This window comes from Oncorhynchus mykiss, chromosome 18, assembly GCF_057628025.1.
Source record: "Oncorhynchus mykiss isolate SJ-2025 chromosome 18, ASM5762802v1, whole genome shotgun sequence".
Lineage (NCBI taxonomy): Eukaryota > Metazoa > Chordata > Actinopteri > Salmoniformes > Salmonidae > Oncorhynchus > Oncorhynchus mykiss.
Window position 1 is genome coordinate 52,237,404 of NC_143039.1, and position 144,179 is coordinate 52,381,582.

General features: G+C 43.2%; 3 protein-coding genes across 5 annotated transcripts in view; 1 reads left to right on the top strand and 2 right to left on the bottom strand.

Moving 5' to 3' along the window:
* The window catches only part of LOC110496349 (thioredoxin-interacting protein), a 4,055-nt gene extending 2,347 nt beyond the window's left edge, over positions 1 to 1,708 (top strand). The window contains exons 5-6 of the mRNA XM_021572190.3: positions 122 to 424; positions 534 to 1,708. Of these exons, the coding sequence (XP_021427865.2) occupies positions 122 to 424; positions 534 to 581 (351 nt within the window). The 3' untranslated portion in view covers positions 582 to 1,708. The remainder of the gene's footprint in view (positions 1 to 121; positions 425 to 533) is intronic.
* A 41,080-nt stretch (positions 1,709 to 42,788) lies between these two features.
* On the bottom strand, positions 42,789 to 53,323 carry polr3gla (RNA polymerase III subunit GL a). Of its 2 annotated transcripts, XM_036952922.2 has the most exons (9): positions 53,112 to 53,323; positions 52,520 to 52,655; positions 52,020 to 52,149; positions 51,277 to 51,345; positions 51,039 to 51,083; positions 50,840 to 50,896; positions 44,848 to 44,918; positions 44,587 to 44,706; positions 42,789 to 43,572 (listed from the first exon to the last, which is right to left on the bottom strand). In XM_036952922.2, exons 2-9 carry the CDS (start codon positions 52,637 to 52,639, stop codon positions 43,486 to 43,488), a joined length of 699 nt encoding a protein of 232 aa, XP_036808817.2. In that variant the 5' UTR covers positions 52,640 to 52,655; positions 53,112 to 53,323; the 3' UTR covers positions 42,789 to 43,485. The 2 variants fall into 2 exon arrangements, with proteins under 2 accessions (XP_036808817.2, XP_021427866.1); XM_021572191.3 differs by lacking the exon at positions 51,039 to 51,083.
* Positions 53,324 to 54,098: 775 nt separating this feature from the next.
* LOC110496351 (transcriptional repressor p66-beta) lies at positions 54,099 to 105,170 on the bottom strand. 2 transcript variants are annotated; one of them, XM_021572193.3, is made up of 11 exons: positions 104,658 to 105,170; positions 76,233 to 76,607; positions 75,479 to 75,608; positions 75,139 to 75,270; positions 74,378 to 74,506; positions 73,490 to 73,657; positions 72,800 to 73,184; positions 72,234 to 72,436; positions 69,144 to 69,254; positions 64,980 to 65,196; positions 54,099 to 58,705 (listed from the first exon to the last, which is right to left on the bottom strand). In XM_021572193.3, exons 2-11 carry the CDS (start codon positions 76,604 to 76,606, stop codon positions 58,569 to 58,571), a joined length of 1,986 nt encoding a protein of 661 aa, XP_021427868.3. In that variant the 5' UTR covers position 76,607; positions 104,658 to 105,170; the 3' UTR covers positions 54,099 to 58,568. The 2 variants fall into 2 exon arrangements, with proteins under 2 accessions (XP_021427868.3, XP_021427867.3); XM_021572192.3 differs by having other exon boundaries at positions 64,956 to 65,196; positions 104,658 to 105,038.
* Between the last annotated feature and the right edge of the window lie 39,009 nt (positions 105,171 to 144,179).

Genomic DNA, 144,179 nt, shown 5'->3' on the forward strand with positions numbered 1-144,179 from the left:
AAATCCGACACCATTTCAATTAGATAAGAGGATGAGCCAAGTGTCCGCACTAGTTAGACATGCAGCCTTTTGAAATGGCCACTCAGCAAGTCTGGTTTCTAACCGTTATCCTCTCCTCCAGATCTACATGCACATCCCAGGCAGCGAGAAGCTGATCCTGGAGCTGCCGCTGGTCATCGGCACAGCCGGCCTGGGCAGCCGCACCAACAGCGTGAGCAGCACAGACGGCTCGGTCAGCAATGCCTCAGCCAGCTGGGTGTCCCTGCGCATGCCCTCTGCTCCCCCCAGCTACTGCGATGTCACCCGCGACTGCCGCCTGGATCAGCCCCTCACACCCCTGCTGAATGACTACGATGGCGACGACAGCCCCATCTTCATGCACTCCTCAGCCTTCCAGTTTCCACCACTGCCTGCCTACTCTGAGGTGAGTGTCTTGAAAATAAATGCAGATAAACTATCTCCATGATGGTACTAGTTTGTTGTGATTGAATTGATGAGCAGGTGATCTAACATAAGTGTCTCGCCGGTTTCAGGTTGATGAGGAGTTCAATGGCAACACTCGCATGCTGCAGGTCTGCTGAAATACCTCAGCGCTTCCAGAACTCTGGTCCACTGTACAAGGGCCACTTCTGGCACTTAGCTCACTTGAAAAGGAGCAGAATATCCAAACTAGTGTTGGACGGACTTTGGGAAGTGATGTGGTTTCTCGTATCGGAGCCGGCCCTGCATCGAGAAAAGAAGAGGATGTGAAGGTCACGAGGCAAGAGGCCTTTCTTGTGCTGGCGCTGTCGGCCATCTTTGCAGCACCACCTAAGCGGATCTGGTTCTGTTTCCTCCTGGACTGTTGCTGTTCAGGTTTCTGCACCCGAGCATGACACTGCAGACATCATGGTTTGCGACGTCTTGGTGTGAATAAGCTGCTCCTTCCAATACCCTCAATGTTCTTAATACATAAGAGATGAATGTTAAGAAATTAAGAGGGATCTTAGTCCTTTATAAACCATGTGATCTCCATGAGTTTCCCACTGGGGCCAAGCATTTGTTGACAAGTCCCTGACTGATGATGAATAAGCTCTTTGCTTGTTGGGTGTGTTCTTCATGGTGTTTAGTCATTCCATATAATTCCTGTATTTCACAAATGTGGGATTTCATCTGAGGAAGCATATTTTTTCCTAATTCTATTTCTTCTAAAATAAAAGCAAGCAATGTTGTGTTAGGACATGTTGAATATATCTTCCCAAGGACAATCATGCAGAGTCCTATATTCTGTACCAGTGTCTTCTATGGTATTCCATTTTCTTATGGATGCATATTGCTCTAACCACCTCCTACAGGAGATCTCATGGTTTAGATTTGTTTTTCCCGTGTTTTGTTGGGTGTGTCTCCAACTCAACCACCGCTATATTGTTGTGGTATCACAACAGCAAGGGCTCAAATAGTTTTGTATTTCAAATGAGGGCTGAATCACAAGACAAACGGGTGTATTTTGTGCATAAGACATCGAGGAAATGCACCTTGTGTGAAAATAATATTGACAATATATTTGGGTTTATCTTAGAAAGCGTTTCACTGTGGGATGCCTAAGCTGAATAAATGTTGTAAAATTGATCTCTGAGAATGCGATGTATCTTTTATATTTTGTGCATATTGTAAATGGACTTTTTTTTTTGTATGAGACTGTTTTCTATAAATAAAAAGTTGCACTAAATCATGTGGTACATGACAATCATTACACTGTATAGCTAAGCAATAATAGTGCCAAGCCACAGTTGCTTCTAGAGATGATCCCTTCTCTGAAAGGGAATTGTAATTTAAAGCCTACGACTGGAGTCAATCTGAATTGCAGTATTATGTAAGCTCTGGGTTACTTTTTAAATAAGTAGCTATAGCTGCATTCATGGTAAACTGCCTATGTCAGCTCAATCGGGAAATTCTTTAAATTTTTAAAGTGGCTTGATTCCAGCCCCTAGTATTTACAATGTTTCTGAAATATTTGCTTCCACCAAATTCTATTTCCTAACCCTTAATACTGAAGTTTATTTTATTGCACTTGTGGAACTACCGCTGCACGACTAATTAGGCACATACATTTTATCACAAACTACTATTGTGATAGTCCTAATATTATATTCATACTATCAGAACTAAAGGCTCAGAACTGAGGATTGAGTAGAGCCCTAATGCCTTGCACAGGATGTGACCCTTAACCCCCCTGTTGTTAATTTCATGTTAATTCATTATAGCTGTGTTAGATCTTATCAACTTAAGTTCTTGTGAACATTACAAGTTTTGAACTTCTATTTGCTATTTATGGCTTGTAAGCCTCATTGACCTGAGCTCATACAACTCGTTTTTAAGTTTTAAAAAAGCATAATGGATTCATTTGACTATAACAAACAGATGAAACATTTATCACAGACTACTTTGTGTCAAAGTTTAACAAGGACATTTGTTTTGAAACCATTTTAAAAAATTAAATAGTGGCACGATTTTATGTCCTCAACCCGGGATATGGCGTATCTCGTTGGCCCTGGGATCATCCTGATAACATTTTCAGCCGACAGCCGACCTCTCCTCTCGTGGGGATGAAGACCAGGACAAATTCCCATTCTTTGACCGGAATGTAACAACAACCTCAGCAGGGCCTTCCTCATCACTGGATTGTTCCACATCGGTTGTCTCTTGGTCTGGATCATATTCTGTGTTGTCTTCAACTCCTGACACTTCCTCCTCTAATGCATCTTTACTGTCAGTTTCCTGGCCTCTCCTCACCAGTGTCATGATCAAAGATATAATCAAGAGCCTCACATACAGTATATTGTTTGGTCATTGTGCTGCCACAGAATGATTTGTGAGCAAGGCCTCAAAAAAGTTTTATATACCAGAGCTACGAGAAAAGTTCTATATATTATTGAGACAATGTTGCGATTGTTTGTAAGAATGCCAACAGGTGTGGTTCCCGTGGGGGAAAGAATCTATTGGGGAAAGGTTCCCGTGGGGGTTGGCATGGAAGCCAAGAAGTGGAGTGAGGTGTGTGCTCAAACACACATACAGTATATGTGGGAGTCTGGGAGAGGAAGTGTGTCCATCTGAAGAATGGGCATGTGCCTGAACTCAATTTTATACACTAGTTGTAGTCTCACCCATTAATTTCTTATGGCTGGTCATTTTTGACTGGGAACACCACAGGTGTACAAAAGTTAAATAAAAAATTACCCAAAATGTAATGAAAATCATCCAAATGTATTTTGTGTGTTCAGGTGCCCTGTGTGGACAAAGTATTGGAACCTTATGACAATCAGATGAAATGAACTACATTTTTCAGAGAGAAAACTTGTTAATCGGTCCAATTCGACCGGAACACAGCAGGAGGTTTAAAGCAAATCAAAGGAAAATGGGGCCCATCAAGAAAAGTCTTCCCTTTGGATGAGATTTGGTTGTGAATATTTCTCAAATTCTCAGTGTCAATTAACTGTAAAAAATGACCTAAGTTACCGTAAGATTGAAACCTTGTTGCAACCAAACACCCCAATAACTACTTGAGTGCCTTTATCTCACACGGAGAGAGTCCATATCCATCAATAAATAGGGGATGGAGTAGCTTTGAGTTAAGAGAAAACCTTGCAGATATGACAGACATTGATTTTCTAGAGTCCACGATAATGAGCATATATACTTGGGCCGGGATTCAATCCGATTGCGCTTTGTCTGCAATGCACGTTTTAAAAGCAATGTTCCCGCATTCACAGAGACCACATTCATGTTCCACTCTATATATGTCTGCTCAATTGGAAATAACATTTAAATGGTGCATTATCTAAATCCATGATCGGATTGAATCCCTGCCTTGGATGTTAAAACTTCCCCTGCCCTAAAAACTGAACAAGGATAAACACAATTCTTTGGAAACATTCCCTTCATGAAATAAGTCCAGACAAACAGAAATACTCACTGTTTACCCGGAGAAGAATTGAAAGGCATTTCAAATGGGAGTGGGGCGAATGCATCGCCTTTGGGAAGCTTGTCCTTTTATCCTTTCAAGTTACCTCCATGTCTAGTGATCCCAATTATGTTTTCCCCAGGTTTCTACCCCTTCATCTCATAATTATTCAACTATGTCCCCAATTAGATGGTTTTCTCAGTTTCGTCTGTCTAAAGCGCGGGAATACAAAGTCATGTAATTTTGCTTATACTGTGTTACCTAAATGGGTTGGTTATCCTACAAGCCTGTGGCCAGACTATTTTGGTAATTTGGCCTTTTAACAATCGACTGAGGGAGACAAGATGAAAGATGAAGAGAGATGAAGTTTGGAGAAGACTCCTTAATTGTTCTTGCCCTTGTCTGGTCAGTGATGCATGCAGTCAAGACTGAGGGTCCACGCATGAACAAAGGGAATTTTTCCAAAGCATGTTCTCTACTCTGTGTTTCGGTGCTGACGTGCATGAGTGCTACTTCTGTGGGTCGAGTGATAAGGGCCATCGCTTATCTTCTGTCCAGCAGCAGCCGACAAGGTATAGTACACCACGCTCCACCCCCTCTTCTCTGACAACCTCTAAAGCATATGCTTAATTTTCACTTTCTGTCTGAATATATGGGGTTGAGCCTAACTTGAGATCCGCGAGGCATTCAGACACCATAGGGTTAGTGGTCACATGACCTGAGGAGATCTTGACAAGGCCATTTCCTGGGCGCATCCTTCTTTTGCATTCAGGCTAGCCTCACATTTGTGGACACATGGCCTCACACAGCTCTGTGAGGTCACAAGAACTACCTATGTTCGTAGTACATGTGCCCATCTTCGTGCCGTGCCGTGCTTGTCCATTGCAATTTCTGCCAACGTCTGCACTAATGTACATGGGCAAACTGTTTGGCTTGGTTATATGTCGTGGGTAAGCATTTACATGTACAGCCTTCAATTGCATACAACTTCCCTAGGGTCAAAGGATGAGGGTGGCATAGGACGGATAAAAACATTCCCAAAGTTAATGGTTGACCAAAGAAGTAGCAGATGGTGAACTGAAATGGTTGAAACGCACCAACGCATATCGGCTAATGACTGTTTCCCTTGAGATCGTTCCACCCCATTGAGTCACCATTACTTGCCCATTCTGAACTTGATGAGTGGGTACGGCTAACGTGGTTGCTGTGGAAGAAATATCAACAGCAGATAACAGATATATCCACATGAAAAAATACTATGGTATATGGTATAAATACTAGTATTCACTGTAGTGTTTTTTTGAAGACTAAAGTCTGCAAAAACATTTTTAAGGATTGCTTCCCTTGAAATAAAGCCTCCCTGGCAAAGTATATATATTGCAGCGCTATATCCACTGAGCTGGTAAAAATATTTCTGGGAAAAAAATTCTGAAGTGTCCTGCAAGATCACATAATGATATTTTACATAACATAACCGAATATAATAGCATAGCATAGTGGGCTTATAACGTTCCTGTTACACCAAAAACACTTACTGTCGAGTGAGATTTTAGGATGGTTAACTGAAGCGGAATAGTCACATTTAATTTCTCAACAGCGCATATTCCTGTGAAACTGATTAAGATCAAATGATTGGCATGCAGACACAGTTTGGACATTTCACCAGTAAAAGGTGAAGAATCATAATTTACAATTGACAGTGATGATGGCCTATTTGGAAATTAGGTACGCTTAACTTGGTGTTTGAGGGTATTAAATACAGTGCCTTGCGAAAGTATTCGGCCCGCTTGAACTTTGCGACCTTTTGCCACATTTCAGGCTTCAAACATAAAGATATAAAACTGTATTTTTTTGTGAAGAATCAACAACAAGTGGGACACAATCATGAAGTGGAACGACATTTATTGGATATTTCAAACTTTTTTAACAAATCAAAAACTGTAAAATTGGGCGTGCAAAATTATTCAGCCCCTTTACTTTCAGTGCAGCAAACTCTCTCCAGAAGTTCAGTGAGGATCTCTGAATGATCCGATGTTGACCTAAATGACTAATGATGATAAATACAATCCACCTGTGTGTAATCAAGTCTCCGTATAAATGCACCTGCACTGTGATAGTCTCAGAGGTCCGTTAAAAGCGCAGAGAGCATCATGAAGAACAAGGAACACACCAGGCAGGTCCGAGATACTGTTGTGAAGAAGTTTAAAGCCGGATTTGGATACAAAAAGATTTCCCAAGCTTTAAACATCCCAAGGAGCACTGTGCAAGCGATAATATTGAAATGGAAGGAGTATCAGACCACTGCAAATCTACCAAGACCTGGCCGTCCCTCTAAACTTTCAGCTCATACAAGGAGAAGACTGATCAGAGATGCAGCCAAGAGGCCCATGATCACTCTGGATGAACTGCAGAGATCTACAGCTGAGGTGGGAGACTCTGTCCATAGGACAACAATCAGTCGTGTATTGCACAAATCTGGCCTTTATGGAAGAGTGGCAAGAAGAAAGCCATTTCTTAAAGATATCCATAAAAAGTGTTGTTTAAAGTTTGCCACAAGCCACCTGGGAGACACACCAAACATGTGGAAGATTGATGAAACCAAAATTGAACTTTTTGGCAACAATGCAAAACGTTATGTTTGGCATAAAAGCAACACAGCTCATCACCCTGAACACACCATCCCCACTGTCAAACATGGTGGTGGCAGCATCATGGTTTGGGCCTGCTTTTCTTCAGCAGGGACAGGGAAGATGGTTAAAATTGATGGGAAGATGTATGGAGCCAAATACAGGACCATTCTGGAAGAAAACCTGATGGAGTCTGCAAAAGACCTGAGACTGGGACGGAGATTTGTCTTCCAACAAGACAATGATCCAAAACATAAAGCAAAATCTACAATGGAATGGTTCAAAAATAAACATATCCAGGTGTTAGAATGGCCAAGTCAAAGTCCAGACCTGAATCCAATCGAGAATCTGTGGAAATAACTGAAAACTGCTGTTCACAAATGCTCTCCATCCAACCTCACTGAGCTCGAGCTGTTTTGCAAGGAGGAATGGGAAAAAATGTCAGTCTCTCGATGTGCAAAACTGATAGAGACATACCCCAAGCGACTTACAGCTGTAATCGCAGCAAAAGGTGGCGCTACAAAGTATTAACTTAAGGGGGCTGAATAATTTTGCACGCCCAATTTTTCAGTTTTTGATTTGTTAAAAAAGTTTGAAATATCCAATAAATGTCGTTCCACTTCATGATTGTGTCCCACTTGTTGTTGATTCTTCACAAAAAAATACAGTTTTATATCTTTATGTTTGAAGCCTGAAATGTGGCAAAAGGTCGCAAAGTTCAAGGGGGCCGAGTACTTTCGCTAGGCACTGTATATTACATTTTCTGGAGACAATATGTTTGGGCATACACAGACATTTCAACTGGAGGATGCATTTCATGCATAGTCTATAATAATATTCCAAATTTGGTACAAACTTTGGTAGAGAAATTATGTCTAAATTATATATATATATTTTTTTATATATATATATATAAAAAAAATAGCACTACACCACTGGTGCCAACACATTAGGATGGAACTCCTGCATAGTTACAAACCAGTCATAGTATGCACCCTATCCCCAGAAGCTAAAATCAGACCTGGGGTGTGCAACAGCTATATTTGGCTGTTCTTCATACCGACAGGGGTATTGTTTTAAACCTAGGATGCCAGACACAGGGACACTGAACGACCACAGTAGGCTACATGCCCTGCATGTCCTGGGAAAAGCAAGGCCTTTCAGCCATATTCCCCACTCATAACAACTTCCACATCGTATACATCTGAACAACAATTTACAGCAACCTTCATAGTGGATAACGGCTGGTCAGAGGTATGGCAATGAAGGTAGACACATGCAAAAAGGCACAAAAGCAAGAATATGTTTCGGGCATGTGTAATTTTCAATAGGGTCACTGACCTTGGACCTTCTACAGTCTTTGACCTCAGGTCATTCATCTCAGACCCTTGTTGTTGACCATGCCTCCTATAACAGCTCTGCTACCATGAGGTCAAGGAAGGGGACACGTTTCTGACAGCCCACTCACCAGGGTAAAGTATTTTCCCACTGGGCACACGCTGTTTGAATCAATGTTGTTTCCATTATATTTCAATGAAATTATGTCGAACCAACGTGGAATAAACGCTGAATTGACGTCTGTGCCCATTGGGGTGTGAGTCACTTCCCACTGGGCACACTACATAATTTCAACGTGGATAGTTGGTTAATATTTGGTTGAGACGTTAATCACTAAGATTACAACCTATATTCACCCACTCAAAAAGATAGCCCAAAGTTGGCTGATTTTCCAATCTACCACTATGCTTTCAACCATCTAAAAGCACAACCAAATTCCAATAGAAAAACTATTTCAGATTTTTGGTTTAGTTGTCACCCAAATGTCTATCACTGTAGTTTTGACCACAGCAAAGTTCAAATGCTAATAATGCAATTGTGAAGATCTCCACAGACCTGCAATGACATATGCATGCGATCTTGAACATGCATGGTTTATATGATTCTTTACAATGGGTGGGTCTAATCCTGAATGCTAATTGATTAAAAGCGCATCCAAGCCGGTGTCTATTCCACAAGTTACCACCGGCTAAATCTATGACGCTAAAATGCCTATTTACTCTGTTCCATCTGACTGCGCAATCCACTGTCTCATCAGCCCAGCCAGGCATTTTATAAACTTGATCTCCACTATAAAAAGCATCTAGAGATTATCTCACATTTCACTTAGACTAACATTTACTTTTCAACAGTGGAGATTTGTATAAACATTACTGTCTGTTTCAATATTCAAATTCGATCTCCAACTGTCCCATAGTAATGGATGTGTAGGAGTCAGGAGTCGGGGCAAGAGATAGAGAGAGAGAGAGGCAGTCAGCGTTTCTCAGCCAGTCTAAATCATGAATCATCATTTGTATGGATAAATACAAAGAAATGTCAATTGAAAAAAGGTCAAACGAAGCGATATACAAAGAAATGTCACTCGAAAAAAGGTCAAACGAAACAAAGTGCAGCTAGTTTGCACTTTTTTCAGCTTTAGTTTGAAGTTATTGTGTTAGCTGTGTTGTTGGACTAGCTCCTCGTCTTTTCTGGCATCTACTGTATCTGAAACGTTCACTGAAGATAACTGATGATAACTATATGTACAGTGCATTCGGAAAGTATTCAGACCACCCTGACTTTTTCCACATTTTGTTATATTACAGCCTTATTCTAAAATGTATTAAATAAATGTTTTTCCCCATCAAGCTACACACAAAACAGGTTTTTAGAAATGTTTACACATTTCTTACAAATAAAAAACAGAAATACCTTACATAAGTATTCTGACCCTTTGCTATGAGACTTGAAATTGAGCTCAGGATTCTGTCGAGGCACAAAAAAACTATTTTCACTTTTTATTATGGGGTATTGTGTGTAGCTGCGGTGATTGCTCTTTATCCAATAGCATAGGTAAAGCTCCGCCTTATCTCAGTTCACTGGTCACGGTGGCAACACCCACCCGTAGCACGCGCTCCAGCAGGTGTATCTCTCTGATCATCCCTAAAGCCAACACCTCATTTGGCCGCCTTTCATTCCAGTTCTCTGCTGCCTGTGACTGGAACGAATTGCAAAAATCGCTGAAGTTGGAGACTTTTATCTCCCTCACCAATTTCAAACATCTGCTATCTGAGCAGCTAACCGATCGCTGCAGCTGTACATAGTCTATCGGTAAATAGCCCACCCAATTTTACCTACCTCATCCCCATACTGTTTTTATTTATTTACTTTTCTGCTCTTTTGCACACCAATATCTCTACCTGTACATGACCATCTGATCATTTATCACTCCAGTGTTAATCTGCAAAATTGTAATTATTCACCTACCTCCTCATGCCTTTTGCACACAATGTATATTGACTCTCTTTTTTCTACTGTGTTATTGACTTGTTAATTGTTTACTCCATGTGTAACTCTGTGTTGTCTGTTCACACTGCTATGCTTTATCTTGGCCAGGTCGCAGTTGTAAATGAGAACTTGTTCTCAACTAGCCTACCTGGTTAAATAAAGGTGAAATAAAAATAAAATAAATAGATGGGTTGGTTGTTTAGCAACAAAACCGACGCATGCTCAACTATGGGGCAAAACAGAATGGGTTGGCTTAGATTGTTGACAACATGTAAACTACAGTATATTTAGTCTCCAATGTTTATTAAAAACATAAATACATTTGCACTTGCTATCTCTCAAATACATCATTACAGTGGTTGGTTAGCTAGCAGTGAATTGTAGCCATATTTCATATACATAAAATCAGTCAAAACACCTCAAAACAAGACATGGTGTCAAGAACAAGATACAAACGAGCCGCTTACGATTCCCCACATGGCAGTTTCTTGTCATTGTTGGTAGCTATTTGGCCGTCCAGAATCACAACAAAACAAGGACTTCTGCCCCATTGAAGCGTGCACATCATCTTCGTGAAGTTGTCAGTTGACCCATCCATAGACAGTGAGAAAGGCCTGCCTAGCAGCTCCGACATTGTTGCGAAATACTGCACCAAACACCTTAGTTCGATGTACAATTGTGTAACTAAAACATCTTCGGAAAAACGTCAAAATGAATGACAGATTTCTTGAATTATCTTAGATTCATTCTGGGGATTTTGAGGAAGTGAAATAAGCTACATTGTCTCATGGAGGACAACCATCATTAAACAAACATGGATTTGGTTAGGAAACACATCCAAGACTGAAAGCTACTTTTTTCTAATGAGCAACAGAAAAAGCCACGTGCCAATCTGGATGTTCATTGGCTCTTTAAAAGTAGAAACACCTGTTGTTGTCATGAGAGAGTTTATTTGTAGTTTGGGTACAGCGGAAGGCAATTCAGACACAGCCTGCTTCTGAGTATTTTATAATCGCAGTGTAGAAGAGAGATTGCTGTAACCCAACTAATCAACTCCTACCCCTACAATCCACCCCCAGAGTCATCGTTATGAAAACAAGTACCATCTCTTGAAAGAGCCAGATACACTGAGTCTACCAAATATTAGGAACACCACCCTAATATTGAGTTGCACCCCCCCCCCCCCCTCCCTTTTGCTCTCAATTTGTCGGGGCATGGACTCTATAAGGTGTCGAAAGCATTCTACAGGCATGCTGGTCCATGTTGACTCGAATGCTTCCAGCAGTTCTGTCAAGTTGGCTGGGTGTCCTTTAGGGGATGGACCATTCTTGGTACACAGGAAACTGTTAAGCGTGGAAAAACCCAGCAGTGTTACAGTTCTTGACACAAACCGGTGTGCCTTGCACCTACTACCATACCCTGTTCAAAGACAATTCAATATTTTGTCTTGCCCATTCACTCTCTGAATGGCACACATACACAAGCCATGTCTAAATTGTCTCAAGGCTTTAAAATCCTTCTTTAAACTCTCCTCTCCTTCATCTACGCTGAGTGATGATCAGTAAGGGATCATAGCTTTCACCCTGGATTCACCTGGTTAATCTATGTCATGGAAAGAGCAGGTGTTATTAATGTTTTGTACACAGTGTATATATCTATAGATGACTGAGCTACCACCAAAGCTGTCTGCAGTCCCCTTTTTTTAAATCTCACAATCGATTGGCTGACCAGCGATCCAGTGTTATGTAATGGGGTATACCACCCACATTTATTTCAGACGTGTATGCAAATAAACCAGGCCCCCTTAAAACAACTGAACTCTAAGGCCAGTTCTTAGAAACACTACTGGAAGCCTCGCTATGTTCCCTTGGCATAGGACGGAAGCTATTTCTCATCCGAGTGTGGAAAGATATCTCCGGTGGTACAGTATGGTCGTCTTTCACATGGTCATACCAGGTTATGAAGAGGACAACACTATGGCCACAATCGACGTGCTATTGCTAGGTGTCAACATTGCTGTCATTAGATAACTCTTGCGTGTGTTTATCCCTAAACAAAACCTGTGATCGTATATACGTACATAGCGTGTGCTGTAAACAGTGCTCCTCAATGGGAAATATAGGGCACTGGGAGCAACCAGTACTTTACAAAGCACAAGGGCAGAAATCTTATCTGTGTGGACCTCTGCTTATATAAACAGTTTAGTGTGTGAGCAGCTCCTTACTTTCTTCCTCTCGGATTCCACAACATACCCCTGCAGTCCCATTGGTCAGTGTCCTAGTGAGCCCGTACAGACACCATATGAGCAACCCAATACTTGTTTTCTCCACCTGCAGCTGTTCTTAGAATAGAGGAAGACTCCCCTTCAGACCTCTCACCTCTTTACCCTTACCCAACCCCCTAGCTGTCAAAATAGCAGTCCAGGTAACTAGACAGACAGGAGAAACCAGACACGAGGGAGGGTCCAAGTGAGGCCAGGTCCATCACTACTTCCCTATTATGTGAGAGCATTTCCAACCCTCTCTTCGCCAACTAATGACACTTGGCTTTGTTGTAATGATAGTATCAAACAGTACCAACCTTGTTAACATGCCCCCACCTCACAAGGCTAGGATCCAGGTTCATGCTATTTCCATGGGTATTTTATTGTGTTTGTGAGAGGAGGTAAAGGGTAGATGAATGGAGCCAGAAACTTATTGGAATTTGGAAATGTGACAGTTATTTTAGTAGAATTTTCTGTTAGACGTCATTGATTCCGAACAATCTTTTGGTACAACCCACCTGAGATATAAAGATAATAAATAAAAAATGCTTACGAATAATAGATTTTTATCTAAACAATTTCATACTCTCCCCTACATCCCATAAACCCTTAATCAAACCGAGAACTCCACTTTTAAGGTTTTTTCTTGAGATCCTTCAGATATTTGTGGAACTATTAGTTGAACTATTGCATTATGGTCTATGCAAAAGTAAACAAATATTGTGTAGCCTCAAAACATGCTTAAATCTATAAGTTGTATTTCATGGATGGCCAGTCCTGGCATCCATAGCATAAATTGAGAGTAGTTACATTTTCTCTAGCCCCATCCCTCAGCTTTTGACCAAAACAGGGGTAACCACTTTGTAATGTTTCAACTCTCTGTTTCAACACTCAACTCAGAATCCCTCAATTCTGAAGAAAGATATCGTCAGCATCCCCGTCACAAATGGAACGGAATGCCCTGTGGAACAACATGAGCTGCGACTACAGTATGTGAACTGTGTAAGAGGGAAAACTGTCCTGATGACAATTATGCCATGTGGAACAAAGGTTACAGAAGATAAACCTGTTCTCCAGTTTCTATCACCTGCTGGGGAGCCAGCGACATCACAGTGGAGATCACATTGCTTAAATCATTTTAAATCCAGGCACTCGGGTGACATGCAACACGTGGTACAAATGCATTTGTTTTGGAACGTTCAACGGCAAGCAAAGCCTAGAGGTGGAACAAACAAGGTCATGTCCAGCGACCCGCTGAGCCGAGAGGACGTAATATGAGACCTGTTCTGGGATCTGTCTGAGAGAATTATATCAAAGTGAGTCTGACTGAGTAGCACCATCTAGACTGATCTCATTACCAGCTACCCTTTCACCCAGTTGGCAATGCAAAGATCCTCAGGAACAAAGTGGATTCTATTTCTGAGACATTTGTGAAATGTATTCTGTCCCTAATCAATCCCAAAAAATGTGTATTGAGATCTACACAGAAACTGCATGGTTATTGATAAAGATCCACATCTCTCTATAGGTCCAGTAAAAGCTCAGGTCATTATAGAGTCAAAAGAACAACATCAATTTGACAGTCAATCCTCTGTGAATGAACAAACCAAATTCGTCAAACAAAGCGGTTCTACGAGTGGTGTGTGTTTGGGTCGTCGAGAAATAAAGGACCATAAAAGTCACAAAACGTTCAGGAAACTCATCTGAGAATGACGTCACAGAGAAGACACTCCACTCCACTGAACCCCAGGGCAGTAGGTGTAAAGCTAGCCATTGCAACCAGCACCACCAGACCACATTAATATGATGCAACTTAGATCTGTTTAATCTATTTTAAATATGCATCTGTTAATGCAAGCATTGTGAGTTATCTCCTATTGCCGAGCCATCCGTTCTGTGCTGGAATGTCTTTGCAAGGACAGGGCAAGTGTGCACCCTGTCAGATACCAGCCTGTTGATTAAGACATTGAAATCCTTGGATTAAGTGGGGGCTAATTGTATAAGGCGTTCATTAGTGCTCTGAGGCCCCAGCATGGGAGAAAGTATTCTTACACCTGCAATCAATTCATGGAAGTGTGTCACAGTGCCAAGTTCACGACCAGTCAAATTAGATTAAAAACAGAGCGTATAAAAGAAAGTGAAAGGAACAATTAGATTTTTGGTTTCATCAACCTTTACTTTAACTTTTTGAAAGAAATCATTTGACAACACTACAAAACAGCATCACTATAAAAACATGTTTGAGAGGTTAGAAAGCCTGTTTATATGGCTTGGCTCTGTGAATCTCAAGGTAATTGGAGCAAAAACAACATGGGAAGTTTGGTCCTTATCTCAGGTAGCTAAAGGCATTTCACACGCTCCTTATCAGAGCTCTGATTGGTTAAGGGGAGTTGTTCATGCAGTTTCCCATTGGCTGCCATGTCCCAGACACTTGCTTGGCAACTGACAGTTTGGAGGAGCACGTCTTGAGTTTCATACATTTCTTTGGCCCCGTGCCAAAGAGGTTGAGACACAAAGTAAATGCACTAATTGTTCTACTGTCTTGTTTGTCTTCGCGGATTGCAGAATCATCTTGAGGCATGGCATGGTCTAGAGGCTACAGAGTGAATAGGATGGCGTTTGGTTTTCTGTGGGCTTCGTAGAGAGAGAGAGAGAGAGTTTTTTTGTACACCCAAACAGAGAAAAATATACAAACATGCACTAACGCAAACACACGTGCCATCATTTTGGCTCTTGGCCATGGGGAAAAACTGTTGTAGCTGTGGATTAGCTCAGCTAATGGGAACAATCGAGTAGTCGCTACCTCTCAGTGACATGTTGGAGTTTCACTGTTGTTTTGTCTGGTTAGCTAGGAGTTTTCTCTCTTGGGGGATTTCTGTGACAGTGGTGGTGAAGGAGGATTTTGGTACTCATTTTGCATCCATATTCAAAGGAAACTATTTCAAGAAAGACTCTTATTTCGCAATATAAAATGCCTCAGGCTCCAGTAGTCTATCACCACATCTCTCATTAAAGTTTTTGGTCTGTCGCAGTATGTTAATCTCACAAAACGTTATATAACTTTGTAAGAAAAACAAAACCTTGAAACTAGATAAAGTTAAGTCATAAATAAATAGTGAACGTATAGTTTTGTCAACTGAACTCTGCAATTGAGGCTGTTTATGAGAAAGCTGAAGATGTTGCCTTTACTAAGTGTTTGCTTAATGAAAATTCCTGAAGGGGGAAATAATTCGGACAGGGGGCCTCCCATGTGTGACGATGCCTTACTTGCCAGTTCATTTTAATCAATCAAGAATTTCATCATTATGAATCTCATTATAAATCCAGCTTGACAGAGAGCTCTGGGAAGTGCTGTGCATGCAGAGGCCTCAGACAAGTGAAACTGGCCTCAGACAATGATGTTGCAAGTGATTTAGACCGCTGACCAATCAGAAACAAGTTGAGTCAGCACTAGAAAGAGGACATCCTTAGTGATGACAAATATCAGAAACTAAGGTACTTTAGAAGTCTCTTTCCCTCTGACTGTTATTTTAGAACATTTGTATATGTGGAACATATTAGTCACCTTACCATTCACCATTCAGGCATATCCTGTTGGGACATTCAATTGTTTCACAATGAACAACAATTGAAATAACAGACTAAAACTGATTTTCATCCATTTGTAACAAACACAAAGTCACCATGCAAAATGTCCTTAAACGTTTAATAATAATAGAAAGTGATTATTTGTGTTCCCTATAGCTTTTCTGTGAAAGATGTGATGAGTCATTTGGTAAACTGTCAGAAAGGATGCATTAGAAAATATGCCATATAGCTGACGCTTTTATCCAAAGCGACTTACAGTCATGCGTGCATACATTGTACGTATGGGTGGTCCCGGGAATCGAACCCACTACACTGGCGCTACCAGTGCCATGATCTACCAAATGAGCTATTATTCATGTTAAAGTGTTATTTAAGGGAGACGATGGATAAAATGGAACTACTTTACGTCAAGTTGACAGACATAATGCTTTATTAACTTGTTATAAACATGTATGAGCTTTTATAATGTGTTATTCTTTTAAGGATTCCTGTATGATATGTTACGTCTATGTAGCAAATTGTTGGACTCTAAATGGCTGTTATTTAGTAAGGATGTCATACGTACTTATGGCAAGTCTGACAATGCATTATAAATGCATCATAATATATTATACCTGTTGGTGTTAAGTATTGTGTTGTGACCAAAGGCTTGGCCAGCATTGTAAAGCTGAGAGAAGCGCCATGTCAAAGTACCCAATGTTCTCTTATCCGTTCTCTCTGACCAAACAAGGTTAGTCTGTCTGCTGCAATGCTCTCATTCCCTGTTCAGTGTTGCTCTGGTATGCCCTGACTACTATGGCCTGTGCTTCAAGACTTCCCAACACACACACACTCACACTGGTCTCTTTCCCAGATATGTCCAGCCGTTTTTCGAGGAAAAAAGGAAATACTCCCCATCCAGTTTCCTCGCCTGACCAGGCTAGTAAACTGTGAACGCTGAAGCTACTGTAGAAATAGTTCATTTTGCAGCTAACTTTCAGTCACCGACACAAGAATTGTACCCATTGTGTGGTTATGTTGGTCACTCTTGAATCAGATTTTGGAGTCCCTGGTATATATTTTTTGCTTCAGTGATCATTCCATATTCAGAAATAAGCAGGTATGATACAATAAATATAATTACATTTTGTGGGAAGATATGCCAGGATGACACACAATTAACACAAATTACAATAATGATCCCTTGGAACTCTATTCACTTTCTGAATACCTTTGGAAATAAGCCTCAATGTAAACATTGCAACACACAACCCTGCCCTCGTTCTAACACAAAACCCTCTGATGATACTAAACCATCATACTCAAAACAGCAGTCACACTCTCTGGTTTCTTTATAGGTCTTCTCATTGGCTCAGGCCCTTGATCACTCACATTGTGATTGGTCTAACCGGTTGTTCACGAGGGCTCCCATTCATTCAGCACGTGTTCACCACACCCTTCCCAAGAAATCCCTGCCCTCCCACTTGTGGATTTCCTGTTTATGTTCTAGGGGCCTGAGTCAAGCAAGCCTCCCTCACTTCTCTACTCCTCCTCCTCCTCTCTGTTCTGCTTTTATTACAGCTGGTTGAGAGAATCCAGGCCACCATGTGCTAGTTAGCTGCTATAGAAAACAAACAGCATCTCTGATCAGTTATTGACATGCTTTTACGACTATTAGGTTTAGGCACCACTGAAAGACCTCGATAAATGGCAGGGCACACAATAGAGTTTAATATAAAAGGGTTTACAATAGACTCTAATGTAAAAGACTTCTATATTTTTACAAATATATAACATATTTATTGTACAAAGAGATGGGTGGAGCACGTGTGTTAGAAAAAAGCATGTGTAAGATAACAATGAAGCCTGATCTGTGAAAGAAAAAGCCATCATACTGGCAGGGCAACCGATTTCCATCTATCTAAACCCCCATCAAACTGTGCAATCATCCTTTCTGTGCCTTTCTCGCATGGCCCCTTTCATTCCCATTATAGCCCAGTCTCACTCCGAAATAGGAAACTGGGCAGGTCAGTGTAAATGCTGAGAAAGGAGAGCTGATCTGATAGCAGAACAGGATCTTACGGCAAGGATGATCAAAGTCAAAGTAGAGCCTTGTTGTACATATTTTTCACTGATTAAATGGGGAATTACTAATTGAAATATATTTGGAATTGATGGTGAAAAGGAATGGGCTAAAAATGAATTTATCACAGGTTAAAGTTGATTTAAATGTGTAAAGGTTATATTGTTTTAGAAGAATCTAACAAACACATCATGTACTGTATGAAGTGATAGAATTTGTCTGACCTTCAGAACATTTGCTACAGTACAACAGGCCCTCCCTTGAGGTGAACTTTTCCTCTCTGCATATCCTCAGCAGAAATTAAGTGAGCCCCCATTGGCCGACACGTACTATCACTCGCTCTCTGATTGGCTGAAGGGCGTGCGCATGCGGCTGCCATGCGAGGACGGCATGCAAGCATCCCCTGTACACTGATCAGTTCAGGCTCTGGTCTTGAGACATAGCTTCTTTTTTTTTGGAGAGAGGCATTCTTAAAAACTTCTTAGGGCTGCAATCCCGTTAACGGGATGATATGACAACAGCCAGTGAAAGTGCATGGCGTCAAATTCAAAACAACAGAAATCTCATAATTAAAATTCCTCAAACATATATGTATTTTATACCGTTTTAAAGGTAATCTTGTTGTTAATCCCACCACAGTTTCTGATTTCCAATAGGCTTTACGGCGACAGCACCACAAACGATTATGTTAGGTCACCACCAAGCCACAGAAAAACACAGCCATTTTTCCAGCCAAAGAGAGGAGTCACAAAAGGCACAAATAGAGATAATGTAACGGCATTCAGAGGTGGAAGAAGGATCGGACCAAAGCGCAGCATGGTAAGTATTCATGATGTAATATTTAATGAAACGAACTGAACACTGAAATACAAAACAATAAAGTGAACGAACGAAAACCGAAACAGTACCGTGTGGACCAAACACTCACACGGAAAACAAACACCCACAAACCAAAAGTGAATCCCAGGCTACCTAAGTATGGTTCTCAATCAGAGACAAGTAACGACACCTGCCTCTGATTGAGAACCATACTAGGCCGAACACAGAAACCAAACATAGGAAAACTGTAACGGTTCTCTTGTTGTGAAGTGGAGGCGGACCAAAGCGCAGCGTGGTGGTTGTTCATTGTATTTTATTGACGAAACTATACATGAACAAACTAACGAAAAAACAAGAAACGTGAGAACTCAAAACAGCCCTGTCTGGTGCAAACACAAAAACAGGAACAATCACCCACAAACACACAGTGAAACCCCGGCTACCTAAGTATGATTCTCAATCAGAGACAACTAATGACACCTGCCTCTGATTGAGAAATCAAATCAAATCAAATTTTATTTGTCACATACACATGGTTAGCAGATGTTAATGCGAGTGTAGCGAAATGCTTGTGCTTCTAGTTCCGACAATGCAGTAATAACCAACAAGTAATCTAACTAACAATTCCAAAACTACTGTCTTGTACACAGTGTAAGGGGATAAAGAATATGTACATAAGGATATATGAATGAGTGATGGTACAGAGCAGCATAGGCAAGATACAGTAGATGGTATCGAGTACAGTATGTACAAATGAGATGAGTATGTAAACAAAGTGGCATAGTTTAAAGTGGCTAGTGATACATGTATTACATAAGGATACAGTCGATGATATAGAGTACAGTATATACGTATGCATATGAGATGAATAATGTAGGGTAAGTAACATTATATAAGGTAGCATTGTTTAAAGTGGCTAGTGATATATTTACATCATTTCCCATCAATTCCCATTATTAAAGTGGCTGGAGTTGAGTCAGTGTCAGTGTGTTGGCAGCAGCCACTCAATGTTAGTGGTGGCTGTTTAACAGTCTGATGGCCTTGAGATAGAAGCTGTTTTTCAGTCTCTCGGTCCCAGCTTTGATGCACCTGTACTGACCTCGCCTTCTGGATGATAGCGGGGTGAACAGGCAGTGGCTCGGGTGGTTGATGTCCTTGATGATCTTTATGGCCTTCCTGTGACATCGGGTGGTGTAGGTGTCCTGGAGGGCAGGTAGTTTGCCCCCGGTGATGCGTTGTGCAGACCTCACCACCCTCTGGAGAGCCTTACGGTTGAGGGCGGAGCAGTTGCCGTACCAGGCGGTGATACAGCCCGCCAGGATGCTCTCGATTGTGCATCTGTAGAAGTTTGTGAGTGCTTTTGGTGACAAGCCAAATTTCTTCAGCCTCCTGAGGTTGAAGAGGCGCTGCTGCGCCTTCTTCACAATGCTGTCTGTGTGAGTGGACCAATTCAGTTTGTCTGTGATGTGTATGCCGAGGAACTTAAAACTTGCTACCCTCTCCACTACTGTTCCATCGATGTGGATAGGGGGGTGTTCCCTCTGCTGTTTCCTGAAGTCCACAATCATCTCCTTAGTTTTGTTGACGTTGAGTGTGAGGTTATTTTCCTGACACCACACTCCGAGGGCCCTCACCTCCTCCCTGTAGGCCGTCTCGTCGTTGTTGGTAATCAAGCCTACCACTGTTGTGTCGTCCGCAAACTTGATGATTGAGTTGGAGGCGTGCGTGGCCACGCAGTCGTGGGTGAACAGGGAGTACAGGAGAGGGCTCAGAACGCACCCTTGTGGGGCCCCAGTGTTGAGGATCAGCGGGGAGGAGATGTTGTTGCCTACCCTCACCACCTGGGGGCGGCCCGTCAGGAAGTCCAGTACCCAGTTGCACAGGGCGGGGTCGAGACCCAGGGTCTCGAGCTTGATGACGAGCTTGGAGGGTACTATGGTGTTGAATGCCGAGCTGTAGTCAATGTACAGCATTCTCACATAGGTATTCCTCTTGTCCAGATGGGTTAGGGCGGTGTGCAGTGTGGTTGAGATTGCATCGTCTGTGGACCTATTTGGGCGGTAAGCAAATTGGAGTGGGTCTAGGGTGTCAGGTAGGGTGGAGGTGATATGGTCCTTGACTAGTCTCTCAAAGCACTTCATGATGACGGAAGTGAGTGCTACGGGGCGGTAGTCGTTTAGCTCAGTTACCTTAGCTTTCTTGGGAACAGGAACAATGGTGGCCCTCTTGAAGCATGTGGGAACAGCAGACTGGTATAGGGATTGATTGAATATGTCCGTAAACACACCGGCCAGCTGGTCTGCGCATGCTCTGAGGGCGCGGCTGGGGATGCCGTCTGGGCCTGCAGCCTTGCGAGGGTTAACACGTTTAAATGTCTTACTCACCTCGGCTGCAGTGAAGGAGAGACCGCATGTTTTCGTTGCCGGCCGTGTCAGTGGCACTGTATTGTCCTCAAAGCGGGCAAAAAAGTTGTTTAATCTGCCTGGGAGCAGGACATCCTGGTCCGTGACTGGGCTGGATTTCTTCCTGTAGTCCGTGATTGACTGTAGACCCTGCCACATGCCTCTTGTGTCTGAGCCGTTGAATTGAGATTCTACTTTGTCTCTGTACTGACGCTTAGCTTGTTTGATAGCCTTGCGGAGGGAATAGCTGCACTGTTTGTATTCGGTCATGTTACCAGACACCTTCCCCTGATTAAAAGCAGTGGTTCGCGCTTTCAGTTTCACGCGAATGCTGCCATCAATCCACGGTTTCTGGTTAGGGAATGTTTTAATCGTTGCTATGGGAACGACATCTTCAACGCACGTTCTAATGAACTCACACACCGAATCAGCGTATTCGTCAATGTTGTTGTCTGACGCAATACGAAACATGTCCCAGTCCACGTGGTGGAAGCAGTCTTGGAGTGTGGAGTCAGCTTGGTCGGACCAGCGTTGGACAGACCTCAGCGTGGGAGCCTCTTGTTTTAGTTTCTGTCTGTAGGCAGGGATCAACAAAATGGAGTCGTGGTCAGCTTTTCCGAAAGGGGGGCGGGGCAGGGAACCATACTAGGCCGAAAACATAGAACTGCCCCAAAACATAGAAAAACAAACATAGACTGCCCACCCAACTCACGCCCTGACCATACTAAATAAATACAAAACAAAGGAAATAGAGGTCAGAACGTGACAGTACCCCCCCCCCAAAGGTGCGGACTCCGGCCGCAAAACCTTGACCTATAGGGGAGGGTCTGGGTGGGCGTCTGTCCGCGGTGGCGGCTCTGGCGCGGGACGCGGACCCCACTTCGCCATTGTCTTAGTCCGCCTTATTGTCCGCCTCCGTGGCTTACTCACCATGCCCACCCCTCTCAATGACCCCACTGGACAGAGGGGCTGCTTGGGACAGAGGGGCAGCTTCTCGGGACAGAGGGACAGCTGCTCGGGACAGAGGGACAGCTGCTCGGGACCGAGGGACAGCTGCTCGGGACCGAGGGACAGCTGCTCGGGACCGAGGGACAGCTGCTCCGGGCGGAGGGGCTCTAGCGGCCCCTGGCTGACTGGCGGCACTGGCGGCCCCTGGCTGACTGGCGGCCCCTGGCTGACTGGCGGCACTGGCGGCCCCTGGTTGACTGGCGGCGCTGGCGGCGCTGGGCAGACGGGCGGCGCTGGGCAGACGGGAAGCTCCGATGGCGCTGGGCAGGCGGGAGGCTCCGGCAGAGGCGCCGGACAGGCGGGAGGCTCCGGCAGAGGCGCCGGACAGGCGGGAGGCTCCGGCAGAGGCGCCGGACAGGCGGGAGGCTCCGGCAGAGGCGCCGGACAGGCGGGAGGCTCCGGCAGAGGCGCCGGACAGGCGGGAGGCTCCGGCAGAAGCGCCGGACAGGCGGGAGGCTCCGGCAGAGGCGCCGGACAGGCGGGAGGCTCCGGCAGAGGCGCCGGACAGGCGGGAGGCTCCGGCAGAGGCGCCGGACAGGCGGGAGGCTCCGGCAGCGGCGCCGGACAGGCGGGAGGCTCCGGCAGAGGCGCCGGACAGGCGGGAGGCTCCGGCAGAGGCGCCGGACAGGCGGGAGGCTCCGGCAGAGGCGCCGGACAGGCGGGAGGCTCCGGCAGAGGCGCCGGACAGGCGGGAGGCTCCGGCAGAGGCGCCGGACAGGCGGGAGGCTCCGGCAGAGGCGCCGGACAGGCGGGAGGCTCCGGCAGAGGCGCCGGACAGGCGGGAGGCTCCGGCAGAGGCGCCGGACAGGCGGGAGGCTCCGGCAGAGGCGCCGGACAGGCGGGAGACTCCGGCAGAGGCGCCGGACAGACGGGAGACTCCGGCAGAGGCGCCGGACAGACGGGAGACTCCGGCAGAGGCGCCGGACAGACGGGAGACTCCGGCAGAGGCGCCGGACAGACGGGAGACTCCGGCAGCGCTGGAGAGGAGGAAGGCTCTGGACGGATGGGCCGGAGAGACAGCCTGGTACGGGGAGCTGCCACCGGAGGGCTGGGGTGTGGAGGTGGTGACGGATAGACCGGGCCGTGCAGGCGCACTGGAGCTCTTGAGCACCGAGCCTGCCCAACCTTACCCGGTTGAATGGTCCCGGTCGCCCTGCCAGTGCGGCGAGGTGGAATAGCCCGCACTGGGCTATGCAGGCGAACCAGGGACACCATGCGCAAGGCTGGTGCCATGTAAGCCGGCCCAAGGAGACGCACTGGAGACCAGATGCGTAGAGCCGGCTTCATGGCACTTGGCTCGATGCCCACTCTAGCCCGGCCGATACGCGGAGCTGGAATGTACCGCACCGGGCTGTGCACCCGCACTGGGGACACCGTGCGCTCCACAGCATAACACGGTGCCTGCCCGGTCTCTCTAGCCCCCCGGTAACCACAGGAAGTTGGCTCAGGTCTCCTACCTGGCGTAGCCATACTCCCTGTTAGCCCCCCCCCCCAAGAAATTTTTGGGGCTGACTCCCGGGCTTCCTTGCCAACCGTGTTCCCTCATATCGCCGGCTCCTCTCTCCGGCTGCCTCTGCTCTCCTCGCTGCCTCCACCTGTTCCCATGGAAGGCGATCCTTTCCCGCCAGGATCTCCTCCCATGTGTAGCAACCCTTGCCGTCCAACACATCATCCCAAGTCCATTCCTCCTTGTGCCGCTGTTGCCCGTTACCACGCCGCTTGGTCCTGTTGCGGTGGGTGATTCTGTAACGGTTCTCTTGTTGTGAAGTGGAGGCGGACCAAAGCGCAGCGTGGTGGTTGTTCATTGTATTTTATTGACGAAACTATACATGAACGAACTAACGAAAAAACAAGAAACGTGAGAACTCAAAACAGCCCTGTCTGGTGCAAACACAAAAACAGGAACAATCACCCACAAACACACAGTGAAACCCCGGCTACCTAAGTATGATTCTCAATCAGAGACAACTAATGACACCTGCCTCTGATTGAGAACCATACTAGGCCGAAAACATAGAACTGCCCCAAAACATAGAAAAACAAACATAGACTGCCCACCCAACTCACGCCCTGACCATACTAAATAAATACAAAACAAAGGAAATAGAGGTCAGAACGTGACAAAAACAAACATAGACTGCCCACCCCAACTCACGCCCTGACCATATAAACAAAGACAAAACAAAGAAACTACGGTCAGAACGTGACAGATAAAATTAATCACTAACCTTTGATGATCTTCATCAGATGACACTCATAGGACTTCATGTGACACAATACATGTATGTTTTGTTTGATAAAGTTCATATTTATATAAAAAAAATCTGAGTTTACATTGGAGCGTTATGTTCACTAGTTCCAAAAACATCCAGTGATTTTGCATAGACACATCGATTCAACAGAAATACTCATCATAATTGTAGATGATAATACAAGTTATACACATGGAATTATAGATATACCTCTCCTTAATGCAACCGCTGTGTCAGATTTCAAAAAAACTTTACGGAAAAAGCAAACCATGCAATAATCTGAGACGGCGCTCAGAAAATGAATCGTATTAGCCGCCATGTTGGAGTCAACAGAAACCAGATATTACATGATAAATATCCACTTACCTTTGATGATCTTCATCATAATGCACTCCCAGGAATCGCAATTCCACAATAAATGCTTGATTTGTTCGATAATGTCCGTTATTTTCGTCCAAGTAGCTGCTTTTGTTAGCGTTAAGTACACATATCCAAACGCTCGTGTGTTTGGACAAAAATTATATTACAGGTCAAAGAAACATTCCAAACTAAGTATAGAATCAATCATTAGGATGTTTTTATCATAAATCTTCAATAAAGTTCTCCAACCGGAGAATTCCTTTGTGTCTACAGAAGCAAGTCGATATCATATGGAATGCGCATGACTAGGAAATAGCTCTCTGCCAGTAAGCTGACTCATTCAGCTCTTATTCAGTCCCACAACACAGCAGAAGCCTCATTCAAGTTTCTAAAGACAGTTGACATCTAGTGGAAGTCCTAGGAAGTGCAACTTCATTCATATCCCAATGTGAATTCAATAGGGCCTGGGTTGAAAATATACCAACCTCAGATTTCTCATTTCCTGTTTGGATTTCTTCTCAGGTTGTTGCCTGCCATATGAGTTCTGTTATACTCACAGACATCATTCAAACAGTTCTAGAAACTTCAGAGTGTTTTCTATCCAATACTAATAATAATATGCATATACAGGGGGGAGAACAAGTATTTGACACACTGCCGATTTTGCAGGTTTTCCTACTTACAAAGCATGTAGAGGTCTGTACTTTTTATCATAGGTACACTTCAACTGTGAGAGACGGAATTTAAAACATTATCGATCATAGCCTGTTGCTGGAAAAACTTGTGCTATGGCTTTATACTACCTGCTATAATGTGGATAAAAAGTTATCTGTCTAACAGAACACAGTTCTTTAATGGAAGCCTCTCCAACAAAATCCAGGTAGAATCAGGAATTCCCCAGGGCAGCTGTCTAGGCCCCTTACTTTTTTCAGTCTTTATTAAGGACATGCCCCTGGCTTTGAGTAAAGCCAGTCTTTGTATGCGGATGACTTGAAACTATACACGTCAGCTACCACAGCGACTGAAATTACTTCAACACTTAACAAAGAGCTGCAGGTAGTTTCAGAATGAGTGGCAATGAATAAGTTAGACCTAAATATTTCAAAAACTAAAAGCATTGTATTTGGGACAAATCATTCACTAAACCTCAACTAAATATTGTAATGAATAATGTGGTAATTGAGAAAGTTGAGGAGACTAAACTGCTTGGAGTAACCCTGGATTGTAAACTCTCATGGTCAAAACATATTGATACAACATTAGCTAGGATTAGGAGAAGTCTGTTCATAATAAAGCGTTACTCTGCATTCTTAACAGCACTATCAACAAGGCAGGTCCTACAGGCCCTAGTTTTGTCGCACCTGGACTACTGTTCAGTCATGTGGTCATGTGCCACAAAGAGGTACTTAAAAAATTGCAATTGGTTCAGAATAGGGCAGCACGGCTGGCCCTTGGAAGTACACAGAGACCCAACATTAATAATATGCATGTCAATCTCTCTTGGCTCTCAAAGTGGAGGAGAGATTGACTTCACTACCTGTATTTGTGAGAGGTATTGACTAGTTGAATGCACCAAGCTGCCTGTTTGAACTACTGGCACACAGCTCGGACACCCATGCATAAGACATGCCACCAGAGGTCTCTTCATAGTCCTCAACTCCAGAACAGAATATCAGAGGCGCACAGTACTACATAGAGCCATGACTACATGGAACTCTATTTCACATCAAGTAACTCATGCAAGCAGTCAAATTAGATTTAAAAAAACAGATAAAATACACCTTATGGAACAGCGGGGACTGTGAAGCTACACAAACATTGGCACAGACACATGCATACACACACATGAAAACATATGCACTATACACACAGATTTTGTGTTGTAGATATGTGGTAGTAGAGTATGGGCCTGTGGGCACACACTTAATATGTTGTGAAATCTGTTGTGAATGTATTATAATGTTTTAAAAAATATATAACTGCCTTAATTTTGCTGGACCCCAGGAAGAGCAGCTGTTTCCTTGGCAGTAGCTAATGGGATCCATTGTAACGGTCGTCGTATGAAGGAGAGGACCAAAGCTCAGCGTGGTAAGTGTTCATCTTGATATTTAATAAGAAACGTGAACACTGAAATAAAAACAATAATCAACAACGTGAAATAACTCAACCGAAACAGTACCGTGTGGACCAAACAATGACACGGAAAACAAACACCCACAACTCAAACGATTGACAGCTGCCTCTGATTGAGAACCATACCAGGCCGAACACAGAAAATCCCAAATTATAGAAAAAAGAACATAGACAACCCACCCAACTCACGCCCTGACCATACTAAAACAGGTCAGAACGTGACATCCATCATAAACACAAATACATGACAATGCAGGGATTTTGACAGAGCACAGGGCTGCAGGCCAAAGGTTGTGGGTTTGCAGACCACTGTCGACAAGAGTATGGGTTGAAAGATCTCTTTTACAGTAAAAGCATTGAATGAATCTATAATCTTATTTGCAAGTCCGAGAAAAAAATGACTTTAATAAAAATGTCATGCAATTCTACATATTAGCAGAATATTTTTCTTTATATCAGGCAAAACACCAAAATGACATGTTAAGAATGGACAGAGAGATAGGCCTATGTGTTCATTTTATCATATTTCTCCCATGACAAATCAGTGTGTCTTGTTTGCAAAGAAACTGTCCCTGTTGGCAAATAATTCAATCTGAGACATCATTAGAAATCTGAGCATGGCATTTTCAAAAGTTAGGCCTACCTTTCCACCCCAGACAGAGTGGGCCTACAGATGCAGCAAAAATGTAAGCTTTAATTGCTGACTACTCTTCTTCTGTGGCTTAACCAAACGAGAGGTCACAAGTATTCTCCTAAAAGCTGTCTGGGATTAAACATCTTCTATTGTACAGAAAGTAAATAGCTTAATTAATTGATAGTGACAGAATGACATTACTTCCCAAGCAAAGTAAATGTTTTGTCACCTCAGCTAAAGAAGGTTGTAGCTCAGCCTCTGAATGTCAAAGAAACAAAACAATGATATCCCCATGTGCATGTGCATCTGCGTCAAGTCTTTTCCAAGTATGTTTCTAGCATAAAGCATCGCGGACCAAAGTGCTGTCATAGATAACTTCATCGGATCCATTTTATTTACTTCTGCCATTTTCTTTAATAAAAAGTAGACCTATGTGAATACCCTCGCAATTCGAGTCTTGGTTTTAACTTAACAGCCCTTCACTGACAGAGTTGGGCAATTAAGAGTGCATGTTGGGTGGAGGAATTGACCGACAAATCTATGAATATAACAGCCTATAGCCAAATTTTGTTTGTCAAACAGGTAAGCCTACCTCATATTTCTTAAATAGGAATAAATAGGCTCCAACACAAAGCTCACTAAATTGTTAGTGAATTAGGCCTACTAGAATTTCACCCACATGAGCTGTCCATTTCCAATTGATTGTGCTTCAAGTTTCAACACCACAACGTAAATGACTAAAATCTGGTTTATTGTGAGGTCAATAACTCTGATAAATAGGCCGACATCATGGGCAAGGAACATCATTTTTTTAATAATAACAATTCTAGTTGTAGCAAACTATCAAAGTTGACCGCAGGTCCTCATCTTCAAGCTCTCCTTCTCAAACTGAACAGAACATACAGTACCAGTCAAAAGTTTGGACACACCTACTCATTCAGGGGTTTTTCTTTATTTTACTATGTTCTACTACATTGCAGAATAATAGTGAAGACATCAAAACTCTGAAATTACACATATGGAATCATGTAGTAACCAAAAAAGTGTTAAACAAATCAAAATATATTTCATATTTTCATTATTAAAAGTAGCCACCCTTTGCCTTGATGACAGCTTGGCATTCTCTCAACGAGCTTCATGAGGTAGTCACCTGGAATGCCTTTCCAACAGTTTTGAAGGAGTTCCCACATATGCTGAGCACTTGTTGGCTGCTTTTCCTTCACTCTGCTGTCCAACTTATTCCAAACCATTTCAATTGGGTTGAGGCCAGGTGATTGTGGAGCCCAGGTCACCTGATGCAGCACTCCATCATTCTCTTTCTTGGTCAAATAGCCTTTACAAAGCTTGGAGGTGTGTTTTGGGTCATTGTCCCGTTGATAAACAAATGATCGTCCCACTAAGCACAAACCAGACGGGATGGCGTATCGCTGCAGAATGCTATGGTAGCCATGCTGGTTAAGTGTGCCTTAAATTCTAAATAAATCACTGACAGTGTCACCACCCCACCTCCTCCTCCGTGCTTCATGGTGGGAACCACACATGCAGAGATCATCTGTTCACTTACTCTGCGTCTCACACAGACACGGAGGTTGGAACCAAAAATCTAAAATTTGGACTCATCAGATCAATGAGCAGATTTCCACTGGTCTAATGTCCATTGCTCATGTTTCTTGGCCCAAGCAAGTCTCTTCTTATTATTGGTGTCTTTTAGTAGTGGTTTCTTTGCAGCAATTCGACCATGAAGGCCTGATTCATGCAGTCCTCTGATCCTCTGATATTGAGATGTGTCTGTTACTTGAACTCTGTGAAGCATTTATTTGGGCTGCAATCTGAGGTGCAGTGAATTGCTGATTTCTGAGGCTGGTAACTCTGATGAAATGATCCTCCGCCGGAAGGTCCCTCTGGGTCTTCCTTTCCTGTGGCATGAGAGCCAGTGTCATAATAGCACTTATTGTTTTTTGCAACTGCACTCTAAGAAACTTTCTAAGTTCTTGATATTTTCCGGATTGACTGACCCTCATGTCTTAAAGTAATAATGGACGGTTGTTTCTTTTTGCTTATTCTACCAAGTAGGGCTATCTTCTGTCTACCACCCTATCTTGTCACAACACAACTGATCGGCTCAAACGCATATAGAAGGAAAGACATTCCACAAATGGTCCAGATATCCTCATGGTCCGGGTATCCTCATGGTCCGGGTATCCTCATGGTCCGGGTATCCTCATGGTCCGGGTATCCTCATGGTCCGGGTATTCTCATGGTCCGGGTATCCTCATGGTCCGGATATCCTCATGGTCCAGGTATCCTGTTCTCTATTTGTTCTTTATTGTCCCTCAAGCAAGAGGGGATGCCGATTACATCACACATCCCCATGAGACCTGAATGAAGCTTGCAGTTGTGTCTAAAACACACCATTTTGCTCAAAATGATACTTTTTTTTTTTACCCTTTAGTATGTGTACTTTACTGTATTTATACATGAGATATCACATTTCAACAGTAAAAGTTCAGAAATTGCTGGAGGATGTTTTTAAGCTCTAGACAGCATTGCATGTGCCAGAGAGTTCCCACTGTAGTAAATTGTGAAGTTGGAAAAATTAAATAATTAAGCTAAACATATGTAGTGAGTACTTTTTTCTATTCTGTTTGACATGCCATGGCAAAATGGGGTTTAATGAAGAGTGAGAAAAGATATTTGCTCCAGTCATGAATCTCTTGACCATGAGTCTCTTTTCACTCTCAATGGGTGTGGAAATCAGACAGTTAAATAGTTAGATAAGCAAGTCTTCAAATGCTTATTAAAGGTTACATGAGACATTTTGTCACAACAAATGACTGCTGAAATCAAAGCCTCATCTATTGACATCTCTTTCACACTCTTTCACACTTGAACCACTACAATACGTCCCATGGCAGTAACCGCATGTCTTCTTTAATGAAGGTGCTTTCATGGTCAAGGACTGTGCTAACTTACACATAGTCATGAGACTCAGGCTGCATTAAACTGGTTTGATCCGCTAACACAGCAAAACTGTAAAAGAGAAAACGCAACACAGGGACTGGTGAGAGATAACAGGATGAGGGCTGGTGGAATTTGAGATACTGCAGTCACATGTCTTAAATGATGTCATGTACAGTACATGCCCTCTGCAGAAGTAAGCGAAAGTACCTGCTATTCCGCCCAACCCACAACACACAGACATAATCTGTAGCTACTTGCCTGGTTGAACTCTATGGGGCCAGTTTCGCACAAACACAGATTAAGCCTATTCCTGGACAAAAATTGATGTTCAGTGGAGAATTTCTAGATAAGCTTTTTATTCCAGGACTAAACTACACTAGGCTTAATCCCATGTATGTGAAACTGGCTATTAACACATTTTCTGTCTGGATCACAGTAATGAAAGGGTCTATCTATGACCAGAATACACTTGGTTCTCCTTTAAGAAAATGTCAAGATAGAATCAAAACATATTGGGCAAGATCGTTAACGAATGTGCACAGAGTGTGTGTGTCCTGCGTGCATGTGGTGTATGTGTGCACATATTTGTGTGTGGACGTGCAGAGGCTTGCAGAGCAAGACTGAGCAAACACAGGCCTCCCACACTCGGTGAGGGATCAGAATGTGTCGTTTACCTGAAGCTTCAGCACACCAGCTGAAAAAGAGCAAAACAAGAGACACCACAAGGTTAACTCCTCTCGCAAAGTCTAGCTCCACCCTAGTTATCTGATAATGACCTCACTGTACTGCTTGATTGTTGTTAACGTTGCAAAACACGGCAGTCAACTGTAATGCAACTGCATTTCAATGTCCTTTACAATTCATTTGGGATTGAGTCACATGCTGGTAGTTGGACTGCCACAACAGATGATTTAGAAAATAGACATATCCTGAAAATATACCACTTTAAAGATTTCTAAATGTCCCTTTAAAGTCATACTCCAGTCGCCATTTCAGCTAATTTATAATCTGATTTTCTTAACAAAAGGCACATCTCAATAGGTGGTCCAGGTATCTTCATGGTCCAGATATCCTCATGGTCCAGGTATCCTCATAGTCCGGGTATCCTCATGGTCCGGGTATCCTCATGGTCCGGGTATCCTCATGGTTCAGGTATCCTCATGGTTCAGGTATCCTCATGGTCCAGGTATCTTCATGGTCCGGGTATCCTCATGGTTCAGGTATCCTCATGGTCCAGGTATCCTCATGGTCCGGGTATCCTCATGGTCCAGGTATCCTCATGGTCCGGGTATCCTCATGGTTCGGGTATCCTCATGGTTCGGGTATCCTCATGGTTCGGGTATCCTCATGGTCCAGGTATCCTCATGGTCCAGATATCCTTATGGTCCAGGTATCCTCATGGTCCGGGTATTCTCATGGTCCAGGTATCCTCATGGTCCAGATATCCTCATGGTCCAGATATCCTCATGGTCTGGGTATCCTGATGGTCCAGATATCCTCAGGGTCCAGGTATCCTCATGGTCGAGGTATCCTCATGGTCCAGATATCCTCATGGTCCAAGTATCCTCATGGTCCGGGTATCCTCATGGTCCAGGTATCCTCATGGTCCAGATATCCTCATGGTCCAGGTATCCTCATGGTCCGGGTATCCTCATGGTCCAGGTATCCTCATGGTCCAGATATCCTCATGGTCCAGGTATCCTCAACATCCAGGTATCCTCATGGTCCAGGTATCCTCATGGTCCAGATATCCTCATGGTCCAGGTATCCTCATGGTCCAGGTATCCTCATGGTCCGGGTATCCTGATGGTCCAGGTGTCCTCATGGTCCAGATATCCTCATGGTCCAGGTATCCTCGTGGTCCGGGTCTCCTCATGGTCCAGGTATCCTCATGGTCCAGATATCCTCATGGTCCAGATATCCTCATGGTCCGGGTATCCTGATGGTCCAGATATCCTCATGGTCCAGGTATCCTCATGGTCCAAGTATCCTCATGGTTCGGGTATCCTCATGGTCCAGGTATCCTCATGGTCCAGATATCCTCATGGTCCAGGTATCCTCATGGCCCAGATATCCTCATGGTCCAGGTATCCTCATGGTCCGGGTATCCTCATGGTCCAGGTATCCTCATGGTCCAGATATCCTCATGGTCCGGATATCCTCATGGTCCGGGTATCCTCATGGTCCAGGTATCCTCATGGTCCAGATATCCTCATGGTCCAGGTATCCTCAACATCCGGGTATCCTCATGGTCCAGGTATCCTCACGGTCCAGATATCCTCATGGTCCAGATATCCTCATGGTCCGGGTATCCTCATGGTCCGGGTATCCTCATGGTCCGGGTATCCTGTTCTCTATTTGTTCTTTATTGTCCCTCAAGCAAGAGGGGATGCCGATTACATCACACATCCCCATGAGACCTGAATGAAGCTTGCAGTTGTGTCTAAAACACACCATTTTGCTCAAAATGATACTTTTTTTTTACCCTTTAGTATGTGTACTTTACTGTATTTATACACGAGATATCACATTTCAACAGTAAAAGTTCAGAAATTGCTGGAGGATGTTTTTAAGCTCTAGACAGCATTGCATGTGCCAGAGAGTTCCCTTACCTCTAAAAGTGCCTTGTAACTCGCAGAGAAATGCCCTTCTCACAATACCATGACACGGTCCCTCTGACCTAGGCTAATAATAGCATCAGCATCAATCATGGCCTGCTGAGCTCTGCTGGTTGTGGCAGTACGGAGCGCGGATGTCCCCGCTGTCTCATCATGGGTCAGGGTTGAGTTGTCTCAGTGTCAACTTGTTGACATGGGCTTGGCAAAGGGGCAGAAGAACGATATGTCGCTGATTGGCCCTCTTAGTGGTAGAGAGAAGCTTTAATGAAAGGAATAAAGAGGTTACAGAGCATGGAGGGTTTTGACAGGACGTTAGGGAAACAGGCCTGGAAGTCCCATGCCACTGTTCTGTAAAACTGTAATGGAAGGAACTATAGGTCTTGAATTAGCCATTTGAGGAAACAAAGATGGATTAATATGATAGTAGACAGGCAGATAAAATGGTTTCCATTGATAAAAAAGGGTAGACTGTACTTTAATTTGTTTGAATGACTGCATGTCATTACAGGAATTGTTTCAGGACACAGATTTGTCAATGTGGAAGCTGCTCAGATGCAGCTGCTAAGTTATTGTTCTGTACTGCAGGACATCAGAAAAGAAAAACTGGAATCCTCCCAAAGGAAAGGTCAGGGATTGGGTGACTAGAATATCACTCAGACAGAGTGTGACGTCATCAAGGCCTCGACGGAAGAAAACCAGTCCCTTCATCCACACACTACTGACCTTGCGTTGTTCTGAGTATTTCACTCTGTTACGGCTCACGGCTAAATTTCAGCATATTGTCGTTTTGTTTTTTCCATGTACTCATCCAAAATAATGTATATGGCTATGGCCTGCTTTGTTGTCATGGATACTGCACATGCTCACTGATACAAATGGCTGTAAACTGCTTATGATTTGGTTTGATAGGAAGGAGTATGCTTCACTTTGCCACGTGTGATGTAACAACCCTTCAAAGGGCAATGGCACATCTATCTTCAGAGGTCTGACCCTCAAAATACAGTTACACTTACGTCGATATCAGTGTACTTCCAGTCTCTTCCTAGTAAAGATGGCACGCAATGGTATCTTTAGCTTAGTCCTACATCCATGACATTACATTCACAGCAATGTGAAATGTCCAGATCCACCCCAAAAAAGGTACAGTATGTCGAATATGGCAATGATTTAAAATGACTATGCATTACACAGCACTAAAGATGATAGGTAACATGGTGCCTTGATAGGTCTATGCCTTATAGGTGGCAATGACATCAGCATTGACTTTCTCATTCAGAAGCATTAAAGGTTAATGATCTGCTGCTCTTGAGGAAGTACACTGCCATCAACGAGAGTTCTATCGAGGGCACGGGCACACACACAGGTGGTGTTGACAGCTTTTCTGTCATCTCTCCCAGGCTGTTCCCATGGCCGACTGTTAATGCATAGAGTAATTGGATGAAAACACGAAGGAGAAAAGTCATCATGAGAACTGGGGACAAGGCCTTCATAGGATCAGTGATTCCTCTATAAAGAACATACAAACCTTTGATGTTAATAATATAGTAGGCAAGAAACTGGATCAGTACAACATAGTAATGTAATAACCTATAAATAAAGGCTATGTGCGCTTAGATATCCAAAACAGAGGAAATATGAAAAACATAAGAAAAGGGGAAAGGGTCAAATGGGTTTTACATCATATGCCCGGTTAATAACAACAATGAGGTATTTGATTAGAAATGTGATATATTTTATATTTAATTCAACCTTGGCAAGAGTAAACACTAATATTTCCTTTGCTTGTTGAAATAAGAGCGTGCAGTGTCAGGGTAGCAAGCCCATGTCAACGACGTAATCCTGAGGAAGCAAAAGCTGTAAAACAAAACCAACAGAGGATGTCCAACATTGACCCTCCCACAGTCAGGGTCCATTCTGAAAGGAAACGCTTTTAAATGGCTTGTTCTGCACTGTGGGCGAAACAGGAAGTGGTTTGTTGGCCTGTAGTCTCGTGGCAGTCAGGAGACATGAACACGTCACACCAAATCAGCATAGGAAATAAGGGCCAGCTTCAGCAAGAGGAGACTTACCACGTCTGCCCCTTTAACAGCATAAACTGATTACAGGACATAAACATTGTAATCCAATGGTGGCTTGATGGCTTTCACATGAACCTGAAACCCTATTTTTAGATTTGTTTATTACACTCAGTTCAGTTTATCTTACAGCGTAAGACAAGTAAAGTAGAAGGAAACATGCGTTAAATCACCAGTGGCTGTGTTCATAAAATGGCAGAGGTCACGGCGTTCCTTTTAAAAAAAAAATTTAAACCAGTCACAAGACAGAGTCTATCAGGCCAAATATCCCCAACAAGAGATACTTTTTTGTCAGCCCCACAAAACTTCAGATTGATGTGTTTTGAAGCCATGACATCATGAGAGAAAGCAAAATGTTAAGTTGATTGGGAAATGAGCTGATGCCTCTTGACAAGCAAGTATCTCTCTGATTTGAATCACTATATAAAAAAGACATGACACTGGCCGCCAGTTATTTCTATCCTCACAGTTAGACAGAGTATCAAACAATTAACGGCACAAATTGGTTCACTGTCATTTGGAGCTGTTGCTCCGGGCCCATATGGGGATAACTTTGCTGTGGCCAAAGTAGGCGGCCTCATATTTTAAGCGCAGTGCCAGACATCCAAGTCAGCCTGTGGCCTAAGGTATAAGATGTAGGGCTCAACTAAGAGGTCAGGAGTTCTAGTGCAGAGTAACGGCTCTCGGTTACCCTGTGATACTCCCTTTCTATAGGTATGCCTGGGTGAATTCATAGTTCACAGCCAGAGCTGCAATAGTACGGCAGCCCATTAGGACATAAGTAAGAGCATAATTAAATTGACTCTTACGAGGTTCGGACAAGGGTAGTAATGATCCGGCAGACAATTGCGGCTGTTTCAAGCTTTTCTCTCCATTCCTACTGATAGATTAGGGAATAACAGATTAATGGACAGACCAGAGCAGCAAGAACACAATGGCGTCAGTAAACTTAGGTTTGGGCACACTTCGTAGGGATCACATTGCTGTTTTCCTCCTGTCGTCCTCCTCTTCCTCTCTCCTTCTGCTCAGCTCTTCCTGGCTGGAGTGACACCATGGGAAGTCGTGACATGTGCACCCTCTCTTCACTCTCATTGGTCCAATCCTATTCTTTGTTTTACTTACTGCGTTCTAGCAGTGCCCCTTTTTGTATCCCCTCTTCCATCCTCTACTTTCATCTGTCTTGTTTTAGTCGTGTGGTGGAAACCTGCGCCATGTTGTGTCACCTGAAAGGCGGGGTCAGAGCTTGGTGACCTGGGGTTGATGACGTAGAACGAGAAAGTATAAGCCCATCCGGTCATCCCGCATGCTACCAGGACTGGCTTAGCCTCTAACGGTGGAAAAAGCATCCAATTGGGTCAGCGCAGTGATTGGATGACCAGCGGTGATGACGCTCAAAAAATAAATGGTGTTTTTATTGGATGGCCACCTGTGAAAAGAGCCTCTGGGAGCCAAAGGATGAGCTGCGAGACTAGCTGTGGCATGTGCGTGAGTCTGTACACTTGACCTGGTTGTGAAATCTTGGAAAGTACAGGCACTGGGGAATATAAGTACTAGCATAACACTAACATGTCATCTTTGAATGTACAGACAGTCTACTATGGACCTTATGGTGGGAATTTGAGCAAAGATACTGGTTAGTGTTCTGCATTTACACCAATGACGAGCAGCAACTCAGTTCTTCTTCATCAGTTCCTCAACCTAAACGACCATTACCTCAGTTCAAATCAGTCTCCACTCTTTTAACCATTGTAACAAATCGCATCTGCCTTGGTCAAAACTAGTCTCTCATTACAGTGGATACAGATGAGGGTAGTCAAGGCAAAAATCTTATTGATTAGTGATGAGCTCCTCCAAGCATGACAGGTGCTTGGGAACCTAACCCGCTTGTGTTACTCAGCAGAACTCAGCTGGGTCAGCCAGGCAGAAAACAAAACCTCTAAACAGGCTAACATTGCAGAACTAGCCTAGAACCAAAGGGTTTCTTTGCTAAGTCACATACAGACTGGATTTAACCTTAATCAGGGTTGTGGCCATTTCCAGTAATGCTAATGTAAAGATATTCCCTTACTGTTAATGCTTAACTGTAATTATCTAGTATCTGCATTTATATGTCTTTGGGTGTCATTGAAAACACAATGAGGCACTGTCTACTACCAGGACCATCCGATGCCGTTGACATAGTTGAAATAGCTAATTACACAACATTTCTGCAGTCCTACCGATTGGGGTTTGATATATGAAACACCAAGCATGTGATTAGGCCAATAAATATACACAGTTTACAAAACATTAAGAACCCGTTCCTAATATTGAGTCAGACCAGAACAATTCGACGGGGCATGGACTCTACAAGGTGTCGAAAGCGTTTCCCACAGGGATGCTGGCCCATGTTGACTCCAATGCTTTCCACAGTTGTATCAAGTTTGCTGGATGTCCTTTGGGAGGTGGGGCATTCTTGATACTCACAGGAAACTGTTAAGCGTGTAAAACCCAGCATTGTTGCGGTTCTTGACACAAACCGGTGCGCCTGGCACCTACTACCATACCCTGATCAAAGGCAAATATTTTGTCTTGCCCATACACCCTCTGAATGGCATACACACAATCCGTCTCAATTGCCTCAAGGCTTAAAAATAATTATTTAACCTGTCTCCCCCTTCATCTACACTGATTGAAGTAGATTTAATAAGTGACATCAATAAGGGATCATAGCTTTCACCTGGATTCACCTGGTCAGTCTATGTCATGGAAAGAACATGTTTTGGATACTCTGTGTATGATACCAGACACTCAAACAGCTCTTGCCCTGGCATGGTGTAGTCTCAGTTTGTGCCACTACTACAATGCTACAATAGGAGGTACAAAGACAGGGTGTCCTTTCATGTTGTCCAGGATTTCATGTAGATCTTTTGTATGGTACAGTTTCAAACAAACTAACAAATTAGCAAGCACCAAAAAACAAAACACACACACACATCCCGATTGCCCTCGTCAGTCTCATTATCAATGAACTGTTTAACAATAGAGACGTTCACCCTAACCTCCACAAAGTTGATGGTAAGCTTATGAACACCTGTGCACTGCCACGCACACAAACATACGGTGTGCTGAGTGAACAGAACGGGACATGAAGGACACAATAACAAACTTCTTCAATGTAACAAATAATTCAAGTGAACCTCAGCTACAGCCCGAGTTGGATGCTCCTTCGTCCTTGTACAGACATAGCTACAGATATTGCAGCCAATGCATTTATTTTGATTGCATATGATGGTTATTGCTTTAAGTAAAGAAAGAACAACATGTGTTGCATAACCTCACATTGTTTCCATGGTTGGCGGGAGAAAGTGAGATAAACAACAAGTTCCCCTCCTATGAACTGTTTTGAACATAGTTCAGAAGAGTATACTGCCCCCATGCAGATTATGGTGGAATTGCACCATCAGATACAGATTTGACTGAACAAGCATTGTACAAATCTACTACATCTGATCAGAGGAGGCAAACATGTGTTGTCTTAGTCACTTGCTAAGGAAAGCAGTTGTGATAGCAAAGCTAGGGAAGCATTGCAGCCGCACAATATTGTGCCATATCCTTGGGAAAACACAATGACACATGGAGTAAAACAGTCAGATGCATTGCACTATCTTAACACGCACTTTCCATTGCTTGCCTATACACAAGTTTGATGAGTCTATTGTTCTAAGAGTTCATTTTCTCTGCAGACACCCACCCATGAAAAGTTTCAGTAGAGTACACAGCACACAATGTTCCAGCCATGTTCTCTCCCATCATAAACAAAAGGCAAACCGCAATACCACTTCCGCCCTTAAAAGAGGAAAAGCGATATTGCTCACCTTTTTTTTTTTAGCATGCCTTATTGCACTGTTAGGCTTGCATCAATAACCACCAATTCTTTTCCCAAATGTTTTGAGATAGCACCCAAACATAAACCCAGTAGAAGACACTGAGAAAATGGACGAGCATGGTAGGGGACAGAGGGTAACAGGGACTAACCTATATACGGTTCAAACACTAGGTTGTGGACAAAGAAATAAGTGTGTGCCCTTGTAAAAACCGGAGGGTGTCGCTTGTTGTGAAAAGGGTTGCCAGCACTATTGCCACAGGCCATTCCACTCCATAAGGCTGACATTCTTGTAGGCAGTTCAAATGTAGGGGCTGTCGAGAGCTGTAAATTGTCGCCTGCTTTGCCAGACCCTAGAATCTTCTCTGGTTACGTCCCTTGACCCTGATTCAAGGGGGAGCAGCATGGCTCGATTCCAGAAAGTGGGATACCCATGGAAGGAGTGTGGTGAACAAGTCCACGGTCATGTTCATTGGGGACACGCAACAGAAAATATTTTGCCACGGAAAACAAACGTTTGTGTTGCTCTCAACAGCCCAGGTACTCCCTTTCTGTTTGATGCCAAATTAACACAACCTTGTTTTGAAGGAGCATTCTGTGATTTTGACGACAAACTCTTCAGAATCAGTCAAGAGGCTCTTGGTTTGCATGTCCTCCTCTATTTAGGTTCAATCTCAAATTGGGTAATAAAGTAATCAAATAAAATCTCTTCTGTATTGACAGTGGATAAAATGCACAATAAAGTGATGAAACTGAATTGGTGACGTTTAATCATAAACTCAATGACATTATTTCCCTCAATCAAAAGAGTTACATGAGAACAGTTGAATCCCCAGCAGTATCATAACTGCAGAACCAACTCAGCGAAGATCACAGGATGAAGTTTTATGTAATACATTTTTCCCCAGAGCCCCTGATAAAGCGGCGTTTTCACCCTAAAACAAATGGTGTCCAGAACAATCCTGTGCAATCTATAGACAACTGTGCGTGGGCCACACATGTGTAGTATACCGCCTTCCCTCCAAGAAAAACACGTTGCACAGCGAAGAGTCATTCGGCAGAAAGAGCGGATGAGATATGCAGGTGTGTAAAACAGAACTCATGGTGGTGTGACCAACCGACAAAGGAGCACCGTCGTGTATGTGACAGTATTTAGGGCTGCCACCACGAATAGAAAGGCCCACAGAGCTTTGCCTTTGTTTACCGCTGGCTGTGGCTCTATGGTTCCCATACTGAACTTATGAATGTGAAGGCCGCCCGCTCAAGCTGAGTTGCGTTGACAATAGCGGGAGGGGACATCTTTGCTAGGGGTTAGGTCTGTGTATGCGAAGGCACAAATGAGCTACATGCTTAGTGATGTGAAACTCGTCTTTTAACATGACTCAATTTAGGCTGCGCTTTTCAGAACTAAAAGCCAAGTAGACTGCAGCAACTATGACTTTGGAGGAACTGTACTCCTTAGCTCAGGCTAATCCACATGACCATAGGCAATACAATGCTAAGTTAACCTTATCTGAAGCAACATCTGCTGCTCAACTGGTTAGTTCAGGCAAACGTCTGAGGAAGTTGTGCTGTTCACATGTCTTTCCACACCTTGGATGAAAGGAAGTATTTTTTAAATTGAATTAGGCAAGTCAGTTAAGAACAAATTGTTATTTACAATGAGGCCCTCGCCCCGGCCAAACCCGGACGACGCTGGGCCAATTGTGCACAGCCCTGTGGGACTCCCAATCACGGCCGGTTGTGATACAGCCTGGATTCGAACCTGTAAATGTTTAAGTCCACACCCGAAACATTTGGTCTACTTAAAGTGATACAAGATGAACTTGTCAATACCATTTTTATGTCTATGTGCCCAGTACAAAGGAAGTTGAGGTAGTTTTGCGAGCCAATGAGCAATGACTGGAAGTCTATGGGTATCCTCTTTAAACGGCAGCCAGGGGGCTATGCAGAGTGGGCTTACACACACACAAGCGGTCAATTTGTTGCGCACAGCCTATGCTGACTACAGTCTTCTGTTCCTAAAAAGGAACTAACCCCAGGTCTAGGTCCCAACACTGTAGCAATGGGTATCACTTCCCTTAGCAACTACAACTCCCTTAGCAACTACAACGTGCCTTTGAAAAGGAGAAGCACCGGACCCAGGTTGCCCCGAGAGCCTCCAACGAGGGAATGCTTAGATTGCAGATGCAACCATGCCAACATGTAAGCTAACACTTTTGCATACATGCACATTTTGCATACGTGCACAACGTGACAAGTGCTATGGCTCAAACAAAAATACCAAAGAATATCTTCGGCATTTGGTATACCTCCTTGATGTACAGCCAGCAGCAGAGGAGATGGAGTGCAGCCGCAGTAGGCTCGTCTGGATCACGTCAGGTCTGTGTGAGGATGATTATGAATCACACAAGGTCTTAACCCACTTGTCTGCCTTTATTTAACTAGGCAAGTCAGTTGAGAACAGATTCGTATTTACAATGACGGCCTACCAAAAGGCCTCCTGCAGGGACGGGGGCTGAGATTTAAAAAAAAGTATATATATATATATATGTATATATATATATATATATATATATATATATATATATATATATATATATATATATATATAAAAATATTGGACAAAACATATCACAACACTACATAAAGAGAGACCTAAAGACAACAAAATAGCAAGGCAGCAACACATGACAACGGCATGGTAGCAACACAACATGGTGGCAGCACAAAACATGGTACAAACATTATTGGGGACAGACAACAGCACAAGAAGGTAGAGACAACAATACATCACGCAAAGCAGCCACAACTGTCAGTAAGGGTGTCCATGACTGAGTCTTTGAATGAAGAGATTGAGATAAAACTCTCCAGTTTGAGTGATTGTTGCAGCTCGTTTCAGTCGCTAGCTGCAGTTGACATCTCAGATAGGGGGAGTGAGGCCTAAGAGGGTTTTATTAATAAGTATCAACCAGTGGGTCTTGCGACGGGTATACAGAGATGACCAGTTTACAGAGGAGTATAGAGCGCAGTGATGTGTCCTATAAGAAGCATTGGTGGCAAATCTGATGGCCGAATGGTAAAGCACATTTAGCCGCTCAACAGCACCCTTACCTGCCGATCTATAAATTATGATTAAATGAGTAGTAAACAGACTGTGCATTGTTTTTTATAATAATTATTATTATTTGAGGGGACGGCTTATACTTGTCCTGTTACGCACAAGTATGTAACAGAAACTCCCCCTGAGACACCTGCAGGAAGTGGGGTCACAGCCAGGGTCACCATTGTCTAGCGTCCCAAGAGCAATTAGTGGTAAGTGCCTTGCTCAAGGGCACAGCGACAGATTTTTCAACTTGTCAGCTTTGGGATTCTAACAATCTTTAAGTTACTGGCCCAACGCTTTAACCTTGAGGCTACCTGCCACCCCGTGGTGTGGTGTTATTGATGTTGTTCGGAGAATTTCTCCAAATCCAATGGTAAGAGAGCAGAAGACTTGGGAGTAAACAAATAAACAATGCCTTTTTTTCAAATATACTTACTTATACTTACTTATACTATATACTTAGTATATAGTCACGCAATGGAAACTTTCTCCCTTTGGGGTTTTCTTTTCACTGCTGACAGCAACAATGTTAAACGCTGTTCAATGAAATGGAGGATCACACTATTTCAAGGGTAGAAATAGAAGAAGAAAGCTCACCACTATAAATGGCCTTTTACTTGGCAATGGTGAATAACCTTTTCTTTTGTTAGCTGCATAACCTACCAACTACACACAGTGAACATAAACCGCCCCTTGATTTAACTTGGAGTAATATGCCATCTGCTGGTTGATACAAAACACAACTATTTGCTCGGGTTCTTTAAAATGTATTTAGAGAATCAAATTCAACACTTTCAAATGTTCAACTCGCATAACAGAAATGTCACATTACAGAAATAAAATATTTAAAATTAACAAAAGGTCATTTTTCGATTAGCTAAGACATTGAAAACTGTAATTAAAAACTTTGATTGTTGTATACACTTAAAAAAAAAAAGATTAAATAAATTACCTTTCTCTAAAACATGTCGTTACTCTAAAAACCCTATCACTACAATTGCACATGATCTGTTAATTAAAACCTTAAAAACTATTATTAAAGTTATTAAAAGGCCACAATGGCCTGTAAATAAATCAGCTCCCATTACTACCTCAACATAGCTGAAGAAAGGGGAACAGTCAGCATGACTAGTTAGTGTCTTTGGGACTTTAAATCACCACATACAACAAGTCTGAGTATTTGCTCTAGACATCTACATTGAGCAACTGTTTCCAACAGCAGTCACCACCTTCCATGTCCTGGACCTAGGTTATCAGACAGCAGCATATTGTTCTTTCCATGTTCTAGACTATACCTGTCATGGCTGAATAGCAGCAGGCCTTCAATGTCTGTTACCATGGCCAGTGACTCCACAAGTAATTAAAATACTGTAACTGCGTCCACGGGGACGATTACTTAAGGCCTCCTCTTCTAGTCTATTTGGTGTTATCAGCACTCGCACGGTCTCTCAGTAAGTAGCTTCGTCCATGTTGTCGTCGCTGTCCCCTCCAAACTCCTCTCCGTTGTCAAAGTAAGACATGATGTAGTCGGTATCCTGGAACGCAGATGAGAAGCGGCGTCTCCATTAGGAAAAACTTGTGAGACCCACTGTAAGACCAGATTTTAATTTGCAAGGGTGCCCCACTGCCAAATGACACCACATATGGAATCGAGTCGGTTGCAATTATTATTGAGCTATGCAAGGCGTAATGATAGCCTACCAAGGGAACAATGGCTCTATGCACTTCTCCCTCGGTCCCGCTGGCTTGTCAACATTCTATGTTACAGTGTCGCTTCATTTTTCCACTTGTCTGTACCTTCTTGGTATAGTAGCTAGCTAGTTTAATTTGTGCTGTTTTTTTTAGCATGTATGACATAGCTATTCAACCATACATTAGAGGAAGGCATCTAACTTAATCAAAATACTCCCCCTTTGTGAACTTGCATGACATTTCAGTGAGTCCTCATTTGGAGAGGTGAATCTCGCAAAACATCATAGAACACTTACGGCCTGAGTAAATACAGCCGTGTCTGTCACAAACTCAATGGCACGGGAAACTGAAGGCCGGATCCAGTTGATAAAATGTGGCCAAGTTTACAAGCAAGAGCACGCGCTCAAGACAGACAGGAATAATCGACTGATGATTGAAAGACAACCTGAACCTCCATGCATAGCCAAAGGGACTTATAGAAGATATGTATTTTCATCAGGATATTTTCTGATGGAAAATGCGTCTGGCAATGTTTTTATTTTCGGCTTTTATGGGGGGGGTTTAACCACCAAAATACGACTATTACCAGCTAATGGACCTCTGATGAGAAGGTGTGGATTTTAAGAAGCCTAAACACACCTTAAACACCGTTTATGCACTTCTATATTTTGTGAATAGCGTTTGAGTATCTATTATGATAAATGAGTGTTGTTGGCATCAGTGCTACTCGCCGCCCATTATCTCAACTGGCATTTCAACCATTTTTTACACCTAAAACCCTGACCATAACAATCAGGTTCCAAGAGGAGATGGTTACAAAACGTAAATGGGCCACATCAGTCGCCAATACCCCTTACCTCTTCAAAGTCTTCCTCGTAGTCCTCTTCCTCTGGCTGTTCTTCTTCCTCGTTCGTCTTCTTTTTCTCCCCGTCTTCCTCTTCCTCAGAGTTCACCGCCTCTTCGTTCTTTTCGAGAGTCTGAAGAGTGGGAATTTCCACGACACATCAAAACCAGAGCAGGGTATATGCAAATCTCCCTTAATTAGGAGTAACTAAAAGGAATAAATGTATGATCTCTAGTCTTTCGAAGAAAGGTTAGTAATTTCTGTAGTATCCAACCTCCAGCTTGGTGAGAATCTCCTCTTTTCCCACAAGAGGTTTCTTTGGCTGTTTAACTTGGGGTGGATGTCCTAGAAGAGAAGAACGGAAAAGTAAGTAGATAAAAAAGGAGAACAGACATGGCAACAAATGGCACAAGACAGAAGTATGGCCGTAACAACATATGAGAACACAGAGGTCAGGACCACGTGAATAAATGTATCTACATCTACAGTGCCTTGCGAAAGTATTCGGCCCACTTGAACTTTGCGACCTTTTGCCACATTTCAGGCTTCAAACATAAAGATATAAAACTGTATTTTTTTGTGAAGAATCAACAACAAGTGGGACACAATCATGAAGTGGAACGACATTTATTGGATATTTCAAACTTTTTTAACAAATCAAAAACTGAAAAATTGGGCGTGCAAAATTATTCAGCCCCCTTAAGTTAATACTTTGTAGCGCCACCTTTTGCTGCGATTACAGCTGTAAGTCGCTTGGGGTATGTCTCTATCAGTTTTGCACATCTGAAATTTTTTCCCATTCCTCCTTGCAAAACAGCTCGAGCTCAGTGAGGTTGGATGGAGAGCATTTGTGAACAGCAGTTTTCAGTTCTTTCCACAGATTCTCGATTGGATTCAGGTCTGGACTTTGACTTGGCCATTCTAACACCTGGATATGTTTATTTTTGAACCATTCCATTGTAGATTTTGCTTTATGTTTTGGATCATTGTCTTGTTGGAAGACAAATCTCCGTCCCAGTCTCAGGTCTTTTGCAGACTCCATCAGGTTTTCTTCCAGAATGGTCCTGTATTTGGCTCCATCCATCTTCCCATCAGTTTTAACCATCTTCCCTGTCCCTGCTGAAGAAAAGCAGGCCCAAACCATGATGCTGCCACCACCATGTTTGACAGTGGGGATGGTGTGTTCAGCTGTGTTGCTTTTACGCCAAACATAACGTCTTGCATTGTTGCCAAAAAGTTCAATTTTGGTTTCATCTGACCAGAGCACCTTCTTCCACATGTTTGGTGTCTCCCAGATGGCTTGTGGCAAACTTTAAACAACACTTTTTATGGATATCTTTAAGAAATGGCTTTCTTCTTGCCACTCTTCCATAAAGGCCAGATTTGTGCAATATACGACTGATTGTTGTCCTATGGACAGAGTCTCCCACCTCAGCTGTAGATCTCTGCAGTTCATCCAGAGTGATCATGGGTCTCTTGGCTGCATCTCTGATCAGTCTTCTCCTTGTATGAGCTGAAAGTTTAGAGGGACGGCCAGGTCTTGGTAGATTTGCAGTGGTCTGATACTCCTTCCATTTCAATATTATCGCTTGCACAGTGCTCCTTGGGATGTTTAAAGCTTGGGAAATCTTTTTGTATCCAAATCCGGCTTTAAACTTCTTCACAACAGTATCTCGGACCTGCCTGGTGTGTTCCTTGTTCTTCGTGATGCTCTCTGCGCTTTTAACGGACCTCTGAGACTATCACAGTGCAGGTGCATTTATACGGAGACTTGATTACACACAGGAGGATTGTATTTATCATCATTAGTCATTTAGGTCAACATTGGATCATTCAGAGATCCTCACTGAACTTCTGGAGAGAGTTTTCTGCACTGAAAGTAAAGGGGCTGAATAATTTTGCACGCCCAATTTTTCAGTTTTTGATTTGTTAAAAAAGTTTGAAATATCCAATAAATGTCGTTCCACTTCATGATTGTGTCCCACTTGTTGTTGATTCTTCACAAAAAATACAGTTTTATATCTTTATGTTTGAAGCCTGAAATGTGGCAAAAGGTCGCAAAGTTCTAAGGGGCCGAATACTTTCGCAAGGCACTGTATATACACATGTACATGTATATTATATACACAGTATATACACTGTTTGGCCATAATGACCATCCTTATGTTTGGAGGAAAAAGGGGGATGCTTGCAAGCCAAAGAACACCATCCCGACCGTGAAGCACGGGGGTGGAAGCACCATGTTGTGGGGGTGCTTTGCTGCAGGAGGGACAGGTGCACTTCACAAAATAGATGGCATCATGAGGGAAGAAAATGATGTGGATATATTGAAGCAACATCTCAAGACATCAGTCAGGAAGTTAATGGCCAAGTCAAAGTCCAGACCTGAATCCAATCGAGAATCTGTGGAAAGAACTGAAAACTGCTGTTCACAAATGCTCTCCATCCAACCTCACTGAGCTCGAGCTGTTTTGCAAGGAGGAATGGGAAAAAATTTCAGTCTCTCAATGTGCAAAACTGATAGAGACATACCCCAAGCGACTTACAGCTGTAATCGCAGCAAAAGGTGGCGCTACAAAGTATTAACTTAAGGGGGCTGAATAATTATGCACGCCCAATTTTTCAGTTTTTGATTTGTTAAAAAAGTTTGAAATATCCAATAAATGTCGTTCCACTTCATGATTGTGTCCCACTTGTTGTTGATTCTTCACAAAAAAATACAGTTTTATATCTTTATGTTTGAAGCCTGAAATGTGGCAAAAGGTCGCAAAGTTCAAGGGGGCCGAATACTTTCGCAAGGCACTGTATTTTTAAACCTGCATAATTAGTTAATATTGCCTGCTAACATGAATGTATTTTAACTAGGGAAATTGTGTCACTTCTCTTGCGTTCTGTGCAACAGAATCAGGGTATATGCAGCAGTTTGGGCCGCCTGGCTCTTTGCGAACTGTGTGAAGACTATTTCTTCCTAACATAGACAGCCAACCTCGCCAAACGGGGGATGATTTAACAAAAGCGCATTTGTGAGAAAAGCATAATCGCTGCACGAATGTACCCAACCATAAACATCAATGCCTTTTTAAAATCAATGACAGAAGTATATATTCTTAAACCTGCATATTTAGTTAAAAGAAATTAATGTTAGCAGGCAATATTAAACTAGGGAAATTGTGTCACTTCTCTTGCGTTCATTGCACGCAGAGTCAGGGTATATACAGCAGTTTGGGCCGCCTGGCTCGTTGCGAACCTATTCACCAGAATTTTAGGTAATTATGACATAACATTGAAGGTTGTGCAATGTAACCGGAATATTTAGACTTATGGATGCCACCCGTTAGATAAAATACGGAACGGTTCCATATTTCACTGAAAGAATAAATGTTTTAATTTCGAAATTATAGTTTCCGGATTTGACCATATTAATGACCTAAGGCTCGTATTTCTGTGTGTTATTATGTTATAATTAAGTCTATGATTTGATATTTGACAGAGCAGTCTGACTGAGCGGTGGTAGGCAGCAGCATGCTCGTAAGCATTCATTCAAACAGCACTTTTGTGCGTTTGCCAGCAGCTCATCGCAATGCTTCAAGCATTGAGCTGTTTATGACTTCAAGCCTATCAACTCCCGAGATTAGGCTGGTGTAACCGATGTGAAATGGCTAGCTAGTTAGCGGGGTAAGCGCGAATAGCTTTTCAAACGTCACTCGCTCTGAGACTTGGAGTAGTTGTTCCCCTTGCTCTGCAAGGGCCGCAGCTTTTGTGGAGCGATGGGTAACGATGCTTCGAGAGTGGCTGTTGTGTTCCTGGTTCAAGCCCAGGTAGGGGCGAGGAGAGGGAAGGAAGCTATACTGTTACATTGGCAATACTAAAGTTCCTATAAGAACATCCAAAAGTCAAAAGTTAATGAAATACAAATGGTAGAGACAAATAGTCCTAGAATTCCTATAATAACTACAACCTAGAACTTCTTACCTGGGAATATTGAAGACTCATGTTAAAAGGAACCACCAGCTTTCATGTTCTCATGTTCTGAGCAAGGAACTGAAACGTTAGCTTTCTTACATAGCACAAATTGCACTTTTACTTTCTTCTCCAACACTTTGTTTTTGCATTATTTAAACCAAATTGAACATGTTTCATTATTTATTTGAGGCTAAATTGATTTGATTGATGTATAATATTAAGTGAAAATAAAAGTGTACATTCAGTATTGTTGTAATTGTCATTATTACAAATAAATAAATAAATACATTTTCAAAAATTGGCCGATTAATCAGTATCGGCTTTTTATGGTCATCCAATAATCGGTATCGAAAAATCATAATCGGTCGACCTCTAATTCACACACACACACTTTGGAAAGTATTTAGACTCTTTAACTTTTTACACATTTTGTAAATACCTTATACACAAGTATTCAGACCCTTTGCTATGAGACTTGAAATTGAGATGCATCCTGTTTCCATTGATCATCCATGAGATGTTTCTACAACTTGATTGAATTCCACTGGAGAATAAGGCTGTAAGGTAACAAAAAAGTGGAAAAGGGGAAGGAGTCTGAATACTTTCCGAATGCACTGTATATACTGAGTATAGCTGGATGTCCTTTGGGTAGTTGACCATTCTTGATACACACAGGAAACAGTTGAGCGTGAAAAACCCAGCAGCGTTGCAGTTCTTGACACAAACCAGTGCACCTGACACCTACTACCATACCCCATTCAAAGACACTTTAATCTTTTGTCTTGTCCATTCACCCTCTGGATGGCACACACACACACAATCCATGTTTCAATTGTTCCAAGGCTTAAAAGTCCTTCTTTAACCCTTCTCCTCCCCTCCTTCTACATGGATTGAAGTGGATTTAACAAGTGACATCAATAAGGGATCATAGCTTTCACCTGGTCAGTCTATGTTTATTGTTTTGTATACTTAGAGTATTTTGTACACAATAAAGATAATCTATTATGGATCAACATCTAAATATTGCTCCAAAACTCAGAACACTTTTTTAAAATTTATCTGACAACGTTCTAATTGTGCCTGCCTCTTTGCGAACGAGTGGAATCATGAACAGTGGTTTGTTCGTTATGTTCACCTGCGTCCCCCGGATATGCCTCCTGGATTTGCCTTTTTAGGAAAACATTCACCAGTCTCTCAAAAGGCTAACTCCACCCTCTCGTGGCACAGGCCTCACGAGGGCCTGAGTTGTGAAACGAAATACCCCAGCCCACAGTCAGTTCGAGTAAACAAGGAGAAATGCTGCTGAAAGTGCATTTGCGAGACTTCGGTCAAAATGCCATTTAAAAACCGTCTCGCGACTACATTCGTATCTACAGACATCCCCCAAACAAAAACTGACTCTCGGATAATGCACAACTGGTCAAGAGTCACTTATGTCAGTCAGTTTGGTGGCTAGCTGCCGGCAGAGACTTCTATTGCAGTAACGTTGAAGGTCTCTGGCTAGTATTACTTAGCTTCTTACTTCATCCTACCTCAGCAGGAGCAAACGATACACCAATACGTTCTCATAATAGGTTTTCCTTTACAGAGAGTAGGCTACTGAGACAGACAGTGATGTGGGCATGTGGTACTCAGTGTTGAGGCTGAGGCAGGCTGCAATTCATGCAGGAGGTAGCAGAGGAGAGAGAGGAAGCAAGCAGAGAGAGAAGTTACTACAGTGCTTCTTAAACTTGGGCCTCAGAAAATATGTACTTATCTTATCAAACAAGATAAGAACTTACAAAAAATGATATGTTTGAATATGAACATCCTCACGTGGCCTATCTTCCCTATAGGCCTAGATTAACATGCAAACAAAGTTCTAAAATGCCATACGTTTTCCATTTCGTCCCTGACGCTACATGTCAGTGTGAACAATTTCTCACATCACATTACGATTATAAAACTAATAGGCGATGTGTTTGTAGAACGACTAAGGTGAACGAACCTACAGCAGCCAGGTTGAGAATGGCTGGGGTCATTTTTGCTGTTCACCAAATAGCATTTCAACGTTTTTTTTTTTACGGACCTCACTAAAACTCAAACCCTGGTTACAGCCCTTGACAGAAAGGGGTGGGAAGCGGTTCAAAAGTGTTTCGCGAGGAATTCAAAGGCCAAAGTAAGTAGCTAAGAAAATATGTTGATGAAAGTTCACTTATTGAGTATCTGGGGGAAAATAAATTCTCAATTGAAAACAATACATGGCGTCCACAAAGTTTGAATTCCACACACAAATCTCAAGGCCTTTCAGACAAAGTACTCACTTTTAGCCAGAGGCTTCCTCACTTTAATGCAAAGCTCTTTAGGTAATCTGCTCCAGTCTGAAACAGAACCATAGAAAAAGAGAAACGTGTTAACACAGAAAAATACACATCACAAAAAACACACCATAATGGATCTTATTCACAGTATAAGGAATAATGACACCACAGCACAAGATAAAAAAATCGGACAAATTCAGACCAGAAATGGACTTGTCTGGCACCATCAGCTGGACATATACCAACACTGCATCAAAAGAAAACACCAGAAAAAGGACAGACTCAGCCTGGCTAGGTGATGCCGCTGAAGACTACAAGCAGCAGAGCAGGAAAGTGGTACAGAGAATTAAATAGTTAATGAAAGAGACAACTATTCTGTGATCTGTTGGGTGCAGATTCTAAACCACTGTATTTCCACAAACCAGCCCATCATTACTCACCTGGGCTCCACTCGATGGCACTGTCCTTGGGATCTCCACTCTGGTACTTATCAGAGTAGCGATCAACATCTACAATGGAAACAACAGCATAATTACAACTAACAACGTCCTATTCATATAATACCAGCAAAGGGAAATAAGTATGACACTCCATTACAAAACCTTCTATACCATTTGTCTGACATACATTAACATCCATCATAACTGCGTACTTTTACATGCATTCAATAACCCAATTATTGTGAATACTTTGACAATATAATAGATTGATTTAAACATTTGCATGCTTTGCCCTTACAATCCGGTTTACATGGACAGCTGATCAATTGGCTACCTAAAGGGACTTACGAAATGATTTCACGCGCGACAAATTACATAACAAAAACTTGCAATTTTCTTTAAAAGTTTACAAATAACATTAACCATATGACTTTGGAACTTAGCTCAATCACGGTTAATAACATTCTACGATTTCTCCACCCCTTAAAATGAGACTCTGCAATATGACATTGCAACGAGCAGCACCGCAGATGTTGCAGATGAGCACGATGCAAGACAATGCACTCACCGAGTATCATAGAGTAGCTGTGCATGTGCAATTCAATAGCTATAACGTGATAGGTATGGGACCAAAATGGCAGAGCCTCACGCTTCAATGCCCTTGTTTGCGGAAATTGCCCTGATATTGCCGTTTACTTTGTGCATTGCTAACTCTCCCTTCAATCCTGTGTGTGCTGGCTTACCTCTTTTGGGAGCGGCCCGTCTGATGTAGAAGGGCAGGGTCTTGTTGGCGGCCCTCAGCTCCTGTTTCAGAGCCAGCATGTACTCCACCTCCTCTCCTGTCTGCAGGGGCACAGGCTGGACTGGCATGGGCTGAGGTTAGGGAGGGGGAACAGATCAAGAGGCTGGGTTGTTATAGCGCCACAACGCTAGCACTAAGTAAAGACATTACTACATTTAAATTACTATACAGTATTTCAAAATACTGCAACCCAGTTAGAGGATGGTAGGCAATATTGTGTGTCTAAACCAGTCAGTGTCCATACAAATGATATTGTACCTCAAGAGAGAAAAAATGCCTCTAAGAGAAAAACAAAACATGTATCCATTACATTACTAGTAATATTAGATAACTGTAATTATTTTAATTTTGTGACGCTCAAGACAAGAGCACTATAAGCAACAGCGGCAAGGTAAGTCTAGGCTACAATGTTACAAGCCCTGACTCCATGTGCACACTCACAGGGAAGAGGGGTGAGGGCTTAAAGGTGGTGGGGGGCAGGCTGTCTCCCCTTCCTATGCCCAAATCCTCCAGGTTGAAGGTCATCTGACCCCTTCCACGACCCCTGCCTCTTCCAGCCATGGTGATGAGTCTGTAGCTAAATGCATGAAAGAAAACTGATATAGACGTAGCCTAACAAATCTAACTAGCATTTGAGACAGGGCTCCCAACACTTGGGCCCCAATTTACCTTTGTTTATAGATTGCTAGTAACTAGTCAGGTAGCTAGCGCTCAATAACCACATGGGAGTCCATACAGAATAGGAAAGCTAGTTACAGTAGCTATTGCATTTCACCCTTGCCCTATTGACTGCTGTATGGGCCTGAGTTCTCGATAATTAATTTCACACATTACATCACATTTTTTAGCAGGCAAAATATCTAGTTAGCTCGCCGTGATATTTTAACTACCATCCAGTGACCTCTACAGTGCAGCATTGTGGTTGTTGTATAGCCAGATAGCTAACATTAGTATTGGCTGGCATTCAAGCTAGCTATCTATATTACGCCGCTAAGGATCATTCTGGCATGGTATTGTTTCCACTTAACGTTACCTAAATGGTTTGATAGCGATGAAGCTAACGATTAAGCTTGCAGGTTGAGCCTTTTAATAAACTGCAGGCTATAATACATATGCTGCTTTTCCTCTTGACACATGTAGCTTATACTGTAGAACATCCAACATTTTAGGAATAAATCCACACGTGCAGACTGCCGGATGTTTTCAACTGGAGTAAACGTGTGTTCCGTCGGCCTTGAATGTCTCATGAAACATATTCTGTGAGGAAATGTTCCGCCCTACTGTTAAGTACTGATATGGAATGATCGTTTCCAATTCAATCTACCATGATACAATTTCCCCTCAAAAATGTGTTAGTGTTTTTGAGCAGTTGTGGTGAGCTATATCATAGAAAAAAATGTAGCAATTGTTCATGAATTCATTCTTCTGTCTAGGCAATAAGGAAAAACAGCTCACAAGACATTGATGCTCTTCTCATTCGCCCCAAAATAGCTCGGCCAGTGCTGCCACCCGATGGCGCTATTATTCCTAGCATATTTTGTTATTTGCCAATGTTACGTACAATGATTTATGATTGTTTGAGAAAATGAGGGTGTGGTGTTTAGTTCGGAGTGAATTTTAGATTTGCCGGTTAGCTTTGTGCTTGTTATGCTGAAAAGGTTAGACTCTTAAATGGTATGCAATGCCAAATAATTACTTTACATTTCACATCTACCCTTATAGTGACTTCACAGGAAATACTGGGGTTATTTCCTTTAACAGAGCACAAGTCACACTACAGAAGTAAATCGTTCCATCCTTTATTAAACATAGCTTGCAAGAGATAAATATTACAAAGTTATTTCCTCCAAAATTAGCTTATTTTTTTTCAGTCAATGCATAATCATTATTAACCAACTGGCAGTTTTCAAACAGCATCAATATTCTTTCATTTTTGTTTTGTTTTTTTGAAGACAGTTAAATATCAAGTATGTGCAAAAGGTTAGGATTTACATTTGAAATCAAAATAAAACAAAAGGGCTTTTTTTTATAGGATCAAAATTCATTTTAATATTTTCACCCATTCCCCAATGTCCATTCAATTGATACAGATTGAGTCATTATCAATGTCATTTTTTTCTCACAAATGTAATATACAACATCAACATTATGCAATGTTCAAACTGAGGAATTGCAGTTAATTTTATATGTATAAAAAGAAAAGCTTTCAGCATATTCACATCAAATTTAGAAAATGATTTGCAATAAATCCCTCCTCCCTCCCCTTCAAAAAGTTACCTGTATTTCCAACAATAACTAAAATGCCAAGAGTAAATGAAATTATACCAATAAAATAATACATTTGTGTGGCCAGGAAATGTGATCAGTCCTCCATCAGAATGACATCACGATTAGTAAACCCCATAACTAACACTGTCCTGATGGGCAGCTTTATCTGCCTTAAAAGGTTTTAGACACAACCCCATTATTATTTAACTCACTTATATGGCAGTCATTTAGTATTGTCAGTTTGATAACTCCATGAAAATTCCCCAAAACAGATGTTGACCAGAACAAAATGGTGACGAGGGCAATATTTCACTCATCTCCAACAGCTCCTAGCACACTAGATTAAAAACAAATACTTGTAATTTTTTAAAACTTTTTTTAGACAACTTATATGTTCCAATGGAAAGCATGAGCATTACAAAATGTCACATTTTCATATTCATAGAAATATGGAAGAAAGCAAAGGAAATGTAATTTTTTTAACTTGTCATTTCAGACATGGGTAGCCCTGTAGTTCAGTACAGAAATTGAAATCAACAAAAACACAGAGAGATCTGTGGATTTGATGACTATCCCGGGGTAGTACTGTCCGTCAGCGCTTTGACCCATGCCACGTCCTCACAAATGAAGTCTGCATGAGCTCAACCAAAGTAAGAAATACACTGAACAGCGTTGAGTTTCTAATAGAACATACAACAAACATACGTGAACTTGACATTCTTCACGCTCAAAGCCTGTGGAATGGATCTAACTCCGTCAGAACAATGACCACTTTTCCGGCAAACACTACTCACTACAACAAAAAAAAGACATCCAGGGAGAAAATGTGTAAAAAAAAATAATAATAAGAGAATCCCATACATTTTGCACATTTGTTACACAATAATACACAGTGATCACAAAACGAAATGGCAAGCTTCACTATATTCATGGCTTTTTGTTTGCTTTTCTACACAATATACCATTTTTTTTTTAAGGGAGAAAAAAAAGCTTATGTACAATAAGTCATTATTACTTCTGACCTAGCAAATATCGTGTCATTTTTATTTCAGTCAATAAAATGTTGTTTGATAATTTTTTAGATTTTTTTTCTTGAAAACTTAAAACATTACAAACAAAACAAAAAAAATGAACTGAATTGAGACATCAGAAATAGAAGAATGACATTTAAAAACCCTAAAACATTTGACATAAAAATAAAAGATGGTGGTTGAAATTACCAAGGTGTGTGGATTCATCTATTACAGTCTGCAAGAGAGAGAACGGATCTTCAATATACAAGTCCAGCTTTGTAGCAAAAGGACATAGAAAAAAAACGAGACAGTCAAATCAAATATATGATGGGGTGGGAAAGAAAATGTACCCCGACAAACATTTTTTCAAATGACATCCTATAGTAACCAACCACAAAAGAAGGTATTGATTGACAATAGTATAAGCAACAACAAAAAAACTCTTCTGAATGTAAACTTCCATTCACATCTACATATTGCACCTGCCAATCAAACCCAAGGTAGTTTCATAATGACTTGGTGTATGTTCAGTATAAATAACTTACAAGAACTAGGAAATGGGAACTTGAGATTTCATAGGCCACTGCATGAGTGCACTTGACACACCAAATCTGTGTATCCAGTGGGTAGAGCTTGTATCCAATTTTCAGACTACTCTGCTGTAGGACTAAATGTAAGCCTGTCATGTCAGGCCTGCTAAACTGCACACACCCAGTGATAGTAGTGTTAACTATCCTGAGATTGATCCAAATCAGTAGATTACCCCATTTCAAAGAATCCATCTTGTTTGGTTCAGCTCCTCATAGCTTCCACTCTAACAGTGTTGGTCATAATCTCACAACCACACCATACAGGTTGTCAGTGCATAAGAGGGTGAAAAACCCCAAACTCTTTCTTGAGGCCAGTGAACAATACAGGTGAGACATGTTTAAGTGCCAATATTATTGCAGGGTCTTCGATGGTCCTTTGGCTTTACTTAAGACTCTCTATGGCCATGGGGATGGTGATGTGCCCTAACCCTTTATTCAATGACCTATTTGACCCAAAACGGACATAATACGCTGTTGAGCCAATGGCCTACAGGGCCAAACGTTTTATGTCGTTCCAACGGTTGACCTAAACTCCTGATACAGTGAGAGGTGAAATTGCAAAGATAGGTTATAGCAGTAAATAATGCAACAATCCTCTAAAAGCCTGAAAGACTGAAAACTGTGACGCTGAACCTAGCACAAACTAAAAGTCCTGTCTGATCTTCCCAAGACTAGCCATAAACCCCCTATAGCTTCAACACGGACACACATATAAAAACGTATCTCCTCTGCCAGCCAGACAAACCCCAAACCAATTGAAGATCTGCTGGTCTACCTCTCTCGGAGTAATACTGCACATTTACTGAACACTGCTTTAATGTATTGTATGACGTGTAGCAAACTTGACTTCAAAACCAAACCGAAAGACAAACACAGAACGTGCTGCTGGTGAAATGTGTGTGGCAGTGGTAAAAGAGTGTTGACAGGTGTGAGAGACCATGCTTGTATGACCGATGCCCCAAAGGACAACGGGGGGCAAAAAGAAGGATAAAAACAATTTGGTGTCAGTGCCAGCGTTAACAAAACTGTTCAAATCATTGAAAAGATAAGAGGGTTAACCAATTGAATGTCGTCTGATACAGTCCACATGAACACTCTGGACAATGGTCTCTCTCCCCCGAAGACAATCGGATGACATCCGCACCTTGGGGTACCTGGGTATTGTAACATTTTTAACTTTTTATTTTCATTTGATTCATAATAAGAAAAGTGCTCCTCGAGAATGAGGCATCTCGTGTGCATTGCCTGAACACGATGATTGATCCATCTATCCCATTTTCTAGATAAATCCAGTTCAGTCTCCTTTCTCTCAAGCTAGCCATCAATACATAATCCATATAGATATTTGAATAGTTTCAATCTGTTCACTATTTTTTGATAATTATCGTCTCCTGGGGCAAGTACCTCACAGATACGCAGCCTTTTCTACAGGAGACGGCGCAAAAAAAACAACGACAAATCAAGAAACCCTACAACAACAAGAAAACAAATAACATGCCACTGCCTCCTCCTGCTCGAGTCCTCTCCATTTCCCTCGCGGTACCACAAGAAACAGTTGGGTTTAGAAAGGTTTGAAGTCTCTGCATACGCTGAAAGTGAAGGCATTGAGGGGCAATGGAGAATCTTGGGGGCAGGTTTCATGACCCCATTTTCAGGCCTGTGCCAAGCAGCGAGATGGGACGATACGCCACAGTCCAAAATGGCTGCCACGCTCCTTCTCTATGCAGGCCATGGCCTCCACCGGTGACATGGCAGGTATTTTTTTCTCACCGCAAACACCGGTGGACTTTCCTGTGCTTAGTTCATAGATTTAAAAAATATCTATCTGCTCCATAGCGCGCACTTTCTGGATTTTCTCGCTTCCATTAATACTGTGTCAAATAAAAATATGAATAGTGCTTCCTGGTTATGATCCATCATCTTTGCTGGCCGACTCAAAGCAGGGCAGTCAGTCATTTGGACCAGTGTCCAGTTAGATCCGGTTCATTCCACACGATCGCCCTCTTACAAAGCGATATGTCCATCTCTTTTGCCGCGTTGAAAATTCACAAGAATCCAATCCATAACAGAAGGTGGCTTTAAACATTTTGAAAACTAAAATAACCATACATATAGAGTGTAGAAGGGGAGTAACTAAAATACAATTATGCCAAAAGAAAAACAATGAAATCTGAAAGCAACCCTGCAATAGTCGCCCCCCCCCCAAATAAATAAAAGTAAAGGTATGAACTGAAAGGCGCTCTACATAGCATAACAATAAAAAAGCTTAATAAGAGTAATAGTAACTGAAGCGGTAACAGTTATCATAATAATAATAGTAACAGCGGCAATAATAGTAGTACAAATTATTTGAGAGTCTTCTAAATCATTTTGCTATAGTAAGAAAGTCGAGAAGATGCACTGACAGTTTGGTTGTCTTTTGTCTGGCTGATTGTGTCGTTTCTCAGGCTGATTGTGTCGTTTCTCATGGGTTAGTTTAGGTAGGCACACGGACAGGCACTGCATGCAATGGGGTGGGGGAGGTGGTCTTTTTTTTGTGAGGGCATGGCGGCGGCGGGGGGGGGTGGAGAAGGTGGCCCTTGGGGAGAGGATTGGGAAGGTGGGGGTAAAGGGCGGGGTTCATTTCTGTCCGTTGATGGACTGCGATATGGAGCGTGGCGGGATCATGTCCAACAGGTACTCCCTCTGGCGGTCAGCTAAGCTGGAGCCCTTGTGGGCCCCAACTCCTCCTTGGTTCAGGTATGCAATGTTCAATCCTGACAGAAAAGGAGAAAGAGATCAAGAATAATAGAGAAGGAGAGAAAGAGACAGAGTTCAAACAAGCGGTTGAGAGAATGAACAAGGAAAGGGAAGTTAAAAAAGGACAGAAAGAGAGAGAGAGGAAAAAGAATGAGGAAGAAAGAGGAACACATTCAATAAAACCTTTGTACCCGCAACATATTTGAAAATGTAAAAATGTTCCAGTCGGATGTGTCTGTTTTGTCCACCTGGGTTGGGGTCAATTCCAATTTAATTTGAAATTCAAAATGTAATACTTGATTTTACTCATGAAGCGGAGAATTTACATTGAATTCAATTAAAGTTTTAACAATCTTCAAGTTATGGAATTATGATTGAATTGGAATTAGTGTGTTTGAACTGGAATTGTAAAAAAAAAAAAAAGGAATTTAATTGAATATCTACATTTCACAGTTAATGCACTTAGTATCAAAAATTGACAGCAGGATTTGTTTTAAAATGATTTAAAGTTGTATTTTTATGTCCAGTATTACTACACTGTCTGAACAATGACATGTTCAGCCTAACAAGCCTGAGGGAATTTAATTGGAATTTGTGGAATTGTTGTGGATAATATTGAATTGGCAATTACATTTTTTTTTTTTTTTATAACCTAACATTGGAACTTGGAGGGATTGAATTCAAAGACTAACCTGGAATTTGAATTGAGTTTACAGGGACAGGGAATTTAATTAGAATGTCATTTGTTGAATTAATCCCAACCCTGCTGTCCACCTCACCAGAGATTTCAGAGTTTGTTAGACAATCATAAGGTATGACAATTATTATTGCAATAATTACTTTATTTATGCTCTCAGTATGGCCATCTTTGTGAAAAATGTGTAAAACCCATCGTGTATCACTCTTACGCTTTCTTTGAATGCTCAACATTGGGCATCACCTTCCGGGATAATGCATTATAATGCATTGTAAGACCTGTCATAAGCAGGTACGTCCCCCATATTATCATCTCATAATGATCCTGACTGAATTAAAAACAGCCATTTGGAAGATGTTTAAAATGTGCTACATAGAAAGACAAAACTTATTTTGAGCCTTACACATTATACTGGTCCCTTGGAGAAATCGATCCCACAACCATTTATACACTGAGTGTACAAAACATTAAGGACACCTGCTCTTTCCATGACAGACTGACCAGGTGAAAGCTATAATCCCTTATTGATGTCACTTGCTAAATCCACTTAAAATCAGTGTAGATGAAGGGGAGGAGACAGGTTAAAGAAGGATTTTTAAGCCTTCAGACAAGAGAGACATGTATTGTGTATGTGTGCCATTCAGAGGGTGAATGGGCAAGACAAAATATTGAAGTGCCTTTGAACAGGGTAAGTTCAGGTGCACAGGTTTGTGTCAAAACTGCAATGCTGCTGGGTTTTTAGGCAGCATTGCAGCTTCTTCTACAATGTAGAAAAAAGTAAAAGTAAAGAAAAACCCTTGAATGATTAGGTGTGTCCAAACATTTGACTGGTACTGTATTTATACACACAGCATCAGTCAAAAGATTGGACACATCTACTCATTCAAGGGGTTTTTTATTTTTACTATTTTCTACATTGTAGAGTAACAGACATCAAAATTATGAAATAACACATATGGAATCATGTAGTAACCAAAAAAGTTTTAAACGAATCAAAATACATTTTACATTTGGGATTTGCCTTGATGAGAGCTTTGCACACTCTTGGTATTCTGTCAACCAGCTTCACCTGGAATGCTTTCCCAATGCTTCACCTGGAATGCTTTCTTGAAGGATATGTATGCTGAGCACTTGTTGGCTGCTTTTCCTTCACTCTGCGTTCCAACTCATCCCAAACCATCTCAAATGGGTTGAGGTCCTGTGATTGTGGAGGCCAGGTCATCTGAAACAGCACTCCATCACTCTCCTTCTTGGTCAAATAGCCCTTACATAGCCTGGAGGTGTGTTGGGTCATTGTCTTGTTGAAAAACAAATGATAGTGGGACTAAGCGCAAATCAGATGGGATGGTGTATAGCTGTAGAATGGTGTGGTAGCCATGCTGGTTAAGTGTGCCTTGAATTCTAAATAAATCACTAACAGTGTCACCAGGAAAGCACCCCCACACAATCACACCTCCTCCTCCAAGCTTCACGGTGGGAACCACACACGCAGAGATCATCTGTTCACCTACTCTACGTCTCACAAAGATACAGCGGTTGGAACCAAAATTCTCAAATTTGGACTCAGACCAAAGGACAGATTTCCACCGGTCTAATGTCCATTGCTCATGTTTCTTGGACAAAGGAAAGTCTCTTCTTCATTTTGGTGTCATTTAGTAGTGGTTTCTTTGCAGCAATTCGACCATGAAGGCCTGATTCACGCAGTCTCCTCTGAACAGTTGATGTTGAGATGTGTCTGTTAATTGAACTTTGTGAAGCATTTATTTGGGCTGCAATTTCTGAGGCTGGTAACTCTAATGAACATCATCTGCAGCAGAGGTAACTCTGGGTCTTCCTTTCATGTGGCGGTCCTCATGAGAGCCAGTTTCATCATAGCGCTTGATGGTTTTTGCGACTGCACTTGAAGAAACTTTTAAAATTCTCCATATTGACTATTCATGTCTTAAAGTAATGATAGACTGTCGTTTATCTTTGCTTATTTAAGATGTTCTTTCCATAATATGGACTTTGTCTTTTACCAAATAGGGCTATCTTCTGTATACCAACTTTACCTTGTCACAGCACAACTGATTGCCTCAAACGCATTAAGAAGGAAAGAAATACCACAAGTGAACTTTTAACAAGGCACACCTGTTAATTGAAAGGCATTTCAAGTGACTAACTTATGAAGATGGTTGAGAGAACGCCAAGAGTGTACAAACTGTCATCAAGGCAAAGGAATCTCAAATATAAAATATATTTTGATTTGTTGAACACTTTTTGGTTATTACATGATTCTATATGTAATATTTAATAGTATTGATGTCTTCACTATTATTATACAATGTAGAAAATAGTAAAAATAAAGAAAAACCCTGGAAGGAGTAGGTTTCCAAACATGATTGTTACTTCTATATATCACACACACACACATACACACACACACACACACACACACACATACACACATACACACATACACACATACACACATACACACATACACACATACACACACACACACGTAATAGCATTATACGGTGCCTTCAGAAAGTATTCACACCCCTTGACTTTTTCCACATTTTGTTGTGTTACAGCCTGAATATAAAATTGGTTATATTTAGATGTTTGTCACTGGCCTACACACAATACCTCATAATGTCAAAGTTAAATTATGTTTTTAGAATTGTTTACTAATGTCAATAATTATTCAACCACTTTGTTATGGCAAGCCTGAATAAGTTCAGGAGTAAAACATTGCTTAACAAGTCACAAATAAGTTGCATGGACTAACTCTGTGCGCAATAATAGTGTTTACAAATATTTTTCATTGACTACCTCCTCGTGTTTACAAATATTTTTTAATGTCTACCTCCTCTCTCTACATTTTAAACACAGATTCAACCACAAAGACCAGGGAGACTTTCTAATGCCTCGCAAAGAAGGGCACCTATTGGTAGATGGGTAAAAATAAAACAAAGCAGACACTGAATACCCTTTCAAACATAGAGAACTTATTCATTACACTTTGGATGGTGTATCAATACACGCAGTCACTATAAAGATACAGGCGTCGTTCCTCAGTTGCCGGAGAGGCAGGAAACAGCTCAGGGATTTCAACATGAGGCCAATGGTGACTTTAAAATAGTTACAGTTTAACGGCTGTGATAGGATAAAACTGAGGATGGATCAACAACATTGTAGTTATTCCACAATATTAACCTAATTGACAATGAAAAGAAGCCTGTAAAAAAAAGCCTGTACAGAGTACAAATATTCAAGAAAATGTATATCTTGTTTGCAATAAGGCATTAAAGTAAAACAGCAAAAAATATGGCAAAGAAATTAACTTTATGTCCTGAATAGAAAACGTTATGTTTGGGGCAAATCCAACACACCACTGAGGACCACTTTTCATATTTTCAAGCATTGTGGTGGCTGGATCATGTTTTGGGTATGCTTGCCATCAGCAAGGACTAGGGAGTTTTTTGGGATAAAAATAAACGAAATAGAGCTAAGCGCAGGCAAAACCCTAGAGAAAAACCTGGTTCAGTCTGCTTTTCACCAGACATTGGGAGACAAATTCACCTGTCAGCATGACAATAACCTAAAACACAAGGCCAAATATACACTGGAGTTGCTTACCAAGACGACGTTGAATGTTCCTGAGTGGGCTAGTTCCAGTCAGACTTAAATATGCTTGAAAATCTATGGTAAGACTTGAAAATGGCTGTCTAGCAATGATCAACAACCAACTTAACCTGTTAGAGCTCTAGGGGCGCTATTTCATTTTTGGATAAAAAACGTTCCCGTTTTAAGCGCGATATTTTGTCACGAAAAGATGCTCGACTATGCATATTCTTGACAGTTTTGGAAAGAAAACACTCTGAAGTTTCAGAATCTGCAAAGATTTTGTCTGTAAGTGCCCCAGAACTCATTCTACAGGCGAAACCAAGATGATGCATCACCCAGGAATTAGCAGAATTTCTGAAGCTCTGTTTTCCATTCTCTCCTTATATGGCTGTGATTGCGCAACGAATGAGCCTACACTTTCTGTCGTTCGCCCAAGGTCTTAGCAGCATTGTGACGTATTTGTAGGCATATCATTGGAAGATTGACCATAAGAGACTACATTTTCCAAGTGTCCGCCTGGTGTCCTGCGTCGAATTCGGTGCGCAATTGCCAGCTGCTTCTACTTTACCATTTGATTCAGGGGAGAAAGCATGTGTCCAAGAACGATGTATCAATGAAGAGATATGTGAAAAACACCTTGATGATTGATTCTAAACAACGTTTGCCATGTTTTCAGTCGATATTATGGAGTTAATTTGGAAAAAAGTTTGCGTTTTGAGGACTGAATTTATGGATTTTTTTTGGTAGCCAAATGTGATGTATAAAACGGAGCTATTTCTAATACACAAGGAATCTTTTTGGAAAAACTGAGCATCTGCTATCTAACTGAGAGTATCCTCATTGAAAACATCAGAAGTTCTTCAAAGGTAAATGATTTTATTTGAAGGCTTTTATGTTTTTGTTAATGTTGCGTGCTGGATGCTAACGCTAATGCTAACGCTAAATGCTAACGCGAAATGCTAACTCTAGCTAGCTACTTTTACACAAATTATTGTTTTCCTATGGTTGAGAAGCATATTTTGAAAATCTGAGATGACAGTGTTGTTTACAAAAGGCTAAGCTTGAGAGATGGCATATTTATTTCATTTCATTTGCGATTTTCATAAATAGTTAACGTTGTGTTATGCTAATGAGCTTGCTGATAGATTTACACAATCCTGGATACAGGGGTTTTTTCATAGCTAAACGTGACGCAGAAAACGGAGCGATTTGTCCTAAACAAATAATCTTTCAGGAAAAACTGAACATTTGCTATCTGAGAGTCTCCTCATTGAAAACATCTAAAGTTCTTCAAAGGTAAATGATTTTTTTGAATGCTTTTCTGTTTTTTTGTGTAAATGTTGCCAGCTGAATGCTAATGCTAAATGCTACGTTAGCCATCAATACTGTTACACAAATGCTTGTTTTGCAATGGTTGAGAAGCATATTTTGAAAATCTGAGATGACAGTGTTGTTAACAAAAGGCTAAGCTTGAGAGCTAGCATATTTATTTCATTTCATTTGCGATTTTCATGAATAGTTAACGTTGCGTTATGGTAATGAGCTTGAGTCTGTATTCACGAACCCGGATCCGGGATGGGGAGATCAGAGATCAGAGATCAAAGGTTAACAGAGATTGAAGAATTTGTAAAAGTATAAAGTGCAAACATTGTACAATCCAGTAGTGCAAAGCTCTTTGAGATTGACCGATAAAGACCCACAGCTGTAATCACTGCCAAAGGTGATTCTAACATGTATTGACTCAGGGGGTTGAATGCTTATCTAATCAAGATATATTAGTGTTTTATTTTTCATATTTAAGAGTTTTTATTCCACTTTGTATTTTTTGACAAAAAAAATGCAATTAAATCAATTTCAATCCCACTTTGTACAACAACAAAATGTGGAAAAAGTCAAGGGGTGTGAATACTTTCTGAAGGCACTGTATCTGCAGGCTTTAGGCCTAATTGAAGTGTTACCATAAGGGGTTCTCAAAAACCCACCGGGGATGTTGTAGATCTGGCGACGGCCATCATGCTGGATCCGACTGCTGCCACCGCCACCACTACTGCTGCCACCTCCTCCTCCGCAGCGCTGCTTCCCCGTCATCCCCAGCAGGCCGCTGGCCACGGAGAGCTGGGATGCCTGGGCGAAGTTGGAAAGGACGCCCCTCGCCGAGCTGGAGAGACCCCTCTGCATGGAGGCCTGAGGCTGGGGAGCCTGAGGGAGCAGAGAGTGGAGAGAAAGTTGAGGAAATCAGTGACCTCTAGACACATCAGGCTAAGATTGAACCATACTACACTGGCTCAGACACTCGTCTTATATGGCAGGGCTTTCAAACTATTACAGACTACAAAGGGAAGCACAGCCGCGAGCTGCCCAGTGACACCAGCCTACACCAGCCTAAATCACTTCTATGTTCGCTTCGAGGAAAGCAACACTGAGGCATGCATGAGAACATCAGCTGTTCCGGACGACTGTGTGATCATGCTCTCCGTAGCCGACGTGAGTAAGACCTTTAAACAGGTCAACATACACAAGGCTGCGGGGTCAGATGGATTACCAGGATGTGTGCTGACCAACTGGCAGGTATCTTCACTGACATTTTTAACATGTCCCTGATTGAGTCTGTAATACAAACATGTTTCAAGCAGAACACCATAGTCCCTGTGCCTAAGAACAAAAAGGCAACCTGCCTAAATGACTACAGACCCGTAGCACTCACGTCCATAGCCATGAAGTGCTTTAATGGCTCACATCAACACCATTATCCCAGAAACCCTAGACCCACTCCAATTTGCATACCGTTCAAACAGATCTACAGATGAAGCAATCTCTATTGCACTCCACACTGGACAAAAGGAACACTTATGTGAGAACGCTATTCATTGACTACAGCTCAGCGTTCCAACACTACAGAACCCTCAAAGCTCATCACTAAGCTAAGCATCATTCTCATCGATGGGACTGTAGTGGAGCAGGTTGAGAGCTTCAAGGTCCTTGATGTCCACATCAACAACAAACTAGAATGGTCCAAACACACCAAGACAGTCATGAAGAGGGAACGACAAAGCCTATTCCCCTCAGGAAACTAAAAAGATGTGGCATGGGTCCTGAGATCCTCAAAAGGTTCTACAGCTGCAACATCGACAGCATCATGACTGGTTGCATCACTGCCTGGTACGGCAATTGCTCGACCTCCGACCGACCCCAAGGCACTACAGAGGGTAGTGGGTACGGCCCAGTACATCACTGGGGCTAAGCTGCCTGCCATCCAGGAACTCTACACCAGGTGGTGTCAGAGGAAGGCCCTAAAAATTGTCAAAAGACCCCAGCCATAGACTGTTCTCTCTTCTACGGCATGGCAAGCAGTACCGGGGTCCCAAGTCTAGGACAAAAAGGCTTCTCAACAGTTTTTATTTCTTTACTTACCTATTGTTCACCTAATACATTTTTTGCACTATTGGTTAGAGCCTGTAAGTAAGCATTTCACTGTAAGGTGAAATTCGTCGCAAGTGACAAACTTTGATTTGAAATGTTTGTGCTTCTAGTTCCGACAGTGCAGTAATATCTAACAAGTAATCTAACAATTCCACAACAACTACCTAAAACACACAAGTCTAAAAGGGATGGAACAAGAATATGTACATATAAATATATGGATGAGCGATGACCGAGCGGCATAGGCAAGATGCAATGGATGGTATAAAATACAGTATATACATATGAGATGAGTAATGTAAGATATGTAAACATTATCAAAGTGACATTATTTAAAGTGACCAGCGATACATCTATTAAAATGGCCAATGATTCAAGTCTGTGTGTAGGCAGCAGCCTCTGTGTTACAGCTTCAGTCTCTCGGTCCCAGCTTTGATGCACCTGTACTGACCTCGCCTTCTGGATGGTAGCGGGGTGAACAGGCAGTGGCTCGGGTGGCTGTTACCCTTGATGATCTTTTTGGACTTCCTGTGACATCGGGTGTTGTAGGTGTCCTGGAGGGCACGTAGTTTACCCCCAGTGATGCGTTGTGCAGACCGTACCACCCTCTGGGGAGACTTGCGGTTGTGGGCGGTGCAGTTGCCGTACCAGGCGATGATACAGCCCGACAGGATGCTCTCAATTGTGCATGCCCCCACCTCCTCCCTATAGGCTGTCTCATTGTTGTTGGTAATCAAGCCTACTACGGTTGTGTAGTCTACAAACTTGATGATCGAGTTGGAGGCGTGCATGGCCACGCAGTCATGGGTGAAAAGGGAGTACATTTGGTTGAGCACGCACCATTGTGGGGCGTCAGTGTTGAGGAACAACAAAATGGGAATGTTGTTTCCTACCTTCACCACCTGGGGGCAGCCCGTCTGGAAGTCCAGGACCCAATTGCACAGGGCGGGGCTGAGACCCAGGGCCTCAAGCTTAATGATGAGCTTGGATGGTACTATGCTGAGCTGTAGTCAATGAACAGCATTCTTACATAGCTATTCCTCTTTCCAGATGGAAATATGGCAGTGTGCAGTGTGATGGCAATTGCATCGTCTCTGGACCTGTTGGGGCGGTATGCAAACTGAAGTGGGTCTAGGGTGGCGGGTAAGGTGATATGATCCTTGACTAGTTTCTCAAAGCACTTCATGATGACAAAAGTGAGTGCTACTTGATAGTAATTTAGTTCAGTTATCTTTTCCTTCTTGGGTACAGGAACAATGGTGGCCATCTTGAAGCATGTGTGGATAGCAGACTGGGATGGGGAGCGATTGAATATGTCCATAAACACACCAACCAGCTGGTCTGCGCATGCTCTGAGGACGCAGCTAGGGATGCCGCCTGGGCCAGCAGCCTTGCGACGATTAAAACGTTTAAATGTCTTACTCACGTCGGCAGTGGAGAAGGGGGTCCGGTAGTCCTTAGTAGCGGGCCGTGTCAGTGGCACTGTATTATCCTCAAAGCGGGCAAAGAAGGTTTTTAGTTTGTCTGGAAGCAAGACGTTGGTGTCCGTGAAGTGGCTGGTTTTCTTTTTGTAGTCCGTAATTGCCGGTAGACCCTGGCACATACAACTCGTGTCTGAGCCGTTGAATTTCGACTCTACCATGTCCCTATACCGACATTTCACTTGTTTGATTGCCTTGGAGGGAATAACTACACTGTTTATATTCTGCCATATTCCCAGTCATCTTTCCATGGTAAATGAGGTGGTTCACGCTTTCAGTTTTGCGTGAATGCCGCCATCTATCCACGGTTTCTGGTTAGGGTAGGTTTTAATAGTCACAGTGGGTACAACCGCTCCAGTGCACTTCCTTATAAACTCACTCACCAAATCAGTGTATAAATGGATGTTATTCTCGGAGGCTGCCCGGAACATTTCCCAGTCCGTGTGATCAAAACTATCTTGAAGCGTGGATTCCAATTGGTCAGACCAGCATTGAATCGTTCTTGTCACAGGTACATCTTGCTTGAGATTCTACCTATAGGACGGTAGGAGCAAAATGGTGTCGTGGTCGGATTTGCTGAAGGGAGATAATATGGTTGGCATTTGATTGTAAGGAATTCTAGGTCAGGTGAACAAAAGGACTTTAGTTTCTGTATGTTGTTATGATTACAACATGAGTCGTTAATCATGAAGCACACACCCCTGCCCTTCTTATTCCCAGAGAGATGTTTATTTCTGTCGGCGCGACGCATGAAGAAACCCGGTGGCTGTACCGACTCCGACAACATATCCCGAGAGAGCCATGTTTCCGTGAAAAAGAGAATGTTACAATCTCTGATGTCTCTCTGGAAGGCAACCCTTGCCCTAATTTAGTCTACCTTGTTGTCTAGAGAGTGGACATTGGCGAGTAATATACTCTGAAGCGGTGGGTGGTGTGCACGCCTTCGAAGTCTGACCAGGAGGCCCCTCCGTCTACCTCTTCTGCAGTGACGTTGTTTTGGGTCGGCCTCTGGGATTAGATACAATGTCCTGGGTGGTGGTGCGAACAAAGGAGCCGCTTCGGGAAAGTCGTATTCCTGGTCATTATGTTGGTAAGTTGAGGTCACTCTTATACCCAATAGTTCTTCCCGGCTGTACGTAATAACACTTAAGATTTTCAGTCTACTTTTGAGGTCTAACAACAGCTGACAAATTAAGGTTTTGCAGTGAACTGTCATTTTAAGGTGTCTAAGTGTAGGCCCGTTACCTGACGCAGGGCATGATGTCGGATCATGGTCTCGGCCTTGCTGACGTTGGGAACTGTCTGAGCCGTGCTGGGTGAGAGGGCCGCCTGCTGCTGGAGCCTTTGCTCAATCTCCTGTTAAACATGAGGAGAGAAAGAGATAAGGGTTGAGACAATGAACAACAGATGGGAAAAAATTGTGGGACAAGGAGTGGGGGAGAGAAACAAGAAATTAAAGTACAAAAGCACACACACACACACACACACACACACACACACACACACACACACACACTTGTAAAAAATAATTTATGCTTATTATATTTATTTATTTAACAAAGTTATGCAACACCCAATTCCCCTATGTGAAAAAGTAATTGCCCCCGTACACTCAATAACTGGTTGTGCCACTTTTAGCTTCAATGACTGCAGCCCCAAATGCTTCCTGTAGTTTTTGATCAGTCTCTCACATCGCTGTGGAGGAATGTTGGCCCACTCTTGCATGCAGAACTGCTTTAACTCAGCAACATTTGTGGGTTTTCAAGCATTAACTGCTCGTTTCAAGTCTTGCCACAACATCTCAATTGGGATTAGGTCTTGACTGTGACTAGGCCATACTGAAACCTTAAAAAAAGAAAATTTTTTTTTTAACCATTTTCCTGTAAACTTGATTGTGTGTTTTGGATCATTGTCTTGCTGCTAGAGCCAGCTGTGCTGCAGCTTCAGCTCACAGACAGATGGCCTGACATTCTCCTGTAGAATTCTCTGATATATAGAATAATTAATGGTTCCTTCTATTAAGGCAAGTTGTCCAGGTCCTGAGGAAGCAAAGCATCCCCAAACCATCACACTACCACCACTATTCTTGACCGTTGGTATGAGGTTCTTAAAGTGGAATGCAGTGTTTGCCAGACATAAATGTTACCCCTTGACTTGTCCAAAATGTTGACTCAAGTTTGCCAAAAAGCATCTGGAAGCACCTGGATGATCATCAAGACTCTTAGAAGAATGTTATTTGGACAGCTGAGTCAAAAGTATAACTTTTTAGATGACGTTATGCCTGGCGAAAACCAAACACTGAATTCCACAGTAAGAACCTCAAGCAAGGTGGTGGCAGTGTGATGGTTTGGGGATGCTTTTCTTAATTGTTTTACCCCTTTTTCTCCCCGATTTCGTGGTATGCAGTTGGTAGTTAGTCTTGTCCCATCGTTCGGGAGAGGCGAAGGTCGTGAGCCATGCGTCCTCCGAAACAACCCAGCCGAGCCGCACTGCTTCTTGACACAATGGCCGCTCAACCCGGAAGCCAGCCGCACCAATGTGTCTGAGACGACCGTCTCAGCGTGCATTGCAACCGGCCTGCCACAGGAGTCACTAGAGCGCGATGTGACAAGATCCTCCCTGCCGGCCAAACCCTCCCCTAATCCTGACGACGCTGTGCCAATTGTGCACCGCCCCATGGGTCTCCCGGCGTGGCCGGCTGCGACAGAATCTGGACTCGAACCAGGATCTCTATTGGCACTGCGATGCAGTGCATTCGACCACTGCGCCAATCAGGAGGCCCGGGGATGCTTTTCTGCCTCAGGACCTGGACAACTTGCCTTAGAAGGAACCATGAATTCTGCTCTGTATCAGAGAATTCTACAGGAGAATGTCAGGACATCCGTCTGTGAGCTGAAACAAAGCTGGGTCATGCAGCTAGAAAATGATCCAAGACACACAATCAAGTTAACATGAAAATGGCTAAAAGGCAACAAATTTTATGTTTTGGAATGGCCGAGTCACAGTCCAGACCTAATCCCAATCGAGATGTTGTGGCAGGACTTGTAACAAGCAGTTAACAAGCAGCTTGAAAAACCACAAATGTCACTGAGTTAAAGGAGTTCTGCATTCAAGTGTGGGCAAAAATTCCTCCACAGCGATGTGAGGGACTGATCAACAACTACAGGAAGCATTTGGGGCGGCAGGTAGCCTATTGGTTAGAGCGCTGGACTAGTAACCGAAAGGTTGCAAGATCGAATCCCCGAGCTGACAAGGTTAACCCACTGTTCCTAGGCCGTCATTGAAAACAAGAATTTGTTCTAGACTGACTTGCTTAGTTAAATAAATGTTTAAAAAAAATAATAATTAAAGGGCTGCAGTCATTGCAGCTTAAGGTTGCACAAGCAGTATTTGACTGTAAGTAGGCAATTACTTTTTCACACAGGGAAATTGGGTGTTGCATTAATTTGCTAAAAATAAAATAAGTATATATATTTTTTGTTATTTGTAAACTCAGGCTCCCTTTATCTAATACCAGGTTTTGGTTGAAGATCTGATAACATTCAGTATCAAAAATATGCAAAAATAGAGAAAATCAGAAAAGGGGCAAATACCTTATCACAGCACTGTATCTCCATGCCATTACATGTGAAAAATAAAATCTGGGCACCTATTCATAAATTGGAATGTGGATCTAGGATCAGTTGTCTTTTAGATCAGATTACAGTGATCAGACCCCTTCCCTTTTTCCACATTCTGTTACATGACAGTAACTTTTCAAATGTATATAAAAAAAATCCAGAAATATCACATATACATTAGTATTCAGACCTTTACTCAGTACTTTGTTGAAGCACCTTTGGCAGAGAGTACAGCCTCAAGTCTTTTTGGGTATGATGCTACACACTTGGCACATGAGTTTCACCCATTCTTCTTTGCAGATCCTCTCAAGCTCTGTCAGGTTGGTTAGGGAGAGTCGCTGCACAGCTTTTTTCAGGTCTCACCAGAGATGTTTGATCGGGTTCAAGTCCGAGCTCTGGCTGAGCCACTCAAAGACATTCAGAGACTTGTCCCGAAGGCGTTGTCTTGGCTATGTGCTGAGTAAAGAGTCTGAATACTTATGTAAATGTGATATCTGTTTTTTATATATACATTTGCTAAACTGTCTAATAACCTGTTTATGCTTTGTCATTATGGGGCATTATGTGTAGATTGATGAGAAAAAAACAATTTAATACATTTTAGAATAAGGCTGTAATGTAGCAACATGTGGAAAAAGTCAAGGGGTCTGAATACTTTCCAAATGCACTGTAGAGCAAGCCCTGTTAAAGCCCTGTTAAAAGGGGTCGAGCTAACCTGCTCCTGCTGCAGGGCCTTGACGAATGCGTTCTTCAGTCTATTGGTGTGCTCCGCCTTCAGGGCCTTCTTCTGATTGGACGTCATGCACTGCTCACAGAGGATACGCCCGCCCTTCTCCTGCTTCCAGTGGGGTGTGAAGTCGATCCTGCACTGGCCGCAGAAGAAGGGCTCCATGCGCGACAGCGTCCCCCGCAGCTTACCTGATGAGAGGCAGGAGAGAGGCATTTATTAAAGGTTTTGATTCTTGAGGGGGTCAGTTTAAACTAACTGTCCTGTGTTTACAGATTTCTATGAAATATTAGCTATAATTAATTACAAAATAGTTTCCTTCCAAAGTTGTTTCATTATTTTCATAAATGTATGCTTTGGCCACAAATATGAGTATAGGATAAGTTAACAACATTATTTGGGTATGAGTTAACAGAATATGAACTTTAACAAGTTAGGTTTTCACTGGACAGTATGGTGAGGTGCAGAATCACTAATCTTGATCATATAATGAGTAGTTATTTGGGATGCAGTGTGATTTGTAGATTTGTAGTAGTGCCTGTTCAGTGGCTCACCCTGGCTGTCGATGACGCTCTGCACCACCTCTTCCAGGCCTACCATGTAGATGAACTCGCTGTTGGCGGCCGACGGCAGGAAGTGCAGCAGTGGGGCCGGAGGCTTGGGTGGGGGAATCTCCAGCAGGGTCTTCTCCAGCTGTTTGCGCAAGGCCAGCTTGGCTGCCGCCTGGCTGCTGGCCTGGTCCGCCAGGGAACTCACCCCGGAGCTGCTGCCGCCACCTGTGCCGCTCGATATGGTGGAAGGGCTGACAGCGCCCATCCCACTGCCGCCCATCCCCACACCGCCCACACCACCAGCCCCTGCCGCCTGCATGTGGGCCAGGTTCATGTAGATTGCAGAGGAACCCGAACGCTGGGACGCCGCCACCTGCTGGCTGGTGGCCTGTGGTGCATTCAACACACAAGGGAAAAGGGGCACAGTGGAAAGACAGTGAGACTAGATGAAGTGATTGCTATTATTCACACGGAATGGTCCTCTGGGTGGCTTTTATGACATTTGAACAGGCTCAAGGGATGAAGTGGTATAAGGAATTTAGTGGGAACATCCTCCAGTCATGCTTGCAATAATCCAATGCTTTTAAATGCATGAGGGGGCGTGACCGAGTGCATACTCATGGGTAAAGGTTAGAGAATCGGAATGCAACCAGTGTTTACTGAAACGTGGAGAGCAGAGGGGTGGCACCATACCTGCTGGTAGCTGATGTTGCTCATACTGCCCGTGCTGGAGCGGCCCATGCCAGGCTTGGAGGGCATTCTCTGGCCATGTAGCTGGGATGGGTTGGGGGCGATGACCCTCTGTGACATCATCATCGGTGGCAGGGAGGCATTGGCCCCCGACCTGATGACTGTGTGACCCTGCGGAGAGAGGAGAGGAAAGGTTAGAGGATATAGAAAGAAAAGGGATGTCCAGCAGGGATAGAGGAGGAAGAGGGACAGGAAAAGGTGAGAAAGTGATAAAGAGGACAGGGTTAATAAAATGGGGAGAATTATGAGAACAATACAAATTTGGATGCATTTGAATTAATTCCGCCATTGAATTGATCAGGAATCCACATTTGCTACATGGCGTGTGCCATTGAAACAGAGAGAGCTAGTCATTCACGAATGTAATGATTCTATGAATGGGTATATGTTGTACCGTTTGTGGTCACTAGAGGGCAATAGTGACCACAATAGTGGCCTTATTGTCACAGTTCAGACAGACAGTGAACAGCTTAGATAAAAAGCTGACCTGACCAACCCATGTGCAATTCAAGGGATCATGACAATGACTTCCTAACAATGTCTTCCTAACATAGATGTAAGATATCAACCTAACCAGGAACGATATACTTTTCTAAACACAAGCATGATCCAAAGAGTAGTGAAATAGATTTGCCTCAGCATGCAAACACAAATTAGCTTTGAGTATTGATCCTACAGTGTTGGTATGTAATGCATTACAAGACGTTCCAACTGAAGGAGCAACAATGCTCTTGGAGCTGTGGATAGCAGGTTTGGCTCAGACCAGAGGTGCAGGTAGAGTTCCGGTCAGGCTACTGCCAAAATCACTGCAATACACACACACACACACACCTGTGCAGTGCGAAAGTTCTGGGGCTCCGGGGTGTGCATGCCAGGGCGCACCGGCAGCTTTCCCATCCCCTGTGAACTGTGGATGGGGGATGGCTGCACTAAAGAGGGGGTATTCTGGACCACTGGTACCTGGATGGGTTGGAATAGAACAGTTAGAATAGAAAACATTTTTTTTTAAAAACAATAGAGAACTTTACACACCGACGTTACAAATCAATTTGTGCAATGTATATCATGTACATATGTACATATATCATGCTTTACACGTGGCCGGGTCAGGTCTGGCAGGCGAACGAACACACACGCAAAACTCTCTCTCTCTCTTTCAAAACAGAGACGCACACAGCACACAATAACGCCACTGATCTCTGCCATGTTTACTCCTGCTCTGAGACATTGAGATGTTTAGCCTGTGTGTCAGCACAATCTCACTACCACTTCAAACAGGGGACGTAGGTAACACTGCTACCTGCTGAGCCATTCCCATTTCACTAGTATCAGGCTGTTTCGGTGCCTGTATTTTGTGGGATATAGGAGCCATTATGATATTTGATGCTGATTTTAGCGATAATGCGTCCCTGATTGCGATTTTTGTTTACCGGGTGATTATCCATTGTAAAGTGAGGTAGCTGGCTAAGGTTATTGTAACACCAATATTTTGTCACAAACTAGGGGTGCTGGGTCTCATTTTCTATAACGATATTTCAATCAACCTTCTGAATTGAATACGGAATGGTATTAGCGTCAACTCTGGTACTAACCTTCTGCACGACATTCTCCTTCTGGATCTGGCTCTGCCGAAGCTTCTTGAGCAGCACCAGACGGGCCTCCTCCAGACGCAGCTCTTCCCTCAGAGCCTTGATCATCTGCTGCCGCTCCTCGCCAGTCTTCCCCTAGAACACACACACACACACACACACACACACACACACACACACACGTTTATGGATAGGACAGTAAATGGCTGAAAGGAAAGGTAGGAGGAGTATGAAGGGCGGTGGAGCAGATTCGAACCATGCCGACTCTGGTCTACATGTGTGCCGGGGTCAGAGTCAGTGGCTTTAACCCCTAGACCACACAGGCCAAGTGGTGACAACGTACCTTGAAGATCTCCAGGTTGGCCTGGTGCAGCCTCTCCTCGGGATGGGGCGTCCCCCTGGGACTGGAAGCCTCGTTGTCCGACAGGATGATCACGTCCGGGGACGGAGTGTGTCGCTCACGGTCCACATCGCTGGAGGTGGGAGAGAGGGGGACCAGCGGCGAATGACGTCCAACAGAGGATGAATGGTGTACGCTGTTTAGCACTGCATAGAGCTACACTGCATTACCTCCTCTACATGGAGCGACACTGCATTACCTCCTCTACATGGAGCTACACTGCATTACCGCCTCTACCTGGAGCTACACTGCATTACCTCCTCTACATGGAGCTACACTGCATTACCGCCTCTACCTGGAGCTACACTGCATTACCTCCTCTACATGGAGCTACACTGCATTACCTCCTCTACATGGAGCTACACTGAGTAACACAATACTAAACAGGTTACAACAATATGCATTGTACAATGAATGAATTACATGTTGAATTACATTAGTTGGCAACCCATCCCTCATGGGATTAATGGGACCAACATTACAATAATTCATTGTGATATTCCAGTGATAATTCTTCTTCTGGTGTCCTCTGCAGTGCGCATCGCATGAATACGTGTATAAGGTGTTTTTGTTTTTCAAATCTGCATAACACACCAACTAAATACACTTCCAAAGTCCACATCTTCTGCACGACTCATTTCCACCCATCACCTGTTCTTCGTCCATTTTAAATCATGATTAATTATATGATTCTTACCCTCTTCTGGCGCTGAAGTCCACTGGTTCGTCCACCATGTTCTCCTTGCCGTTCTTACTTGGCCCTCCGTGGCCCCCCAGCCTCCCGTTCATCTTCTCCTCATAGGCCGCCGCCGCGCCCGCCAGCATACTCTGGTGGTGGTGGCTCCCCCCCAGTCCGCCTTTGCCGCCGTCCAGGGACCCGGCTGCCACCGCTGCCCCTTCCAACGCAGCCAGGTCCTTGCGCTTGAGCAGGGCCAGCATCTTGAGGCGCTCCATAGCCTCGTGGCCCTCCATCTTAAGGCGCTTGGCCAGGGCCTCTTCACGCTCCTCGGACGTCTCCAGGCCCCGCTTGAGAAGGTTCAGCCGCAGCGCCTCCTCAGACATCCGCTCCATCCTGGAAACAAAGGGAGGGAGGGAGGAACGTGAGGTTCAATTCAACGCAATTCAATTCAACCAAATATTTGAAAGCATTTCACACATCACAGATACTTATGAACCATGGTTGAGAAGGGGCCTATGTGAAGATAACACCTCGAAACGAACAGTCTCGCCCTGGAGCTGTGTATTTTATAGTGAAAATAGGGCCTTTGTTGCTCTTTATGTGTGTGTCCATGTAAAAATGAGTGTGTGGGATTGCTATATTCCTGACTGCGCACTGACTAACTACGCAATCAGGCAACTCGCTGACAGCATCGAATGAACTAAATACACAAGCATTACATTTAGATATTTGAAAGCCTACAGAATTCTCATTCTCATTGGTGAATCTGTGAGAGTGAACTCTTCCACCTTCAGTGAATGGGGGTGTCCTTATTTTGCTACAGCACCAGATGACATCAGGTGCATTGACCCGTGACTAACTGACAATTATGTTAACAAGTGGATGACGGTTATTCATGTCATGTCGTTATATTAAAACAAGTTCCTATCCAGCAAATGAATGCATGAGAAGGAACACACAAATAAAATGAATGCGTGTTAAACATTGACTTGACATTTTCAAGTCACCTACATTGTGGTGCTCAAGACATCTCTTTAGGACAGGGATCCTCAACTAGATTCGGCCGTGGGCCGATCTTTCTTTAGCGGATGGTCAGGGTGGCGGAGCATAATTGCAAATGATTTGTCGACTGCAAATTGACCGCAAGAAGCCCAAACAGATCATATTTGACTAAAACAATCAATCATTTCACTTGGAGCTGATATGCTAATGTTTTTAATAGTCTTAAGTCCAAATAATTAAAATAAAAAAACACATTTAATTTGAATTTATTTTTGCTCAGAAAACTTCAAATCAAATCATATCACATGCGAGTCAAATTGTGCGTGGTTACTATGTGGATCACATCAGTGAGGAAGACTTCGGCTGGGTGGCAACCAATGACCTCTAACAAACACGGCTTTGTCATGTGACTGGTTGCTATAAGTAGACTGACTGAACATTTGGTCCAATCAAAAGCCTGTGTCAGGAATGCAAGGTGGAAGTAAAAAAAAATAATAAAAAAAAAAACTCACACATTGTCACAGTAATTGCATGTTTACTGAATAAGGTAACCATTTCAGATTGTATGTTTTTACACATACATCTTCATAACGCACATGAAATGAGCCCTCGGTACAGTCACAGCAGAGCCGTAAGATTTAGATTCTAAAGAACGGTCCTATAATACACACATAGGGAGAAACATTACTCAGAGGCCAGTATCAATCCAGATCATACTAGATAGTGGATGATCAATGTGTGTGGAGAACATATGCGCATGAGGTCGTACGTGTTTAAGTGCCCGTGAGTTAAATTGTGTGCATACATACAGTCTGCTCCGGGTTTGACCATGTGTCACGTACAAACGATCTAAATGATCATGAGTGTGCGTGCCAGTCACACTAAGTTAAGCACGCTTGGGTGGGCTATGGGAAGGCCCGAGGACACACACCCACACCCCCAGACAGTGTGTGTCGGCTTTTGTCTGCTGGCAACTCCCTATCTGCCCAATACATTTGTATTCCAGTCAGCATAGATAGCAAGCCTGAGATTAAGTGCATTACTATCAGGCGTTGCACTGCATAGTGCTCTGACGTCTGCATCGGTTCCTTGAGATCTTGCTCTGCATAGAGAGGACTTTCTGAGGTAAAAAGAACCCAACAATAAGCAGACAGTTCAGAACTGAACTTACAAAATGCTTTCCGCTGTCTATACGTAGACAAAACACAAGATAGCTGTCAGAAATATAATAGATAAAACATCCCAACCAGACATACAAACATAACATAAACAACAGCACATCAAAGGATAGTATGAACACAAGATGTTGGGAAAAACACGCTGATTACATTCAAATCTGTGGATGTATGGCTCTGTTATGATCTTCAGGTATTTCCAGGATTTTCTACAAAGATAAGTTTCCCGTGGCAGCATATATGTATGGATTTCCATTGCAGACACAGCCAATATCTGATGAAAACCCATCCAAATTAAGAAACTGTTCCGATTCATATTCAGACAATGTGCGGGGAGAGCCAAGTTCATTCTCAGTTAACAGATGACAGATGAGGCCTTCAGTGATGCATACATGAGCGCACTGCACCAACAGTCAAACAGTGCTGTAGTCGTACCGCCATGGAGGATGACTTGTCTGTAGTCGCACATACCACCTCAATGCAGGTGTTCTGTGACACGATGCTTCCCCATCCCATTCCCATTCCCCTTTCTGTTCTGGTTTGAAGATGAGAGATTACAAATGTTCATAGGGGAAGCGCCAGGGCCTGTAAGTGACAGTAGCATTATTATGCTACAGAGTTATTATTTTTTAAGAGGGTAGATCAGCTTTAATAGTGCAGATAGATTCTGCATCATTTACAACCCCCCCCCACCCATATATTTTTTTAAATATACACTGAACAAAAATATGAACGCAAAATGCAACAGTTAACGACTTACTGAGTTACAGTTCATATAAGGAAAATCAGTCAATTTATATCATTTGGGGTAGCTACACGGGGTCTGCGGTTGTTGGTTCCGGCGCCGACAGAGATGACCGCCTCGCTTCGCGTTCCTAGGAAACTATGCAGTTTTTTGTTTTTTTACTTGTTATTTCTTACATTAGTAACCCAGGTCATCTTAGGTTTCATTACATACAGTCGAGAAGAACTATTGAATATAAGATCAGCGTCAACTCACCATCAGTACGACCAAGAATATGTTTTTCGCGACGCGGATCCTGTGTTCTGCCTTACAAACAGGACAACGGAGTGGATCCCATGCAGCGACCCAAAAAAACGACTCCGAAAAAGAGGGAAACGAGGCGATCTTCTGGTCAGACTCCGGAGACGGGCACACCATGCACCACTCCCTAGCATTCTTCTTGCCAATGTCCAGTCTCTTGACAACAAGGTTGATGAAATCCGAGCAAGGGTAGCATTCCAGAGGGACATCAGAGACTGTAACGTTCTTTGCTTCACGGAAACATGGCTCACTGGAGAGACGCTATCCGAGGCGGTGCAGCCAACGGGTTTCACCACGCATCGCGCCGACAGAAACAAACATCTTTCTGGTAAGAAGAAGGGCGGGGGCGTATGCCTTATGGCTAACGTGACATGGTGTGATGAAAGAAACATACAGGAACTCAAATCCTTCTGTTCATCTGATTTAGAATTCCTCACAATCAAATGTAGACCGCATTATCTACCAAGAGAATTCTCTCCGATTATAATCACAGCCGTATATATCCCCCCCCCCCAAGCAGACACATCGATGGCTCTAAACAAACTTTATTTAACTCTTTACAAACTGGAAACCATTTATCCGGAGGCTGCATTCATTGTAGCTGGGGATTTTAACAAGGCTAATCTGAAAACAAGACTCCCTAAATTTTATCAGCATATCGATTGCGCAACCAGGGGTGGAAAGACCTTGGATCATTGTTACTCTAACTTCCGCGACGCATATAAGGCCCTGCCCCGCCCCCCTTTCGGAAAAGCTGACCACGACTCCATTTTGTTGATCCCTGCCTACAGACAGAAACTAAAACAAGAGGCTCCCACGCTGAGGTCTGTCCAACGCTGGTCCGACCAAGCTGACTCCACACTCCAAGACTGCTTCCATCACGTGGACTGGGATATGTTTCGTATTGCGTCAGATAACAATATTGACCAATACGCTGATTCGGTGTGCGAGTTCATTAGAACGTGCGTTGAAGATGTCGTTCCCATAGCAACGATTAAAACATTCCCTAACCAGAAACCGTGGATTGATGGCAGCTTTCGCGTGAAACTGAAAGCGCGAACCACTGCTTTTAATCAGGGCAAGGTGTCTGGTAACATGACCGAATACAAACAGTGCAGCTATTCCCTCCGCTAGGCTATCAAACAAGCTAAGCGTCAGTACAGAGACAAAGTAGAATCTCAATTCAACGGCTCAGACACAAGAGGCATGTGGCAGGGTCTACAGTCAATCACGGACTACAGGAAGAAATCCAGCCCAGTCACGGACCAGGATGTCTTGCTCCCAGGCAGACTAAATAACTTTTTTGCCCGCTTTGAGGACAATACAGTGCCACTGACACGGCCTGCAACGAAAACATGCGGTCTCTCCTTCACTGCAGCCGAGGTGAGTAAGACATTTAAACGTGTTAACCCTCGCAAGGCTGCAGGCCCAGACGGCATCCCCAGCCGCGCCCTCAGAGCATGCGCAGACCAGCTGGCCGGTGTGTTTACGGACATATTCAATCAATCCCTATACCAGTCTGCTGTTCCCACATGCTTCAAGAGGGCCACCATTGTTCCTGTTCCCAAGAAAGCTAAGGTAACTGAGCTAAACGACTACCGCCCCGTAGCACTCACTTCCGTCATCATGAAGTGCTTTGAGAGACTAGTCAAGGACCATATCACCTCCACCCTACCTGACACCCTAGACCCACTCCAATTTGCTTACCGCCCAAATAGGTGCACAGACGATGCAATCTCAACCACACTGCACACTGCCCTAACCCATCTGGACAAGAGGAATACCTATGTGAGAATGCTGTTCATTGACTACAGCTCGGCATTCAACACCATAGTACCCTCCAAGCTCGTCATCAAGCTCGAGACCCTGGGTCTCGACCCCGCCCTGTGCAACTGGGTACTGGACTTCCTGACGGGCCGCCCCCAGGTGGTGAGGGTAGGCAACAACATCCCCTCCCCGCTGATCCTCAACACTGGGGCCCCACAAGGGTGCGTTCTGAGCCCTCTCCTGTACTCCCTGTTCACCCACGACTGCGTGGCCACGCACGCCTCCAACTCAATCATCAAGTTTGCGGACGACACAACAGCGGTAGGCTTGATTACCAACAACGACGAGACGGCCTACAGGGAGGAGGTGAGGGCCCTCGGAGTGTGGTGTCAGGAAAATAACCTCACACTCAACGTCAACAAAACTAAGGAGATGATTGTGGACTTCAGGAAACAGCAGAGGGAACACCCCCCTATCCACATCGATGGAACAGTAGTGGAGAGGGTAGCAAGTTTTAAGTTCCTCGGCATACACATCACAGACAAACTGAATTGGTCCACTCACACAGACAGCATTGTGAAGAAGGCGCAGCAGCGCCTCTTCAACCTCAGGAGGCTGAAGAAATTCGGCTTGTCACCAAAAGCACTCACAAACTTCTACAGATGCACAATCGAGAGCATCCTGGCGGGCTGTATCACCGCCTGGTACGGCAACTGCTCCGCCCTCAACCGTAAGGCTCTCCAGAGGGTAGTGAGGTCTGCACAACGCATCACCGGGGGCAAACTACCTGCCCTCCAGGACACCTACACCACCCGATGTTACAGGAAGGCCATAAAGATCATCAAGGACATCAACCACCCGAGCCACTGCCTGTTCACCCCGCTATCATCCAGAAGGCGAGGTCAGTACAGGTGCATCAAAGCTGGGACCGAGAGACTGAAAAACAGCTTCTATCTCAAGGCCATCAGACTGTTAAACAGCCACCACTAACATTGAGTGGCTGCTGCCAACACACTGACACTGACTCACCTCCAGCCACTTTAATAATGGGAATTGATGGGAAATGATGTAAATATATCACTAGCCACTTTAAACAGTGCTACCTTATATAATGTTACTTACCCTGCATTATTCATCTCATATGCATACGTATATACTGTACTCTATATCATCGACTGTATATACTGTACTCGATACCATCTACTGCATCTTGCCTATGCTGCTCTGTACCATCACTCATTCATATATCCTTATGTACATATTCTTTATCCCCTTACACTGTGTACAAGACAGTAGTTTTGGAATTGTTAGTTAGATTACTTGTTGGTTATTACTGCATTGTCGGAACTAGAAGCACAAGCATTTCGCTACACTCGCATTAACATCTGCTAACCATGTGTATGTGACAAATACAATTTGATTTGATTTGATTTGTTCGGTTGGACGTACTGCCAAATTCTCTAAAACGATGTTGGAGGTGGCTTATGGTAGAGAAATGTACATTCAAATCTCTGGCAACAGCTCTGGTGGACATTACTGCAGTCAGCATGCCAATTTCACGCTCCCCCAAAAGACATCTGTGACATTGTGTTGTGTGACAAAACTACATATTTTAGAGTGTCCTTTTATTGTCCACAGCACAAGGTGCACCTGTGTAATGATCATGCTGTTTAATCTGCTTCATGATATGCCACACCTGTTAGGTAGATGGATTATCTTGGCAAAGGAGAAATGTTCACTAACAGGGATGTAAACAAATTTGTGAACACTATTTTTTGGCTTGTGGAACATTTCTGGGATCTTTTATACAAGCTCATGAAATATGGGACCAGCACTTTACGTGTTGCATTTATATTTGTGTTCAATGTATTTTCTTTCATTATTATATTCCCCTAACTCTATCACCCCTCTAATTGGAGTAAACTAATGGACAACAATACTTTGACTTTTACTTCCAAAGTATACATATACATGTGACCTTACTTATCCTTATTTTCCTTTAGTCCCACCCTTCCGCTACCCTTAGCACCTCCCGTTTATCTCTGAAAACCACCCACTTTTGATTTCTACTTGCCATATATTTTTTCAACTATGCTGTAATGTTTCACAAAACATTTTATACTAACTTTGGTCAATAATGTAGGGCTGACAGACAAGTTCCTTAGCTTCTCCCCCTTTGACTTGCCTCCTCCATTTTTGCAGTAATGCTGCAATCAATTGGTTGTTATTTTGTTAGCTCGATGTGTGACATAACTCCACCAGTGCTATTTATGATATCATTAAGAAAAGGGGACATTTTTTTAGATCAATTAGAATATTTGAGTTAACCATAACATTTGTTTCTGTCTTTTCTGGTGGATGAAACTGAAATTGCAACCAGCTTTCTATGGCTTTAAAAATAACACATTTTGTACATTATTTCATTTTCAAATAACCGAAAGTGGAGGATGTTGTAATCTGGATAAAGGGAAAAACATTTAAACATTTATTATTATTATTTTTTTTTTTAAACGGGGTGAGCCATTCTTACTATTCTGCTGGAGAACAAGTTTGGATTTCAGTATAACTATTGTATGACTGAAGCCTTTTGAACCTCTCTCTATGCTTTAATATTTAAATCATTAAAGCCCTCTCCGAATTCATATTCATTATATAACATAGGCCCATTGAATTTTATCTGGCTTGCCAAAATAAATGTAGATTATTTTCTGGCAATATAATTAAAATAATCAAGTTGTTCGGTGTAGGCAGGGCCACATATAGTGCATTCGGAAAGTATTCAGACCCCATCCCCTTTTCCACATTTTGTTACGTTAAAGCATTATTCTAAAATGGGTTAAATAAAAGTTTCCTCAATCTACACACAATACCCCATAATGACAAAGCAAAAACAGGTTTTTATATATTTTTTTGCAAATGTATTACATATAAAACAGAAATATCTTATCTACATCTACAAGTATTCAGACCCTTTGCTACGAGACTCAATTGAGCTCAGGTGCAGAAAACGTTTGACCTCTGTCATTGCCAACAAAGGGTATATAACAATGTATTGAGATAAACTTTTGTTATTGACCAAATGCTTATTTCCCACTATAATTTGCAAATAAATTCATAAAAAATCCTACAATGTGATTTTCTGGATTTGTTTTCCTCCTTTTGTCTGTCATAGTTGAAGTGTACCTATAATGAAAATTACAGGCCTCTCTCATCTTTTTAAGTGGGAGAACTTGCACAATTGGTGGCTGACTAAATACTTTTTTGCCCCACTGTATGTAATTGTGGACTTTTTTTTTATACATTTGCAAACATTTCAACATCAAAAAAATCTAAAAATAAAACGATTGAATTCATTTTACAATAAGGCTGTAATGTAACAAAATGTGGAAAAAGTCAAGGGGTCTGAATATTTTCTGAATGCACTGTAAGTAAATAGGTAACCTAGGAGAAGACTAAATAATTAATCAGGGAGATTTTTCCACAAAAAGACAGGTATTTACCATTCCGTGGTAGCAAGACCTTATCCATTTTTGATAACTCTCTATAAAAATGTATTGTAGTGAGATCATTTATATGAATATCGAGTATGTCCACCGTCAGACTATTTTATTGGTAACTACACAGGAATCTGAAAAAGTTTACATTTTTTGTGATCTAATACACAATATGGTACATCATAGTTCAGTTATAATCCAGAGAGGTTAGAGAAATGATCTAGATACTCCAGGAGGCTGTGCAGTGATCCAGGTTGCGGATTTAAAAGAAAACATGAGTCGTCACTCTCCAAACCAGTTTTGTCTAGCAGCATAGGACTTTGATTTGATTGATTGTTGATTGTTTTTAAACCTTTGATTTTTAGACCCTTCATAACAATGTTGGATCTGATTTGAATAGCTAACATTTTAATGGCCATTATAAATAGATACGTCAACAGTGGACAACCTTGTATAGTACGTTTTTTTCTGCTGACGTTCTGACCTTATTCGCCTTGGTGACAGGCACAGAGGATGCTAGACTGTAACCGCTATGTGTGTTCAGCCATGTTGACGGATGTGGTCTGATTCGCACTTGACCTCACAGAGATGGAGGTGTTTGATGAGGTCTGGTAAGAAGAAAACAGTCTCCAGACACACCGTCTGAAGAAGACTGGTGACTGTGTTCCACTGAATCCTTGGTCCTCACAACACATACCAATGGTCTACTTTCTTGTGAAGTATTCCGTTTATAGCCTACCACTTTAGCACTAAGATTTTAGTCCTGGTGCAAATGAGTCTCACAAAACTTGAAACCAAATAAAGAACCAGAAGTACCCACCACCAGTAAAGTAATGCCCAAAAGTTAAGGGTCTCAAAGACAAAATGGATCCCAATTTGCTGTGATTTCAACTGTCAAAATAATGCTTGCTGGTCATTGCCAAGTGAAGGGCAATGTGGAGGTCAGGCTCTTCAAGGGCAAGTTTGTTTCACTGGCCTCTCAAAACAGTCACATTCTGTTTTAAGCGATCAGAGAGTCAGATGCTCTGACAAAGGTCAAAAGCTTGGCACATTAAATTACTGAAATGTGCATTGTTCGAAGAGTGCGAAGACTCTTTTTCTAGTCCAAAATGTTCTCAACTTCAGCACTGAATCTTGTTAGAAGATTTGGCCCACAAAAGGGTCACAGTATGCAAACACCTGCCTCGAACTGACCTTTGTAAGACTGAGCCATCAGCATTAGTAGTTCACCTGCACCGGTGTACAGGAACCATCATCTAATTAATCCCAAAGGCCCTACATCTAACTTTACAAAAATGTCATGTAGCGAGCGCCTCATCAATTGGAATTCAAATAAGAGATTTAATTGGCCCCTTTTATCGCTTAATCACTTCCCTATTAGTGGATTATTCCTTGTGATGTCTTTCTATAATTCCCCCTCATCTATAGCATTATCTTATTCTTCTGGCTGGCACCATTAAATCTATTCAGCCTGTCATTCTGTTACATCTCAATATTATCATCTCCAGATCTGAAGCGTTCTCTTTAAAAAAAAATAAAAAGTGAGGAATCTTTTACGATAACGTAATATCCCCTCCTCAATAATAAGAACGCAGGGAGTGTCGGGGCAATGCGAGTGCACATTCGCCTCGTTTCATTTGGATGCCTCAAAAGGCATGATGTGAATCACAGTCTCCATTTCATGTATAAACACCCTTGCAACCTCCATGCCAAGCCACCCACCTCTAATGAGAGACAGAAAATAAAAATTAAAAAAAGAGCACAAGCACGCGCATGGCCAACAATGGCACTGGCCGAGCCAATCAGTGCGGCTTCTGTGGTGCGCGTCAGTCTTGCCCCCACTGTTCCCCCGTCTGCCTTTACATAATATAATGGCTGTTTCAGTCAGCTGCTACACAAACCAGACTCTTTCTCCCCAACCACTCTCCCCCTTATCCCTCCGCCTAAACGCCCTCCCATCCCTCCTTTCACAGAAACCTGCACACGCGCATTCCGTGACAGACTCATGGCTTTGGGCACTTTGCCAGCCAACGCAGCAGCAGCTAAGGGAATCGAAAAAGAAAGAAAGACTGTGCGAGAGGGAGGAGATAATTTGAGACAAGAACATCATCCCCCTTTACCCCAAATCGCCATTTTTCATTTACCCCACCCCCCCTCTCTGGGCAGAGTTCCTCACCTCACATTGCCATTGACACGTGCGCGCACACACACACACACACACACACACACACACACACACACACACACACACACACACACACACACAGGGTCACTTAGAAATGTCCTTGTTTTTTAAAGAAAATTTAAAAAAATGTCCTGTGTTCCAATAGCATGTTGCGTTAGCTAATCCAAGTTTATCATTTTAAAAAGGCTAATTGATCATTAGAAAACCCTTTTGCAAATATGTTAGCACAGCTGAAAACTGTGTGCTGATTAAAGACGCAATACAACTGCCCTTCTCTAGTTGAGTATCAGCATTTGTGGGTTCGATTACAGACTCAAAATGGCCAGAAACAAAGAACTTTCTTCTGAAACTCGTCAGTCTATTCTTGTTCTGAGAAATGAAGGCTATTTCATGCGAAAAATTACAAAGAAACTGAAGATCTCGTACAACGCTGTGTACTACTCCCTTCACAGAACAGTGCAAACTGGCTCTAACCAGAGTAGAAATAAGTACATTAGAGTGTCTAGTTTGAGAACTAGACACCTCACAAGTCCCCAACTGGCAGCTTCATTAAATAGTAGACGCAAAACACCAGCGATGCTTCAGATACGCAACTAGTCTAAAGAAGGCCAGTTTTTAGGCTTCTTATATCAGCAACAGTTTTCAGCTGGACTAACATAATTGCAAAAGGGTTTTCTAATGATCAATTAGCCTTTTAAAATGATGAACTTGGATTAGCTAACACAATGTGCCATTGGAACACAGGAGTGATGATTGCTGATATCGAGCCTTTGTATGCCTATGTAGATATTCCATTATAAATCAGCCGTTTCCAGCTACAATAGTCATTTACAACATTAACCATGTCTACACTGTATTCCTGATCAATATGATGTTATTTTAAAATGGACAAAAAAAAAACAAAACAAGGACATTTCTAAGTGACCCCAAACTTTTGAATGGTAGTATATATAGAAATGTCCTTGTTTTTGAAAGAAAATCACATTTTTTGTAAATATACCCTGTCATTCACTCACACACACACACACGGAGCAGTCAGAACCCAGGGACAGTGAGGGGGCTGAGACGGGCATCCTACCCCAAAAATGTGTCACTGGAACATAACAGACCATTCCTAAATAAGGCACTCTTTTGTAACCCCCCCCTCATCCATGCTCCACCCTCGTCTTCCCCTCTCCAGCATTCTACTACAGCTGTGTCACACCACAAAGAAGTGTGCATAAGTGACTCCTCCCTTCCTCTGCACCCCCCCTCCCCAAAAAATAGAAGTATGCCTGCCTGCCCCCCCCCCCCCCCCCCCATCTCTCCCCCCTCGTTGTGAAAATAAACACACATGCTTACTTTTTGGGGGCCCTCGAAGGTACTGACAGCGGAGGGCTTTATTTTTTATTAATGCATTTACATTACACTACCCCCATCTAAAAAAGTGTGTGAGCACTTGTGTGTGCGTGGTGGGGGATGCTGTGTGAGGAAGAGATAGGTGGGAGGGTGGGGGCGAGGACAGAGGAAGATCGAGCAGAAAAAAAATACAAAAACGCTCTCTTGACACGCTACCCTGTCATAATGCCAACCATTAATTCCCCCCATCCCCCTCACCGACACACACCATTTTCTTTATGTGCACACAACTGCTGCCTGTCGATCAGAGCACACACACACAGCAAAATGTCCGCCTCTTTATTTTGCACCCCAAAAATCCACCACCTCCAGACACCTTAACGTCAAAACGTCCACACAATCAATCGTCCTATGCTACTAGACATAACTGGTTTGGAGAGTTTACCAAACAGGCCAAATTCCAGATGGTGGGGTACAACAGTAATAAGGCCATTCGCAACAATACGGTGGAATCCGCAGCTCATTTCACATGATCTGCATCATGCCACTTCATTTGGCTGACGCAACTCCTGCACCACACCTTCCCCAACCCAAAACCCTGGTGGCACTGCATCTTTCACCCAGGGCTAGAGAGAGGGAGAGAAAGAGCAGAATGACATTTTTCACCCCATTATGACTCAACTTCACACAAGACTATGAGAGCATCCTCTTTTACTAATATGTATATATTTATTAACCGTTACGTTCGTCTGATGGTAGGGGTGTTTATCGCAGAGGCGCAGGGGGGGGGGGGGGGGGGGGGGGGGTGCCAACACCTCCCTGCCCCCTCATCTCTATCCTGTGATCCTGGCCAAACTCCCAAAAAATCTCTGGCTCTACCCATCCAGCTTGTCTGATCACCCACCAGCTCAATTGGCTCGATTAATCCTTTTCCTCTTCACCGCATCTGATGCCGAGCGAGCATTGCAGGCACACAAAATGGCCGCCATCACCATAACAAGTGGACACTCACCCTTGTGAAATGCTCTGGGGCTGAATCCCTAATCGAGTCAACATATTTGTCATTACAAATCATCTGTATCATCACCGTTATCACCATGGCCTTATAAGTCACTTATGTATGGTGTTCTAAGTAATGTACGTAATCTGTGGTATGGTACCACAAAGCTTTGGGCTGTGACCCAGTTAGGAGTTATAAAAGCCTGGCCTTGTCACAGGGTCAGACAGGGTGAGCATTGCAAGTCTCTGGGGATGCGAGGTGGCTGCTGGGCTCTGGGACCTTTCTGGAAACGCACAATCCAGTCCTGCTATCCCCCTTGGCCTTGTATGTGGTTTGGAGGGATAGTGCCACAACTATGTACATATGCTGAAATTAAAAGGAGTCTAATTGATTAACTAGCTTGCATAATTAACAAACTTAATTCAAAGTTGTATTATAGCGTTTCATGGAAGTTCATGCGGATGAGGAATAGGCACCTATTTGTGGAAGATAATGGTCGGTGAAGTGAAAAGGTAAGTCGGCTTCTCTAAGGCTATAGGGCAGACATCTTTAATTTGAGCACAGCGCCCATGGCCATTGATGGCTGACTAATCTCTAGTTCCACATTCCCAGTTCCAAAGCAGGATAGAGTAACTATAGACATAGGGTGGTGTGCTTGTACCACAGATAAATATAAACTGTCTGAGGAATAACATGGAACATAGAAATACTGGCTTTACATTGTGATTAATGGATTTCTGAGAGAACTCCTATGAACATTTCACGAACTGGTGAACATTTATTAGCCAGTTGAACATGGCAATAATGCTATTGGAATAATGACATCATGTGGAGGTCATATAATTTTGTCATATGATTTTAGTTGCTGAAAATAGCTTCCTACACGTGACTGGTGTTTAAATTGGCTGTAATCCCCGAGTATCCCTCACGCATCCTCAGATTTGGAGTTCTTCTGAATTCCACAGGCCGTTTGCGACCATAGTATCAACGGATCAGATAAGGGCCTATTTTCATTAGCGTAGCTGTATGCTCTGAACTCCTGAGGGATATTTATGATTAACATTCGGCGGCAGACCCGCATTTCTGCACAATGGAGACAAAGTCCAGATTTAAGGCAGTTGAGCTGCCCTGCTCGGGGTTGAAGGTCGTCACGACAAACAGCCAATCCTTTGTGATTAGGAGAGCAGTCCGATGGGGCTCTGCACAGCAGGGCACAGACACTGTGAACTCGCTTACACAGGCGACAACGCACCAGGCGAGAGTGCGACATCCCCAAGGGCACATAAAGCAGAAATATTACTTCAGCAACAGACACTGGTTTCATGATCTCATGCTGCAGCCATTCATGCACCTCGTAACGGAGCAGGAGATGTATTGCAGGAGACAAAACACCATACAGGTCAGAAACGCTGGCGTTGCAGACGTCCTGTTTCCACCTTTCCCTCCATTTCATTCAATAAGATCTCTTCGGTGTAATAGCATTTGCAGATGAGCCCCCTTTTTTTATTTTATAGTGCTTATAGTTAAGGAAAATGCATTATAGGGGAACATGAGCTTACCAAATGGAGAGCAGCACCAAAATGCCAGAGATGTGGGTTCATTTGGGGCCAAAGCTTGGTTTCTACAAAGGTTTCCGACAAGAGCTCCATACCCATTCCTTAGTAATTATATAACCTTATATTGGTTTCCAGGCTTAGTACCTCAAATCAACATTGACTGATGAGTTTATAAAAATAAAAAACAAATCTAGTTGATAGAAATCAATACTTTGATTAGTATTGGTCTTACGATTGGAATAAACCTTGATGCAGGTTGGAAAACTACCTGGATCTGCAAATGTTGTAAGCAGAAAACAGTGGAAGCATACAGCGAGAATGTCTAAATCCTATCGTTCAAGAAAACTGAGGGGAAATGTAGACTAGCCCATTTTCATTAGTCATCAAATCTGTTACAAACGGATTATTGACAAATTCACTGGCACACTAAGGCAGGGCAGAGAATTGGAACAATGCGCCAATTAGCTTTACGAGTTGCTGGGAGGTATACCGTTAGCTTGGCTTTTGCACTAAACGTTGTGCAACTACATAGAAAAACAAACTGGTAATGGTAAGTGGGCCAATTGATTGAGCTACAAGATAGAAAGAACAGTTCATACATTCTTTTATATGAAGCAACATTACATGGTATCAATAGCAGCTAATGCTGAATTATTTGATCCCATTTACAAATAAATATACAATCAATTCATCAACACAATCAAATCTAAAAATGTAAAAATACATATTTTCTGGAAAGACCATCAGTGCTGTGAGTTTGGTAGACACAGATCACAAGTAAAGTTCACATTAGTCGGACAAAAGGTGGCAGTCCATAGCTCACATTTAATGTGCTCTTTTCGCACAAATGTAGATATATATAATGTTACTACAGCCTAGGACTGATCAGTAACACATTTTTGTTGTTAGAAAGGGAATTTGAGGTCAACCGTATCACAAATGTTGTGCTGATAAAGTTATGTCTGGGAATAGCAAAAACAACAAGGCACAGCAATTTTTTTAAAGCCAATGGGAGGTCTGGGCAGGAGACAGCAGCTCAGCTCATTGGTTAATGTACTAATTGGACCTACATCCTGATCAACCCACACACTGACGTATATTACTCAGATGGGGGGCTCTGCTGGGAATATGACCAGAATTTGCATACGGCTAGTTTCTGACACTAATGAGGCCAATTAGGCAGATTGCGCCCATGGCAACAGAGTTGTAATTGGTTGGCTTGAACTGCTCAGGAGTTATGGATAAGAGGATGTGAGTTCAAAGTCAATAGTAAGCACTGCAACCGTGAGATGTTGACAGACTTACAACATCTCATTTCATATTGGTGGTTTTGTTTACCCTCAGGTTGAGTAAGCCTATCAAGGGTTAGACTGTGACAGAGAAAATCAGTCTCACATCTCAGAAGCAACAACATCCACGTACAATTGGCGTGGGGGGGGCTTCCAAATAAATACAGTTGAAGTCAGAAGTTTACATACACTTAGGGTGGAGTCATTAAAACTTGTTCTTCAACCAATCCACAAATTTCTTATTAACAAACTATAGTTTTGGCAAGTCACATAAGACATCTACTGTGTGCATGACACAAGTAATTTTCAAACAATTGTTTACAGACAGATTATTTCACTGTATCACAATTCCAGTGGGCCAGAAGTTTACATACACTAAGTTGACTGTGCCTTTAAACAGCTTAGAAAATTACAGAAAATTGTGTCATGGCTTTGGAAGCTTCTGATAGGCTAATTGACATCATTGAGTCAATTGGAGGTATACCTGTGGCCTACTTTCAAACTCAGTGCCTCTTTGCTTAACATGTGAAAATCAAAAGAAATCAGCCAAGACCTCAGAAAGAAAATTGTAGATCTCCACAAGTCTGGTTCATCCTTGGGAGCAATTTCCAAACTCCTGAAGGTACCACGTTCATCTGTACAAACAATAGTACGCAAGTATAAACACCATGGGACCATGCAGCCACCATACCGCTCAGGAAGGAGACGCGTTCGGTTTCCTAGAGATGAACGTACTTTGGTGCGAAAAGTGCAAATCAATCCCAGAACAACAGCAGGACCAACAACAACAAGGACCTTGTGAAGATGCTGGAGAAAACAGGTACAAAAGTATCTATATCCACAGTAAAACGAGTCCTGTATCGACATAACCTGAAAAGCAGCTCAGCAAGGAAGAAGCCACTGCTCCAAAACCGCCGTAAAAAAGCCAGACTACGGTTTGCAACTGCACATGGGGAGAAAGATCATACTTTTTTAGAGAAATGTCCTCTGGTCTGATGAAACAAAAAGGGAACTGTTTGGCCATAATGACCATTGTTATGTTTGGAGGAAAAGGGGGAGGCTTGCAAGCCGAAGAACGCCAGCCCAACCGTGAAGCATGGAGGTGGCAGCATCATGTTGTGGGGGTGCTTTGCTGCAGGAGGGACTGGTGCACTTCACAAAATAGATGGCATCATGAGGGAGGAAAATTATGGGGATATATTGAAGCAACATCACAAGACATCAGTTAGTTAAAGCTTCGTCGCAAATGGGTCTTCCAAATGGACAATGACCCCAAGCATCCTTCCAAAGTTGTGGCAAAATGGCTTAACGACAACAAAGTCAAGGTATTGGAGTGGCCATCACAAAGCCCTGACCTCAATCCTATAGGACCTCAATCCTATAGAATGTTTGACCCAAGTTAAACAATTTAAAGGCAATGCTACCAAATACTAATTGAGTGTATGTAAACTTCTGACCCACTGGGAATGTGATGAAAGAAATAAAAGCTGAAATAAATCATTCTCTCTACTATTATTCTGACATTTCACATTCTTAAAATAAAAGTGGTGATCATAACTGACCTAAGACAGACAATTTTTACTAAGATTACATGTCAGGAATTGTGAAAAACTGAGTTTAAATGCATTTGGCTCAGGAGTATGTAAACTTCCGACTTCAACTGTACAAACATATATGTGCACACCTGCACACTAACATAAAATACGAGCAAGTCTCCCTCATCTACTGAACACCAAACGCACATCTCTCCTTCAGGCAGCAAACACACCCGCATCGATACACACCTAAGTCTCTCCTCCCGCTCGCACTACCCCTGCTCAGCCACAATACTTAAAACACACCCCTGGTCTTCATTAAACAAGACAACAGCTCATTGTGGTCATCGCCATGACAACCGACCCCCTTCTATTTTTAAGCCATGCCACTAATCAATTCCTGTTCTGCTGTCGCCTGAGGGAGGGAGAGAGGGGCGGCTAGGAAGGAGGAGGAGGAGGGTGGTGGTGAAGAGGGGTGGGCAGTGGCAGGGGGCAGAGTGGAGGAAGTGTGTGGGGGTGTGAAGTTTGGAGACAAAGAGTCGAGCGCACAAACGCGAGCCCTGAGGTAGCTGACATGGCGGAGCTCGACAGTGGCCTTGAGGGACCATCAGCGGTGAGCAGCAAGCAGTAGCAGCATTATCGAGAAAAGGAATGAATCTTCAACTAGGGCTGTGTTCATCAGTTTTAAACTATTTTGAGAATATTTTTGCAACACAAAACAAAAATGTACGTTTCTTACTGGACAAGTCCATGTTGTCCTTCCCTTCAGTTCAGTCAGTTTTCTTCCAGTTGATGCCAAATGAACACAACCCAGGATTTAATTCCAATAAGTCCCCGACAGACGGCAGGGCTGCCTCACCGTCTGGGTTTTTGGAGACTACCATACGGGCGGTAACGGACAAGAACCCAATGGGTCATCATGGTTACCAATCACAGACCAAATTGGTCCAGGACCCAATAAGTTTAGGTTACATTGCTGAGAACAAATCTAGCTCATCCGAGGCCCTACGCCATAGGCTAGTTTCCCATGTTTCATTTGGGAAAGACATAAATTACATAACCCATGGTCACAAAGGTCAGATGGGTTCTGAAGAATGGCCATTAACAAAATGTGTTGTCTCAAAGACAGGTGTGGGATATTCCGTGCTTGGGGGTAGTGCGAATGCAAAAAAATAATAATAATAATAATAATTATCCTAAACACCATATTCCATAATACAACAAACAGATTGGACACATATACACTGGGATCGAAATGAAATTGGTTACAGTACCTCCAGTTCCAGTAACGTCTCTACATTGAATTTGAGCGTAAACTCATTTCATTAATTTAATTGAACCTGACTGGGAATTCATTTCAATGGAACCCATCTTTTATTCAGCACATCCTGGAAAACCATGATACGCTCAAATGAGAAAATGATTGGGTACTGAGGTGTGAATATTTAGCTGATAATGTTTATAATTTATCTAACATAAAATGTGTTTTTTGAAAAACATTGATACTCCAGCTATGTTTCTACTGAAATATCATGCTGTTTTCCAGTCTATTCAGACCAATGAGTTTCATTTTTGAGTGTTGGTCATATGGACATGACGTTGTGCTTTTATAGATTATGATTTTGTGTGCATATCAAGCATGGAACCCTTTCACTTTAAGAGGGCATGCTGACATACAGCACTGTGGCGTATACAGTAGGTTAGCATACAGATGAACTAATTACGATTTTCACTGAGACTGGATTTTCCCTGACCTACCTTACCGTAATGTAACTACATAACAATGACTGGTGACACTGTTTCTTGAGGTACTCTGCCTCCTCAAGGAGGAATTGGAGAGGCAAGGGTGGAACAAAAGATAAGTGCATTTTAAGAGGGCATCAGAAACCATCTCAAGTCATTAGTTCACCATGCAAACAAGTCTACTCTAATGAATTGAGTCTCGTTCATTGAGGATATGTGGTTATCCCCACGATTACCACATTTTGCGATGAGAATCTGTTGTCTACTCCATCCACCATTTGTATTTGTGGATGTGCCTGTGTTTCTCAGACACAGTACACTGACTTAATGTCACTCTTGGCATAAATGTCTCCTGTTCCTTTAAAAAAAAGTCACAATTCTGTTCACTTTTCTTTTTTTATTACCCAGAGTACCCAGCACAGTCAAAAACGTGAGAGAGCCAGTCTAAGCCGGTTTGTAACCTCAGGGTATGGAATTATCTCTTAATATGTAGCCGTTAGTGGTCAGGACGTCACACGAAGACAGGGAGAGAGAAAAAGTCAGAGGGAGGGAGAGGGGGTGGGGGAGGGGCAATGAAGCCCCTGTGCTTTCAGGGCAGAAAGAGGAAAATCTACTTCTTGCGAGACGTTGATTCTAAAACCTGGCACCTTGACAAAATGGGATCATTGCGGAACTTCAGACCACAGGGTGGGGCATTCGTTGTTTAAACAAAAAAAAAAAAGGGGGGGGGATGCTGGAACTTAGGCCTGGAGAGACTGAGGTAGCTGAGAGATTTGTAAAATGGGGTTGAATGGGGCAGTGAGGGTATCGATGTCTTCCACGAAATGAGAGGAGAGCAGAGAATAATAGGTACAGTGAAGACATCAACACAGGCGCACCCAGACTGATTTTCTACATTAAACCCTGTGAGCACTAACCCCTTGAATCACACAACTGACCCTCTTACGGGAGGGATGCTTCATCAAGTGGAGATAGCGTCAGCAGAGTCACTTGTCTCAACCTAAGAGTAATGGGCTCGTATACACTCACACACATACACACAAAGGACAACACAAGATCCCACTATACAGGGCCAGGTGAAAATAGGTTACAGGAAGGAAGAGAGAAGGAAGCTACAAACACAGAGCATATGAAAACATCTTGCTCGTTTCCGATGCCTTCTGTGGGCTGACGCCACTAACTGTACGAACAAAATACATTTGAGGTCTGGCCACAGCCACACAAAGGTGCCCTATTGCAGAAGGTAAACCGTAGTTTTGTAATCATGGTGGGTTGACACTGCCATAAAGGACACGGATGAGGAAATAACTCAAGGGGTAGAATAGCAATCTGTTCCAGTGCATAAACATGCTCATATGAGAGAGGGAGGGAGAGGGCTGTGGGTGAAGACGACTAGGACATAGCCCTCGGGGACCCCCAACCATATTTGTTCCATTTCATCACACCGGATTCAACAAATCAAAGGCTGGACTGATTAGTTGAATCAGGTGGTGTTGGAATCAAACACATACGTTGAGAAACGCTGTCCTGAAGGAGAGTCCAAGATGGACGCCATTGATAACAGCACAGTTATTGACAGAAAAATGGAGTGCAAGATTCTCCTTCACCTACTGACCTTAGTGTAGAGAACTAAGACAGCGAGAGCAAAGAAATTAAACTATAACTAGACTGAACTTGCGTTCAGTGTTTACCAACCAGTTCTTTTCACACTATTTTACATCTCCGGCTGAATCGTAACAGCATAGACATCACTACAGATACAGTAAATGAAGGGGACAGTGTTTGGGTGACGTTAAGGGATACACATGACAGCCAGGACACGTCCCCCTGGGAACATGGGACACAAGAGTTCAACACAGGGAGAAAAGGTCAAAAGAGCAAAGCCGTGACAGGATACACGTTCTACAAAAGGTCAGAGGGTCAAAGTGGTGTGATGTGTGAATGGCAAATTTTGGTGGATTTAAAAAAATATATATATATATATTTATTTAAAAAATTAACAATTAAATTCACTTCATTTAACAAGACATGGCACAACATAAAACTGAAATAATTTGTTTTTTGCAGGGCGTAACAGTGATTTCCTGTCTAAGCAATTTTCAAAAGTTATTTTTTCAGATGTGAAATGTACACAGTGCAACAAAAGGAGAGCTACAGTGGTGTAGCCCTGCAGCTGCACAATCAACCTTGAGAAAATCTGAGAAGTTACTGCCTGTTGGATCTGGGAAGTGCTATGAGAAGGGAACCATCTTTGCATTGACAGGTGGGAAGTGAGTTACCAATGTCAATCTACAGTGTCACTTCAGTCTATGAGTCCAATACAGAAAGCAGTTCCTGATACAAAACCTGCATACATATCACCACCTCTCTTCATCAAACCAAGTCTGAGGGGATATTGGTACATAATGGTCTTCTCACCTAAATGGAGATGTTACAAGTCTATTAAGCAGTACTTTATACACGCCAAAGTAAAAGTTGCATTATCTTGTAGCCTTGTTATCCCTACATCTTCTTTCCACTGTCAACTCATCTTCACTCGAGTGTCATGCAAATGATCAACGGACCGAGCATAGAACCACTTCTCTCTCAGTCCATCAGCCTTTCATTATTGTTCCTTTTACAAACTCACCCCCTTCGTGCCAACCTCCCAGCCTAGCTTTGCAGTCCATTCATTTGCATTTTAAGCTCATCTTAACAAAAAACATAATTAACCCAACGAGGAACACCCAGAAATGGGGATGTTGTAAAAGCCAACAGAGGCAAACTACTCATCCAGAACAAGGGTGCCAATTAGCCATCATGGTGCCCTACGTGTTTTAACCTTTTGGTCACTGACACAGAGGTCCAACACAACAGAACATGGTGGCATTAGGACCCCCGTGGACGATAAATGTTCTTATGAAAGGAGTCATTTAAAAGGTCTCGGTTTCATCTGATCGAACCATTTAAAGGCTATCCTGTTCACACTACTCATCTGAGCCAAGTCGTACTGGGCTGGCTTGATTACGCATCCACCATCTTTGCTGGAACTATACTGGAAAACAAAATATATATTCCAGCACAGCAAGGTTCGGGTGGGCATGGTAGTGTGAAAGGGTATGAGTCAGCCGGGACCTGGTGATTCTTGGTGACCACGTGTTCCACAACTGCGTTTTGCTTCGTTTCCCGCTGTAGCTTATCGAGTCGAAACGTTAGGGCAGCCCGCTAATTAAGAGTTGCAGGGAGCCATTCATCTGGGCTGTTTGTTTCTGCGTAGGATTTAATAAGCCTTGCGTGAAGCCCACTGAACACAGCCACCCCGATTCAGGTGTTAACAAGGATGCGACGCCAAACACACACACACACACACATACTTAACACGCAAAACCAAGCATTCTTGAGACCCATTCACAAACCAATTACATCCCATGCTGCTAATTCATTAAATTGATACTCTTCTCAGTTTGCTGGTTAAGGTTGCTTTGCCCATTGAAAGAAGGGGCATTCCAAGGTGAGTGGTAAAAGGTACTTTCTTCTATGATTGACAACAAATGGGTCAATGTAATAAAATAAAATAAAATGAAAAATGTTTTATTTATTTACTTATTTAAACCTTTAACTAGGGAAGTCAGTTAAGAACAAATTCTTATTTACAATGACGGCCTACCGGGGAACAGTAGGTTAACTGCCTTGTTCAGAGGCAGAACTACAGATTTTTACCTTGTCAGCTCGGGGATTCGATCCAGCAACCTTTCGGCCCAACGCTGTAACCACTAGGCTACCTGCCACCCCAAATACCAGTGTAATATCTGTGGGAAAGTCTAGCCAAATACCTTCCCCTCTCGCCTCCGGATTCAAAATGACGGATTTTGGTAAACCAATGGCTATGTGTAAGCATGTAAAGCCTGCAGCTGCTGGAAATTTAATTTAGTCTACCCATTTTTGATTCAGGACTTCCACTGAACAGAACCCACATTACAAGCAAGGATATCCCCCAATGCATGCCTCAACACTCCTCTTTGGGAATACCTTGGCTCTCACTAAAACTGAAGGCTTACGCATTGGCTTGGACCGGTACTGCTTTTGAATTACAATTATTTCAAGGAACAGCACAGGTTAAATAGGTTAAAACATAACACAAACTACACATGTAATTAACGGGACATCAGTAGCTGGGCTGACCTTTCATTACCCGTAGAAAGGGAGAAAATGGCTAAAACCAACACTGCATCACAGTGATCTTCTCAATACTCAATTTTCCGTACAAGCTTGAATGTGCACAATCGCAATGTGAATCAACTGCGATATCGCTTGCAAAACATTATTCCTGGGCATGTCAGAAACAAATTAGAAGCCTGTGAAGACATTTTTTCACACTCCCGTTGTACACACGTTGCTATGCAAGATAAATCCCTTGTTTATAGTTACACTTTACATGCATTCATTACCATCACACATATCAATTAGCGCCACGTGCCAGCTACCGACAAGGCTTCTCGCCCTCAAAGGAGTTTCACTTGGGCGGATTCTTAAAGAAACTAAATTTTCCTGATTAAGAGCTAATTATACAGATTTCTCTCCCCTCGAACAGAGAGCGTTTATCTCTTAATTTCAAATAAGTACGGACCACTAAATGAGCATAGATTTGAATAGGGTGCTAAGGATCCCTCTTCCCATGACTGAAAACACAAGGAAGGAGTTGTTGGACACAGCAGCTTTCAGAAGTTACCACAGGCTGTGTTGGGTATGACAATCCTTTTGCACTGCAAATATTTTTGAGCTCAAAAACATAGGCCTACTTTTGAATGCTGGACAATAACATAGCAACATAGTGGTACCAAAGCTGACTGACTCAACTGCAAATTTGACCTCCTTTAAGTAAAACATTAAAATAAAATGATAAAAACTTAAGTGGGAAAGCTGCCGGGCCATAGCTTCTCCAGACCAATAAGTCGTACACTCATTATATTTTTCAGAGAGCTTTCCTGTACACTCTGTCATAGGAAAGTCTGAGGTAATGGTGTTGTCATGACTCTGCTTTTGTATAGAAAAAACAGGGAATGTGAACAGCTGGTGTCAAGACACACATGCTTTATCTGTGAGAGAGAGCACATCAGTCCCCTGCCCAACCCAGGGCCATTGAGTCAATCTGGACATGCCAACACAGTGGTAGGGTCATCACACACACACACACAGGTCTCTTGAAACACAAGCACGGAGTGTCTGAATCAATGGGTGAGTGCAATCAACACCGTATTTTTTCCCAACACCATGAGAGACAAATCCCCTCCCTCTGAAAGTCATGAGATCAATAATAGGATATTCAACATTGAAGCTTCTCCAACACAACATTAACCTTTCATCAGAGGTCGTTGTGACTGCATCCTAAGCACATCAGTGGAGGGCACCTGGTTTATTGTTATCCAACCGCAGGTGCACTGGTCGTTTATTTAGAGGCTGTCACTTTGTTGTGTCTGGGACAACGGGGGCGTTTAAAAGGGCAGCCCGTCCATTTTCAAACCTTTTTTTCTTTTGACCAAGGTCAACAACCCTGAAGCACAGCCAAGGCCACCTACATTTAGTGCTTTTGTGATCTTTCCCTCAAAAAATGATAAAGGCCTACATAAAACTGCCCAGTTTGTCCGATATAGGCCTAAAATCTCATTTATAAGCAATGTTTATTTTGGAAGAGATTTGTTCCCAGGAGAGGAAGCGGTTGCTTATCCTTAAAATTAGAATGATGCAGAACCTGATAGTTTTAGCGGATGATCAAAATTCAATCGGCAAGTTCTACTGAGCCTAGGGACTGGCTGTAGCCATAATCTGTGATCAATCTGAAATATTGCATTGATGATACACATCTACAGAAACCGACCAGTGGAACATTTATCAAGGCAATAGCATACCTTTCTCTGCGGAACTGAATCTGTATCAATAGGAACTTGTCAGGGTTGAATCTTGGCACAATGTCGCATCAGAAATGCAGGAGGACAGAGGCCTCATGGGCTTTGCGACACCAGGCAGTCAGTAGCGATAAGGCACCATGGAAATTAAAGTGTGCACACTGTGTGAAATCCCTTCACGGGCAGCGCCAGTGTACTGGAGCACAGCAATTGTGTTAAAGAACCGCAAAGAAATCAAATAAATAAATAACATTATAAGTCACATACTACTTAAACTGGGTAAAACCTCCTTGATGATGAACTATTGATGCTCTATATCAGGAACAGAATTCAAGAATATGCTAAAGCCACCCCAAAAAGAGATTTGTAATGGATTCCTCTTCTACCCCATGTAGTTGAGCGTGATCAGGGCCACAGGTCTCTCCATACACATATGGGAAGGAGCGTATGGATAGTAGAGTGATACACATTAGAGGACATGGCCATAGATGGTCCATCATTGACAAAGCAGTGCCGTAACCATTCATTCATACTGCTAGACAGTGTTCAACACCAGGGAGTCCCATTCACAGACTGCAGACTTTCATTCATACAGAGAGAGAGAGAGAGAGATAGGTAGACAGAGAGAGAGAGAGATAGGTAGACAGAGAGAGAGAGCTGAGCACTAGATTTTCCAGGGCTCAGAAAGTACTGTACTTTTGGATTACTTGGTAGAATATAGTGTCTGGTGGAAAAGCACAGGTTGAAATACTTCTCAAAGAGTATTGTAGGCCTATAAAGACTGGGAACATTAAATAAGCAAAAATACAATATTCAGACAACAAGACCCATGATGAAGGATCCATGTTTAGATGTGTTTATCCTTAATTCCTGCATATCTTGGATTGGTATAGATTACAGTAGGTTATGCATGTCTTATTTCCATATTTGATCTGAAAGAAAATACTTCCTCTTGGCTTCAGCGTTTTAACTCCAAAAGGAACTTGTTCATTGCGCCCGAGTACCCCTGCGTCATTCTGAAGTTGAGATCCCAAAATAGAACAGATATAGGCATAGCCAGGGGAAGTAGTTTGGGGGTGGTGCAATTTTTTTTTTTTTTTGCCCACGCTGAAGATGTCTATATCGGTCTGCTAACACAGGACTAGTAAAGGCCCAGCGCACTACTTTTCTGATTTAAAAAAAAACTACATGTATTTTAGTATGTACCAGCATTTGTAATTTGAGTCTTATACTTATCTGCACAAATCAGTTAATCTGATAATACTTGTGGAATATAAAAATACTTGCTTGATATATATGTTTTCCAGTATCTTTAAATACTTTGCAAATGCAACTTATTTCTATGTGAAAACTGAAATGATCTATTCATTCCTTTTCCATTTTAGTAGACACTTCTTATCCAGAGCAACTTACACTAGTGAGTGCATACATTTTCGTACTGGTCCCCCGTGGGAATCGAACCCACAACCCTAGCGTTGCAAGTGCCATGCTGCCAACTGAGCCACATCATCACATCTCATTTCAAACCACTTGGTGTCTCAATTACTATATTGTGCATTGTTTTTCTTTATGTTGATGGGAAGTCTACAGGTACAAACCTAGATGACTAGCCTATTTACAATACAGTAATGTACATTAAGTGGTTTGTAAGGATGGTAAATCAATACTGCACAAAAAGTGGTTGTTTCCCATTTTTAATTTGATGTGGTTGTTTTGTGTCTTTGCCCATAACTTTGCACCTTTTGATGTAAATACTTGAGGACAGAGTTTGTTTGTTCTGGATCCCATTATAATGACAATCACAGAGAAAGGGACAAGGCAACAACTCTTACAATTACTGAATCCTGCAAGATACTGTTCTTAATTATACAGCTACCTTTTTTTGCCAAAGCAGAGAAAAAAAAGGTTTACCCTGTGCTGGAGATGCTTCAAACATGTATAATATATATAATGTAAAAGGCCCAGTGCACTATTTTTGTGAAAAATATGTTTTGTAAATGATTATTTTGTATTATTTTATTTATTTTTTATTCAATTCTGATTATTCAGGGGGGTGCTTAGCACCCCTAATTCCTGTGGCTGTGGATATAGGCTTTATTTGGAACTTTTACGAATGGTCTCTCCTGTGTTCCAACTAGTCTTCATCAATTCAGCAGACTTTTCCTTACATTGTTCTGTAAACTGCAGGCAATAGCCAGGCCTACATAGACACTGCGCTCCTGCTGTCAGATTAAATCTTAGAAAGTAATTCAACGAGGGAAGGGTAGAATAATTTAAATTGAATTCAATCCAAGTATTTTGGCAATCCCATCGATAGGCTAATAAATGGGTGAAAACTATTCTCAGTGGGAACCAATGTATATATATATATATATTCCAACAGATGCCTGGCAAGAGAGTCTACACACGGACTCCCCAAAATGTTGCCAAAGCCGCATAAGGATCAGACAGTTAGGTTTGGCCCAGTTGAGTAGCCTCAGCTCTACCCAGTCTGCCTATCTAAATAAATTAGGCGCTGTCTCACTATTGACTTGTCTGCCGCACCGAGAATAATAGCCGGCCCATATTAGCTATTGATCTGCGTTTCTTTCCTAAAGTCATCTAGACATCTACCGCTGCTAATCAGTGGTTGCCCCTTGGTGACAATCAATGCATGCATTCGCGTTAGAATTACATTTCAAGTCTTACAACATGTCATGCGTCAGGCAGCCATTTGAGTGCATATGGAACAAGTTAAGAACGTCCTCACTTACGTATATGGCTGATAGATTTTCGGATTTAAAAAAAAATAATTGTACAGCCTCAACTACAGTGCACCGTAACCTCATCCACACAGCTCTGTGAAGCTATCACTTTAGTCTTGTGTCTACAACTACGTTGGTCTTACACACGGATATGCTTCATACAAGGTGTTTTAAAGCGAAATATTTGTGTATACTTAGAGGATTCACCGTGTGCACATGCTTTGCTTGTGTATCCACCGGGCACACGCAGGGCTTTCTCCGCCAATCTGAGTTAACCCCCAGAGACGCGAAATTAAAAAATGAAACGGATTTGTTGCCATTGCACGAATCTTTAATATTTCTCTAAACTTTTGTTTCTTTCACATGAGTCCTTTATGACAAAGCGCGACACGTATCCAAAAAATGCCTATCAAATGATCCCAGACCTTGATTAGTCACTTTGAACCGTTGGTTGTTGGTCGCTTGCAAATCAGCTTGCATCAATATATGAACCATGTTATTGTATTGTCTGTCTTTGCAGCACCCCCCCCTCTCCTATCACCCCCCCATATCACCCCCCATAACCTTGGATGCGATTATTACTACCCAATGAGAGTTTACTCCAACCGAAATAATCCAAATCCTGCCGCCGCAATTTCAAAAATTATATTCCATCTCAGCTAGGCCTTATCCATATCCTCGGACTCACCTGACTCGACTTTCCCCTCAGGTTCCACAAGCTCGGGGTTCTCTTTCAGATCCTGAAGCGCTGCAGTAGCTCCTCGCGACCAGTCCCCGGCACCGGCAGGCAACACAAAAGCGCTGATTGGGCCTCGGCTAGCGCTCATCCCCTTGGTCTCAGTCCAGACAGACGGGTTATTGGTCGCCGGCTATGTCGAAGGCGCGCCCCTATTATTAAGGTGTGTGTTGTTGTCTATGTCTGGAGGGGAGGGGACAAGAAGCAGTGCAATGATGGTAACTAAATGGGTTGTTATGCGCGCCGTGTCGGCAGCACCAGGCAAGCTTACAACATTGACAGATAGTGGACAGCCATATGAACTCCCTCTTCATTCGGCGATGGTCATCGACTGAATCTCCGAGGAACAATGCCGTTTCTATGACTCATCTTGAACCTAGTATTTTTTCCACAGATTTTATTTCAATTAACTTGTTGTATCGCCTTTCTACCAAGAACACTAGATCAACCGCTTGATACGGCAGTAAATCATATGCGCTAAAGCGTAATTAAGATAACACAATTTGGTGTTATATAATTGATCTATTTTCAAATTGTATATTTTTTTACACAATTTAGGATTTGTATAAAAAAATATATAAGCTATATAGCCTATATACATATTCTACATATAGGGCTTGCACATACATATTCATACATATGACCATGTAACATCAGTAGCCTATCATTTTAGGCTACAATAGAAATATACTCAAAATAATCGATTATGAACAATAAAATGCCTTCCACTTGCTGACCTACTTAACAAACTACAACCCAGTCGAATGTAAATGTTTCAATATGCAATTTTGGAACTAAAATAGGATTGTTAAAACAGGGATATGGCTCAGAAGTATTGTTGAACTCCACTTTAGGTCGTCCATACAAGGCAAGCAATATTGTTATTCATTAAAAACATTTTTTGCATTGGTTATGCATAGACTATGTAAGCATTGTATAGCCTTAGCCTGTAATAATCTAAATTCTAGGACTTCAGTCATAGTTTATTGATGGCCGCCATGGCTGTGATAATAACCATTACCTATACAGTAGGCTATAGCCATATTGCAGGGGAAAACGTGGAAAAAGCTCATGGTGCATGAGCAAGTTTTACTTAAAGCTTAGCCTACTGTATGTACAGACAGCTCCATATGAACTCAGTGACCGAGTTCAGATTCCCCTTCATTGCACATACAGTTGAAGTCAGATACAGTGCCTTGCGAAAGTATTCGGCCCCCTTGAACTTTGCGACCTTTTGCCACATTTCAGGCTTCAAATATAAAGATATAAAACTGTATTTTTTCGTGAAGAATCAACAACAAGTGGGACACAATCATGAAGTGGAACAACATTTATTGGATATTTCAAACTTTTTTAACAAATCAAAAACTGAAAAATTGGGCGTGCAAAATTATTCAGCCCCTTTACTTTCAGTGCAGCAAACTCTCTCCAGAAGTTCAGTGAGGATCTCTGAATGATCAAATGTTGACCTAAATGACTAATGATGATAAATACAATCCACCTGTGTGTAATCAAGTCTCCGTATAAATGCACCTGCACTGTGATAGTCTCAGAGGTCCGTTAAAAGCGCAGAGAGCATCATGAAGAACAAGGAACACACCAGGCAGGTCCGAGATACTGTTGTGAAGAAGTTTAAAGCCGGATTTGGATACAAAAAGATTTTGCTCATGAGTGGTATGACGGCTGTGTGGTCCCATGGTGTTTATACTTGTGTACTATTGTTTGTACAGATTAATGTGGTACCTTAAGGCATTTGGAAATTTCTCCCAAGGATGAACCCGACTTGAGGTCTCCAACTTTTTTTCTGAGGTCTTGGCTGATTTCTTTTGATTTTTCCACGATGTCAATCAAAGAGGCACTGAGATTGAAAGTAGGCCTTGAAATACATCCACAGGTACACCTCCGATTGACTCAAGTTATGTCAATTAGCCTATCAGAAGCTTCTAAAGCCATTACATAATTTTCTGGAATTTTCCAAGCTGTTTAAAGGCACAGTGAACTTAGTGTATCTAAACTTCTGACCCACTGGAATAGTGATACAATGAATTATAAGTGAAATCTGTCTGTAAACAATTGTTGGAAAAATTACTTGTGTCATGCACAAAGTAGATGTCCTAACTGACTTACCAAAACTATAGTTTGGTAACAGGAAGTTTGTGGAGTGGTTGAAAAACTAGTTTTAATGACTACAACCTATGTGTTTGTAAACTTCTGACTTGAACTGTATATTCTGTCAAATGCTACATTTTATTATGACATTGTATATTATTGTAATGGCTAAAAAATAAGCAGCCATCTAATCAAAACCACTATCCTGTCTTCAAGTGTCAAAATGTGTGTCAACAGCTGGAGCTTGGTGTTTCTTTGGGGCAAGTTAATGGTTAATTGGAGTAATGTTTATGTTGGACAAATATACCCATATATTTTTACATGCAGGTGCAGGCACAGCATTGCAAAGTGAGGGTATATTACTTGGAACCTTCGACGTTTACCAGTGAACTACCAGAATTTTGGTATCTTTCAAAGATTTTATTTAATCCATCACAGGACATCTAGTGGCCCTTTTTGGGTACATCAGATTGTTACAGGTGTAATTATCTCGGGCCCTCTCTCTGGTCTTATCACATGTGAAATAATATTATTTTTAAATAAACAATTGAATGACAAAGCTGTAAAATATTATCCTAAATATAAACCATCAACTTAGTAAATACCATTGCTGTTTAATATGAGGGCTTCAGCATTAAATATCCTTTATATTTTTTTTACAAACTTGTATTATTTCACTCCAAGATCGCATAGCAGTTCAGACGTCTTTTGTCCTCGTCTTGTCGTGTCCTGTATATATATATTTACAACTTTTTTCACATACTTTTTATTTTCCATCAACTCATCTTCAAAACACTCTCCTGCAACCCGCCTCACCAATTTATATTTATAAAAAAGTATTATTTACCTCAGATCTGTAATCCTCCAAGAAGCTAGCCAGAAACTCCAAGAAGCTAGCCAGAAGCTAGCCAGGAGCTAGCCCAGAAGCTAATCAGAAGCTAGTTAGCTTCTTTACTGGCAAATCGTTAGTATTCAGCTAACCATGGTTTGTGGTCATCAGCTATCCTTTAGCTCGAAAATCTATCGCCAGTTTTGTACGGCGCAGCGCGGCTCGGAACGGAACACACCGGACCAATTTTTCTCTCCATGTCCCTGGATTTCAACTGCTCTCTGGACATTCATACCCGGATCTCACAGCTAGCTAGCTGCTATCCGTGTGACAATCGGCTTTCGTCGATTCCGGAGCAAACATCAATTATTCCGGTGCTAGCCAGCTCCGTCAATCACTCCTGAGTTCCATCATTCACTCCTGGGCTGCAGTCACCTATCCGGACCCGTTTTACTGCCTACGCGGAGCCCCACCGGGCCTTCACAACTGGACTGCCGACGTTATCTACCTGAAGGAGATCCGGCTGGCTCCTCCGTCGCGACGTTACCTGAACGCCCATCTGCGGCCCGCTAACCGTTAGCTGTCTTACCGGCTGCTATCTGAATAGACAATCGGACAATTTATTTATTTTTATTATTATTATGTTTTCTTCTCGGGCCTCTATAACTATATCTATTGTTCCTATTTTTGTTGTTGTGTGATTTGGATTAATCCCCTCTATCACACGGAACCCCACTAATCTACTGACCGAACGCAAGAGGTGGCTAACAACATACCTCCATCCTATGCTAGCTTGCTACCAATGCCCTGGCTAGCTGTCTAAATCGCCGTGACCCTCAACCAACCTCTCCACTCACTGGACCCTTTTGATCACTCGACTAAGCATGCCTGTCCTTAATCTCAATATGTCTTCTCCATTGCTGTTCTGGTTAGTGTTTATTGGCTTATTTCACTGTAGAGCCTCTAGTCCTGCTCACTATACCTTATCCAACCTATTAGTTCCACCACCCACACATGCAATGACATCTCCTGGTTTCATTGATGTTTCTAGAGACAATATCTCTCTCTTCATCACTCAATACCTAGGTTTACCTCCACTGTATTCACATCCTACCTTACCTTTGTCTGTACATTATACCTTGATGCTATTTTATCGCCCCCAGAAACCTCCTTTTACTCTCTGTTCCAGACGTTCTAGACGACCAATTCTTATTGCTTTTAGCCGCACCCTTATTCTACTCCTCCTATGTTCCTCTGGCGATGTAGAGGTGAATCCAGGCCCTGCAGTGCCTAGCTCCACTCCTATTCCCCAGGCGCTCTCTTTTGACGACTTCGGTAACCGTAATAGCCTTGGTTTCATGCATGTTAACATTAGAAGCCTCCTCCCTAAGTTTGTTCTATTCACTGCTTTAGCACACTCTGCCAACCCGGATGTTCTAGCTGTGTCTGAATCCTGGCTTAGGAAGACCACCAAAAATTCAGACATTTTAATTCCAAACTACAACATTTTCAGACAAGATAGAACTGCCAAAGGGGGCGGTGTTGCAAAGATAGCCTGCAGAGTTCTGTCCTACTATCCAGGTCTGTACCCAAACAATTTGAACTTCTACTTTTAAAAATCCACCTCTCTAAAAACAAGTCTCTCACCGTTGCCGCCTGCTATAGACCACCCTCTGCCCCCAGCTGTGCTCTGGACACCATATGTGAACTGATTGCCCCCCATCTATCTTCAGAGCTCGTGCTGCTAGGCGACCTAAACTGGAACATGCTTAACACCCCAGCCATCCTACAATCTAAACTTGATGCCCTCAATCTCACACAAATTATCAATGAACCTACCAGGTACCTCCCCAAAGCCTTAAACACGGGCACCCTCATAGATATCATCCTAACCAACTTCCCCTCTAAATACACCTCTGCTGTCTTCAACCAAGATCTCAGCGATCACTGCCTCATTGCCTGCATCCGTAATGGGTCAGCGGTCAAACAACCTCCTCTCATCACTGTAAAACGCTCCCTGAAACACTTCAGCGAGCAGGCCTTTCTAATCGACCTGGCCGGGGTATCCTGGAAGGATATTGACCTCATCCCGTCAGTAGAGGATGCCTGGATATTTTTTTAAAAATGCCTTCCTAACCATCTTAAATAAACATGCCCCATTCAAGAAATTTAGAACCAGGAACAGATATAGCCCTTGGTTCTCCCCAGACCTGACTGCCCTTAACCAACACAAAAACATCCTATGGCGTTCTGCATTAGCATCGAACAGCCCCCGTGATATGCAGCTGTTCAGGGAAGCTAGAAACTATTACACACAGGCAGTTAGAAAAGCCAAGGCTAGCTTTTTCAAGCAGAAATTTGCTTCTTGCAACACTAACTCAAAAAAGTTCTGGGACACTGTAAAGTCCATGGAGAATAAGAACACCTCCTCCCAGCTGCCCACTGCACTGAAGATAGGAAACACTGTCACCACTGATAAATCCACCATAATTGAAAATTTCAATAAGCATTTTTCTACTGCTGGCCATGCTTTCCACCTGGCTACTCCTACCCCTGTCAACAGCACTGCACCCCCAAAAGCAACTCGCCCAAGCCTTCCCCATTTCTCCTTCTCCCAAATCCATTCAGCTGATGTTCTGAAAGAGCTGCAAAATCTGGACCCCTACAAATCTGCCGGGCTAGACAATCTGGACCCTTTCTTTCTAAAATTATCTGCCGAAATTGTTGCCACCCCTATTACTAGCCTGTTCAACCTCTCTTTCGTGTCATCTGAGATTCCCAAAGATTGGAAATCCCCCTCTTCAAAGGGGGGGGGGCACTCTTGACCCAAACTGCTACAGACCTATATCTATCCTACCATGCCTTTCTAAGGTCTTCGAAAGCCAAGTCAACAAACAGATTACCGACCATTTCGAATCTCACCATACCTTCTCTGCTATGCAATCTGGTTTCAGAGCTGGTCATGGGTGCACCTCAGCCACGCTCAAGGTCCTAAACGATATCTTAACCGCCATCGATAAGAAACATTACTGTGCAGCCGTATTCATTGATCTGGCCAAGGCTTTCGACTCTGTCAATCACCACATCCTCATCGGCAGACTCAACAGCCTTGGTTTCTCAAATGATTGCCTCGCCTGGTTCACCAACTACTTCTCTGATAGAGTTCAGTGTGTCAAATCGGAGGGTCTGTTGTCCGGACCTCTGGCAGTCTCTATGGGGGTGCCACAGGGTTCAATTCTTGGACCGACTCTCTTCTCTGTATACATCAATGAGGTCGCTCTTGCTGCTGGTGAGTCTCTGATCCACCTCTACGCAGACGACACCATTCTGTATACTTCCGGCCCTTCTTTGGACACTGTGTTAACAACCCTCCAGGCAAGCTTCAATGCCATACAACTCTCCTTCCGTGGCCTCCAATTGCTCTTAAATACAAGTAAAACTAAATGCATGCTCTTCAACCGATCGCTACCTGCACCTACCCGCCTGTCCAACATCACTACTCTGGACGGCTCTGACTTAGAATACGTGGACAACTACAAATACTTAGGTGTCTGGTTAGACTGTAAACTCTCCTTCCAGACCCATATCAAACATCTCCAATCCAAAGTTAAATCTAGAATTGGCTTCCTATTTCGCAACAAAGCATCCTTCACTCATGCTGCCAAACATACCCTTGTAAAACTGACCATCCTACCAATCCTCGACTTTGGCGATGTCATTTACAAAATAGCCTCCAATACCCTACTCAACAAATTGGATGCAGTCTATCACAGTGCAATCCGTTTTGTCACCAAAGCCCCATATACTACCCACCATTGCGACCTGTACGCTCTCGTTGGCTGGCCCTCGCTTCATACTCGTCGCCAAACCCACTGGCTCCATGTCATCTACAAGACCCTGCTAGGTAAAGTCCCCCCTTATCTCAGCTCGCTGGTCACCATAGCATCTCCCACCTGTAGCACACGCTCCAGCAGGTATATCTCTCTAGTCACCCCCAAAACCAATTATTTCTTTGGCCGCCTCTCTTTCCAGTTCTCTGCTGCCAATGACTGGAACGAACTACAAAAATCTCTGAAACTGGAAACACTTATCTCCCTCACTAGCTTTAAGCACCAACTGTCAGAGCAGCTCACAGATTACTGCACCTGTACATAGCCCACCTATAATTTAGCCCAAACAACTACCTCTTTCCCAACTGTATTTAATTTATTTATTTATTTTGCTCCTTTGCACCCCATTATTTTTATTTCTACTTTGCACATTCTTCCATTGCAAAACTACCATTCCACTGTTTTACTTGCTATATTGTATTTACCTTGCCACCATGGCCTTTTTTGCCTTTACCTCCCTTCTCACCTCATTTGCTCACATTGTATATAGACTTGTTTATACAGTATTATTGACTGTATGTTTGTTTTACTCCATGTGTAACTCTGTGTCGTTGTATCTGTCGAACTGCTTTGCTTTATCTTGGCCAGGTCGCAATTGTAAATGAGAACTTGTTCTCAACTTGCCTACCTGGTTAAATAAAGGTAAATAAATAAATAAATAATGTCAACAACAATGTTTTGGCATCCAACTGGTGGCAGTTGCGAAAAAGTCAATAGTTGGATGAGTTGCAGAGGCTATTTAAAATAATGCAATTGTTTTTCATTAATTAGGCTATTATCTCTTGAAATTTGTGGACAATATGGACACAGATATAAAACATGAATACTCCATATGAATACATTTTATAAAAGTTATTAGTATAAATGACCAACGTGACGATAGAGTGCCATGCATTTTCTATTCATTACCAATATTACTGAAGATTCTGGTAAACATTGGTATATTACCCGTAGCTCTGCAACCCTATGCAGGCGTGCAGAGCCACAGTTTTCTTGATATGAATCGCAATTGTGTTGATCTTCACTGTTAAATATCATTACGTTTGGCAACAGCGGTAACTGAGCCCTCTATGACGTGCAAAGGAACCCTCGCGTGGCACTTGGCCAACACATGACACTATATGTCATATGTGCAATAGGCCTATCAGGTGATTGTATAAAATCACAAACACTATGCTACTCATGTAAGTGATGCAAATTTAAGGCTTTTACCATCTGTAAATTATGGGTTTCACATCAGTTTTTTTGTTATTTACCATAAACGTTATATTACACTGTTTTTAATTAATTATTCACGATTAAATATTAAACTGGGTCACGTTGGTCTTATAACCCGAGCTGGCTTAGCCATGTCATGTAAAATAGAACGTCACATTATCAACCACTGATATAATCATGATGGCAAGGCCATCTTGAAGTCATCTTATCTTGCTTTTCGATTAACCCTAGGAAGAGTAGACAAGAAAACCTGGTTAGGGAGCTTTGTTCACTAACTGACTGTTACTCAATGGGATGAGGTAGTGCCTCCAAAACAAGCAACAAGACTCTTGCTCAGGGTTCTTCAGTCCCTATGTACAGTATTGTACAGTGAAAATAAGAGCTTTGTCACCCTTTATGGGCAGAATATGATGACTGTGGACACTTTTTCATTTTTAGAATGTGTGTGTTTGTGTGTCTGTGTGCATGTGTATGGTGTGGGTGTGTGTGTTTCTAATTAACCCCTGCCATCAACGTATTGCTTGATATTGAAAGCGGACTCCAAATATGAGAAATGCATCTGTCGCTCAGTGAGAAGCAAGTTTTTTTTGCTGATGCTGATGTCGATTACTTCTCTCTTTTAGGACTCTCATCACCAAATAATTATGAATCCTAAAATTAAGATTACAGGGAAAATCATCACAGAATATAAACATTACTTTTCTGCAGTTTGTCAGGGTCAAGTGCACCTTGATAGGGGTCAGTTCCCGGTTATGTCCCCTACTCTAAATTCAGACACAACGCTTCCCTTGTTTTCATTATCCAAATTCCCTAGCCACCAGGTCATCTTTCTAACTGCAGTACTGTACTGTCCGTTTCAAACACATTCAGAACCTTTCCCAGAAGTGATCTACCACTGCTGCCCAAAAATAACCCAGAAACACAAGAAGTCAACCTGTTTTCGGTAGCCTGCTTTGTCTTCTAGAGTAAAGCGCTAATTGTGCGCCAGGCAGTGGTTTTGCAATGGTAGGTACACATTACGTAGTAGTAGGAATGAAATGTACTAGTAGGAATGAAATGCGACATAGTCCCCTGCACCGAATGTCTCGTTAACATCCATGGAGCAGCTGTACTATCAGAGGACCATGCAGGGCACAAAATGTGCAAGCCAGAGTGTTCTTCTCCGGTGCCTGCTCTAAATCATTCATGTGAAGGTGGGCGCTGCAACTGGACAAGAGATCAACAGAAAACAGAGAAGGCATCTGGAGGGTTGCAGCACCGCAACACTGCAGTAGTCCACCAACTGCATTATGTTACATTATATTCATTGTACCTTGCTTTGAGAGAGGATGCTGTGTGACTTATCTCATGCATTATTTAATCTCAGTGCCTTAATGCACATTGCTTGAGCCAGCAGTGTGATTTAGATATGAACCTTTTGAATACTGTATTTGTCAACTATTAGCCCAACAAAGGCCTTTGTAAAGTTCCATATTTCCCTGCAACATTTTGTCAAAGCATTCCCCTCGTGAAGCACCTACTTGAACACTACTTCCTCTGTAGTGATTATTCAGTGGTGATTACCTACAATAGATTACAGATACATTTCAAACATGCCCACTGTAAATCCAACAACATGTTCTCTAATGGTTGGCCATTTTTGTGTGGAAAGGAAGAGAGGGGAAGTATTGTTTTACATGGCTACACAGAACTTACACATAACAGTCATGTTAAATCAATGACTCCTCCAATGAAAGGGAGGAAGAACACCTCTTCAAAGTACTTCCAACAGAGACACTGAGTGACTTCCTGACCCCATATGAAAGGATGCGTGACCAAAACTCTCCATCAAAGGAGGTGGGGATTAAGGGTTCTGAAAAGTTTTTTTTGATTACATGACAGGAAATTACAGCTACATGGGTGAGGGACCGCTCAAAACACTGCAGATACGGAGGGAGGGTGATGCACAGCAGTGTAACCTGGGTCATGTTCATTAGTGGAAAATGTTATCCGCGATTCATATTGAACAAGTCCAGGAAGTCCCTCTTTCAGTCAGTTTTCTTCATTAGGCAGTTTGGTGCCTAATGAACACAACCCTTGCCCTTCTCAACCATTCGGAAGACATAGGCCAGGATTCAGTCTAAGAGAGCAATATAGTTGTTCCTTTTAAATAACCTTTTAAATGACTTTTTAACGTCAATTATAGTGCAGCTCCATGCATTGAATCTCAGCCATATTCTTTGTTTACAGCACTGGAGATTCCCCTGACATTCCAGTAAAATAGTTTGGTTAATTGGCTATTAAGCGAATAGCATGCATGGCAAAGAAAAACTGTGCTATCGCAAACGTTGATGGATTGATTGCTGATGAGAACTGCAGCCAGTACAGGTACATTCTGCCACTCATATGGTTGTCTGGCAGTTGCTTAACCATGCATTTAAAAAGCATGCTTACATTGGGCCACCAATAACGTCAGGTTGTTCATCCCTCTAAGACGGGCGGGCAATTCCCCTCCTCTTGAGGGCCTGATAGGTGTCACAGTTTTGCCCCAACCCCAGCTAACACACCTGACTCAACAATCACCTGATCATGATCTTCAGTTTAGTATGCAATTTGATTAATCAGCTGTGTTTGCTAGAGATGGAGAAAAAGTGTGACACCAAATCAGGCCCTCTAGGACTGGAGTTGCCCACCCCTGCTCTAAAGGACAGGGAGTCTAAAATAATGTGGTTAAAGATACCTGCTTTGTTATCCCTTCACAGGCATTTTCTCACATCTAATTGATGGACAGATTTTCTTGGCAGCGGCCCTGTCTCTATAGATCAAAGTGGAGTTTTGTCATCACTCAAAAACACTTGTTTGAAAAAACATTGCCCCGGCTGACACGGAAATATGTTAACACCACAATTAGATGTGCTGTTTGGCCTAATCTGACATTAACCTCTCGTCGACATACAGTTGGGTAGAAAGGGACCAACAATCACACATAGGGAGATCTGATGGAGTATGTAGGTTTCAACTGGCCCCGCGTCCAGTCTTTGCCCAAAAAAACCCCACTTCATTACGGTTGCCCAAATTCATTCTATAATCCGGCCCCCCTCTAAATTTGGTGTGTCAACATGGGGCCCACATTAAATACTGACTCTAAATAGATTACGAGGTTTAACTCCTGATTAAAAACCCATACTACAAAATACGGATAAGGCAGCAAACACTTTGGTAAGACTGCCATATGTTAGAGAGAGGAACAAGTGGTGTTCCAGACAGTAGATACAGTGGACAAGCAGACAGACACACCATGTGAGAACATAAAACAGTAAAGAAACTTTAACTGAAGAGAAGATATAACTCACATTGACACAATAGTCCAACTGTCTTGTTGATTGTTCCTGAAAGCATTTAAAATAAAAAAAAACTTTATTTAACCAGGAAGGGCTCATTGAGATTTAAAATCTCTTTTTCAAGAGCGTCCTGGCCAAGATAGGAAGCACCAAGTCATTACAAAAATTACAGACAAACAACATGAAAAACTACAAGTAATCTAGTAAAAACCATAGAATTCACAAGAGTATAACAAAATCAAAAACAGCAAATTAAAAACATTGACAGGTCAGGGAATCAGTCTCAAGATCATTCATCAGTGATTTAAAAATACCAATCGGGACAAGTTCTTCCAGTTTAAAAGTATTTTGTAAGGCGTTCCAAGACGATCGCGCAGAATACATAAAAGCCCTTTTACCAAATTCAGTTTGGACATTTGGAACAGTTAGCAGGAAAAGTCCAGCGAACGAAGAGAGTACCCACCACATTTCTGAACAATAAAAATGCTCAAATAAAAAGGCAGTAAACCCAAAAGGGCTTTGTAAATAAAAGTATACCAGTGCCTGAGCCTACGAGTGACTAGAGAAGGCCAGCCAACCCTGGTATACAAAGTGCAGTAAGGGTTTTGCAGTTTAAAATACATCTCAAAGTGCCATGGTAAAGAGTGTCAATTGATCTCAAACACTGAGCGGAAGCATTCATATATAAAATATCCCCATAGTCTAGTAAAGGCATAAATGTAGCTGAAACTAGCCTCCTTCTGGCTTCAAAAGAAAAACAGGCCTTATTCCTAAAATAAAATCCCAATTTCAGCTTCAATGTTTTTGTAAGTTGGTGAATATGCAATTTAAAAGAGAGGCCGTCATCAAATAAAATTCCAAGATATTTATATGAGGTTACAACCTCAATCTCCTTGCCCAGGTAGTAATAGGTGAAAGGTTCAGAGGTCTATTTCTTGCTTTAGAAACACCATTAGTTTCAATTGACACAAGGTATGTTGAACCGTATAAAAAGCAGTTTGCAAGTTCTGGAAAGCTTTTGTAAGAGATGAGGCACAACAGTAAATAACAGTGTCATCAGCATAAAAATGAAGTTGCGCATTTTGGACATTTTTGTCTAAATCATTTATATAAATAGTGAATGGGAGAGGACCAAGTACAGAGCCTTGGGGCACACCATTCAGGACAGACAATTTAACAGACATAAGCCCATCAAATTGAGTGCACTGAGTTCTATCAGACAGATAGTTAGCAAACCATGCAACTGCATGCACTGAAATACCTACACTTGGCAATCTCTGTCTTAGTATAGCATAATCAACTGTATCAAAAGCCTTAGAGAGATCAATAAAAAGTGAGACACAGTGCTGTTTTTTGTCAAGGGCTTCAGTGATATCATTTAAAACCTTCATGGCTGATGTAATTGTGCTATACTTCTTCCTGAAGCCCGATTGGTACATTGATAAAATAGAGTTAGTAAATAAAAACTCTATTAGCTGTTCACTCACAAGGGTTTCAATTATTTTCACCAGGGGTGACAGCTTTGAGATTGGCCTATAATTATTTAAAAGAGTTGGATCTCCCCCTTTTAAAAGTGGTAGGACAAATGCTGATTTCCAGATTTTCAGAATTTCATTACATTACAGGGTTAGATTGAACAGACATGTAAGTGGTTCAGCTATGAAATCAGCTGCCAGATTTAAAAAGCAGGGATCCAAAAGATCAGGACCTGCAGGCTTTCTCTGATCTAAGGATTTCAGGGCTTTATGTACCACCTGCACTGAGAATGGCAAAAAACTAAAAGTTTGACCAGCTCACACTGGTTCATCCACACAGGGTTGTGCAGAGACAGAGGACACTGAATCAAACAGCCTACCAGATGATACAAATTGCTCATTGAAACAATTCAGCATTTCAGTTTTGTCATATACAGCAACAGAGTCCTTCAAAACACATGACGGTAATTCATTAACATTACCAGACATAGACTTAATAGCCTTCCAAAACTTACTAGGGTCATTCAGGTTATCAGTGGTAACAGACATAAAATATTCAGACTTGGCCTTCCTGAGAAGAAAATAACACTTGTTTCGTAACTGCCTAAAAATAAGCTAATCAGCATCAGAACATGACTTCCTTGCTTTAGCCCAGGCTAGATTACGGTCGTGAATAATACAAGACAGCTCAGAAGAAAACCACAGATTATCCCGCCTTTTAACCCTGAACCTACGGAATGGGGCATGTTTGTTTACTATTTGGGAGAAACCATCATGAAATAATTTCCAGGCAGTTTCCACATCAGGGATAAACTCAATCTTACTCCAGTCAAGATAAAACAAATCATGAAAGAAAGCTTGCTCATTAAAACACTTCAAATTTCTCTTACGAATAAAACGTGGGTTTGTCTTAGGAACCTTAGTATTTCTAACAGCAACAACAGCACAATGGTCACTTAAATCATTACAGTCTGCTGTTCCCACATGCTTCAAGAGGGCCACCATTGTCCCTGTTCCCAAGAAAGCTAAGGTAACTGAGCTAAACGACTACCGCCACGTAGCACTCACTTCCGTCATCATGAAGTGCTTTGAGAGACTAGTCAAGGACCATATCACCTCCACCCTACCTGACACCCTAGACCCACTCCAATTTGCTTACCGCCCAAATAGGTGCACAGACGATGCAATCTCAACCACACTGCACACTGCCCTAACCCATCTGGACAAGAGGAATACCTATGTGAGAATGCTGTTCATCGACTACAGCTCAGCATTTAACACCATAGTACCCTCCAAACTCGTCATCAAGCTCGAGACCCTGGGTCTCGACCCCACCCTGTGCAACTGGGTACTGGACTTCCTGAAGGTCCGCCCCCAGGTGGTGAGGGTAGGTAACAACATCTCCACCCCGTTGATCCTCAACACTGGGGCCCCACAAGGGTGCGTTCTGAGCCCTCTCCTGTACTCCCTGTTCACCCACGACTGCGTGGCCATGCACGCCTCCAACTCAATCATCAAGTTTATAGACGACACTACAGTGGTAGGCTTGATTACCAACAACGACGAGACGGCCTACAGGGAGGAGGTGAGGGCCCTCGGAGTGTGGTGTCAGGAAAATAACCTCACACTCAACGTCAACAAAACAATGGAGATGATTGTGGACTTCAGGAAACAGCAGAGGGAGCACCCCCCTATCCACATCGATGGGACAGTATTGGAGAGGGTAGTAAGTTTTAAGTTCCTCGGCGTACCCATCACGGACAAACTGAATTGGTCCACCCACACAGACAGCGTCGTGAAGAAGGCGCAGCAGCGCCTCTTCCACCTCAGGAGGTTGAAGAAATTGGGCTTGTCACCAAAAGCACTCACAAACTTCTACAGATGCACAATCGAGAGCATCCTGTCGGGCTGTATCACCGCCTGGTATGGCAACTGCTCCGCCCACAACCGTAAGGCTCTCCAGCGGGTAGTGAGGTCTGCACAACGCATCACCGGGGGCAAACTACCTGCCCTCCAGGACACCTACACCACCCGATGTCACAGGAAGGCCATAAAGATCATCAAGGACAACAACCACCCGAGCCACTGCCTGTTCACCCCTTTATCATCCAGAAGACGAGGTCAGTACAGGTGCATTAAAGCAGGGACCGAGAGACTGAAAAACAGGCCTCTTAAGGCCTCTCAAGGCCATCAGACTGTTAAACAGCCACCACTATCATTGAGTGGCTGCTGTCAACACACTGACTCAACTCCAGCCACTTTAATAATGGGAATTGATGGAAATTGATGTAAAATATATCACTAGCCACTTTAAACAATGCTACTTAATATAATGTTTACATACCCTACATTACTCATCTCATTTGTATATGTATATACTGTACTCTATATCATTTACTGCATCTTTATGTAATACATGTATCACTAGCCACTTTAAACTATGCCACTTTTGTTTACATACCCTACATTACTCATCTCATATGTATATACTGTACTCGATACCATCTACTGCATCTTGCCTGTGCCGTTCTGTACCATCACTCATTCATATATCTTTATGTACATATTCTTTATCGCTTTACACTTGTGTGTATAAGGTAGTAGTTTTGGAATTGTTAGGTTAGATTACTCGTTGGTTATTATTGCATTGTTGGAACTAGAAGCACAAGCATTTTGCTACACTTGCATTAACATCTGCTAACCATGTGTATGTGACAAATACATTTGATTTGATTTTTTGATTTTGAAAAAACACCAACCGCAGAATAATTATGTGGAACATTTGTCAATATCAAATCAATCAGGGTAGATTTATCTGGGCATTTAAGATTTGGGCGAGTGGGTGAGTTAATCAACTGGGCAAGATTCATAGAATTACAAAACATTTTTAAATCATCAGACACCGGCTTTAACCAACACCAGTTGAGATCACCAATCAAGATCATTTCACTGTAAAGAAGTTTAGACATAAGGTGCATCAAAGAAGAAAATGCATCACCGAGAGCAGAGGAGGGTCTATAACAGCCAATCACAGTTATAGAGAGACCCTTTGAAATCTCATACTGTAACCTGTTAACCTCTGGATTGCTGGCATCCAAATCAAATCCTAACTGCTTACCCCTAGGCACTCCTGCAGATCTAAAATCATTGAATAAATGTATGGACTGTGCTGAAAATTCCACCCAGGGCAAAGTGAAGCAATTACCATATTGCCTCAAACCCACCTGATGCTTTCAGATTTACAGGAGTGCCTAGGGACCAATGACATTTTTTTTTAAAATGCTTAAACACTAACAGTGATTATTGACGCACTCTCTCTGAAACCATTAACACTTGTAGCCAATGCATTTACTAAGTGTGCCAAACAATGCACGTTCTCTGCTTTACACTCAGTTTGTAATTTTATAACACACTTTTTGCAAAACTGTAAACACAACTCACTGCTTTACACTCAGTTTGCAAATTAATAACACACTTCTAGCAAAACTGTAAACATTGGTCTCTGCATTGCTACACTATTTCGCCAATTGCCTTTCCACGTGTGAAAACACTTTTAGATAAGGAGTTCACTTACAAATCAGAGCTTGAGCGCTATAAAAACTACTTCTCAGACCGAGTTCAGTGTGTCAAATCGGAGGGCCTGTTGTCCGGACCTCTGGCAGTCTCTATAGGGGTGCCACAGGGTTCTATCCTCGGGCCGACTCTCTTCTCTGTATACATCAATGATGTCGCTCTTGCTGCTGGTGATTCTCTGATCCACCTCTACGCAGACGACACCATTCTGTATACTTCTGGCCCTTCTTTGGACATTGTGTTAACTAACTTCCAGACGAGTTTCAATGCCATACAACTCTCCTTCCGTGGCCTCCAACTGCTCTTAAATGCAAAACTAAATGCATGCTCTTCAATCGATCACTGACCACACCTGCCCACCCGTCCAACATCACTACTCTGGACGTTTCTGACTTGGAATATGTGCACAACTACAAATACCTAGGTGTCTGGCTAGACTGTAAACTCTCCTTCCAGACTCACATTAAGCATCTCCAATACAAAATTAAATCTAACATCGGCTTCCTATTTTGCAAAAAAGTATCCTTCACTCATGCTGCCAAACATAAACCTCGTAAAACTGACTATCCTACCGATCCTTGACTTTGGCGATGTCATTTACAAAATAGCCTCCAACACGCTACTCAGAAATTGGATACAGTCTATCACAGTGCCATCCGTTTTGTCACCAAAGCCCCATATACTACCCACCACTGCGACCTGTATGCTCTCGTTGCCAGGCCCTCGCTTCATATTCGTCGCCAAACACACTGGGTCCAGGTCATCTATAAGTCTTTGCTAGGTAAAGCTCTGCAACCAGAGCCATAGCAGCACCCACCCGCAGCAAGCGCTCCAGCAGGTATATTTCACTGATCACCCCCAAAGCCAATTCCTCTTTCGGCCACCTTTCCTTCCAGTTCTCTGCTGCCAATGACTGGAACAAACTGCACTTTTTTTTGTATCACTGAAGCTGGAGACTCATCTCCCTCACTAGCTTTAAGCATCAGCTGTCAGAGCAGCTCACAGATCACTGCACCTGTACTTAGCCCATCTGTAAATAGCCCATCCAACTACCTCATCCCCATACTGTTATTCATTTTGCTCCTTTGCACCCCAGTATCTTTACTTGCACACTCATCTTTAGCACATCTATCACTCCAGTGTTTAATTGATATATTGTAATTATTTCGCCACTATGGCCTATTCATTGCCTTACCTCCCTTATCCTACCTCATTTGCACACACTGTATATATACTTTTTCTATTGTATTATTGACTGTATGTTTGTTTATTCCATGTGTAACTCTGTGTTGTTGTTTGCGTTGCACTGCTTTGCTTTATCTTGGCCAGGTCGCAGTTGTAAATGAGAACTTGTTCTCAACTGGCCTACCTGGTTAAATAAAAGGTGAAATTTAAAAAAATAATAGGCCACAGGTAAACATTTGGTTTGGACAACTATGGAGGCCAATATTGGCCAGAGAGTAAGCGGGGTGAGAACTAGAGGAGGAAGAGGATGACGAGGTGAACGAGATGGTGAAGAAGTAAGAGGAGGAAGAGATGAAGTAGGACAGCGTTATCAAGGCACAAGGCGAGACCCAAATGTAGACACAGGAGGCAAATGGTTGGAGTCTTACAATGTTTGTTAATCCAAAAGGGTAGGCAAGAGAATGGTTGTGGACAGGCAAAAGGTCAAAACCAGATCAGAGTCCAGGCGGGTACAAAGTCCAGAAACAGGCAAGGGTCAAAATCAGGAGGACTAGAAAAAGGAGAATGCAAAAAAAAACCCCACACTGGTTGACTTGAAAACATACAAGACGAACTGGTTCAGAGAGACTGGAAACACAGGAATAAATACACTGGGGAAAATAAGCGACACCTGGAGGGGGTGGAGACAATCACAGGAACAGGTGAAACAGATCAGGGCGTGACAAGAGGAGAAGGAGAGGACAGGGAAAAGGAAGAGAAAGGGGAGTCAGGAACACAATAACTGATTTAAATCAGAGCGACTGTGGTTGACCATGTTGTCAACCATGAGATGAGCAGGAGGGAGGCTGGGCAACGGGTTCAACCAAATCTGAGCCATTATACTGTTGCAGAAATGAGAACCGGTAAGTAACTGTAAGTGCTGTAGTCTTACTGGCACGGTAATATGTACTGTGCTTTCATAATGAGAAGGTACTATCACTAAAACCATTCAAATGTTTTTAGCAAACTGCAAAAGAACAAGTATCTGGTGGAAGCGGTTGACTGTTCACCCCTGAGCAGGAGACCCACATTGTAAATATGGTCATTGCAAATAACTGTATCAGACTCAGAGAACTGCAGGACCACATAATGGCAGATAACACCATATTCCAAAACGTCTACAGTCTCTCTGCACTGTCTCGTCTACTGAAATGCAATATAATTAGGATGAAGCAGCTGTACAGAGTCCCTTTCGAAAGAAACTCAGACCGTGTAAAACAACTGAGATATGAATATGTGCAGGTAAGCTATACTATCTTATCATTGGTGCTGGTGTAACAGTATAGCTTCCGTCTCTCTCCTCGCCCCTAACCAGGGACCCTCTGCACACATCATCAACAACAGTCACCCTCGAAGCATCGTTACCCATCGTGCCACAAAAGCCAAGGCCCTTGCAGAGCAAGAGAAACCACTACTTCAAGGTCTCAAAGCGAGTGACATCACCGATTGAAACGCTATTAGCGCGCACCACCGCTAACTAGCTAGCCATTTCACATCGGTTACACTGGATCTGGAAGTGTATGGTGCTACATCATATTGACTGATCCCTGTCTTTTCGTACCGTGCTACATTGTTTTGTCTTGTCTCTTTCAGAGAGTCATGGAGCTGGAAGCAGATGCAGTGCATCATGAGCTAATATATGTGGACGAGGCAGGTTTCAACATTGCAAAAACAAGGGGCCACGGCAGAATTATAGTTGGACACCGTGCCATCATCAACGCCCCGGGACAACGTGGTGGCAACATAACAATGTGTGCGGCTATTAGTCATCATGTAATCCTAGGCCTATACAACACTGCACACATTATCACATTTCTAGACACCCTCCACAACAGACTAATCCCTAATGACCAGGGGCCAGAGCAGCCCAGGTACGTTATCATCTGGGACAATGTTAGTTTCCACCGGGCTGCTGTGGTCCGCAATTGGTTCACAGGTCAACCCCTTTTATTGCACTCAATCTCCCCCCATAATCTCCGTTCTTGAATCCTATTGAAGAATTATTCTCTGCATGGCACTGGAAGGTGTATGATCGCCAGCCCCACCAACGTAAACCCCTTCTACAATTAATGGAGGAGGCTTGTGATACAATGGGGCGGAGCAGGTGAACCCAAATGCAGACTCAGACGAGGAGACAAGGATAGGTAACCAATGTGTTTATTGAAAAGCGGGAGAGGAGATGAGGTGCAGTCCTGGGGAATATCAGGTGGGTAGTAGGGAATCCGGACTGGGGCTGGGGGCAAGGAGATTAGGAACCGGGTAAGCAGGTCTGGAGCGGAATCCAAAGAAGCAGTAGAGCGTGGATCCAGGGCAGGGAAGCAGGACTGAGGAGACAGGCACCAGAGTCTGAACAGATGGTACTGTAGCGGAGTGAAAAAGCAGTGTGAGGCTAGGGAAAGCAGGCACAACAGGATGACAAAATCTGTGCAGGAACAAACAACTAGAGATACAGACTGACTGAGTAGAGGCTACGATCTGGCAGTGTGGAAGTGGCAGGGCTGAGTATTTGTAGGGTTCTGGATTATGGAACAGGTTGCAGCTGGTGGGAATCTGCTCTGCTTCCAGCACACCTGTCTCCACTCACACAATCACATACACACAGAGAGAGAGAGGGAGCGAGCACTGGGGAAGTGGTGGCATATTTAGGGAGGTCCAAGATGAGAAGTAGAGGGCATGGTAGGAACAGATGTAACAGCTTGTGGAGATCAGGGGTCACACTAGGCCTGGATACGGCACTCCAGGCGATACTTTCTATGCTGCCTAACTCAAGACAACATCACATGTGATGTGGATGAAGTCTTCTGGCCAGACCCACAACGAAGGCAAGATGTTTTATTTTTTTTTCTAGCACAATTGTTTTTGTTTTCTTCTACTGCACTTTTGTTGTTTGAGGAGTGTTAGAAAATGTTGAGGAAAAAATGTAATTAACTTTTCCCCCTTATTTGTATTGATAGTGTGTTATGTTCAGAATACACATCCATACTTTACATATTTGGATACGTGTGTGTATGTGTGCTTACTACATGTATGACAACTTTATTGCAAACTCCTATGCCCTGCACACAGAAAAAGCAAAAGCCACAGGAACCTAGTTGGTGCTTCGTGTGCTTATTCAAATGATGGTTTGTGTGTACTGTATTGACGCAAAAACACAATTCTTTAAAAGAGTTTGAAGAGTTTTGCAAGAATTGTTTGCTTTTGCAAGAGTTGTATAATGTTTGGCGTAAGGTTTTGTGATTAGTGTGTACAGTTTTGTAAAAATAACCTATAGTTTCAAAGATCGTGCCTAAGCAATCAGAAAAACATGTAATGTATCAACCCATTGCTGGTGACTCGGGGTTGGGGATTCAAATACATGAAAGAGAAGATTCAAGGGGAGTTCTCCATCTAGTGGCCATATTCTGGCATTGCAATCCTTTACATAAATTCATTTAATCAGTTGTGAGTTTGAGTTGCTCAACCTGTATTCAGTAAGGGTGTGGATGGTCCTGTCCTCCATATTGTAGGTGTGTTTGTTCAAATGCTTCACGGGGAGATTTTTACAAGATGCCCGCTTCCAGAACACCATTGACGGTTGAAGCTGTATCCACGACTGTTCCAGCCTGCTCCTCCTTAGCAATGTGACCAACTCATTAATAGCCTACTGTATAATGTTTGGATATGGATGTCCTCAGACTGTTATGCAACACACATTAATATGAAGAGAGAACATCTCAAAGAAACCGAAGTGTAGCCTAATTAGGCTACTTTGTAATTATTAGGTAAACACTATTATTGCAGGTGCTTTCAAAGTAACTACCTGTTAAAAAGCTGGGCTGTGAAATAAAGTGTTACTTATAAATAGTACATACACATACGTATATTTAAAAGTATTCTTGTCTAATAAGGCCACGTGCTTTGGTTCATATTGGATATTCTATATATTCAATTTAACATTATTAAAGGGAGCAATCTTGGATGTTTCCTATTGTTCAATGCTTATTTAAATGAATGATATGACCATTGATTATTGAAGAATGCAATAAAAGGAATAAATACATTCTGGGCTTAGTACAACTGCCTTACCCTATCATAGATCTCATTGATTGTCAGTCCGTGCATCCATTGCTGTGTCTATGCATTTAAGAGTGGTTGCATTCTTCATCCTCAGACCAAACCATTAGATAAATGAAGCCTGAGCTACTGTCCCTTTAATTCTCAGCAACCCCTAAAGAAACACTGGGGATTCTTGTACCCTTTTAATCACTTGCAATATGAATGGCAGCATCTAAGTTACCTCTGACGATGTACTCCAAAATAATTCCATACTCTAACTTCTGTAATATCCTGGAGTATGGTTTAGGAAACATATTCCTGCTCTTCTTTTCCATAACACAAGGAATGCCAAAGTATGAAATCATTGTTCGTGTGAAACAGAGGATCCCACATTATCAATAGCACAGGGCATGGGACCAAGGATCTACCTGTAGTCTGACACACACAAGTTATGTAAACAAACAGAGGGTGCATACATTATGAGTTTATGAGGGTTACATAACCCTGTCTGCATAAAAAAACGAAAAGAGTTGCTTTCTACCCTATTCCACTGTGAATAAAAAATAACTTACAGTGGGGCAAAAACGTATTTAGTCAGCCACCAATTGTGCAAGTTCTCCCACTTAAAAAGATGAGAGGCCTGTAATTTTCATCATAGGTACACTTCAACTATGACAGACAAAATGAGGGAATTAAATCCCAGAAAATCACATTGTAGGATTTTTTATGAATTTATTTGCAAATATTTGGTCACCTACAAACAAGCAAGATTTCTGGCTCTCACAGACCTGTAACTTCTTCTTTAAGAGGCTCCTCTGTCCTCCACTCGTTACATGTATTAATGGCACCTGTTTGAACTTGTTATCAGTATAGAAGACACCTGTCCACAACTTCAAACAGTCACACTCCAAACTCCACCATGGCCAAGACCAAAGAGCTGTCAAAGGACACCAGAAACAAAATTGTAGACCTGCACCAGGCTGGAAAGACTGAATCTGCAATAGGTAAGCAGCTTGGTTTGAAGAAATCAACTGTGGGAGCAATTATTAGGAAATGGAAGACATAGAAGACCACTGATAATCTCCCTCGATCTGGGGCTCCACGCAAGATCTCATCCCGTGGGGTCAAAATGATCACAAGAACGGTGAGCAAAAATCCCAGAACCACACGGGGGGACCTAGTGAATGACCTGCAGAGAGCTGGGACCAAAGTAACAAAGCCTACCATCAGTAACACACTACGCCGCCAGGGACTCCAATCCTGCAGTGCCAGAAGTGTCCCCCTGCTTAAGCCAGTACATGTCCAGGCCCGTTAAAAGTTTGCTAGAGAGCATTTGGATGATCCAGAAGAAGATTGGGAGAATGTCATATAGTCAGATGAAACCAAAATATAACTTTTTGGTAAAAACTCAACTTGTCGTGTTTGGAGGACAAAGAATGCTGAGTTGCATCCAAAGAACACCATACCTACTGTGAAGCATGGGGGTGGAAACATCATGCTTTGGGGCTGTTTTTCTGCAAAGGGACCAGGACGACTGATCCGTGTAAAGGAAAGAATGAATGGGGCCATGTATCGTGAGATTTTGAGTGAAAACCTCCTTCCATCAGCAAGGGCATTGAAGATGAAACGTGGCTGGGTCTTTCAGCATGACAATGATCCCAAACACACCGCCCGGGCAACGAAGAAGTGGCTTCGTAAGAAGCATTTCAAGGTCCTGGAGTGGCCTAGCCAGTCTCCAGATCTCAACCCCATAGAAAATCTTTGGAGGGAGTTGAAAGTCTGTGTTGCCCAGCAACAGCCCCAAAACATCATTGCTCTAGATGAGATCTGCATGGAGGAATGGGCCAAAATACCAGCAACAGTGTGTGAAAATCTTGGTGGCTGATTGATGGCACAATTGGTGGCTGACTAAATACTTTTTTGCCCCACTGTACATGAAGAGAATCTGCGAGTGTGGAGAAAGGGATTGCTGAAAAGAAATACACATCTCACAAATTTTCTAATTTAAGGGGAAAACATTGTGCAAGTGAGCACTGTCACTAGGCACCGTATGTATGAAAATGGTCTAAACATATTTGAGGCCTGGTCTGAAAATGAAATGACATTGTAGGAGACAGGATATCTGGTCAGAATAGTGTACTCACATTCATAAAGTTAATAGGTGAAGGGTAGGTGTAATAACGTGTGAAAAGAAGGACTGATAAGGACAATTCCAGCATTATAGATGTGACATTTAGGCTCAAAATAAAAGCATAAATGAAACGCTTGAACCTTTAACTATATCTGGGCTCAGTTTGATTAATAATGTAACAATGCACCCTTCTTTCCCCAAGGTAACCAACAATCTGACATGGTAAAATAAATGTTCACCTATCCACTTCCAGGACAGTGATTACTGCAAGGAAGGGAGGAAAGATGGATGTACTTTAAAGGCATTTGTGTGGCCTAGCGGTCGAAGCCGCTGTCTACAGTGCACATATACCACTGCATCGCGGATTTGAATTCATTTTAATTTTAATCATCAGGCCCACTGCTATCTCAACACATTCTCCTCATGGCTCTCTACTTCTTTGCTATCCAGTAAATAAAAACGTTGGACTTGCCCCACTCCTTATAAAAAAGAAAAAGGTGTTTGAACAGGGCCCTGGTGCCACTATGTGACAATTGGAAACCCCCCAAAATAAAGAGCACACCCAGCTGCACCTTATGAATATGAACAGCAGAGGTCAGTATTCTCCTTTCACTTACTTAATTCTCTATTCCAGTGGTTCACAAACTTTTTATAGTCCCGTACCCCTTCAAACATTCAACCTCTAGCTGCGTACACCCTCTCTAGCACCAGGGTCAGCTCACTCTCAAATGTTGTTCTTTTCCATCATTGTAAGCCTGCCACACACACACTGTACAATACATTTATTATACATAAGAATGAGTGGGAGTTTTTGTCACAACCCGGCTCGTGGGAAGTGACAAAGAGCTCTTGTAGGACCAGGGCACAAATAATAATATAATAATAATCAATAATTTTGCTCTTTATTTAGCCATAGTACACATAAAACCTTATTTGTTCATCAAAAATTGTGAATAACTCACAGCAGGTTAATGAGAAGGGTGTTCTTGAAAGGATGGACATAACTCTGCAATGTTTTGTTGTATTGGAGAGAGTCTCAGTCTTAAATAATTTTCCACACACAGTCTGTGCCTGTATTTAGTTTTTCATGCTAGTGGGGCCGAGAATCCCCTCTCACATAGGTACGTGGTTGCAAAGGGCGTCAGTGTCTTAACAGATCAATTTGCCAAGGCTCTGAGCGCACCCCTATCCAGAAATCTGGCAGTGGCTTCTGATTAAATTCAATTTTCACAGAACCGCTTGTAGAAATTTCAAATACGCTCTCATGTTCAGATATTGGTAAGTCGACTGGAGGCAGGGCATGAAAGGGATAACAAATCCAGTTGTTTGTGTCATCTGTTTCGGGAAAGTACCTGCGTAATTGCACACCCAGCTCACTCAGGTGCTTTGCTATATCACATTTGACATTGTCCATAAACTTGAGTTCAATTGCAAACACAAAAAATTCATACAACGATGGAAAGACCTGTGTGTTGCCCTTGTTAATGCAAGCAGAGAACAGTTCCAACTTCTTAATCACAGCCTCAATTTTGTCACACGCATTGAATATAGTTGCGGGGAATCCCTGTAATCCTAGATTCAGATCATTCAGGAGAGAAGAAACATCAACCAGATAGGCCAATCGTGTGAGAAACTTGTCATCATTCAAGCAGTCAGACAAGTGAAAATTATGGTCAGTCAGTAAAACTTTAAGCTCGTCTCTCAATTCAAAAAAACGTGTCAATACTTTGGCCCTTGATAACCAGCGCACTTCTGTATGTTGTAAAAGCGTTACATGGTCGCTGCCCATATCATTGCATAATGCAGAAAATACATGTGTCACACCCCGGTCAAAGTATTTTGTGTTTATCTTTATTTATTTGGTCAGGCCAGGGTGTGGCATGGGTTTTTGTATGTGGTGTGTATGTGTGGGGATTGTAGCTAGTGGGGTGTTCTAGCTAAGTCTATGGCTGTCTGAAGTGGTTCTCAATCAGAGGCAGGTGTTTATCGTTGTCTCTGATTGGGAACCATATTTAGGCAGCCATATTCTTTGAGTTTGTCGTGGGTGATTGTCCTTAGTGTCCTGATGTCATTGTTCTGTGTTAGGATACACAAGTATAGGCTGTTTCGGGTTTTGTTAAGTTTATTGTTTTGGTAGTGTTTGTGTTTAGTGTGTTAATTCATTAAACATGGATTGCAATAGACACGCCGCATTTTGGTCCGACTCTCCTTCTCACGAAGAAAACCGTTACAGAATCACCCACCACAAAGGGACCAAGCAGCGTGTCAACAGGCAAGAACAGCCCAAAGTGGAGTACAGTATGGACTATACTTCTTGGGAGGAGATAGACAGGTGGGCGGTCGACCCAGGGAGAGTGCCGGAGCCCGCCTGGGATTCGATGGAGCAGTGCGCGGAAGGATATAGGAGAATGGAGTTTGCGAAGCAAGCAAGGCGGCGCGGACGGAGGCCCCATAGTCAGCCCCAAAAATTTCTTGGGGGGGGGCTCAGGGAGAGTGTGGCAGAGTCAGGAGCCAGACCTGAGCCAACTCTCCCTGTTTATCGTGAGGAGCCAAGGAGGAGACCAGAGCCGGTGTTGGAGGTGAGCGAAACAGAGACTGTGAAGGAGTTAATGGGGAAATTGGAGGAGAGAGAAATGAGGGAGTTGCTGTGTTGGTGTTTTAAACATGGAATTCGCCCGACGGAGCGTGTCGGGGATTTGATGGCACCTGGGTCAGCGCTCCATACTCGTCCTGAGGTGCGTGTTAGTCGGCTGGTTAAGATGGTGCCAGTCTCACGTACCAGGCCTCCTGTGCACCTCCCTAGCCTTGCACGTCCTGTGCCAGCACCGCTCTCAAGATCTCCAGTACGCCTTCACGGTCTAACCCATCCTGTGCCACCTCCACACCCCAGCCCTCCGGTAGCAGCTCCCCGCACCAGGCTTCCTGTGCGTGTCCTCGGCCCAGTACCACCAGTGCCAGCACCACGCATCAGGCCTATAGTGCGCCTCGCCTGTCCAGCGCTGTCGGAGCCCTCCTCCTCTCCAGCGCTGTCGGAGTCTCCCGCCTGTTTAGCGCTGTTAGAGCCTTCCTTCTCTACAGCGCTGCCGGAGTCTCCCGCCTGTTCAGAGCTGCCAGTTAGCATAGAGCTGCCAGTTAGCATAGAGCTGCCAGTTAGCATAGAGCTGCCAGTTAGCATAGAGCTGCCAGTTAGCATAGAGCTGCCAGTTAGCATAGAGCTGCCAGTCTGCAAGGAGCTGCCAGTCTGCATAGAGCTGCCAGTCTGTAAGGAGCTGCCAGTCTGCAAGGAGCCGCCAGAGCTGCCTGTCTGCAGGATGCCGCCAAAGCTGCCAGTCTGCAAGGAGCCGCCAGAGCTGCCAGTCTGCAAGGAGCCGCCAGAGCTGCCAGTCAGCATGGAGCAGCCAGAGCTGCCAGTCAGCATGGAGCAGCCAGGGCCGCCAGTCAGCATGGAGCAGCCAGGGCCGCCAGTCAGCATGGAGCAGCCAGGGCCGCCAGTCAGCATGGAGCAGCCAGGGCCGCCAGTCAGCATGGAGCAGCCAGTCAGCATGGAGCAGCCAGTCAGCATGGAGCAGCCAGTCAGCATGGAGCAGCCAGAGCAGCCAGTCAGCATGGAGCAGCCAGAGCTGCCAGTCAGCATGGAGCAGCCAGTCAGCATGGAGCAGCCAGAGCTGCCAGTCAGCATGGAGCAGCCAGTCAGCATGGAGCAGCCAGAGCTGCCAGTCAGCATGGAGCAGCCAGTCAGCATGGAGCAGCCAGAGCTGCCAGTCAGCATGGAGCAGCCAGTCAGCATGGAGCAGCCAGAGCTGCCAGTCAGCATGGAGCAGCCAGTCAGCATGGAGCAGCCAGAGCTGCCAGTCATCATGGAGCAGCCAGTCAGCATGGAGCAGCCAGATCTGCCAGTCGACCAGACTCTTCCAGATCTGCCAGTCGACCAGACTCTTCCAGATCTGCCAGTCGACCAGACTCTTCCAGATCTGCCAGTCGACCAGACTCTCCCAGATCTGCCAGTCGACCAGACTCTCCCAGATCTGCCAGTCAACCAGACTCTTCCAGATCTGCCAGTCGACCAGACTCTTCCAGATCCGCCAGTCGACCAGACTCTTCCAGATCTGCCAGTCGACCAGACTCTTCCAGATCTGCCAGTCGACCAGACTCTTCCAGATCTGCCAGTCGACCAGACTCTTCCAGATCTGCCAGTCGACCAGACTCTTCCAGATCTGCCAGTCGACCAGACTCTTCCAGATCTGCCAGTCAGCCAGGATCTGCCAGTCAGCCAGGATCTGCCGAAACCACCAGCCAGCCAGGTAGATTCATCAACCTGCCTGAGCTTCCTCTCACTCCTGAGCTTCCTCTCACTCCTGAGCTTCCCCTCAGTCCCGATCTGCCTCAGTCCCGAGCTGCCCCTCAGTCCCGATCTGCTCCTCAGTCCAGTGGGGTTCTGGGTGAGGACTACTAGGCCATGGTCGGCGGCGAGGGTGGACTATCCAGGGACGCGAGGAGAAGGGACTAAGACATTGATTGAGTGGGGTCCACGTCCCGCACCGGAGCCGCCACCATGGACAGACGCCCACCCGGACCCTCCCTATTGTTTTGAGGTGCGTTCGGGAGTCCGCACCTTAGGGGGGGGGTTCTGTCACACCCCGGTCAAAGTATTTTGTGTTTATCTTTATTTATTTGGTCAGGCCAGGGTGTGGCATGGGTTTTTGTATGTGGTGTGTATGTGTGGGGATTGTAGCTAGTGGGGTGTTCTAGCTAAGTCTATGGCTGTCTGAAGTGGTTCTCAATCAGAGGCAGGTGTTTATCGTTGTCTCTGATTGGGAACCATATTTAGGCAGCCATATTCTTTGAGTTTGTCGTGGGTGATTGTCCTTAGTGTCCTGATGTCATTGTTCTGTGTTAGGATACACAAGTATAGGCTGTTTCGGGTTTTGTTAAGTTTATTGTTTTGGTAGTGTTTGTGTTTAGTGTGTTAATTCATTAAACATGGATTGCAATAGACACGCCGCATTTTGGTCCGACTCTCCTTCTCACGAAGAAAACCGTTACAACATGAGAGTTCAGGGGCCTTGCTTTAACAAGTTTGGGAATACCTGCTCTAGTCAAACCCTAAACCCAAACCCTAAAAACAACAACTATTGCACTCAGGAAACACTAGTCATACCAATCTATCAGATCTAAGTAGAAACAAAGAATATATATATTTTTCCAATTTCCAAAATCATTCACTAGGCTAGACCTACTATACCTGTGTAGGGCTACGAAATCATTTTGACTGTATTTTCAAAAGCAGTCAAGTCCGCTGATAAACAATGCGAGTAGCCTATAGAGGAAAGTAGAATGCATCCAAAGATTCCTTTGAGAAATGCCCAGACTAAAGTCTCGTTGACTGTGGGAACTTGACGCACTGGAAGTGGCATAATTGGCCTTTATTAATCAGCAACCTTTGTACTTAGAAGACAGCATTTACAAGTGATCAGGCTGTCTTGTCCACAGTTGCCATTTTGTTAATGACCTACAGGGCGGATGGAAAATGAAAGAGGAAATCACTTTTTAATCAGGAAAATGAAATCTGTGCGTTTGTGCTTTGCATGTCTCCTCATAAATTTAAATAACTTTCGTTATGATTATGCCATTAATATATTTCCTGTCTGTTTCTAGTTAGCTCATGTTCTTCTTCTTATTCTTCGATGAGGTTAAATGGCAGTTGGCATCCAAAGAATGTTGTATTACCACCGCCTACTAGACTGGAGTATAACTCCCTTGTACTTTGCTTGAAAATAAACAAATACAATACCATCTAACCCTACACTCACTAAAACCCCACCACCCTCCTCCACTATTTAAATCCATCTGGTCCTACATCAGGCCAACAGCCTGAAAAGATGGGACAGCACCACTGAACACACCCTGTAACTCTTCTGACATCAAGTCTTGTACACCCAAATACTTCTCTGTAGCTGCCACCACAACCTCCATTTTCTGCGACTTAAATTCTACCCCTGAAGTACATTGCTATAAATGCTAAAAATCCGATCTTACTGAAGCATATATGACTTGTTGGCCTATCCCTCCATACTGGTACAGAGCTACTACTCAGACCACTCCTCTCAGGATCCCTCCCCTTTGATACTTTCTTCCCTTTAATTAACTAGGCAAGTCAGTTAAGAACAAATTCTTATTTTCAATGACAGCCTAGGAACAGTGGGCTAACTGCCTGTTCAGGGGCAGAACAACAGATTTGTACCTTGTCAGCTCTGGGATTTGAACTTGCAACCTTCCGGTTACTAGTCCAACACTCTAACCACTAGGCTACCCTGCCGCAGCATACGACAACTTCTGCAATACTCTAACCCTGGAAACCTCAACCTGCCTCTCTCGCACTGGACATTTCTGATCCCAAGCCCCATACGTACCCCTACAATTAACACGTACCACTACTTTCCTCAATGCTACACATTCCTTTGTCTCATGCCCTACTGCACACTTCTCACAATAAGGCATCTCCCTCCTACAAATCAAAATCAAATCAAATTAAATGTATTTATATAGCCCTTCGTACATCAGCTGATATCTCAAAGTGCTGTACAAAAACCCAGCCTAAAACCCCAAACAGCAAGCAATGCAGGTGTAGAAGCACGGTGGCTAGGAAAAACTCCCTAGAAAGGCCAAAACCTAGGAAGAAACCTAGAGAGGAACCAGGCTATGTGGGGTGGCCAGTCCTCTTCTGGCTGTGCCGGGTGGAGATTATAACAGAACATGGCCAAGATGTTCAAATGTTCATAAATGACCAGCATGGTCGAATAATAATAATGCAGAACAGTTGAAACTGGAGCAGCAGCATGGTCAGGTGGACTGGGGACAGCAAGGAGTCATCATGTCAGGTAGTTCTGGGGCATGGTCCTAGGGCTCAGGTCAGTTGAAACTGGAGCAGCAGCACGGCCAGGTGGACTGGGGACAGCAAGGAGTCATCATGTCAGGTAGTCCTGGGGCATGGTCCTAGGGCTCAGGTCCTCCGAGAGAGAGAAAGAAAGAGAGAAAGAGAGAATTAGAGAACGCACACTTAGATTCACACAGGACACCGAATAGGACAGGAGAAGTACTCCAGATATAACAAACTGACCCTAGCCCCCCCGACACATAAACTACTGCAGCATAAATACTGGAGGCTGCGACAGGAGGGGTCAGGAGACACTGTGGCCCCATCCGAGGAGACCCCCGGACAGGGCCAAACAGGAAGGATATAACCCCACCCACTTTGCCAAAGCACAGCCCCCACACCACTACACTACACACTGCTGCCACATGCCCAGAAACTTGACACCCCTAACAACGTAATGTATTCGACACAAAAGCTTGTACGGGATAACTTATATATCCTAACATCACTTCGTCGGGCAAAGACTCAACATCAAAACTCAAAAGAACAAACAATGACTCTTCTGTTTCACCACTCACGCCACCCTGTCTGCGTTGAACCAAACAACGAGCATCACAAACACCGGGACTCTTCCCCTTCAGTTGTGAACTTTCACATTCACCGCTACCCCAGTAATCACAAATTTCAGTGGTGCCCTTTTCTTGATAGCCAAACCATTCACATCTCTACCTCACATTCCTTTGACGCGGAGTGCCTGCTCCCTCTGACCAGCAGAAACACAAACAATTATCACAAGACCAGTTTTGGTTACCTTCACCGATTCCACATCACGTAATTTTGTTTTCACCCACCCTGAAACCACAAATGGATCAGCCAAAAGACAAGGGTCCACTTTTTCCAAAAATGTCACTCCTACCATCACAGACTCATCTTAATCCTAACCTTCGGTGCAAGTCTCAGGCTCCGAGAACTTCCCCACACCTAACCCCCCCGATACCTCGCCCTCGTACACTTCCGTTTCTCCTCCTGTCTTAGATCCGGTGTACAGCTCACTCCGCTTACACTTTCTACCATTCTTCTATAAAACAAACCATGTCCCATTTTCCCACCATTTTTAACCTATTCAGGTTCACCCTCTTCCTCCCTCTCTCTCTTCTACCTCCTCAGCCTCTCCTTTCCCCTCCATTCATCATCCATATTCCAAGTATACGTCTCCTTATGATAATACTGCACTTCTCCTGACATACATCTTGTTCTTGCCCTCTCAAGGGACGCATTCCTCCCTTCCTGACGACTCCACTTTTCCACTTCCTAGTTAGCTCATGGGGGGGTAAGTAGCATATAGAGCTTAGAGAGGTGTCAAACTCTCTGACTTAAAGATGTGCAGGCACACGTATCAATGCGCGCACACACAATAACACAAGTAGACAACCACAAGTGGACAATCTGATATAGGCCTATACAGTGGCTACCATAAGTATTCGCCCCCTTGGCTTTCTTCACATTTTATTGTTACAAAGTGGGATTAAAACATATTTAATTGACATTTTTTGTCAACGATCTACACCTAATACTCTGTAATGCCAAAATGTAAAAAATTATTCTAACATTTCTGAAAAAATTTATGAAAAATTATACACTAATGGTAGTGGTTGGAATTTGTGAAGGGTAAAAACAGGTCCTAGATCTGTGCCAAAAGACTATTCACACATTTTTCTAGATCGAAATAATTACTAATGTCTTTCTTTTCACAAAAAGAGTATTAAAAAGAGTCCTAAAATAGAACAATTGCCTCAAAGACATTATGAATTATGAATTATGAATTTTCAGGATGATTTGGCTACCGCAGGCGGTCCTGTTGTCTCCAATGCAGTGAAATATTGATAGGTCAGACGTGAAGTTTTGCCTGAGATGTCATTGGTGCGTGACGAGGAGGATGGGATGGGAAGAGGGGAGGCGCCTGTGTCGATGAGATAAATCTCGAATAGCGGACTGTACTGGAGTCTATAAATCTTTGGCAATAGATTTGAACATTTCTTACAGAATACATCAACCAAGTTTCGTTTTTCTCTGCTGCTGATAAGAAAGTTGAATATTAATCCCATATTAATCGCATATGAATTGAATGCTTCATTTAATGTGTTGTTTTTATAGTGAATTTCGATATGTATGGATTGACATGTGGAGGTTCTTTAACACGTTCGCGCGAGATGGTTAAAAAGTCGCGCTTCAGCCTTTGGTGCACGGACAGCTCCTCTCTATGCTGCCAGGTTGGTCTTTGTCGCAGTGCCATGCACACCCACCCTCTTCTATTCTTTCAGTGTAAGTAGCCTACCCTAGAGTGTGCATTGTTTGGAAGTGCACTATATTGTAAATGCATGAACTCATATTTCTTAAAGAGATATTTTGACAACAGTCAGTTTGGACAACTGTGGAATATCGTGGCAGACTTGTCAGGACTAGGAATTGAGCCGTCATTGACCACGGCCACTTGAGAGTGAACGCTTTTTTTATGTTTTTGGGAGATGGAAACATAAGCACTGTGTCAAACAGTTCAGAAAAAAAGCCCAACTCACTGTTTTTGTATGACAGAATTTGGAAGGAGTGAATTCGTGGGACTTGAGTCGACTCATCGGACTTATTTGGAATGATTTAATTGTTCAATTGTGTTGTGCCAAACTAATCGGGTAAGCATGTGTCTTGATAATCAGAGAAGTCGTTTTTGCCTCTTGCGTTGCATTTCCTCACATCTAATTATTATTTTTTTGAGTTTGAAATCTTAAGGAGTCGACACTGATAATCACTTATTTCTAGCCTACATATGTTTTTGTCTGCTATATAATTGTCCGCCTGTCAAAGCCTTAGGAACATTATCCATGCCTTGAGTAGAGGAGCTACAGTACCATGGACAGCGGCAGCGCAGCGTACAGAAAATATAAACCTAATTCCCATAGCCTATAGTGAAAGGTCCTATATTAAATAATGCATCTTTATTGTCTGTCTCATGTCTAAATTACTTGAAATACACATTTTAGTAACATAATTTTAGTAACATGTCCAACAAAAAGCGGTCTCTTGGCACAATTTATGCCTACAGATTTCTGTACTGAATGAAATATTACCACTACCTTTTTAAAACCATGTAGATCTTTATTTCCCAAACACAATTCAACACAATCACATTCATTTTCTTTTGCCTTTTAAACATTTTAAGCATTTTTTTAACACAGGCATAACACTTAAACACTTAGGCCATAGGTCAGGCTGTGTTGTTACCTCAATAGAAAACACTTGAATTTGCTCAACTTGCCTTGGTTCAACCATTGGACTGGATCAACTAACAATTGGATCAACTAACCCCAAACCAAACATTTTGAACATTTCAGCCCACACAGCTACAAGGATGCACTTCCATGCTTGGTTTAGGATCGCATATTGAAGCTTTAGAGACCCCAACTGATTTCTAGAACAATTTTAAAATTATTTACTTTGGTTAAGATACAGGCAAACAATAAATTAATTTGACTTGGTGAAAATCTGTTATTTTTAGATCTAACATGCGTATCACTTTTTCAATGTGGTTTCTTCTTTCACTGACTCCTTGAAATTATGAACTCTTCCTAAATATTTGATCAAATAATTCATTTTGTGTATGGTTTCCTAGAAAACAATGGTGGCTCAATTTACACATATTGCTCAACTCAACCCACTCTCCCTTACAGTCAGCCATATCATTTATCGAAAATGTGAGTAAATTATTTAGTCTCGTACCTTTAAAAGATGATAATAGTATAGGTGGGCACTTTCAAAGCTGTTGGTCCAATATTTCCTTATTGGACCCAATGTAGCAAGTTTCATGCCTACTATGAACAACCCTTTTATTGATACTTTGATTGTCTTGCTAGTATTCAATAGCCGTAGAGGGTTGTCTTTAAACCCCAATTTGTTCATCACTTACAATTGAACTCATTCATTAGAATTAGAGTACATGAATTGGATACATACAGGTTCAATCATTCTGTCAGGGAACATAAACCTACATTATATTAACCAATATACTGTAGCACAAACAACCAGGAGCTTTAAGTGTGCTAACTGCTGTAAGTGTTCCTACTGTCACACCCTGATATGTTTCACCTGTCTTTGTGCTTGTCTCCACCCACCTCCAGGTGTCGCCCATCTTCCCCATTATCCCCTGTGTATTTCTATCTGTGTTCTCTGTTTGTCTATTGCCAGTTCGTCTTGTCGAACTCCAGTTTTTTTTCCCCAGTCCCTGTTTTCTAGGTTTTGACCATTCTGCCTCCCTGACCCTGAGCCGGGCTGCCGTTCTGTACCTTTCGGACTCTGCTCTGGATTACTGACCTCTGCTTGCCCTTGACCTGTCGTTTGTATGCCTTTTGTTACTTCGAACTGTCTGCATCTGGGTCTTCTCCTGAGCTGTGATAGTACGAACTGGCCATGACGGACCCAGTCCATTCTGCAATGCCGTCTCCTCCCAAGGAGCCACCATTGGAAGGCACAAGGAGATGCTTTGTGGTTTTATGGAGGGGTTCCAGACCTTGGCCGAATGCCATGACCGCGTGTTGAACACACTGCTGGAGCAATTCCGCGGGTTGTTTGTCAGGCAGCCTACCACGACGGTAACCTCCCAGCCCCTCAGTAACCTGGCTGTTAGCAGCGCGGCCAGCCCGGTTTCCCGAGAACCCTGCTTACCTCCCCGAGAATGTTTTGCTGGAGAGTCGGAAACATGTCGGCGTTTCTCGCTCAGTGTTCTCATCTTCGAGCTGCAGCCCTCCTCCTTCCCCTTGGACAGCTCAAAGATAGCGTACCTCATCACGCTGCCAGGGAGCGCTCTCGTCTGGGCTACGGCAATGGGAGAACAACAGTCGGCCGTATGCCTCAGTCTGGAGGAGTTAGTGGCGGAGGTGAAGAAGGATTTTGATTCTCCATTGGAGAGAGGCTGCCTGGAAGTTACTCCAGCTTCGGCAAGATTCCCGCAGTGTGGCAGACTATGCGGTGGTTTTCTGCATTTTGGAAATTGAGTGCCTGGAACCCGGAATCGCTGTTCAACATGTTCCTGCATGAATTATCAGAGGAAGTTAAGGACGAGCTAGCAGCCCGGGAACTACCAATGGATCTCGACTCGCTCATCGCCTTGACCATCCGGATTGATGGGAGGCTACGGGAACGTAGGAAGGAGAGGAGGTCCAATTCCACTCGCCCACCCGAGGATTCCACCTCGCCTCCAAGGCATCCCAGAAGTCCCCAAATGTCTCCATTGCCGAACCCGAGGCTACTCGATGCAACTAGGCAGAGCTAGGCTGTCTCCAGCCGAACTTTTACACAGGCTTCACAAAAAGGGTTGCCTGTATCGCGGGACTACTGGTCATTTTGTGTCTTCCTGCCCACTAAAAGATCAGGCTCACCGGTAGGGGCTAGTACTCTGATGGGCCATACGGAGAACTTTTCCTTTCCTCTTACTCGCCATCCTGCTGTGGGGGAACCAGTCAAAATCTCTCTGGGTACTCATCGACTCTGGGGCCAATGAGAGTTTTATGGACACTACACTGGCGTCCTAGCTGGGCATCCCCACTCAGCCCTTCTCCATTCCCATGGATGTTAGAGCACTGGACGGGTATTCTATCAACCTACCAGTGTCAAGGAACCACAACGAGGCTATCCAATTCATGCTAATTAAGTCTCCTCAGGTTCCCGTGGTATTGGTATTCTCTTGGCTCCAGCAACACAATCCCCTCATTTTCTGTACTGCTGGTGCCATCATGGGCTGTAGCCCGTTCTGCCATGCCCATTGCCTAAAGGTAGCGCAGACTGCCCTGGGACGTCTTCCTGTGGGCTTGGAAGTTGCCCCAGACCTCTCCGCCATTCCCGCAGAGCACCAGAACCTCCGGGAGGTTTTTAGTAAGGCCCGGGCCACAACGCTTCCTCTGCACCGACCCTATGACTGTGGGATCGACAATCTCCCAGGCACCACCTCGGGGATGACTGTACTCTCTGTCGGTTCCGGAGACCAAGGCTATGGAGACTTACATCGAGAACTCCCTAGCTGCAGGGTGTATCTGTCTTTCTGCCTCCCCCGCCGGCACAGGGTTCTTCTTGGTGGAGAAGGACAAAACCCTGCGTACGTGCATCAACTACTGGGGCCTCAATGACATCACTTTTAAGAACCGCTACCCGCTACCACTCATAGCCTCGGCCTTTGAGCCGCTCCAGGGGGCCACCATTTTCTCCAAGTTGAGCCTGCAGTACGCCTACCACCTTGTGCGGATAAGGAAGGGGACGAGTGGAAGACTCCCTTCAACACGGCCAGCGGTCACTATGAATATCTGGTCAGGCCAATTTGTCTTGCCAAAGCTCCAGTTGTGTTCCAGGCCCTGGCTAATGATGTTCTCTGTGACATGTTGAACCGGTTCATCTTTGTTTACCTCAACGACATCCTCGTTTTCTCCCACTCAGCCCAAGAACACGTGCTTCACTTCCGATAGGTCCTCCAGCGGCTCCTTGGGAATCAGCTCTTTGTGAAAGCGGAGAAGTGTGAATTCCATCGCTCCACCTTGCCCTTCTTTGGTACATCATCACTGTGGGAATGTACAGATGGATCCCGGAAAGGTAAGAGTGGTGGTGTATTGGTCCCAGCCTACGTCCAGAGTGCAGCTGCAACATTTCCTGGGATTTGCCAACTTTTATCAACACTTTATCCAGGCTTACAGCACGCTGGCTTCCCCACCATTCACGTGGTCCCCAGCTGCTGACTGGGTTTTCCGGGACCTCAAGCTCCGCTTCACCACAGCTCACATATTGGTGTATCCTGACCCATCCCGTCAGTTCGTGGTGGAGGCCGACGCTTGTCGGAGTGGGGGCTGTTCTGTCCCAGTGTTCTGCCCTGGACCTCAAGTTACATCCCTACACCTTGTTCTCGCATCGTCTTAACACCACGGAGAGGAATTACGATGTGGGGAATCGTGAGCTTCTCGTGGTGAAGATGGCGTTGGAGGAGTGGAGGCACTGGTTGGAGGGTGCAGAACATCCTTTCATTGTGTGGACAAATCACAAGAACTTAGAATATCTCCGCACCAACAAGTGTCTCATTTCCAGGCAAGCTAGGGGTGCCCTGCTTTTCACTTCTCCCTCTCCTACCGACCGGGATCCAAGAATGTCAAGCCTACACCCTCGGATCCCGAGACCATCTTTCCCACCTTGTGCCTGGCGATGGTACTCCACTGGGAAATAGAGAATCAAGTCCGCAAGGCGCAGCGTTCCCAGCTGAATGGGGGCCCAGATAACCGGATGTTTGTCCCTGATGCTGTCCGCTCCTCGGTCCTGGAGTGGGCCCTCTCTTCCAGGCTTGCCAGCCACCCGGGCTCCCATCAGACCCTGGCCTTTGTGCGACAAAGCTTTTGGTGGTCTACCGTGGTCCCTGACGTCTCCGTGTTTGTCACTGCCTGCACGATCTGTGCGCAGAACAAGACTTCTCGGCGAGCTTCGGCTGGTCTCCTTCAACCACTTCCTGTCCCTCGTCGTCCCTGGTCACACATATCGCTGGACTTTGTCACGGGTCTCCCCCTGTCTGATTGCAACACCGTCCCCCTGACAGTAGTCGATCATTTTCCAAATCCGCCCATTTCATTCCTCTCCCCAAGCTACCCTCTGCCAAAGATACGGCCCAGCTCATGGTGCAGTGCTTCTTCCGGATCCATGGACTCCTAGTGGCCATGGTCTCTGACCAGAGTCCTCAGTTCTCGTCCCGGTTCTGGAAGGCATTCTGCACACTTATTGGGTCGTCGGCCAGCCTCTCCTCAAGGGTTCCACCCTCAGTCTAATGGCCAGTCGGAGCGTGCCAATCAAGACCCGGAGACGACTCTTCTCTGCCTTGTCTCCGCCAACCCCACCACCTGGAGCCAGCAACTCGTGTGGGTTGAATACGCCCGCAACACCCTCCCCTGCTCTGCCACTGGTCTCTCGCCTTTTGAGTGTTCCCTGGGTTATCGGCCCCTGCTCTTCCCGAAGCAAGAGGAAGAGGTCGGCATACCCTTGGCCCAGATATTCATCCGCCACTGTCGTCGTGCCTGGAAGAGAGCCCGGTCAGCTCTCCTCAAGACCACCTCCAGCTATCGACGACAAGCGGACTGCCACCGGACCCCGGCTCCCCACTATTGTCTAGGGCAGAGGGTATGGCTGTCCACTCGAGATCTGCCGCTCCGGGTGGAGTCCCACAAACTTTCCCCACATTTTATTGGCCCTTTCCCCATCTCCAAGATTCTTATCTCCTCTGCTGTTCGTCTTCTGTTGACCCGCACATCAGGATCAGTTTGAAAGATCTGTTGTTACATACCTTTACCACCTGTGGGTGGCCTGTCAGGAAGTCCAGGATCCAGTTCCAGAGGGAGGTGTTTAGTCCCAGTGTCCTTAGCTTAGCAATACGTTTTGAGGGCACTATGGTGTTGAACGCTGAGCTGTAGTCTATTAATTGCATTCTCACGTAGGTGTTCCTTTTGTCCAGGTGGGAAAGGGCAGTTTGGAGTGCAATACAGATAGCATCATCTGTAGATCTTTTGGGGTGGTATGTAAATTGGAGTGGGTCTAGGGTTTCAGGGATAATGGTGTTGATGTGATCCATGACCAGCCTTTCAAACCACTTCATGCTTACAAATGTGAGTGCTATGGTTCAGTAGTCATTTAGGCAGGCTACCTTGGTGGTCTTGGGCACAGGGACTATGGTGGTCTGATTGAAACATGTTGGTATTACAGACTCGGTCAGGGACAGATTGAAAATCTCAG

Coding starts and splice junctions, on each gene's coding strand:
- polr3gla (XM_036952922.2), bottom strand. CDS start 52,639: ATGGCTGGAAGAGGCAGGGGTCGTGGAAGGGGTCAGATGACCTTCAAC. Junction 51,346..52,019: donor ACGGGCCGCTCCCAAAAGAG/GTAAGCCAGCAC, acceptor TTTCCATTGTAG/ATGTTGATCGCTACTCTGAT. Junction 44,707..44,847: donor AGATTCTCACCAAGCTGGAG/GTTGGATACTAC, acceptor CCCACTCTTCAG/ACTCTCGAAAAGAACGAAGA.
- LOC110496351 (XM_021572192.3), bottom strand. CDS start 76,606: ATGGAGCGGATGTCTGAGGAGGCGCTGCGGCTGAACCTTCTCAAGCGG. Junction 73,185..73,489: donor GCAACATCAGCTACCAGCAG/GTATGGTGCCAC, acceptor AATGCACCACAG/GCCACCAGCCAGCAGGTGGC. Junction 72,437..72,799: donor GAGCGTCATCGACAGCCAGG/GTGAGCCACTGA, acceptor GCCTCTCATCAG/GTAAGCTGCGGGGGACGCTG.